The 141977-nt window shown below is 46.7% G+C and overlaps 5 protein-coding genes across 14 annotated transcripts; 3 read left to right on the top strand and 2 right to left on the bottom strand.

Moving 5' to 3' along the window:
• Positions 1-8591: 8591 nt before the first annotated feature.
• HIGD1A (HIG1 hypoxia inducible domain family member 1A) lies at positions 8592-19330 on the bottom strand. 6 transcript variants are annotated; one of them, XM_051851838.2, is made up of 5 exons: positions 19194-19291; positions 14378-14529; positions 13998-14116; positions 10166-10300; positions 8592-9593 (listed from the first exon to the last, which is right to left on the bottom strand). In XM_051851838.2, the coding sequence occupies exons 3-5, from the start codon at positions 14092-14094 to the stop codon at positions 9544-9546; spliced, it is 282 nt and encodes a 93-aa protein (XP_051707798.1). In that variant the 5' UTR covers positions 14095-14116; positions 14378-14529; positions 19194-19291; the 3' UTR covers positions 8592-9543. The 6 variants fall into 6 exon arrangements, with proteins under 6 accessions (XP_051707798.1, XP_069907066.1, XP_008258459.1 ...); XM_070050965.1 differs by having other exon boundaries at positions 13998-14112; positions 19194-19265; XM_008260237.4 differs by lacking the exon at positions 14378-14529 and having other exon boundaries at positions 19194-19330.
• A 53318-nt stretch (positions 19331-72648) lies between these two features.
• KRBOX1 (KRAB box domain containing 1) lies at positions 72649-137763 on the top strand. 5 transcript variants are annotated; one of them, XM_051851846.2, is made up of 6 exons: positions 102245-102392; positions 104772-104889; positions 132356-132431; positions 136324-136450; positions 136996-137112; positions 137499-137763. In XM_051851846.2, exons 3-6 carry the CDS (start codon positions 132399-132401, stop codon positions 137609-137611), a joined length of 390 nt encoding a protein of 129 aa, XP_051707806.1. In that variant the 5' UTR covers positions 102245-102392; positions 104772-104889; positions 132356-132398; the 3' UTR covers positions 137612-137763. The 5 variants fall into 5 exon arrangements, with proteins under 5 accessions (XP_069907064.1, XP_051707806.1, XP_051707807.1 ...); XM_070050963.1 differs by lacking the exons at positions 102245-102392; positions 104772-104889 and adding an exon at positions 72649-72751; XM_051851847.2 differs by lacking the exon at positions 104772-104889 and having other exon boundaries at positions 102314-102392.
• On the top strand, positions 78083-92262 carry ACKR2 (atypical chemokine receptor 2). The gene is made up of 2 exons (XM_002713037.5): positions 78083-78790; positions 88709-92262. The coding sequence occupies exons 1-2, from the start codon at positions 78742-78744 to the stop codon at positions 89863-89865; spliced, it is 1206 nt and encodes a 401-aa protein (XP_002713083.3). The 5' UTR covers positions 78083-78741; the 3' UTR covers positions 89866-92262.
• CYP8B1 (cytochrome P450 family 8 subfamily B member 1) lies at positions 97196-99660 on the bottom strand. Its single transcript, NM_001082622.1, is given in 1 exon segment — positions 97196-99660. A coding segment is annotated over 1 exon segment (1503 nt). The 5' UTR covers positions 99563-99660; the 3' UTR covers positions 97196-98059.
• On the top strand, positions 111798-119574 carry ZNF662 (zinc finger protein 662). Its single transcript, XM_070049827.1, is given in 10 exon segments — positions 111798-111811; positions 114041-114360; positions 115112-115191; positions 117023-117197; positions 117200-117244; positions 117247-117495; positions 117498-117716; positions 117719-117793; positions 118130-118238; positions 118240-119574. Coding segments are annotated over 10 exon segments (1356 nt in total). The 3' UTR covers positions 118310-119574.
• Positions 137764-141977: the final 4214 nt, after the last annotated feature.

Raw genomic sequence — 141977 nt, 5'->3', positions numbered from 1 at the left:
TGGCTGGGGTTAAACCAGGTCTACATGGAGGGTTTCTGGGAAAGCATTGTTCCCTGCAGAGAGCCAGGTTTCTATGAAGATAAGAATATGCTGTGATAAGGGTAAGGATGTAGAATTTGAGAACAGGCAACCTAGAGTGCATTCTAAAAAGTTTGGAAATGGGGTAATATTCTGCACAAGCACTTCAAGGATTGCTTTCGACAAGGATGCCAACCATACAGTAACCTGTTCTTATAAAACCAGGGGTGATTTTCCTCTAGGATTGTCACTTTTCTGCTGCCACCACTGAAACTCTCCTGCCCATTTATACAGTCTCTCTGGAACTTTCTGTAGTTTATAACTTGATGTTCATCATCCAGGAAGCCAGATGATCTGCAAGGGTCATTTGCACATTATAAAAGCATTTGCTAATCCCAGCTTACTTTCTGCTTCTCTAACCAGAAGTACCTATAGGACATTCTGTGTTTTTTGTTGTTTGCTTTTGAATTGGAACATTTTATTGAGGTGATGATAGAGTCACATGCAATTGTAAGAAATAATACAGAGAGATCCCGTGTGCAGTCTCCACCAGTGGTAACATTTTGCAGAACAATAGTCCAAGACCACACCAGGATATTGACATTGATGAAGTGCATGGATTGCACTTCAGTTTCCCAGTTCTGACATACTCATTTATTTGATATTATGTAAGTTCACGTATCAACCACCAGCCAATATACTGAACACTTTCTATCACCAGGATCCCTCTATAGTGCTTTTATATCCATAGCTACCTCCTCCTGCCCCTCCCCAAATCCCTAACCCCCCACTAAGCCCTAATCTGTCTTCCATTTGTCTAAAATTTTGCCATTTCAAACACTTTGTATAAATAGAATAATAAGGCATGTAACTTTTTAGGTTTTTTTGTGTATTTAGAATAAGTCTCTGGAGATTCATCTGAGTTGTTATGTATGAACGATCTATTCTTTTTTATTGTTGAGTCTTATCATAAACTTAGTAAGGATATCATAGACTTAGTGTGGTCTAAAATACTGGAGACTTGCTGGTGAGTCACAGACATTATGTGTACAGTATGGATGTACCTCAGTTTGTTTAACCATCCACCCACTGAAGGACATCTGACCCATTTCCCGGATGGGTATTATGATTAACTTATGAACACTCCTGTACAGGTGTTTGTATGAACATAGGTTTTTCTTTAAAAAAAAAAAAAAAAGATTTATTTATTTATTAGAAAGGCAGAGTTACAGTGAGAGAAGGAGGTAGAGAGAGATCTTCCATCTGCTGGTTCATTCCCTAAATGGCCACAATGGCCCAGGCTAGGTCAGGCTGAAGCTGGAAGTCAGGAGCTTCTTCTGGGTCTCCCACATGGGTGTAGGGGCCCAGGGACTTGGACCATCTTCTGCTGCTTTCCCATGAGAATTAGCAGGGAGCTGTATTGGAAGTGGAGCAGCTGGGACTCAAACCGGCACCCATACGGGATGCTGGCACTGCAGGCTGTGGTTTAACCCACAGTGCCACAGTGCTGGCCTCAGGTTTTTATTTCTATGGAATAAATGCCCAAGAGTACAATAGCTGGGTCATGTAACTGCATACTTAGTTTTATTTTAAAAAATGGCCAAACTTTTCTAGAGTTACTGTATCGTTTTATATTCCTACCAGAAATGTGTAAGTGCTCTGATTTTATCACATTGTTGCTAGCATTTACTGTTGGCTTTATTTTTGTTTTAGCCATTTTATTAAGTGTATAGTGATATCTCCTTGAGTTCCAATGTAAATCATAATGTTGAACTTTTTTTATATCTTTATTTGCCATCTGTATTTTCTTTGGTGAAGTGTCTGTTTTTATCTGTTGCCCAAATTTTTTAAAAATATTATTTATTATACTTATTTGAGGAGTTGAGTTAGAGAGAGAGAGATGAGATAGAAAGAGAGAGGTCTTCCATCCTCTGGTTCATTTCCCAAATGGCCACAATGGCCAGAGTGGTCCTATCCAAAGCTAGGAGCCAGGAGCTGCTTCTGCGTCTCCCACATGAGTGCAGAGTCCAAGAACTTGGGCCATCTTCCACTGCTTTCCTAGACCATTAGTAGAGAGCTGGATTGGAAGAGAAGCAGCTGGGACTTGAATTGGCACCCATATGGGATACCTGTGAAGGCTTAGCCCAGTATGCCATAGTGCTGACCCTGTGTTGCCCAAATTTTAACTGTTGGGTTTTGAGAATTCTTTATACATTCTATACACTAGTACTTTGTTAGGTATGTGGTTTGCATATATTTTCTCCCAATCGTGGTTTGTCTGTTAATCCTTTTCACATGGCTTTCACAGAACAAGTTTTGATTTTGATGAGGTTGAATTTATCACTTTCCTTCTTTTATGGGTTGTACTTTTGATATCAAGCTTACAAACTTTTTGCTTAGCTAGCTCTGGACCCTAAAGACATTTCTCTTTGCTTTTCTAGAAGTGCTAGGGTTTCATGTCCATAATTTATTTTGGTGTACTTTTTTTGCATAAGGTGTGAGGTTGAGTGTTTGTTTTTGTTTTTGCCTGTAATGTCAATTGTCCTGTAATGCAGCCAGCATCATGTGGTGGAAAGCTATCTTGTTTTTGAGCTTTTGTCAAAAACCAAGCAAACTCAAGAACAACAATAAACAAACAAAAAACCCAAACAGCCCCATTTAAAAATGGGCCAAGGATTTTAGTAGATGTTTCTCCAAGAAACACACAAATGGCCAATTAAGCTTATGGATAGATAGTCAGTATCACCAGCTATTAGAGAAGTGTAAATCAAAATTACAGTGAGATAATACCTCACACTCATTAGGTTAGGTTGGATATTATGAAAAAAAAAGGGGGGGGGGGGCTGGCGCCGTGGCTCACTAGGCTAATCCTTCGCCTAGCGGCACCGGCACACCGGGTTCTAGTCCCGGTCAGGGCGCCGGATTCTGTCCCAGTTGCCCCTCTTCCAGGCCAGCTCTCTGCTATGGCCCCGGAGTGCAGTGGAGGATGGCCATAAGTCCTTGGGCCCTGCACCTGCATGGGAGACCAGAAGAAGCACCTGGCTCCTGGCTTTGGATCAGCGTGATGCGCCAGCCGCGGCGGCCATTGGAGGGTGAACCAATGGCAAAATGAAGACCTTTCTCTCTGTCTCTCTCACTGTCCACTCTGCCTATCAAAAAAAAAAAAAAAAAAAAAAAAGGGAAAATCACAACTATTGGCCAGGATGTAGAAAATCTGAAATCCTTGTGTATTGCTACTGGGGATGTAAAGAATGGTATCATTTCTATGGAAAACAGTTTGGTGGTTTCTCAAAGAATTAAACATAGAATTACCACAAGAATTGAATGCAGGGACACAAATGGAAACTTACACGCCAGTGTTCACAGCAGCACTATTCACAATAGCAAAAAGGTGGAAACAACTCAAGTGCTGACCAACAAATGAACAAACAAAATATGACATACACATACAATGGAATATTATTCAGATTTTAAAAGACAATGGGGGACTGGCATCGTGGTGCAGGTTAAGCTGCTGCTTTCGATGCCAGCATCCATGTTGTAGTGCCAGCTAGTCCCAGCTGCTCCACTTCCAATCTAGCTTCCTGCTAATGCACCTGGAAAAGCAGAAGCAGAAAGCCCAAGTACTTGAACCTCTGACACTCATGTGGGAGACCAGGTCCTGGCTCATAGCTTCAGCTTGGCCCAGACCTGGCTGTTGGGCCATTTGGGCAATGAACCAGCATATCGAAGATATCTGTCTCTTCCTCTCTCTCTGTTGCTATGCCTTCCAAATAAACAAATACTTCTTTTAAAAAGGAGAGAGGATGAAATTCTGATCCATGCTATAACATGCTATAACTTGATAATTTGCTAAGTGAAATAAGCCAGTAACAAAATTATAAATATTGTGATTCCATCTATATTAGGTTCTAGAATGAGCAAATTCAGAGACAGAGAGTAGCAGAGAAGTTTTTAGAGGGCAAGAGTGAGGGAAGGAGATGGCAGAGAGGGGAACGGGATCTGGAAAATTACTAAATGCAAGTTTCGGTTTGGGTTGGTGAGTTTCTGAAGGTCAATGGTAGTGATAGTTGCATAGCATTTTGAGAATACTTGGTTCCACTGAATCATAACTGAAAAATGGTTAAAATGGCGAGTCCTATGTTATAAATATTTGTCACAATTTTTAAACGAGTTGAATGTATTTGTATGGTTCTACTTTCCATTCCTAATCCCTAAGAGATTCTTCCCACAGTACCATACAGCTTCAACCTTAAAATGTGAGCTTTATGCATGTTTTTCTTAAAGTCACCACATAGATTTCTCCTCTTTGAAGTTGTATTTTTCCTCACAGATAGGTAAATATAATAAGCAGTGATGATCCTACTTGCTATGAGAAGCAAAACAACAGCCCTAAGTGAGACTAGTTGCTGCTCTGACATCAAGTCACAAACCTCAACTGTCTACTTAAACAGTAATAGTATCCTCTTTGCCATGATCACTGTGTCATCACAGTGCTCTGGAAACTGCGGAATGCTGTTCAGTTATCTAGATTATCATTTTAGCCATAGTACATAGTATTTATATTACTGCAGTTTTAGCTATTTGCCTGATAATGGAAGTAAGTTTATAACCATCTGACTTTCTCCTCGTCAGACCTTTCCACACTAGACTTCAGTTTGGTCATACTATGAGTATCTCGTCAAGTTAGACTTTCCCAGTTATGGTATTAACTGATAAGTAAACCAGGAACACTGAGCCACTAGTTTATATTCAGAGTTTGTGACCCATATACAGAGCCTCTCCCTTCCCAGAATCACACACCCATAAAAACCGAGTCATCACAAAGATATTGGAGCATGGGTTCAGAGCCAACAAAGAGAAGCTGCTTTGAGATATTTTTGACCCAAGATTAAGCCTTAGTAAATTATTCCACTGCACTATCAAGGCCCCCTTCCCCCAATACAAATAGTTCACTTTCTCCAAGGTCAAGGCCCTTCTTGCTGGAGTTCTGATGGATTTGGGCTTTGTCGGCCATTAGCCTCTTTTAGAACTCCCCCCAGGACACTTTGTGGTTTAGTGTAACACCATTTTGGTTGTAGTCAATTTTATTTTATCCACAGAGCTATTTTGTCTAAATGTGTTTGTATATATGGTGATCTCATTCATTGTATGTTGACTTTATTAGAATACTCAGTGTTCTGCCAAGACTCATCAATCCTCAGTTCCAAGGGACCTCTTTGATGGATGAGGTATACCTTGGCTGCCCACCAAGCCTTCAGCATGATGGGCTGGCAGTATGTCTTAATTTCCGCCCCCAATTTCTCAATCCCATTCTTGGTTTACATTGGTTTTTCAGAGCACTTGGATGCAGTATCTTGATGCAGTAATTCTGAGTTTCTCCCCTGTTGAGTAGGTCCCCAGTGACTTGTGCACTTACTGCTATTTAATTTACCACCGCCACAGCAAGGTCCCTTTGTGGGGACATCCTTGGCTTCTGTTTTATAAAGACTAGCACTAGGTGGCAGCAACAGAAAGTGAAAGGCCTAGTGTTGGCCCACAGGGAATGGCAGGGCAAATTTGGGTAACAAGAGACTCTATTTATGCAACCCTAATAAGATTTGGTAATTCGTTTAAGAGACAACAACAACAACAACAACAACAACAACAACAACAAAAAAAAAATGTGAGGAAAGAAAGGTACCTCTAAGAGTGTGAGCCCAGCAGGTGAGGCAGGCAGGGGTTGGAATAGGGATACCACTGACAGAAATGAGCCAGCTAGGAAGGGACAGAGAAGACAATAAATATGCTTATAGACAAGGTGAGATTAAGAACTGAAAGGTGATGGCAAAATTGCAGTCACTCTGAAACACTTCAGAGTCCCACTGGGTACAGGAAAAAGAGCTAACACCAACCTAAGAAGGTCAGAACACTAGAGAATGTGTTATTGGGTTACTCTGAGGGAACCAACTGGTTCCCTAGACCCACTTATCACTAATGAATCCAGGAGGAAGTTCCCTAATTTTTGTCTTACTGAAATTCTTTTTTTTTTTTCTTGCTTCATTTCAGTGATGAAAGAGAAAGTACGCTTCCTTTGTCTAAACATGAAACCAGGTTGCATGAGCAATGCTGGTATTGGCAAATGATTCATTGACAAAATGCCAGTCCAGTCAAAATTGAATGCTCAGATTCCCTTTCAAATTTTCCCATTCTATTGGAAAAGCTTTCAAAAAGAACCAAGTTTTAAAATAATAATTGGCATTTGTACTGTTTCACAGAGAACTGTGTGAATACTGTATTTGTTCAGTTTTACTTTAGGAGCTGTGATGTGATGGGCTGTAGATTTACATAGGGATAGATCCTAATTTTTCCCTATTTATTTATTTGAAAGGCAGAGTTGCAGAGGCAGAGGCAGAGAAAGGCCTTCTATCTGCTGGTCACTCCCCAGATGGCTTCAACTGCTGGAGCTGAGCCAATCCAAAGCCAGGAGCCTGGAGCTTTTCCAGGTCTCTGACATGCGTGCACAGGGGCCCAAGGACTTGGGCCATCTTCTTTTGCTTTCCCAGGCCAGAGAACTGGATTGGAAGTGGAGCAGCTGGGACTCAGACCAGTGCCCTTATGGGATGCTGGTACTGCAGGCAGTGGCTTTTACCTGCTATGCCACAGCACAGGCCCCAGAACCTAACTTTCAAGTCCCTGAAGCTCTGAGCAGCATTTGCTCATGTGTGAGACATGGCCTACATGACCAATCCTATTATGGAGTGGATTGGGCCACTCCAAAATTCTTACTCTGACACACAAGTTTAATTAGGGTGCTTGTTAAGTGCAGAGTCAAATTCCAGCTCTCACCACCAGATGTCACGGTTGCTTCCTGACTAGAAAATAGGCAGTCATTAGTCATCCCTCTGCATCAGAAGGGGGATTGATTCCAGGACCACCCTCCCCACTCCAGGCTATCAAAACGAGGATCTTCAAGTTCCTTATGTAAAATGGCATAGTGTGTGACCTATGCAATCTTCCCATACACTTTAAATCTCTAGATTACTTAGAATACAGCAGGGAAGGCTGGCATTAAGTGATGACAACAAAGCATGATGAATACCACATACAGGCTTCAACAGGATCATGGGCTGGGATAGGACTACAGGTCTCCATGAGGAGGTGGTTCTACTTTGAGATAGGATGTCAAATTTTAACTGAGGCAGATTCCTTGGCTTATTTTGGCTGTTACTGGAGCACTGGTTCACTCTCCTTTCTCTCATATTGTAACTGTGACTTTCAAAGAAATCTTTAAGGAAAAAAAAAAAAAAAAAAAAAAAAGAAAATTTCTAAAATTCATTCCTCTACAGAAAGTTTATCCTTCAAGAAACAATTGTTGGGGCCAGTGCTGTGGTGCAGTGGGTTAAAGCCCCAACCTGCAGGGCTGGCATCCCATATGGGCAGGTTTGAGTCCCGGATACACCACTTCTGATCCTGCGCTCTGCTATGGCCTGGGAAAGCAGAAGATGGCCCAACCTCTTGGGCCCCTGCACCCATGTGGGAGACCCAGAAGAAGCTCCTGGCTCCTGGCTTTGGGTCAGCTCAGCTCTGGACATTGTGATCATTTGGGGAGTGAACCAGCGGATGGAAGACCTTTCACTCTCTCTAGCTCTACCTCTTTGTAACTTTCAAATAAACTTTTTTTTTTTTTTAAGAAACAAACAATTGTTAGTATTGCCTAAATGCATTTTATATCCATTCAAAGCTGAGAAAATACTCCTTCGTAATATAATGTATGTTTTATTTGAAAGACAGTTACAGATCTTCCACCTGCTGGTTCACTCCCCAAATGGCCACAATGGCCAGGGCTGGGCCAGGCACCTGGAACTCCATCCAGGTCTCCTATGTGGGTGGCAGTGGCCCAAGTATTTGGGGTATCTTTTGCTGCTTTCTCAGGCACAGTAGTAGGAACCCAGATCAGAAGTGGAGCAGCCGTGACTCAAATCTGCTTGTGTGGGATGCCAGCATCACAAGCGGAGGCTTAACCGCTGCGTGTGCCACCGTGCTGGCCTCATAGATGTATTTTGAAAGCACTTTCACATAAAGCTACACAGTGATGTATCGTTCAGTGAGGACCACCGAAGTTACCTAGTCCAAGTCTAATTTCATAGTTTTATAACTGTTGTATTCACTTCAAAGGCCAATATTTCAAGTCTCTAATACTTGTTGGCAGCTACCATTTTACTCACCATTCTATATTCTCTGTAAACAAAAATGCTTTGAAAGAATGGACTGTCGTCCTCCTTAAAGGACACTCATCTAAACTGAAAACAAACAAACAGGACTATAGCTCCTCTGAGTTGCTAAGCTCAAATGAAATTATGCATGATTCCTATCTCTTGGGGTTGTTAGGAAGCTTACTGGATATTACACATGTGTAAGTGCTTACACTGGTGGATGGCACACAGTAGATGCTCTATAAATGTCAGCTATAATTTTTATTTGATACTCTTTAACTCTGGTTCCACCAAAGGTACAAAATATTCTGTGATTCTCTTGGAACTTAATTTCTGTGCTACTCTTTTTCCAAACTGAAATAAATACAAGACATTTAATATGTTTACTTACTTTAATAACAATATGTAGATCATGCTATCACCATGGAATGTAAGTTCAGGTTAGACAAGAGATTTCACAACTGCAGTAATGTATCCTGTAGTATATCAAAGTTTGTGTATAACGTCTGACCAACCAGCTTGCTCATAAACTATTGATCACTTCCACTATAGGTAATTTAACATTTATGAGTCTTACACAGAAAATTAAAAAACACTGCACACATTTTAAAAGTGTTAATTTACCTTTGTATTAGCAGTTAAAATACATGTTTCTATTTCAAGGTGACATTTAGAAATTATGCTAGTATAACAGCAGCAAAAATATAATTCTGCAGTTTTTACAAAAGAGCTAACCTGGAATCCATAATTAAATTAGTCTCACATCTACAAGTATGATTCTGAAATAAATACTACTATGCAGCTGTCTTAAAAGCTTGCTACCTTTTGTTTGTGTACATACACAAGTACACACACACACACATACACACACATTCAGGTGTGGGAGGCTTTACAAATTATATTCCATGAACTTTTTGAAAAAGAGTTCTTTCAGAGATAACCAATCCCAAAAACTGAAATATTCATCCAGTCTATGAGGCAGGCAGAAAAAAGTGAATTAACTGGGTAAACAGGACTCCTTTCCAACACACGAAGCATGAGACACTGCAGCAAACTGGGAATAACTGCAGCATTGGCCTGCTGTGATCTTTAGGACTAATTTCATCACAAGGGTTGGGGTGGAGGGAGAACATTTTAATACCAGGTGTAAAATGAGACCTATTAGTGAACTAGTCACTAATAATTTGGTCACGAGGAGGTCCATATTCAAAATACCATGTATTATTGTCTAAACCCACTCAAATTATTTATTTTCGATATAACACATAACCTCAATATGAGATGTCTAACTAAAGGAAGCATCTCCAACAAGGCCAAGCCAGCATCTCTTCTAAGGTTTAGGTTTCGCCCAGAATTCCCGATACATGGAATAGCCCATACCTAAAGAAAAAGAATACTAGTTAAACATTTGATATTATGAAAAATTTTAAAATTTCTTAATAGCTAATGTGGAGTATCTACAAAGGTAACAAAACCCCTTTGCCTTAATAGTTTACATTTCTAAAACTCTTTTCACAAAGTTTACATAGTTTCCCAAGTAGCTCAAAGATGCCATGACTAACTCACAATGTTTGAATACTCCTATTTGTTTTTAAAAACAAAGAATATTTAGCTGGAAACTTCAAAAAGGAGTAACTCTTGTTCCATGATACCAGTTAATAAATTATAATGCCACTAAAAGCATGTAATATCTATACTTTAAAATGTCTCTCACAGATAATGGATGTTACCACCAATCCTATTTCTATGTCTAGACTCTTCAATGAAACTATAAACTCAGTGATGGACAGGACTACTATTTCTTCTTTCTTTAAAACCTCAGTAGAATATATCATATACAGGTAAACTATGTCACTACTTGAATTACTTGTATTCAATTTTTACACAGGTCATACCTTGTTTTGTTTGTAAAGACATGCTTAATAAATTTGAAATTTCCTGTGAGAACCTACCAAGAGTCATTGCCCCTACAACAAAGCCTTGAGCCGCCACACGCATGTGAATGAGGTGAAGGGACATTTTCGTATTTCCCCTGCTCTTCAGTTTGTACAGTCCATATGCAACAATTGCTGCAAACCCCGCCATTCCTGTAAAACAGTCAAAAGTGTGTAAGGGGCCTGGGGAGGGATCCAGATGATTCTACCATCAACTGATGTACTTTTACTACAACAAAACAAACGTGGCTAAAGGTATTTTTTATTGTTATTATTTTTATTTGTATTTGGTGGCTAAAGGTTTTATCTTGAGTTAAGGAATGAATTTATTCATTTTAACACTATAATTACATTTTTAAAAATACCCTGAATAACAAGGTAAAGATAACCACCAACACTACAGGAATAGCTGCAGAACTTCCAAATCATTACAAGAAAAATAAAAGGAAACAAAGTATAAATAAAAAATAAAATAGATGGGAGGAAAAAAAAACTTATTTTACTAAATATAGATGTAGGTTAAACAGAAAACAAATATACATTACAAGAGGATATAATTGAGATATCTGCTCTTCTCAATTAAATTTGAGAATCTGGGTGAAATGAATTGATTTCTGAGGAAAATACAAATTAATAAATTCCAAAGGAAATATAAAATATCTTCATATATCAATAACAGAAAGAATTAAAAGTATAATCTAAGATTGACTCCCATAAGACTAAAATAGTTTTATAAGCAAGATCTAATAAATTGTAAGGACATTCTGCATTTGTATTCCAAAACATTAAAAAAAAGATGGCAGTATATTTTTTCCAAAACTTTTCTTTTTAGATTTATTTTATTTATTTGAAAGAGTTACAGAGAGAGGTAGAGACAGATAGAGAGGTCTTCCATCTGCTGGTTTACTCCCTAGATGGCCACAGTGGCCAGAGCCGCGCCTATCTGAAGCCAGGAGCCAGGAGCCTCCTGGTCTCCCACATGGGAGCAGAGCCCAAGGATTTGGGCCCCCCTCCATTGTTTTCCCCGGCCACACAGAGAGCTGGACCAGAAGAGGAGCAGCTGGGACCAGAACCAGCGCCCATATGGGATCCCTCGCCTCAGGCCAGGGCTCTAGCCTGCTGCACCACAGCGCCAGCCCCCCAAAACATTTTTTAAGGAAACCTTGATACCAAAACAAAATTAAGATAAAGTGAGAAAAAGCAATATAAATTATGAATATAGATGTAAAATCACTAAACCAAATATACATAAAAATACACATAACACCACAACTAATCAACTGTAAAACTGTATTAGAATAATATGGTTAGTCATGACTGTTAGACTGTGATTGGGAATTAACTATTGTTTCCACATAAAATATCTCAAGACTTACAACACATTGTGCTTGCACATTTATCATATTTTAAGTACTTCTGTCCTTAGATATTTAGTACATTTTAAAAGGATGAAATAAAATATAAAATATTCTTGCTGCCACCTGAGTTGTCACTTACATAAATGCCTTCTTTGGGGCCCATGAATTCACATTTACACTGCCCTGCTGACAGACACTGGAGCTGCTCCCATTATGCTACTTTCATAAGGTGCTGCAAATCAATGTGCACACATATCACATAATGCTTAATTGTATTTGTGCCAACACGCTGATGGGCTGGCTTTCCCATACTCCAAACAGCACTACTTTTTTTCACCTTGTTTTTTCCATTTTTACAACTTTCACAAATATAAAATATCTTGTTTAATTTTGTATGTTTACTGGTTGAACAAATTTTCATTTTGATTGGCCATTCAGGTTTCCTCTTCTTTGAATTAGCTTGTTTTATGTTGCTTATCTTTTCCTAATTGAATTACAATTATTGTATATTTTGAATATATTTTTTTTTGACAGGCAGAGTTAGTGAGAGACAGAGAGAAAAGTCTTCCTTTTCCGTTGGTTCACCCCCTAAATTGTTGCCATGGCCGGCGCACTGCACCGCTCTGAAGCCAGGAGCCAAGTGCTTCCTCCTGGTCTCCCATGTGGGTGCAGGGCCCAAGCACTTGGGCCATCCTCCACTGCCTTCCCGGGCCACAGCAGAGAGCTGGACTGGAAGAGGAGCAACCGGGACAGAATCTGGTGTCAAGCCTTCTCGACTCCAGAATTTAGGTTCATCTATTTTTTTTTTAATTATTTTATTTATTTGAGCGGTAGCGTTACAGTGAGAGGGAGAGACAAAGGTCTTCCATCTGTTGGTTTATTTCCCAAATGGCTGCGGCTGAGCTGATCTGAAGCCAGGAGCCAGGTGCTTCTTCCTGGTCTCCAATGTAGGTGCAGGGGCCCAAGCATTTAGGCCATCTTCCTCTGCTTTCCCAGGCCATAGCAGAGCTGGATTGGAAGAGGAGCAGCCAGGAATAGAACTGGTGCCCATATGAGATACTGGCACCGTAGGCTGAGGATAAACCTACTGAGCCACGACACCAGCCCCAGTTCCTCTATTTCTTTATATATATATATTTTTTTTTTGACAGGCAAAGTGGACAGTGAGAGAGAGAGAAAGGTCATCCTTTGCCATTGGTTCACCCTCCAATGGCCGCCGCAGCCGGCGCGCTGCAGCCGGCACACCGTGCTGATCTGAAGGCAGGAGCCAGGTGCTTCTCCTGGTCTCCCATGGGGTGCAGGGCCCAAGCACTTGGGCCATCCTCCACTGCACTCCAGGGCCACAGCAGAGATCTGGCCTGGGAGGGGCAACCGGGACAGAATCCAGCACTCCGACCGGGACTAGAACCCGGTGTGCTGGCACCGCAAGGCGGAGGATTAGCCTGTTGAGCCGCGGCGCCGGCCTATATTGTTGTTTTAACACTGAGTACTAATCTATCTCTGAGGGTATGATAGGAGGTGAAATCTCCCTTTTTTCTCTTTCCATTCATATGGTTAATTTTTGAAAACAGTGCTTTGGGTATACATTTTGCATTGATCTGAGATGCCAGCAATGTCATGTACAAAGCATACCTCATAAGCTAGTATACTTGCATTACTCTATCTTCACACAAAAAGCTTATCTGGTACTTTGAAATTGACCTATCAAATTCTGTAACAGGGTAAAAATGTCCAAGTGGGGTTTATATTTGGATTTCAATGAATTTCTAAATTTTGGGAGAACAGAAACTTTAGAATGTGGTACATATACCAGCTTTCATTTGAATCTTATTTGGGATCTCCAGTAATAATAATATCTGTATGTATCCTTTCTTACTTCTGACTTCAAAGTCATTGTTTCTACTATTTTAACACTTTAATATAATTTATACTTGTTTTTTGTTTCTGAAATACACCATCTAATTTACTGATATCCTTTATATGCTGCAAGGCCTTCAGGGGCACTGCATTTGTATATGACTGATCCCCAGTAGAACCCTGACACGAAGATTTGGTGGACTTCCCTGGATGGCAGTACTTGACACAACATTGCTGGAAGAATTAAGTGCACCCCATGTCACTCCACTGGAAAGGAAAACCTGGAAGCTTGTGCATTATGTCTCCTGGACTTCATCCCATAAGCTTTTGCTTTAATCTGTGTGCTTCCAATGTAATAAACCCTAACTATGAATTTAATAGTTTTCTTAAGCCTAGTAAGTCCTAAGAGTAGTCTTGGAGTCTACTGTTCAGTGAAATAGTCAATAAAACAAGACTAAATACACACAGAACACTTTTATAAGATTTTTATCATGCCAATTGCGGCAAATTGTAACATAACAAAAAATATTTGAAAGTAAATTCTTTTAGGATATGCTAGATGAACAAGCTTACCAGGTTTCTATTGTTTCACACTTACAGCCAACTAATTATTAGAATGTCAAAATCAAATTTACCAATGGGGACAAATGGTGCCTCTTTAGCTTTTCGGATAAGTTTGGATCCCTGATCTTCATCATATGAAGAAAGAGAAACATCTGTATTGGTTGACATATTGGTTGTTTGAAGAATCTTCCTGAAAGAGAGTTTCTATGAGATTCTGTAAGTAAAAACATCTATAATGATTAATACCCATAATTAAAATATTCTAGTTTTCCATGAAAACACACGTGTGTTATCCATGAACTTTAAAAGCTATTTTTAAAAATTCACTATTTTTAACCTGTAGCTACTTTTAGGGAGTTATTTATTTGAAAGGCAGAGTTAGAGATGCAGAGGCAGAGAGAGAAGGAAAAGGGAGAGGAGGGGGAGAGATAAAGAGAGAGAGCTCTTCCACCTGCTGGTTCACTCCCCAAATGGCCACAACGGCTGCAGCTGGGCCAGACAGAAGCCAGGAACAAGGAGCTTCATCCGGGTCTCCCAAATTCGTGCAGGGGCCCAACCACTTGGACCATCTTCTGCTGCTTTTCCAGGTACATCAGCAGAGAGCTGGATCAAAAGTAGATCAGCCAGGACTCAAACTGGTGCCCATATGGGATGCCACACTGCAAATGGCTGCTTAATCTGTTACACCACAACACCGGCCCCTTTCAAATTATCTACTTCATTTTATTTCTTTTAAGATATATTTATTTTTTTGAAAGCTACAGTTAGAGAGAAATCTTGAAGCTGCTGGTTTACTCTCCAAATGGCTGCAACAGCAGGAGCTGGGCCAATCTAAAGCTAGGACACAGAAGCTTCTGCCACGTCTCCCACAAGGATGCAGGGGCCCAAGTGCTTGGACCATCTTCCACTGCTTTCCCAGGTGCATTAGTAAGGAGCTGGATAGTAAGTGGAGCAGCTGGGACTCGAACTGGTGTTTACATGGGATGTCATTACCTGCTATGCCACAGGGCTGGCCCCCCTACCATACTAAAAACAGTGAAATTTAAAAAAACAAACTTCTATCAGTTAAGACAGTAGCTATTAATTTTCTAGCTATCCTCATTCTTAATCAACTTCAACTGGACAACTTTCCAACCAAAGTGATAATCCCTATTGCTTCTTCAATATGTTGGGAAATCCTACTAAGCATTTTTAAGTGTAGTTAATAGCGGTTTTTATTGCTTTCAAATGCAGACTTATTAATAATCTGGCTTCAATTCTCACCTCTGAGCAACTTCCCACCTATTATACTAATTTGTTATCAATGGTGATTGTTTTTGGGAAAAGGATAAGTTATTCTGAACAGTCAAAATTTCTACCTACTTCATTATTTATTCCCTTTAGGGACAAAGCTTTTCATTTTAAATAACGTTGCTAGAAATTCTTCCTTTTAAACCTAATTTATATTCAATTCAGCACAAGATAGTGTTTTAGTTTTTTTATAGTATTATTACCTAGGGTTATCACTGTTAATATCACTGTAGCACAAAACTGCAGGCCACCTGAATGAATGAATTCTAAGTTTAGATCTGCCTTCCTTTTTATATACCTTGCATTCCCTAGCTTCCCCCTTAAAATGCTCTACCTTCTTTTTATATTATTCCTTTAAATGGTATTCAAAAGGCAATAAACTAGCCTGATAGTTATATAACAGGAACAGACATTACCACAGAGAGCAAAGTCTCCTTTCTTCTGTTTTAGTCATCTGTTCTCAGGAAGTTATTAGGCATTTCATCACAGTGAGACAGTAAATTCAGTTCTACCTTTGTCACAACAATGTGTACACTTTCTTCATCCCTATCACAACAGCTCTCATTCAATACCTTTCTTTTTTTCAAAGATTTATCTATTTATTTGAAAGTCAGAGTTACAGAGAGGGAGGGAGAGGCAGACAAATTTTCCATTCATTGGTTCACTCCCCAGATGGCCACAACAGGCTGCACTGGGCTATGCAGAAGCCAGGAGCTTCACATTGGTCTCCCACATGGGTGGGAGGGGCCCAAACATCTAGGCCATCTGCAGCTTTTCCCAGGCCATCAGCAGGAAGCTGGATAGGAAGTGGAGCACACAGTGCCCATGTGGTATGTCGGTATCACAGACAGAGGCTTTACACTACTATACCCAAAGGCCTGCCACAGTTCATTGCCTTTCTATTCAAGGAGGGGCTAGTGACAGATAACATTTTCAGAGAAAACGCGAGAGGGGTGTGTGGGGGAGGATGCTTAGTTTGAAAAGGGATTTATCCCGCTAAGCCCCACCCCATTGAGCAGAGTCAATCCCATCATCTGACAGAAAAGAAAACCTTGGCTAGATAGGAGAAAACTCGGATTAGAACTAGACTTCCTTTTTTATATTCTATTTTTTCCCAACTAAATGAACTCCCTACTTATTGAGCTTTTACTTTGTACCAGGTCCATAAGCTCAAGGTTCATTATGCTCACTGAAAATCTAAAGAGATAAAACTTGAGTAATAACACAAACAGTGACTCAAAAATTAGTTATTTTAAAAAACTGGGATGACAGTGTAACAAGACAATGAAGACTGAATTTAGTGGGGTATGGCCTTCTAGCCAAAGGTTTGGGAAGTTTCACAAGGAGTTGAGATTGCCTTTGAAGAAACTGCATAAATGGACTGGATGGAGGGATTTAACATTAATTGCAGAATGGAATGTTTTTAGTCGTCTTCATACCCAGTTGTAAGCTTCTCAGAGATATAACTGTGTTTATCACAAACATCCTTTCCAACTCCCTCCCTAACCTCCATCTAACCACATCATTCTATTTGCTCTGTATACCTCCAAGCCTTTGCACAAGCTGATTCCTCCTTTTTTTCCCACACTGCCCATCCTCTTCAGATCATTTTTCCTAGCTCACTCTTTCATTTTTTCAGGTTCCTATCTGAACAGACCTCTGGGAAATCGTCTGACTGCCTAAGTTTATGACAGGTGCTTTGGTTATGCAGTAATAGGACCCAGCACTTTCTCTATGGTAACCCTCCCAAAAGCCTACTTAAATTGTCTGTTTCTTTTGCTAGAATTTCCTGAAGTCAGAGGCCTCTACCTGCCCTGCTTAAGTCTATGTCCACTGCCTGGCACAATGCCCTTTATTCACTAAGTATAACACAAAATGTTTGCTTAATAAATTTAAGTTATATTTCTGAACAATTAGAATTATTCTCAGGTAATTTATCTACGAATACTTACTGAAAAATAGCAATCATCCACATCTGTAAAGTTTAATCAGTAAGAAAATGACGAACTGTAGGTACCTAAATGCTTATTTCTTTTATAATTCTTATGTTGTACCGATGAAAGGAGAAACAAGAAGAACCCGAACAGGTCCTGGTTTCTTGCAAACATGAGAGATAAAACTACCATAAGGCCGGTGCCGCGGCTCACTAGGCTAATCCTCCGCCTTGCGGTGCCGGCACACCGGGTTCTACTCCCAGTCGGGGCGCCGGATTCTGTCCCGGTTGCCCCTCTTCCAGGCCAGCTCTCTGCTGTGGCCAGGGAGTGCAGTGGAGGATGGCCCAAGTGCTTGGGCCCTGCACCCCATGGGAGACCAGAAGTACCTGGCTCCTGCCATCGGATCAGCGCGGTGCGCCAGCCGCGGCGGCCATTGGAGGGTGAACCAACGGCAAAAGGAAGACCTTTTTTCTCTGTCTCTCTCACTGTCCACTCTGCCTGTCAAAACAAAACAAAAAACTACCATAGACCACAATCCACGTAACACTAGAAGCTTCGATATAAAAGCATGCTTCCCTCCCTTAACCTTAATTCTCTTAAACTAAGACATCACTTGGGGATTGTCCTTGAAAGCAGGGAAGTGTGTGGTTTTCGAATCATCTCACCCTGGATGACTGCAGTTGTGTAACCAGTCGACAGAGCACCAAGTGTTTCCCCTCCTTTCAGGAGGAAGGGGATGCATTCCCTTTCCAGTCTGTACAACAACAGAAGAAAACCTGTCGTTCTGTGTTCTTCACCCCCCGAAGCTTGTACAGATGGGGCATCTGATCTGACTTTCACAAAGCAGCCTCTGGGGTAGCAATCAGGATGTGGGGGATGTGGTTATTGCTTCCTTTAAAGAACTAATGATAACCCCTTTCTGATCCAGAACACTTCAGGTGCACATTTCAAGATAAAATGGGGCGGCGTTGTGGCATAGTGGGCTCCGGTCCAGCTCCCTGCTACTAGCCTGGGAAAAGCAGCGGAGGACGGCCCAAGTGCTGGGGGTCCCTGCCACCCACGTGGGAGACCCAGAGGAAGCTCCTGGCTTCAGCCACCTGTGGAGTGAACCAGTGGATGGAAGATCTCCCCCTCTTTTTTCTCAAACTCCGACTTTGAAACACAAACATAAATCTCTTTAAAAATTTTCAAGAAAAAGATGCTTAAAAAAAAAAAGTTAAAGGGACTGATGTGAAAAGGTTTTTCACTAACACCACTGCTGAGTGTTCCTAAATGACTGCTTTCTCATCTACCCAAATGACCCAGAAAGCTGAAGAGATGCGGAGAGAGGCACCGGACAGCCAGACGTTCGGTGCCTCGGAGAACTGGAATTCTTCGGTAAGTTTAGTAAAATACTAAGGAGGGCTCTCCCAAAGGCACAAGAACACTGAGACCGACCCGAGACAGGCCTCCGAGTGCTGAATCACTGTGGCTGCCCCTGTTCTGCAGGGCCCCGCGCTTTGTAAAAACCTCCCCGGCAGGGTCCGCGCGCGGATGCCTCACTGGGGCCCGAGGCCTGCTGGCCCTCGCCGGGCAGGCGGAGAGGGTGGGCGGGAGACCACGGCCGGAAGGTCCTCGGGCTTCTCGCCGTCCCCCGCACCTCTCCCCCTGTGACCTTGTCAGGACTCCCATGGCCGGAGCCCCGCTCGCTCTACCCGGCCCCACGCGGCGCCGGCCGCGGGCTCCCGAGGTGGGCGCCGGCAACACCCCGCCTCCCCGCCTCTCGCCCACTCCCCACCCGCGAGTCTTCCCCACTCGGGGCACTCACTCCACAGGCCTCCGCTTCGTGCGCTCGCCGCCCCATGCCCCCGGGCCCTGTCCTCCGACCCCACACCTGCCCCGATCCTCAAGGTCGGGCCTGGGCCGCGCCAGCTACACCTCGCCCCCGTCAGTCCAGTCGCGGCCGCTAGGCCCCCAACCCTTCCAAGGCCCTCTCGCTGCCCCCACTTGTTCCCTCCCCACAGCCGGGTGCCCAGATCTCACAATACTCCACGCTTCACTTACCGACTGCAACAACCCCAAAAACCCTCCAACCGGCTTCTGGCCCAACCGCGCGCGCCGCATCCGGCAGGCTTCTCCCTGTCCCGCCCACCGCCGGATCCAGCCAATCAGAAGGTAGGACACAGCACACGGGCGCCCCGGCGCCGGCAGGGCGTGCGCGTGCGTGCGTGCGCGCGCGGGCGGGGCTGCCCGGAGAGGGCTCCGGATTGGCTGCGGCGGCGTGCGGGTGGGGCCGGGTCCCCGGCTTCGCGTGCGGATCGAGTGGGACGTGCGAGCTGGGCGTCCCCGGTTCGCGTCAGGTCACCTGAGAGGTCCTGGCCCATGGCCCCGGAGGACCTCAGATTTCTCTCGCCCTTTTCCCCTCGGGCAGGGTGAGGGGTGAGGGGTTTGGGCCGCGGCGGGTCCTCTGGGGCCCGGGGCTGGGGTGGCAGCACGCGCCTGTCCTCTGGGGCGCTGACGGCCGCGGGGCGCTCCTCCCTCCTGGCACCGTCTGCGGGGAAGGAGCGCCTTGGGCCGCCCGGGGTAGGGCCCTTCCGGTGCCCTGCATTCTAGTGGGGCAGCCCAGATGGCCACCACGGACGGAGTTGTGGGCTGGGACCTCGCTCGGGCCACGGGAGGGGCCTCTGCGGAGGAAGTGTGCAGGCCCGGCGTGGCCTCGGACTTCCGGGACAGGGCTCCTGGTTAGTACCTAGGCTAGATGACCAGTCACCATGGGTGACTGTACCGTGGAGGTATCTGGCGTAATTAGAGCTCCCTCCCCCATCCCATAGAGCACAAACCAAGGCAGGCTGCAAACTGTCGTGTCACATAGCTGCTGGGCAGCAGATGCCGTGGGCTGAGGATTTCGAAAGTCAAAAATCTTAAGACATGTAGGAAACACTCATACCATGGGTGATAGACTAAGCATCCCGTGCCTTGACCGCGCGGTGGCTTCCACGTACGTATGTTGTTAGGTTGATTCTGCTGTCTCCTTGAACTCTACCATTGTGCTCAGAAAGACAAAACCCCTCACTTTAACTAGAAGCCTTAGCAAACAAGTAGGGACAATCTGGCACTCTTTCAAGGAAATTAAAACGGAAGAGACTGACAGCCCAGTACAGAAGTAAGCAAAGAGGAAGTCAGCAAGTCCCTACATGGTGGAAGTAACAGCAGCAGTGATCAAAGTTCCTGAAAGGAACTTAAACACATCGCCAAGATAATGTCAGTCAATTTGTTAATCTCCAGAGAAATAGGGGATTATGCAGACCTGAGTGCAAGTTTGACCTTAATTTCTTAAAATGTCACTTTAATTTTAAGGTGAGATAATGGTAGTGATGCTTAGGAAATATGTGTAGTGTCTACCATTGCTTTAAAAGTCCCTGTGCCGTGGTGAGCGTAACAAGGCAGACTCTGTCCTCAGGGCGCTCACACAGTAAAGATATGCACCTGTCATACAAAAGTCATTAAATGGCAAGTAGCAGAAAGACAGGACTATAACTGGAAATTTTGATCTACATAATTAGCATGCCATAACGATTTTCAGGACATGGAAAAGAAGGGAAATGGATTTTTAAAAAAGATTTATTTATTTATTTGAAAGGCAGAGTGGAAGAGAATGAGAGAGGTCTTCCATCCAATGATTCACTCCCTAGATGGCTGCAACGGCCAGAGCTGGGCCAATCCAAAGCCAGGAGCCAAGAGCTTCCTAGGGTCTCCCACTGTGGGTGCAGGGGCCCAAGCACTTGGGCCATTTTCTGCTTTCCCAGGTCATAGCAGAGAACTGGATCAGAAGTGGAGCAGCCGGGACTAGAACCGGCGCCCATGTGAGATACCAGCACTGCAGGCACAGCTTTACCTGCTATGCCATGGTGCTGGCCCCAAGGGAAATGGATTTTTATACACAAACTAGGACTCACTACTGTTAATATTAAAAATATATATACAAGGGGCAGTGTTTGGTCTAGGGGTCAAGATGCTGGTTAGGACGTCCATGTTCCCGTCAGTTTCACCAAAATCCAGGTTCCTGGTAATGCAGACCTTGGGAAGCAGCTGTGATTGCTCAGATCGCCATTCCTGCTTCCCAGATGGGAGACCTGAATTGAGTTCCTGGTTGCCCCCTGAAGGTTCAGCTGTTGCAGACTTTTGGGTAGTGAACCAGCCAATGGGAGGGGTCTCTTTCTCTGCCTCTCACTATTTAACAGACACGTGTATGAGAAAGAGAGTTTAGATAAATCTGAGATGCAGGTATCAACTCTACATATTCAGCTGCATGGAAGATGCACACTGTCTCCCAGACTCTCCCAAGGCTGTTAGAAACTGTTTTGCAGAATTGTTACGGTTTGACCTGCTTTGAAAGGACCTGCATTGTACAGGAGGAGAAGGGCTCCTCTTTTGACAAAATTGTAACAACCCGTCAGGTCTGGTTAGGGGGAAAGCTTGAACAGAGAAAGGAAAGGATAAAACACGGGAAATCAGACAACAATGTTGACATAGTCAGTTCCTCAGTTTCAAGTAATGTATAATTTTGTTTTAAGATTTATTTTATTTATTTGAAAGACAGAGTTACAGAGAGAGTTAGAGCCAGAGAGAGAGAGGTCTTCTATTCCGTAGGTTCACTCCCCAACTGCCAGAGCTGAGCTGATCTGAAGCCAGGAGCCAGGAGGAGCTTCTTCCGGGTCTCCCACGTGGATGCAGGGACCCAAGGACTTGGGCCATCTTCCACTGCTTCCCCAGGCCATAGCAGAGAGCTGGATCAGAAGAGGAGCAGTCTGGACTCGAAGCAGCACCCATATGGGATGCTGGCGCTGCAGGCTGGGGCTTTAGCCACTGCGCCACAGCACCAGCCCTGTATTGTATCATTTTAAGATTAATACCATTTTTTGGATTGGTTGCAGAATTAGTATACCTTTGCATCTGCCTATTGCTATGCAGTTAAATCATGAATTAGGGAGGGGGCTTGAAACAAAGCATCTTCTGCTGAAACTTTAAAGACTGGGTGAGTTGGTGGACCAGCTTCACTTCCTTGTTCTTGTGAAACAAAAATGCTTTCTCTCACAGTTGCAGACTGCATTATAGCCCATGCAAGGCTAACAGTAATACATTTGGTGAGACCGGTCCTCAGTGAAATTAATGGGATGGATACAATTTCTTTGCCAGATGGCCACACCTTTAAAAGTGTGAAATCGTTAAAAATCAAAAAAGACACAGCAGACTGAGCCACCCCGAAAGCTTTAGGCCAGAGGGCGTGAGGACCTGATTCCAGGCACGTGTGCTGACAGAGAGTTCTGGACCCTGTGCATGTGTCCATTCCTTTTCTAGCACAGTCTTCATCCTGCTATTTCCATGCTGACAACTATAGTTCTCATTAAAATGGAAGGCTCCTTTCCTTGGTTAGCCATTAGGGTCCTGTCACTTCTTAGCCCCTTCCTTTTTTGAGGATTTCTTAGTTCTTGTCCCTGTCCCTGTCTCTTACGTTCATTTAGTTATCTAATCCGTTACTTACAGGAGAGCATGCAGCCCCACCTGCACCAAGCTACTTTTTGATGAGCAACTGATATGACCCCCTGTGCCACCCTCCTTTGCCTTTAGAACCTGTTTGAAATCTGTAAGCTCTCAGGGCACAAATTCAGGACTTCAGCTCTGTGTTTCCCAGGCTGTAGCTCTAAACAAGCTCAAGTAAATTCTTTTTTTTATTTTTAAGATTTATTTATTTATTTGAAAGGCAGAGTTACAGAGAGGCAGAGGCAGAGAAAGACTGGTCTTCCATCCACTGGTTCTTTCCCCAAATGGCTGCAATGGCCAGAGCTGGGCCCATCCAAAGCCAGGAGCCAGGAGCTTCTTCCAGGTTCCCCACACAGGTGCAGGGGCCCAAGCACTTGGGCCATCCTCTGCTGCTTTCCCAGGCCGTAGCAGAGAGCGGGATCAGAAGTGGAGCAGCCCATATGGGATGCCGGCACTACAGGCAGCAGCTTTACCCACGGTGCCATAGCTCTGGCCTCAAGGAAATTCTTGATTCTTAATGAATTTGTGCCTTAGTTTCTCTTAAGGGTTAACAAAAGCTTGCTTTGTGAGACAAAGTATGAATGTTTAGGAAAGGTTTAACAATTTGTTAAGTTTTTTTCCTAAAGATTTAGTCTTAGTGATTAAAGAAGCCTTAAAGATTATCTAGTCCATTCCCTTTCTTTCCATGAGGATACAGATTTTTGAGAAGTATTTTGAGAAACAGTGGATGTTTTGGAGGGAAGACGCAGTCAGAATCTGAGTAACAGCCCTGCTGAGAATCAGCGTGGCACTCTGCTTGATTACTTTTCCAGCTCCTGGATTAGACCTCAGTGTTGGAATGCAGCTTAAAACCAGAAATCTTCGCTAAAGGTGATTGGGTTGTTTTCAGCCTTCTTTGGCTTCTGATCCTAGGTTTGATGACATGATTGATTCAAACAGTTACATAATGTGAACAATGCTGTTGTTGGATTTGATCAATATAAAGCTCTGCAATTTGGCACTAGGGCCACTGAAATAAAACATGAGCAACTAAAGCAGAATAATTTGCAAGTAAGAATTTAGTATGAACTTCTTTTTGGTTTTGCTTTGATCTGTTTTTAAGTAAGTTCATAACAGTAGATGATACCAGCTTAAATCCTTGGTTCAGTTTGCCCCATATCACCTATGCTGGAAATACCTAAGAATTTGTGTTTCTCACACAATATTGCCTTTCTTTTCTTTATCATTCATGTGTTTCACTGTTTCATAGGATAACAGCTCTCTCTGCCATATTTATTATGAAGTTGAATTTTGTTTCTCAAGCTCTATTAAGGAATAGAACATGACATTTCTTCATAGTAACATTTTTTTAAAGATTTTTCACACCGTTAATATTCTTAAGTCTCATTCTGGGAAACTTGAACTTCCCTTGCAAATTAGAGCAACTTTCCACTTTACCAAAACTTAATGTAATAACCAAGAACAACTTCTGTTTGTGCCAAATTACTTGAGGTGTTGTTGCCCAATTGTGTCAGAATTCTCTCTTTTTAAATAGTACATAGAAATCTTGGGAAATGATGATAAATGCTGAAACATAATCAAATGACACAGAGGAATTTTTTAAAATGGAGATTATTCAACTACACTTTATTTTGTCTCATGTTAAAAAAGCAGTGCTGAATTATTATGTCTTTCATAATACAAATATAACTGATAACAAATATGCAGTGTGTATTATCCTGTTGTCCTTACTGTGTGTCATTATGAAATATGATTGATGCTGAGACAGTTATTTAGGGGCAAGTGTTTGGCACAGTGGTTAAGGTACCACTTGGGATGCCTGCCTCCCAGTTTAGGATGCCTGTGTTCAACTCTTGGCTCAGCTTCCAAGTCCGGCTTCCTGCTAATGCACACCCTGAGAGCAGCAGCTCAAGTACTTGGGTGCTTGCCATCCATTGGAGGCTCGGATTGTGTTCATTCCTCCCGACCTCAACTTGGCCTAACTCCAGTTACTCTGGGCATATGGGGAGTGAAGCAGAGGATGGAAGTTGTCTACCTGTCTTTCTCTGTTTCTCTGCCTTTCAAATTAAAAAAAAAAATTGCCTAGCTCTCAGACATTAGATCAACCATCTGTAGTTTATAGAAAGGAAAGCAGTATAAAAAGTGTCCACCAGCCGCACTCTCTGCCCCTCTTCACAGGGCCTCTGCGGTTTCTCATGCTCCAGTAGCTGGCTACACATGAGCACATACTATTCTAAACTCATATCTGTTTAGGCTGGAGTCCTGCTTAAAGCTACAGTACCCTGTTCTTGACCTTCTTAAAATATACCATGTGGTCTGTGTGGAACTTTGTTTAAAACAAATGTCAAGCCTTTTGAGAAAATTTGTACTATCTTCTGGTGCTTTTAAGCCAGATTTGGGAGTTACCATCAGTCTCAGAAAATGTATCTGTGGGGCCTGCTCTGTGGCATAGAGGATAAAGCCATCGTTAGTGAGGATGCCAGTTTCACTCCCAGCTGCTCCACTTCTGATCCGGCTCCCTGCTTGGGGCTTGGGAAAAGCTTCAGAAGATGGTCCAAGTCTGTGGGCCCCTGCCACCTAGATAGGAGATCCAGAGGAAGCTCCAGGCTCCTGGCTTCAGCCTGGCCCAGAACTGGCTGTTGCGACCATCTGGGGAGTGAACCAGTAGATAGTGATCTTTCTGTCTCTCTCCTCTCTGTAACTCTGACTTTCAAAATGAACAAATAAAATTTTTTTTAAAAAGAAAATGTGTATTTGTATGTTACTTGTATTGGATCCTGAAGTTAAAAACACATATCCTGCACTGAAATAGTTTATAATGTGTGTAGGTAGAAGGAACAGGTACATAGAAATGGCAGTCTGTACGTGCTCTGAATGGAATTTCAGGTTAGGATCACAGTGAGCAGAGCCGTTTCAAAGGCTTCTTGGGATTGGGATCTGAATGGGCCTTGAAGGATAAGTAGAGTGTAAATAAACTGGGAGGATATTTCAGAAAGGGCAAACAGTGGGCAGAAAAATAGAGGTGAACAGTGGGATTGTAGCTCTGTCACACAGGATGGTGGAGTGCTAAAAGCAGAACCAGAGGAATGGAAAATAGAGCTGGTTTACGATGGGGAGGTCCTTAAATTCTAATTAAATAACTTGAACAGTATTCTACTAGGCGTCTTGAAGGTTTTGGAGAAGGGTGTTGACAGGAGCAGAGTGCATTTAGGGTTCTAGGTCGTGGAGTAAAATGAATTAGAAAGAGATCGTCAGCTTTGATCAAAGTCGAATTTTTTTTAATATTTATTTTATTTATTTGAAAGAGTTACAGAGAGAGGTAGAGACAGAGAGAGAGAGAGCTCTTCCATCCACTGGTTCACTCCCCAGATGGCTGCAATGGCCGGAGCCAGGTGGTTCTTCCAGGTCTCCCACGTGGCTGCAGGGGCCCAAAGACTTTGGCCATCTTCTACTGCTATCCCAAGCCATAGCAGAGAGCTGGATCAGAAGAGGAGCAGCCGGGACTCGAACTGGTGCCCATATGGGATGCTGGTGCTTCAGGCCAGGGCTTTAACCAGCTGCGCCACAGCGCCAGCCCCAAAGTTGGTATTCTTGTGTGGAGAGGAAGTGTCATAGTGTGTGTGATTTCAGGCTCTCGAGTTTGTTTTGCTGCATACTGGCTGTGGGATTTGGGGAAAGTTATTTAATTATTCTGTGCTTCAGTTTTTTTCATTTGTACAGTAATAGGACCTACCTATTAGGGCTCTTGGGAGTCGTAACTGATGTATAAAACCCTAACATTTCTGTTTTTGTCTATATTCCGATAGAATCTACTTAGGTAACCTATAAACACAGTTGATAATTTTATCTGTGCATGTGTATTTTTTTATTTTGTTTTTTAAAATGTTTTTTAAAATTTGTTTTTTAAAATTTATTTTTTTTACTTTGTTTTTTAAAATGTCTTCTGGTTACCAAGGATTTGTGTAAAATTCATAGCTATAAGATGCTCACAGCCACTATGATATAGTTTAGCAAAGAAGCAAGGAATTTGAAGGCCTCTTTTATCTCTTCAGTTACCTAATCTCTTCCTTTTATTTTCATCCAGTCGTGTAAAATATTTTTCCCATTAGCAACCGAAGTGGCAATAGGTTTTATGTGTTTACATAGTAGTGAACAAAAATATTATGCTTTAAATATTTTAGTCTTGAACGGGCTTTTCCACTGATCTCCTTCCTATTACTAGTTACTGTTGTTTGGGGCAGCAACACACATAGCAGTTACCAGTGGAAAAAGATAATGTAGAGAGTGCAAAGGGGACTGGTTGGTGCCACAGGATCCCTACCATGTGTGGAATCAAAAGACCTGGATTTGAATGCCAGCTTGCAAGCCTGTTAGCACAATGACCTTGTTATTCAGCTTCTTGGAATCTCAAATTTTTCATAAAAAAATGTACCTCGTAGGGTTGCGTTTTGTGATCTCAATGACTGTGTAAAACAGCAAGAGTGGTGCTTGAGTAATCGACACTTGGTGCTTGGGGGCTCCCCTCCCTCTCGCTGCCATGTCTCTAAGCAGTAACCAGTAAGTAGTGCAGCTTCAAGCAGGCCACTTTTCTTTAGACCATCATGTTCCCTGACCCCTACTTGAAATCAGTCCTCTTTGTTTATCTTTGCTCCATTCCCCCAGTATCCCCACCAGCTCCTTTCACTGACCTTACTGAGAAAGTCTCTCAACCTTCCCCCTCATTGCCCTACCGGTCGATTTGCCTGCACCCATAGCAGTCATTTCCTCTGGTCTTAGGTACTCTCGCCTCACTGAACACCAGTCAAACCCTGTGCTCTCTGTTCTCTCATTTCTTGTCACATAATCTGTTAGTGCTTGACTGTCATCTGTTTCTCTCTCTCTCTCTCTCTCTCTCTCTCTTTCTCTTTCTCTCTCTCACTCATTACAGGCCTCTGAGACTCCTTGTTTTAAAAAAATAATTCTTGGGGCTAGTGCTGTGGCATAGCGGGTAAAGCTGCCTCCTGCAGTGATGGCATCCCATAAGGGTACCAGTTCTAGTCCTGGCTGCTCCACTTCCAATCTGGCTCTCTGCTATGGCCTGGGAAAGCAGTAGAAGATGGCCCATGTCCTTGGGCCCCTGGACCCATGTGGGAGACCTGGAAGAAGCTCCTGGCTCCTGGTTTCAGATTGGTGCAGCTCCAGCCATTGTGGCCAATTGGGGAGTGAACCAGCAGATAGAAGACCTCTCTTTCTTTCTCTCTCTCTCTCTCTCTCTCTGCCTCACCTCCTCTTTGTGTAACTCTGACTGTTAAATAAATAAATAAATCTTTAAAAAATAAATAAATAAAAGAGGCTTCTTAAAAAAATAAAGAAAAGGTAATTCCTGTCCCAGGTTCTGCATTCTTCCTCTAGCTGTTGCTCTTACTTTCTCCCCATCTTTGAAGACTGGGGTGACTGTGTTATCTCTACATCTTCACTCTCTCGCCTGCTTTACTCAGCATATCTCTTTCTTCCCTGTCACCTAAAGACAGTGAGGGCCATCGTTCAACAGATATGTCTCCATTTCTCAGCTGGTATCTTACCTGACTCCTCTGTCGTATTTGACATGATGGATCTTTCCTTGACACCATTCTTCTCATTTTCCTAATAAGATGACCTTTCTTCCTTAGCTACTATTACTGAATTAGCTTCCCCATTCCTTAAATAGTGGTGTGTTCCCAGTCTCTGCTCACTGTTTCCTTCCTATTTCCTTCTGCTTGGAGTGACCTCATGTGCCTCTCTGGAGCTTTACTCTTCCCTGTGTGCTCACATCCTCTTCTCCTTTCTCACTACGGCACACTTCTTGACTGATCTCAGAACTGGAGTTCTCTTCTACACTTCTTGACTGATCTCAGAACTGGAGTTCTCTTCTACACTTCTTGACTGATCTCAGAACTGGAGTTCTCTTCTACACTTCTTGAATGATCTCAGAACTGGAGTTCTCTTCTTTCTTCTACACTTTTTTTTTTTTTAAAAGATTTGGTTATTTATTTGAAAGTCAAAATTACAGGGGTGAGGGGAGATCTTCAATCTTCTGGTTCACTCCCCAAGATGGCCATGGCAGCCCAGGACAGGATCAGGCTGAGGTCAGGGGCCAGGAACTTCATCTGGGTCTCCTACATGGGTGGCAGGAGCCCAGGTTCTTGGGCCATCTTCCGCTGCTTTTCCCAGACGATGACCAGGGAGCTGGATTGGGAGTGGAGCAGCCGGGACTTGAACTTATGCCCATATGGGATGTTGGGATTGCAGGTGGTGGCTTTACCTGCCAACCCAGGATGCCAGCCCTTCTTCTACAGTTCTTATCTGAGTTCCAGAACCATGTATTCAACTGTGAGTTAGACATCTCCAGCACAGTTCCAGACTCCACATATCCATAACTAAACTGAGTTAATTGGTCTCTCTCTCTCTCTCTCTCTCTCTCTTTTTTTAAAGATTTGTTTATTTTAGAGGTAGAATTACAGACATAGAGAGGGAGAGACAGAGAGATAGGTCTTCCATCCACTGGTTCACTCCCCAAATGGCCACAATGGCTGGAGCTGGGCTAATCTGAAGCCAGGAGCCTGCTCTGGGTCTCCCATGCAGGTGCAGGGGCCCAAACACTTGGAACATCTTCTACAGCTTTCCCAGGTAATAGCAGAGAGCTGGATCGGAAGTGGAGCAGCCAGTACTAGAACCAGTGCCCATATAGGGTGCTAGTGCCACGGGCTGAGGCCTAGCCTACTATGCCATAGTGCCAGCCCCTCTCTCCCTTTCTTTCCTCTGCTCTGCACACCCCTCTCCCCACAAACCTGTGCTTTGTCCCAAATTCCCTGGCTTGGTTGGTGGAACTGCTGCCCATCCCAGTCATCAAACAGGAAACCTTAAATCCCTGCTACCACTCCCTTCTTTCTCCACATCCAGCAAAAGGCAGCAGAGCAGTGAACTGAGTGACAAGGGTTCAGCTCTGTGCAGATCTAGGGGAAGATCTGTGGCAGGGATGGGGCTGGCATTCACTTCCATAGCAATGTGTGCTCACCAACCTGGCCCAGATTTGCCTGATTCCCATGAGCAGTGGTGCACAGAGAAGAACAGATCATACTAGGAAATATACTTGCATACTTTTTGGCTTAACATGAGATTGTTCCTACTAATAATGTTTTCCAACAGAAAGCTGTGAGATTACCATTAACAGATGAATTTCAGGAGCAGGTATTTCAGAGATGAAGTCGTCTCTTGGGGTGTTTACATCCCATATCAGGTGCCTGGGTTCAAGTCCTGGCTCCGTTCCCGATTCCTGATAAGCTTCCCACTAATGCTACCCTGGGAGGCAGCAGATGATAGCTCAAGTAATTGTGTCCTTGTCACCCATGTGGGAGACCCAGATTGAGTTCCTAACTCCTAGCTTGGCACTGAGCATGGTTGTTGTGGGCTTTTGAGGAGTGAACCAGCACGTGAGTGATGTCTGTCTCTGTTTCTCTGTGTTTAAGGTAAATAAATAATCTTAAAAATGGATCTTGAGTTGATTGCCACTCCTCGATTTTATATTTATTCTTCCTCTTAGTTCTTTGATGGGGTGGTAGTCAGAGAATGGGCAGGTGTTGTTGTGGGCACATGATTTTTCTGACAAACTGATACTGTTCTTCTTTTACTTGTTTTGAAGACATTTGGGTTTGGGATTAACAGTTAAAATCGTGTCTTCTTAAACATTTGTATACTGTACGTTTATGTGTTTAATTATTAAATATATCTATTGTGGATTTTAGTCTTTTTAAATTAGCTTTATGTAGGTTATATCCTAATTTTTGAAATTTGAAAAATGTAACGGCCGGCGCCGTGGCTCAATAGGCTAATCCTCCACCTTGCGGCGCTGGCACACTGGGTTCTAGTCCCAGTCGGGGCGCCGGATTCTGTCCCGGTTGCCCCTCTTCCAGGCCAGCTCTCTGGTGTGGCCAGGGAGTGCAGTGGAGGATGGCCCAGGTGGAGGATGGCCCATGGGAGACCAGAATAAGCACCTGGCTCCTGCCTTCAGATCAGTGCGGTGCGCCGGCCGCAGCGCACCAGGCGCAGCGGCCATTGGAGGGTGAACCAACGGCAAAGGAAGACCTTTCTCTCTGTCTCTCTCTCTCACTGTCCACTCTGCCTGTCAAAAAAAAAAAAAAAAAAAAAGTAACCATTTATACTCTGTACAAACTAGACAGATTTTTTTTAAAGATTTATTTATTTACTTGAAAAAGTTACACACAGAGAGAAGGAGAGTCAGAGAGAGAGAGAGAGAGAGAGAGAGAGAGAGAGGTCTTCCATCCACTGGTTCACTCCTCAGATGGCTGCAATGGCTGGAGGTGTGTCAACCCGAAGCCAGGAGCCAGGAGCTTCTTCCATGTCTCCCATGCGGGTGCAGAGACCCAAGGACTTGTGCTATTTTCTACTGCTTCCCCAGGCCATAGCAGAAAGCTGGATCAGAAGTGGAGCAGCTGGGTCTTAAACCAGTGCCCATATGGGATGCTGACACTGCAGGCGGCAGCTTTACCCACTACGCCACAGAGCCAGCCCCTGGTTTGTTTTTATAATCTGTATTTGTATAAGTATGGGACTAGATTACACAAAAGCAGCTTTAACTACAGGAAGCAAAAGCTTTCTGTTTACTGAGGGCAAACAGCTCTTTCCAAGGAATGGATGAACTTGATTTGTGACCCGAGTTCCCTGGCACACGGCATGATGTTGAGCACCATGGTTCTGCCTAGACGTTGGGTGACAGGTGCCCTGGCAACATAAGCCCTGCTGGGTCCAGCTCTGTGTGGTCCACAAAGACCTGGGAGGGCTCCAGTGGGTAGCTGAATGGCTCAAGGCTGCCCTTCCGCAGAGCTGAGCAGCCAAGGTCTCTGATGCTGGCTGCATTCTGAGCTACTGGAGCTGCAGGAGCTAGGCAGGGCCTTAGGCTCTTCTGGCTTTTTAATCCTCCTCACCACCCTTCATTTACACTGTCCCCCCTCAGCCACCTCCTCTTCTTCCTCACAGCCTTGAATACTGATTTCCCCCATTCTGTCTCTCCCAGCCAAGACTTAGGCCCATTTTTATTCTCTGCTAATTCTCTGTGAACGAGATGCCTCTTCTAGTGGGCACTGCCCTATTCAGTGGTTCTGCAAATAGATTTTCATTGACTGATCTTCAAGCTCTCCAAGTCATTTTGTCCTCATACTGATTGCAGACACCATCTGTTTGTCCTGATGGCCTAATGAATTGAAGGCTCGTAATGAGACTGACATCTCAATTAGTCCAACAACAGAAAGGATAGGGATAATGGTCTCTTTGCCAGAGCTGGATGAACAATTACTTTGGTAGCTCTGGGGGGAAAATGAATTATGCAGACAGATACTTCATCCAAATTGGTGGTCCTGAGTGACTCTCCCGAGACTGATGCACTCACTTGAGGATAGGAACCTACCTTCCCTACCAGTATTTCAGGCAATACCAGAAGAGAAACATTATTAGCCTGATCCCAGTGAATCAACAGTCAAGTGCTAGCCATCAGTATCTTTCTATTACCCTTGTTTATGAGGACAGAAGAGTTTTTCAAGTATTGTTGAGTATTAAAGTAGTAACTTAAAAATGAGCTAGTAACCTTGGCCTGTTGATTAATGCAGTATGGCTGATCAGACACAAGGCAGAGAAACTGGACTAAATGTATTGTACAGCTTGTGATTTCTAAGCCCATCCGAAGCCAGGAGCCAGCAGCTTCTTCCTGGTCTCCCATGCAGATGCAGGAGCCAAGGACTTGGGCCATATTCTGCTTTCCCAGGCCAGAGCAGAGAGCTGGATTGGAAGTGGAGCAGCCGGGACTTGAACTGGCGTTCATATGGGATACCAGCACTGCAGGCGGTGGCTTTACCTGCTACACCACAGCACCGGCCCCTACAATGGTCTTTTAAACCTTCCATTTCTTCTATCAGAGTCCTTGGCATAACTTTTGATTTGAAAGCTAGATATATGTGTTATATCTTAATATTAGCCGTCACAAAGCACACCGGACACCGGAGTAAGGGAAAGGGTTTATTGGGGGACACCCTGCAGACCGGAGTGAAGGGACGGCGAAGGAAAAAAGGGAGGGAGACTGTAAGAGAGAGAGACAGAGAGGAGAAGAGCTAGCAAGGAGAGAAGATAAAGCAGAGAAGAGGAGAGAGGAGAGCAGAGCCAAGAGACCAGAGGAGGTGGCTGGAGAGAGGAACCAAGAGAGAGAGCAGGAGAGAAGGGAACAGTTCAGGAACTGGCCCTTTTAAAACTTTGCCTGAGGGCGGGCAGGGAAGCAGGAGCAGCCAATCCCATTAGGATGGGGGTGGAGCCTGGCTCAGGTAGCTGGACCATGCGGCCAACTGCGCCAGTTTCCTAACAGTATGTGTTTATGAACACATGAATTTCATATCTGTATTTATATACACAGATATAAATAAAAGGAGAAAAGATATACTCCCCAAATGGTAATGGTGGCTTTATATGAATAACAGAGTACTTTGAGACTTTCTTCTTTGTGTTTTTCTGTATTTATCAAACAGTTCTTATTATTAGTTTGACCAGAAAACAATTTAAATCTTTCATGTGCTTTCAAGTTCCTATGGCACTGCCTGAATAGAATCTTTGCCTATCTTCAAGCTCGTATTATCTCTACTTCTTTTAAACACACTCATTCCACAGAACTTTGTGTTTTCCTGGATCGTGTCTAGCATTTTGTTTTGTGTTCTGTGTAATCTGAATTTCCCAGAGCCCACTGACTCCAAGGAGAAGTCAGAGGGACAGCTAACAGTAACAGAATAGTTGTTATTCCATTCCCCACATCCCTACAAACCCTCAGTGACTGAAGCTAGAATCTTCTTGCTGTTTCCCCCAGATCCCAGCCCTAAGTCTCTTCCTGTCCCTGGTGTCATTGCTGTGTCTCTTCCACAATGCTGAGCCCATGACAGGAGTCATCTGTTAGCCTTATTTTGGTGTTGTTCTTTGCACATTGCTATCCCTTCTCCTATCACTTGGGGGCCAGGCTGGGCCTCATTATCCCATGAGACTCCACACAGTCCAGGCTGGGCACCTGCTCTTTGGCACTTTGCTGAAGAGAGCTACAAGGACAATCTTTCTACCCAGGTTATATTTTTAAAAAGTTGTTCCTTTTTGTTTTCTTTCCAATTTTATTTACTTATTTATTTGCTTACTTATTTTAAAGGTAGAGAGACCAAGAGAAATCTTCAGTCGTCAGGTTCACTCCCTAAATGCCATCAACAGCAGGAGCTGGGCCAGGCTAAGCCAGGAGCCCTGAACTTCATCATCATCCTCCATATGGGCAACAAGGACCCAGTTTCTTGAGCTGTCACCTGCTGCCTCCAAGGGTGTGCACTGTCAGGAAGCTGTTTGAGTTTTTCGTTCGTATCTTACAGTTTCCTCTCACCTATGGGAATTTGTGCTGTCAAAGAAAAATTTACATCACATTTAGTTATATATAGATGTAATTGGCTTTTTAAAAAAGATTTCTTTTATTTATTTGAAAGACATAGTTACAGAGAGGTAGAGAGAGAGAGAGAGTGTGGGCAGCCACAGGCAGTCGCCCCTTTTTGTTTACGCTTAAACATATGAATGGAGACTTCCCGGCACAGACAATTAGGCTAAGGATATTCCAGGAAGGGACAGGAAGAACCTTATCTCACTGCTAAACTTCTCACAAGAGATGATGTAGATAATCAGTCACACCTCTGTTAAGAGGAAGAACCTTATTGGGAACTCTTCAGTCTTTTTGATATGTAAATCTTTTGTGTGCCTTCTTGTATTCAACTGGTCATGTTTAAATATTACTGGATTTGTTGAATGAAGGAGCCTTGATCAGGACTTGTCTTGGCTCCATTCTTTGCGTCCTTGTCCCTGCATTCCCACTCTCTGTTTCAGGAAACCCGGTTCTTTGTGCTGCAGGCCAGCACATGAGAGGTCTTCCATCTGCTGGCTTATGCCCAAGATGGCCACAATGGCCAGAGCCGTGCTGATCCGAAGCCAGAATCCAGGAGCTTCCTCCGGACCATCCTCTACTGCTATCCCAGGTCATAGGAGAGCGCTGGATCAGAAGAGGAACAGCCGGGACTAGAACTGGTGCCCACATAGGATGCCGGCACTTCAGGCCAGGGCTTTAACCTGCTGTGCCACAGCACCAGCCTCGTAATTGGCTTTTATTTGTGCTCTGTGATTGGGGCAGCCTCTGTTCTCCAAAGCAGATAAAAGCTGCCCCTGAGCAATGGCAGAACACTGGGCTTTGTGTGGTGAAAACAAGGAAATGGAGCAATAGAAAAAAAAAAAAAAACCTGATTGGCTAATATCAGGTTAATTCAAGTCACTTCTTCCCTAAGAGTTAAAGCAGGAGAGATTTCTTTATTTCACTGGCTCCGGAAGACTGGAATCTCCTCTATTTTCATGAAAAATTGTCCTGCAAGGATTCTTTCTTGAAATTTCAGTTTGATGATGTGGCATTTAGCATGAGTGACTCCATTTGTATTTGTTCTGGTCTGTTGGCACCTAGTTAAAGAGCTCAGTCCAAAACAGTGGCCTCTCATAATTTTTGCTAAAAATCACAGTGATCTGGCCCAGTCTCTCCCTGTTCTCAGTCAGGAGTCCCAGAAGGAAGCGGGGGGAGGGGAGGAGGGGGATCAAAATGAGACCTTTATGCTATAACTGAGTCAAGTCTCTCTCGGGCAGCCAGTCCTCTTTCATCTCTGCAGCAGTTCTCTCCCAGGGAAGCCTGTCTGGGACTCCCCGCATTGGAAGCTGGTGGTTTGCCCCAACACTCCTAGTACTTAAGTAGGTAATTAGTGCCACTTTCATGATTCTGATTTGATGACATCGAGTTTTAAAACATTGAGGTCATTATACTTAAAATTCATCCCTTTAAAAAACAATATTTATTTGGAAGAGAGAAAGAAGACTCCCATCTACTGGTTCACTCTCCAAACAATAGCTGGGACCAGGCTAGGCCATGGCTGGGAGCCTAGAACTCAATGCAGGTTTTCCATACATTTAGAAGGGACCCAATTACTTGAGCCATCACCTGCTGCTTCCCAGGGTGTGATTAACAGGAAACTGGAGGAGCCGGTGTTGTGCCATAGTGGATAAAGCCGCCATCCGCGATGCCAGCATCCATATGGGCATCAGTTTGTGTCCTTGTTGCTCCACTTCCAATCCAGCTCCCTACTGGGGGCCTGGGAAAGCAGCAGAAAGATGGCCCAAGTGCTTGGGCCCCATGGGGGAGACCTGGAGGAAACTTCGGCTTCCTGGCTTCAGACTGGTGCAGCCCTGGGCCATTGAAGCCACCTGGAGAGTGAACCAGCAGATGGAAGATCTCTCTTTGTCTGTGTCTCTCCTTCTCTCTTCCTTAACTCTGCCTTTCAAATAAATAAACCTTTTAAAAAAAACAGACCAACAGGGGCTGGAACTGGCATAGCAGGTAAAGCCGCTGCCTGCAGTGCAGGCATCCCATATGGGTGCCGGTTCGAGTCCTGGCTGCTGCTCTTCTGATCCAGCTCTATGCTGTGGCCTGGGAAAGCAGTAGAAGCTCCTGGCTCCTGGCTTTGGATCGGTGCAGCCATGGCCATTGCAGCCATTTGGGGAGTGAACCATTGGATGGAAGATCTCTCTCTCTCCTTCTGCCTCTGCCTCTCTGTAACTCTGCCTTTTAAATAAATAAACAAAGCTTAAAAAACCAGACAAATAGAAAACCAGAAGGCTGGAGTCAAGAGCTGGAACTGAGTATCAATATGGGACACTGGTGTCTTACCCAGTGTCTTAAGCAATGGCTAAATGCTGCCCTCAAAACTTATCCTTTTGAAGTGTACAGTTCTGTAGGTTTTTTTTTTTTTAAGATTTATTTTATTTATTTGAAAGAGTTACAGAGAGAGGTAGAGACAGAGAGTAAGGTCTTCCACCTGCTGGTTCACTCCCCAGATGGCCGCAACAGCTGGAGCTGTGCTAATCTGAAGCCAGGAGCCAGGAGCTTCTTCCAAGCCTCCCACCCAGGTGCAGGGGCCCAAGGACTTGGGCCATCTTCTACTGCTATCCCAGGCCATAGCAGAGAGCTGGATTAGAAATGGAACAGCCGGGACTCAAACTGGTGTCCATATGGGATGCTGACGCTTCAGGCCAGGGCTTTAACCCACTGCACCACTGTGCTGGCCCCCAATTCTGTAGTTTTAAATGTATTCACAAAGTTGTGTAATCATCACTACTATCTCACTCTAGAACATGTTCATTGTGCTAAATATGGATGACAAGCATTAACTGTCACTCTCCATCACTGCCCCCTTCTTCCCAGGAACCACTAACCTACTCTTTTTCTCTATGTATTTGCCTATTCTGGACTTTTCATATAAATGGAATCACACAATACATGGATGAGGTTTCTTTTATTCTCTGTAATGTTTTTAAGTTTCAACCATGTTGTAGCTTATGCCACTACTTCAATCTTTTAAATGACTGAATAATATCTTATTGAATGAATGTACTGTACTTAGTTTATATATTCATCAATCTATGGACATTTTGACTGTTTGGGATTTTTTGGCTATTATAAATAATGTTGTTGGGAAGATCTATGTGCCTACTTTTTCCTTGGGACATATGATTTCAGTTATTTTGGATATGTATCTGGATGGATCATATGTTTACCTTTTTAGGGAACTGCTAAATTATTTTCCAAAATGAATAATACATTTCACATTCCCAGTGGCAATGTTTGTGGGTTCCAGTATCTCTACATCCTCACCATCAATTTTCATTATTCCTTTTTGGGAATTATAACCATCCCAGTGAGTATGAAGAGGTAACTGTGGGCAGCCACAGGCAGTCGCTCCCTTTGTTTACACTTAAACATATGGATGGAGACTTCCCGGCACAGACAATTAGACTAAGGAGATTCTGGGAAGAGGCAGGAAGAGCCTTATCTCACTGCTAAAACTCTCACAAGAGATGATATAGATAATCAGTCGCACCTGAAACCTGCATTTATCGCCTAAGTGTTTATTGTACCCTTGTAATCAATAATTAAGAACCTTATTAAGAACCTCTTTGTAACCTTAAAAGCCTTTTTGATATGTAAATCTTTTGTGCTCCTTCTTGTAAACAACTGGTCATGTTTAAATACTACTGGATTTGTTGAATAAAGGAGCCTTGATCAGGACTTGTCTTGGTTCCATTCTTTGTGTCCTTGTCCCTGCATTCCCACTCTCTGTTTCAGGAAACCCGGTTCTTTGTGCTGCAGGCCAGCACAGGTAACATCTTTGTGGTTTGATTTGCATGATGGTTAGTAATGTTCAGGATCTTTTTATGTACTCATAATTCTTATATTTCTTTGGAAAAATATCTATTCAAATCCTTTGCCTATTTTAATATTAGGTTATTACTCTTTCTATCATTGAATTGTGAGACTTCTTTATGTACTACATATACAAATGTATCAGATATTTGATGGATAAAAAATTTTCTTTCCTTCTGTAGGTTATCTTTATACTAGTCCCTTGATGTATAAAAGTTTTTCATTTCAGCCAGGCTGGGCAAAGCCACATGATAGGAAAGAGCCTGGAACATAAAAAGTTGTTCATTTAAATGAAGTTCAATGAAGTTTTTTTTTTTCTTTTATTACTTGAACTTTTGATCACATTAAAGAAACCATTGTATGCTGTGTCCAGCACAGCAGGGTGGTCACATAGATTAAGGAAACAGACTCAGATTAGAGATTTTAATGTGGGGAAGCCAGGGGACACTGTCTGCTGCCAAAGGTTGAGGCAGAAGCAGAGGCCCAGATGTCTGGTTACTCTAAGTATTTATTATCAACAGTGACATGATCAGTTAATCAAAAAAAAAAAAAAAAAAAAAGTGCAGATCCGTGAGAACAAGATTTTGTGATGAAAGAGTTTAAACATAGTGAAAAAGGGAACAATGGGGAGTTTCAACGTTTACAGGGAAGACATTTACTTGAAAGCTGGGATTAAGAGAACAATCACAGTGTGGAGCTGTTTTGAGGGGCACTAATTATTAACTGGGGCGACCATCACACTTGCTGCTTGCTGGAGCCCAGAGCATTTCCTTAGCTGCTTCAGCATTGAGTCAGATGAACGTTGCCTTTGACTTAACTCCACGGATCACTTTTGCAATCTGGCCAAGCAATCAGGCTGTGTGATGGTCTCCAACAATTGTATAATCCAGGGTCATAGAGATTTACGCATTTTTCCTTTTTTCTTGTTTCAAATTTACTTTATGTGAAAGGGAGGGAGAGAGGGAGGGGGGAAGGAGAGGTGGAGGGAGGAGAGAGAGAGACGGAGAGGGAGGAGAGAGAGGGGGAGGGAGGGGAGGGAGAGGAGGAGGGAGGAAGAAGAGGAAGAGGGGGAGGGAGGAGAGGGAGAGGAGGAGGGAGGAAGAAGAGGAAGAGGGGGAGGGAGGCACTGACTGGCCAGGCCAAAGTCTGGAGGAGCTGGGAACCAGATCCTGGTCTCCCACATGAGTATCAAGGACCCAAATACTTGCCTCCCAGGATGTGCATTAGCAGAAAGCTGGACTTAGGAGTGGAACGGGGACTCAGACCCACGAACTCCAGTTTGGAATGGGTGTGTCCCAGGCATCAAGTTAACCACCTTGTCAAGCACCCACCTCTGTCTTTTTTCTAAGACTTTTATAGTTTCAGCTCTTACATTTAGGTCTTCAATCAGTTTTGAATTGTTTCTTTGTGTGCGTTGTGAGGTAGGGGACCCAACTCCATTGGTTGACATGTTGATATCCGTGCCTCCCGGATCCGTGTTGAAAAGACTGTTCTTTTCTCATTGAGTTGTCTTGGAACCCTTGTGGAAAAGCAGTTGACCATCAATGTAAGTGTTTGTGGACTCTCAGTTCTGTTCCATTGATCTACCTGTCTGTTCTTTTGCCACCACCACAGTTTGATTACTGTAGTTTGTACTCATTGGAAGTTATAAGATCAGGCAGTGTGAGTCCTCTAACTTCTTTCTTTCTCTGAGTCCCCTGGGTGTCCACGTGCATTTTGTGATCAGCATGTCCGTTTGGCCACAAACCATTGTAATGCCTTCTTGAGTCTCCCCCCTCCATTCTGACTTCTCCCTCTCTCCCAGGACACTGCCTGCTAGTTTAGACACATCACTCCTGTCTGGAAAGTTTGTTATCACAAATCTCTCTGATAAGGTCAGGAAGACCAGCATGACGCCTGAGAGGCTAACTCCTAAAGCCTACGTGAAATGATGTTGTAACACCAGCTCCTGCCCCGTCTCCCTGCTGAGTTTAAATGTAAAACTTCCCCCTTCTGCTGCCTTAGGTGAGAAAAACCTTGCTGCAACTTCTGAGCAGACAGCTTCTCCGTCCCATTGGAAACCCATATGTAAGTTGCCTGAATCAACTCTTTTATTCTTGTGTGGAGCTTCTTTCCTCTTTTGGTCTCAGGATTCCTGCTCAGTTCAGGGGGCATTACATACTCCCCCAATTCTGTAAAAAATGCAGTTGAAACTTCAGTGGGGGATTGTGTCGAATCTCTCCATCAGTGTGAGGGGTATTTCCTCCTGAGTAATATTTAGTTTTTCAGTACATGAACATAGGATGTATTCCCATTTATTTAGGTTTTCTTACATTCCTTTTAGTGATGTTTAGTAGTTTTTAGTGTACCAATCTTGCATTTTATTTGTAAAATTTATCCTAGGTGTTTTGTTCTTCCTGATGCTATTGTAGAATTGTTTTCTTAATTTCCTTTTTGGATGGTTCATTGATGGTATATAGGAATACAATGTATTTTTATATATTTATCTCATGTCCTACAGTCTTACTGGTTATTTGTTAGTTCCTAGAGTCTTTCTGTGTATAGGATTTTTCATATAGGAAACTATGTGGGTCAGGCATTTGGTGCAGAGGTTAAGATGCCAGTGGTGGGGCCAGCACTGTGGTGTAGCAGGCTAAACCTCCGCCTGCAGCACCGGTATCCCATATGGGTGCCAGTTTGTGTCCCGGCTGCTCCTCTTCCCATCCAGCTCTCTGCAATGGCTTGGGAAAGCAGAAGATGGCCCAAGTACTTGGGTCCCTGCACCCGCGTGGGAGACCAGGGAGAAGTTCCTGGCTCTTGGTTTCAGATCAACTCAGCTCCAGCCGTTGTGGCCATTTGGGGAGTGAACCAGTGGATGGAAGACCTTTCTCTCTGTCTCTCTGTCTGTAACTCTACCTATCAAATAAATAAATAAAATTAAATTAAAAAAAAAGAAAACAAGGCTTTGGGACAAGCATAAATAGTATTAAAAAAAAAAAAAAAGAAGCCACCAGTGGGCATACATACATCCTGTAGCAGAGTGCATGTGTTCGAGTCCTAGCTCCATTTCTGATTCTAGCTTCCTGCTAATGCACATCCTGGAAGGCAACAAATGATGGATCAAGTACTTGGATCCCTGCTGAATAGGTGGGAGACACAGATTGAGTTCCAGGCTCCTGGCTTGGCCCAACCCTGGCTGTTGCAGGTATTTGGGGAGTGAAGCAAAAGATGGAAAAGTCTCTGTCCATCTCTGTCTCTGTCTTTCTCTTGTCTGATTTTTAAATTCTTAAATAATCAATAAAAAATAACTTTATATAAAAAAGAAAATTATGTATCTGTCATGTTTTACTTTTTTCTTTCTAATGTGGATACTTTTTATTTCTTTTGCTTCACCAATTACTCTGGTTAGAAGTGCCAGTTCAGGGGCTGGTGTTGTGGTACAGCAGGTTAAGCACTGCTTGTGAAACTGACATTATATATTGGAGTGCTAGTTTAATTCCTCATTGCTTCACTTCCAATCTAGCTTCCTGCTAATACCCTGGGAAGGCAGTGGAAGAGGGTCCAAGTACTTATACCCACCACGCATATTGGAGACCAAAATGGAGCTCCTGATAGGCCTGGCCCGGCCCCAGCCTTTATGACAATTTGGGGAATGAGCCAGCAAAATGAAGATCTCTGTCTCTCTCTTTCTCTCTGTTTCTTTTTGTTGCTCTTTCTTTCTAATTAATTAATTAATCTTTTAAAAATGCCAGTCCAATGTTGAGTGAGAGTGGACATCCTTGTTTTGTTAGCAATCTGAGGTGGGTGGGAGAAATTTGCAGGCTTTTATTATTAAGTATGATGTTAGCTGGGACTTCTCCGAGATGCACTTTTTCAGGCTGAGGATGTTCCCTTGTGTGTTGCATGTTTTACCATGAAACAGTGCTGATTGTTGTCACATGTTTTTTTCTGCCTCTGTTGAGATGGTCAGATGGTTTTTGCCCTTTATTTTTTTTATATGGTATATTACATTGTTTGATTTTTGGATGTTGAACCAAACTTGTAGTCCTGGAAAATATCCCAGTTTGTCATGGGGCTTAATCCTTTTTATCTATTGTTAGATTTACTTTGCTAGTATTTTATTTAGGATTGTGTGTGTATTTGAGTATATATGTACATATATCTGTACATATCTATATGGAATATTGCAGTGCAGTTTTCTTGTGATGTCTTTGTTGAGTTTCTTTTTTTGTTGTTGTTGAGCTTTGATATCAAAGTAATAGTGGCATTGTAGAATGAATTGGGCAATATTCCTTCCTCTTCTAGTTTTTGAAAGAATTTGAGATGACTAGTAGAATTCTTTAAATGTTTATGTGGGAAATAAGCCCACCTGAGAGCACTTACTCACCAAAGAATGGACTCAGAAATGTGAATTCTGGTCTCTCTTTCATTTGTTTGTGCTCTCGTACTTATTTTTTTCCTGTTTGCTTGCTGTTCAGTTTCTTCATTTTTTAGCGTCAGAAGGTGAAAGGTTATCTTGATTTCTTTCTCTGGGGTACTTGTTTACAGGCTTGCATCTGCCTTGAGCCTTTCTTTCGTTGCCTTCCCTAAGCTTGATATGTGTTATTTTTGTTTTCATTCATCTCAAGGTGTTTTCTTTATTTTTTAAAAAAGATTTTATTTATTTATTTGAGAGATGGAGTTACAGACAGAGAGAGGGAGGGACAGGTCTTCCATTTGCTGGTTCACTCCCTAAGTGGCCACAACAGCTGGAGCTGAGTCGATCCGAAGCCAGGAGCCAGGAGCTTCTTCCTGGTCTCCCACATGAGTGCAGGGACCCAAGCACTTGGGCCATCCTCTGCTGCTTTCCCAAGCCAGAGCAGAGAGCTGGATTGGAAGAGGAGCAGTCAGGAAAGAAACCGGTGCCCATATGGGATGCTGGAGCTTCAGGCAGAGGCTTAGCCTCTTAGCCACAGCGCCGACCCCTCAGGGTGTTTATCTCCCTTGTGATGTCTTCTTTGACTCATTGGTTTTTTTTAGAAGTGTTTGGCTTAATTTTCATGATTTCCTTGTTTGATTGGTCTACTGTGATTCCATTGTGATTCGAGAACATACTTGATGTGATTTCAGTTCTTCTAAAGTCATTGAGACTCAAACGTGTTAGTCCTGGGAAGTGGTTCATTGGTCCTGCAGAAGAATGTGTGTTCTGCTGCTGTTGGGTGGAGAGTTCTACACAGAAGAATTTTTAGGTGGTAAAATACAATTTCCACCCAATAAAATACTCTTCATCCTTTGAGATCCAAAGGATATCTCTTGTCAAATCTTTCTTAGTTCACTTTCCCATCTAAAATGTACAATTTCCTCGTTCAAACTTCTGTTCCTCTGCCAACACCTATCACTGTGTTATAATCTTTGTTAGAAGCCAGTCTTTCTAAACTCGGATGTTATAGGTCTCTTTGTGGAGAGGCCATGTCTTCACAGCTGTGTTTCTGTAGCCCCAGTACCTTACTTCTAGTAGTAACTTTCAAACGTGCCACACTCAAAGAATGAGGGAAGCTGGTGGTTATTGACCACCTCTTCAGCGTTGGACAGTAGGCTACACACTGTGGAGACTGGAGCAGAAGGCCTGTGTTCTTCCTCTGGGGAACCCACAGTTGAGTTAAGCAGACAAAATGCTTCAGGAAATCCTGGTATACAAGATCCGGCTGCCAAAGGCAGAAAGTGTGGAGAGAGTGAAGAAAGAAGCCAACAAATGCAGAACTACCTGAAGTGTAACTTACGGGGGGGACTCACAGACAGAAGCACAGTCTGGGGGGAGGCATAAGACAGTGGACACTAAGCCCCCAGTCAGTAGAAGGGACCCATTTGTTAAGCTAGATATACGTGGCCTCGGGCTAACTGGACTTTGTCTGAAAGCATTAACATTCCAGGCATTAAAGGACACTCAGGGGGCCTGGCAGTTTATTTTTTTTAAAGATTTATTTGTTTTGGCCGGCGCTGCAGCTCACTAGACTAATCCTCCGCCTTGCGGTGCTGGCACACCGGGTTCTAGTCCCGGTCGGGGCGCCAGATTCTGTCCCGGTTGCCCCTCTTCCAGGCCAGCTCTCTGCTGTGGCCAGGGAGTGCAGTGGAGGATGGCCCAAGTGCTTGGGCCCTGCACCTGCATGGGAGACCAGGAGAAGCACCTGGCTCCTGGCTTCAGATCAGCGTGGTGTGCCGGCCACGGCGGCCATTGGAGGGTGAACCAACGGCAAAGGAAGACCTTTCTCTCTGTCTCTCTCTCTCTCACTGTCCACTCTGCCTGTAAAAAAAAAAAAAAAAAAAAAAAAAAAAAAGATTTATTTGTTTATTTGCAGGGCAGAGTTAGAGAGAGGCAGAGGCAGAGAGAGAAAGGTCTTCTATCTGCTGGTTCACTCCCCAGATGGCCACAATATCTGGAGCTGCGCCATCTGAAACCCAGAGCCAGGAGCTTCCTCCCAGTCTCCTATGTGGGTGCAGGGGCCCAAACACTTGGGCCATCCTCCACTGTTTCCCAGGCCATAGCAGAGAGCTGGATCAGAAGTGGAATAACTGGGACTTGCCCATATGGGATACCGGTACTGCAGGTGGCGGTCTCACCCACTACGCCACAGCACAGTTTCTTTTTCTTTTTCTTTTCTTTTCTTTTCTTTTCTTTTCTTTTCTTTTCTTTTCTTTTCTTTTCTTTTCTTTTCTTTTCTTTCTTTCTTTCTTTCTTTCTTTCTTTCTTTCTTTCTTTTTTTTTTTCGATAGGCAGAGTGGACACTGAGAGAGAGAGAGACAGAGAGAAAGGTCTTCCTTTTTTCTGTTGGTTTACCCTCCAATGGCTGCTGCGGCCAGCGCACCACGCTGATCCAAAGCCAGGAGCCAGGTGCTTACCCTGGTCTCTCATGGGGTGCAGGGCCCAAAGACTTGGGCCATCCTCCACTGCACTCCCGGGCCACAGCAGAGAGCTGGACAGGAAGAGGAGCAACCAGGACAGAATCTGGCGCCCCGACCGGGACTAGAACCCGGTGTGCCAGTGCCGCAGGCGGAGGATTAGCCGATTGAGCCGCAGTGCTGGCCTAGTTTCTTTTTTTTTTTTTTTTTTTTTTTTTTGAGAGGTAGAGTCATAGACAGTGGGAGGGAGAGAGAGAGAGAGGTCTTCCTTCCATTGGTTCACTCCCCAAATGGCCACAACAGCTTTAGCTGCGTGGATCCGAAGCCAGGAGCTAGGTGCTTCCTCCTGGTTTCCCATGAGGGTGCAGGGGCCCAAGGACTTGGGCCATCTTCCACTGCTTTCCCAGGCCACAGCTGAGAGCTAGATTGGAAGAGGAGTAGCTGGGACTAGAACTGGCGCCCACATTGGATGCTGGCACCGCAGGCAGAGGATTAACCTACTGTGCCATGGTGCTGGCCCCAGCACAGTTTATCTTAATGAACTCATGCATCCTAGAAGGTTTGGGATAACCTTCAAAATTTCATGTATTAGTTACTACAGATCAGAGAAAACATAAGGTATTTGTCGTTTTGGGACTAGCTTATTTCACTAAATATAATGGTTTCCAGTTGCATCCATTTTGTCACAAAAGACAGGATTTCTGTAGGGCAAGAAAGTAGTTATGTGCTAGATAACTGCAGTCATATCACACTGAATCTCTACAGATATCGATACAGGAAAGCCTTTAAGATACAATGTGATCAAACGCCAAGATGGGGGCACTAGGAGTTTGGGCTTGTCTACTACGTCCTTACACATAGGAAAGAGACTCGAAGTGTTCTAAGGTTGGAACAACCCTCAGGAGTCCTGATTTCCAGCCATTGTCAGTGTAGAATCCTTTGACAGCAGATCCAAAGCTAGGACACTCTTGTCCACAGGGAGAGGTCCAACACCTGCCAGTGAGGACTCAGTGATAGTTGTTTGCCAACTCTGGGCAGCATGCAGAGATGAATTGCCTTTTAGCTACCACACACCCTTCAATATCCTCCCCTAAATGAAGCTACAATCCTGAAACAGTATTTGTAAAGTCAATAGTGTTGTAGTCATAGCTCTTATCCCAGTGGGGTAGGCCAAAGGGTGCTTACAGTGCATTTTGATTTCGGATAAAGTCGGGTCAAGTTGATTCCAAGAAGGTCACTTCCAGGGAAACCAAAAAGAATTGTTTCTGAGGCCTAATAGTCTCCTAAAGCTTACGCATATGTGAATTTTCTGGGAAGATCTGAGGGTAGGAGATTTGGAGAGTTGAATTCATCCCACATTCCCGACACTATCTAGTTCAGGACAAAGAGGGTGACCTCTGGGGCTAGTCAGAGGATTCTGGGAAATTTCTTTCAGGAATACAGTGTGCTGAAGGTGATCAAACAAGAGTGTAAACTCTTTTCTCTAGTAACTTTATTTTTTAAGATTTCTTTTATTTATTTGAAAGAGTTACAGAGAGAGGTAGAGACAGAGAGAGAGAGGTCTTCCATACGTGGGTTCACTCCCCAGATGGCCACAACGGCCAGAGCTGTGCTGATCCAAAGCCAGGAGCCAGGAGCTTCTTCCGGGTCACCCACATGGGTACAGGGTCCCAAGCAGTTGGGCCATTCTCCACTGCTATCCCAGGCCATAGCAGAGAGCTGGATTGGAAGGGGGCAGCCGGGACTAGAACTAGAACCCATATGGGATGCCGGCGCTTCAGGCCAGGGCATTAAGCCACTGTGCCACAGCGCCGGCCCCCTCTAGTAATTTCTGAAAATAGAATTGTGAAACATAATTGTGTGAAACACAACCCACATTGTTGATAGTGTACAGATCATACAAGAGAGGGCCCATGGTTGTATACAGTAGTGGACTAGTTGGGTGCTATCGATCACAGTCACATTTATTGATAGCCAGTTGAAGGAAGAATGCTCTTGCAAGAAGAGAACATTAAGCCATCTGAAAATGGAAGGAATTGGAGAATTAACAAAGGAACAGAGCAAATCTGGAGTGGAGTGGATTTGAGCAGCATGGAAGAGTGGGCAAACTTTGGATGGAGTGAATGGAGAGGAAAATGAAGGACAGTCAGAGAGTCACATGTAAGACACACATTTCATCCATGCCGAGTACCCGGAAGGCAGCAGACCTGGACTTTGGTAGAGGCAAGGCAGAGGAAAATTGCTGTCCATGAGTCCACATAGCTGTGTTGACTTTCAAACAAGACTGACTCACTTGCTGCAGATAAATCAACCGCATGACTCTGTGCTCTGGATGATAGCCCCGGCAGAGCTGGTGACTAAGGCAATCCATCCATAATTTAACAGAAATTCTCTTCCCAAGGAGGTTAGGGGAGAACATGGGAGCAGTGGGCCAGGAATGATAGGCATTTCTGGGTGGGCCAGAGTGAATCAGCTTCCTCAGTGATAATACTAGGAGATCAAGCCAAGGGAACTGCCTCTGCTACTCATTCTCCTTGCCTTTTCCCCATTATATGTCTAATGTCTTTGATTTTCCTGATAGGGCCTGGAAGTTGGACCACCTCTCGTTTTATAGGTAAGAACCTTGAGGCCCAGAGAGATTTGCCCTCCAGCCACTGATTTCAGAGCTGGGGTCAAAGGGCCTCTCAACCACCAGCCTGTCTTGCACTGTGTACTGTCCTCCACCACATGGCTTTACTCCTTGAGTCTTCTCCTTGTGCCAACTGAGAGGCAAAAGGACACAGGGCAGACCAGGAGAAAGCTTGAAGAGGCTGTCCCCCGACTGCAAAGTACCCCAGGAAACATGTGGGGAGGCAGGAGGAGTGGGGGCAGTGCATCATCCTCCCTTACCCTATTCTAAAGACAAAACCAACTTTCATAATCCAGTTTCAAGCCACAAAGTTTAAAACTTGAATTTAAACCCTGAACCAACAAACACAGTGACTTGTTCACAGACCTCTAATATTTTACTAAACAAATATTGGGGTCTGTATTTAAAGTTTTGTTTCCAATGCCCCCTTTCAAACATGTTTTCTGCAGTTAATTTGCTTAAACAGAACTCATATTCCTTTATTCTACTGAACTTGATGAGGTCTTATCTTTTGATGTCCCAAGACCTTTGCTCTTTCCGTGACCCAGTGGCAATCCTGGAGGGGTCTTAGGTTGTAGCATGTGTCGAAGGAAGTGTAGAATTTCAATGTGTGACGACTTGGAGGCTGCTGGTCACTCGCCTCTGACTAGTGCTCTGTTGAGCATTCTCATTCTTCCTTCTGCAGTGCAGAAGTGGCAAAATCATATTTTAAAATTTTGTCTGTACTTCTCAGACAAAAAAAAAAATTTGGCATAGTCAACAAGATAAGGAACAACAGTGACTCCAAGTGGAGCAGAGGTGTATTGCAGGATACAGAAACAAGGACTTTTTTCTAATTTCTAATTTCTCAATGCAGATTGGTCACATTTCAAGTGCCCAGTGGCCACATATGGCTAGTGACTATTGTACTGAACAATGCAGCTCTAGAATATGATTTTTTCATGTGTGATTAATGGAAAATATAACTTGAGAGGCAGTTTTCAAAAAAGAATCCACATGTAAAAATGTGAGAGAGAAAGAGACAAAGAGAAAGGTTTTCCTTTACCGTTGGTTCACCCTCCAATGGCCACTTTGGCCGGCACCCGCGCTGATCCGAAGCCAGGAGCCAGGTGCTTCTCCTGGTCTCCCATGGGGTGCAGGGCCCAAGCACCTGGGCCATCCTCCACTACACTCCCGGGCCACAGCAGAGAGCTGGCCTGGAAGAGGGGCAACCGGGACAGAATCCGGTGCCCCGACTGGAACTAGAACCTGGTGTGCCGGTGCTGCAATGCAGAGGATTAGCCTATTGAGCCAACCAGGATTAAATTTTAAATATAAGTATGGGCCGGCGCCGCGGCTCACTAGGCTAATCCTCCGCCTAGCAGTGCCGGCACACCGGGTTCTAGTCCCGGTTGGGGCACCGGATTCTGTCCCGGTTGCCCCTCTTCCAGGCCAGCTCTCTGCTGTGGCCAGGGAGTGCAGTGGAGGATGGCCCAGGTGCTTGGGCCCTGCACCCCATGGGAGACCAGGAAAAGCACCTGGCTCCTGGCTCCTGGCTTCGGATCAGCGCGGTGCGCCGGCCGCAGCGCGCCGGCCGCGGCAGCCATTGGAGGGTGAACCAACGGCAAAAGGAAGACCTTTCTCTCTGTCTCTCTCTGTCTCTCTCTCTCTCACTGTCCACTCTGCCTGTTAAAAAATAAAAAAATAAAAAAATAAATATAAGTATGAACACCCATCTGTCCATGGTAAAAATAAAATCTGTTACAACTCTATCTACTACAATCAATCAGGGGCCTAATCATTTCATGATTCTACTTCTCCTTTAAAATACTTTTATTCTTTAAAGGTGGTTCTTGGAGAAATGATGATTCTATTTGGGTGCTTCGAGCACTTTTTGTGTGCTGGACAGAAAACAAAGCTCATGTGATGATTTCAAAATCAGCAGGCACCAACCGAAAGATTCTCACTGGTCAGAGCTGTGATAGTTTGAATAGCAAATGGAGAATAATGGCTATGGATTACTGAAATATATTAACTCTTTTAAAAAAGAAAGCATTAATTCTTAAGGGCACAAAAAAAGAAAAGTGAATAAAATATTTTAAGAGATGGAGGATGGCATGGAAGACATAACTGTTGAGATTGTTGGTTAATATTAACTCATTTATTGCACCATAAAGAAAACAGAAAGTGTTAACAGTCACTGTGAGGCTGGCGCCATGGCTCACTAGGCTGTCAGGGCCCCCAGCCATCCCCTGGGTGGTCATTCTCTCTTTAAAACACCATCTTGGCCGGCGCCGTGGCTCACTAGGCTAATCCTCCGCCTTGCGGTGCTGGCACACCGGGTTCTAGTCCCGGTCGGGGCACCGGATTCTGTCCCGGTTGCCCCTCTTCCAGGCCAGCTCTCTGCTGTGGCCCGGGAGTGCAGTGGAGGATGGCCCAAGTCCTTGGGCCCTGCACCCCATGGGAGACCAGGATAAGTACCTGGCTCCTGCCATCGGATCAGCGCGGTGCACCGGCTGCAGTGAGCCAGCCGCGGTGGCCATTGGAGGGTGAACCAATGGCAAAGGAAGACCTTTCTCTCTGTCTCTCTCTCACTGTCCACTCTGCCTGTCAAAAAAAAAAAAAAAAAAAAAGTCACTGTGAGTAGACATTTGGGAATATTAGTAGAATGAACCAGTAAGTTCTGACCTTGAGTCAGACAAAGCACCCTATATAAAATATCTAAAATGCAGATGATCTAATCTTAAGAGTCCTGCTGTATGGCCCTGTGAATACAAGAGAACACACAATTCCACCCTTTGCTCATATCTTGACATTAACTGTGAAGACTTTACTGTGTATGGAATGTCAGGTTCAAGCATCTCAAGATCTAGGGGCAATGTTGTGGCGCAGGGGGTTAAGCCGCCGCTTGTGATGCCACTTCCTATGTTGTAGTGCTTGTTCAAATCCTGGCTGCTCTGCTTACAATCTGGCTCCCTGCTAATGTGCCTGGGAAAACAGCGGTGGATGGTCCAAGTCCCTGGGCCCCTGCACTAGAGTGGGAGACCTAGCTGGAGTTCCTGGCTCCTGACTTCAGCTTGGTCCAACCCTGACTGTGGTGGCCATTAGGATTGAACCAATGGGTGGAAGATCTCTCTCTTTGTCTCTGCAGACAGCAGCTTAATCTGTCACAGCACTGGCCCTCATAAAATAAATAATAAAAAAGGGGAAGCTTCTTAAAATAGTGTAGTTAGTATTTTTTTTTTTTTTTTGACAGGCAGAGTGGACAGTGAGAGAGAGAGAGAGAGACAGAGAGAAAGGTCTTCCTTTACCCTTGGTTCACCCTCCAAAGGCCGCTCGGCTGGCGCACTGCAGCCGCGCACTGCGCCCATCCGAAGGCAGGAGCCAGGTGCTTCTCCTGGTCTCCCAGATGGGTGCAGGGCCCAAGCACTTGGGCCATCCTCCACTGCACTCCCTGGCCACAGCAGAGAGCTGGCCTGGAAGAGGGGCAACCGGGACAGAATCCGGCACCCCGACCGGGACTAGAACCCGGGGTGCCGGTGCCGCAATGCAGAGGATTAGCCTATTGAGCCGCGGCACTGGCCGGTAAAGTAACTTCTTTCATAGGTAAGTAAACATCTTTTAACTTGGGAAATGGTAGAGTAAAGCATAGAAATATTTAAGTGAAGATATTCACTAGTGTTAATATTTTGTGTGTTAAGAAGGGGCTTTTCGGCCGGCGCCGGGGCTCACTAGGCTAATCCTCCACCTATTGGCGCCGGCACACCGGGTTCTAGTCCCGGTCGGGGCGCCGGATTCTGTCCCGGTTGCCCCTCTTCCAGGCCAGCTCTCTGCTGTGGCCAGGGAGTGCAGTGGAGGGTGGCCCAAGTGCTTGGGCCCTGCACCCGCATGGGAGACCAGGAAAAGTACCTGGCTCCTGCCATCGGATCAGCGTGGCACGCCTGCTGCAGCACGCTGGCCGTGGCGGCCATTGGAGGGTGAACCAACGGCAAAGGAAGACCTTTCTCTCTGTCTCTCTCTCTCTCACTGTCCACTCTGCCTGTCAAAAAAAAAAAAAAAAAAAAAAAAGAAGGGGCTTTGCATATTTGATTTCTTCTATGTTTGTCACAGAGTTTGATCTGGTGGAGTCATGGCTTTGCAACTCTGACTTGGAAAGGTTGAACCATTTAGATTTTTTTTTCTTTTCAGGTAAAATCTTGCTAAAAAGACATCTGGATTGTAAAAGTAAAAAAAAAAAGATAAATTAATTTTGGTGCAAAATTTTTGAAATGCATGTGCAGTTGTTTTGAAATACACATTCACTGTGAACTTTTTAATAAAATGTTATGTACTTATTTATTTAAAAGGCAGAGTGAGTTGGGGAGAGAGAGAGAAGGGAGGGGAAAGAGAGAGAATGAATGAATGACAATGAATGAGCACAAGATATTCTATTGGCTGGTTCATTCCCCAAATGCCTGCAGCAGCCAGGTCTAGGCCAGTCCAAAGCCAGGAGCCCAGAACTCCATCCAGGTCTCCCATATGGTAGCAAGGACGTAGCCACTTGTGCCATCGGCTGCTGCCTTCCAAGATCACATTAACAAAAAGATGGATGGGAAGTGGGGTGGCAGGGACTCGAACCAGGCACTCCCGATTTGGGATTGGGCTTAATCCACTGTGCACAACCCTAACCCCTCTGTGAATTTTTTGAAGACCCTCTTGCACATCTGCCAAGCACCTGTTCCTATTTGCAGCTCCTTCCTGTTGTCCACCTTGAGGATATCCACAAGGTCTAACGGGCCCTGATACGGAAACGGCCGCCTGGGCACCAGCAGGTTGCAGCCTCCTTTGAGATGGGCCGTTGTGATCCCTCCTTCCTCTCCTGCCCACCTGAGCCTCGGCATCTTACTAAGGGGTACGGGTAGGTGAAGCATGAGAGGATAAGAAATGCTCCATGTGTATCTGGGTTTTCCCGTTAGTGGGTGCCTTTCTTGTGCCACTGGGAATGCGGGGGTGCACCCTGGAAGACCTAATGATTGGAGCGCTGGGAAACATGGGTGGAGCTGAGTGGGATTGTTCTGCTCTTCTGGGTAGCCTGAGGCGACCCCTAGTGGAATGTGGGCGCCACTGCCATCAGAGGAACTGCAAGAATACACTTCCTGGGGGAAGACAGCCTCCTAGCTAAAGTGAGACTAGTGTTCACATTTTATGGGACAGTTTTGTCCAACAAGTATATAAATGACAAATCAACCACCCCTTACAGCCTCCAAAGTCATGGGGAGGTGGGGGCCTAACCTTGGCAACAAAATACAATTTTGCGATAAGCAGGTGTGCGGTGTCCTGAAGCCCTTCCACAAACCCAGTTGAACTCTAAAGCTGCAATTTTGCCACCACCAAGTCCTGGGACTCAGGTCCTGTCAACGTGGTTACCTCACTGGCATTATGACCCCAAGGGTTCTTACTCGTCTGTGTTATCAAGGCCTCATTTATGTCCTGGGTTCCTTGTAGCCTCCATTGCAACAGGAGAAAGGGGCTACAGCAAGCAATTTCTTCCAAGCCAAAGCCCAGGTGCAGAGGGCCCCTTTGACACTCTCTTGACCATCCCCATGGCTCTCTGGGGCTCTGCCCATTCTTGAAGAGATGAGGGTGACTAGTCACAGCCATGCCAGTGGTGAACAACTTAAACCTGGCTACAACTTTGAGGCCATCAAAGTCTGGAAGCAGATTTAGCCTAGAGAGACGAGAATGACTGTGTGCCATGCCAGATGAATGGAGTAAAAACTACAGAGAAGTCCCTTGGGACTGAGTGGAGATGCCAGATAAATAGCCTTGGGACCAATGTGTGAAATGGGAGAGTGCTGGACAGCACTGACTATGGGATCCTAAGTGCTCATCTTGCTTTGTTGCCCACTGGAAGGTCCTTCCCAGCCCCTTACCACCATGTCTGTCTTTCCATGTCTTTTACAGTGGTAACCAATGGCCATCCAACCATTGGTATAAAACAGGCTTTAGTTTCTTCCCTAAAGTTCTCTGATTGCTGTGTACTGCATCCTTCAGACACAATGTGCAAAAGCCTTATAAAAATTTCCCCCACTCTAAAACTACCCAGTGTATGAATTTCTCACTCTCTCTTTAAATATCTGCAATAGCCAAGGCTGGGCCAGGATGAAGCCAGGAGCCATGGACTCTATGTGGGTCTCCCTTGTGGGTGGCAGAGACCCAAGTACTTGAGCCAACATCTGCTACCTCCAAGGATGTATTAACAGGAAACTGGATCAGAAGCAGAGCAGCTAGGATTTGAGCCAGGCACTGTGATATGGGATGCAGGCATCCCAAACAGTAAATGAACCACTGTGCCAAACATCAACCGGATGGGTCCTTCTTGACACGTGCTGTGTGTTGATTAGTGGCTTTGGGATATAGAGAGCTCCTCATCTTTAGGAACATTTGGTTTTATCACCTTGTTCTAGTTCTGGCTCTTGGAATTGGAATTTTTGAACCTGAGCAGCTCATCATAAAGCCCATGAGGCTTGTAGATCAGGGCTTATGCACCTAGGGGTGCCACAAGCAGAGTCGTCATCTCTTGCTTCTGATGACGGAGATGAAGTGATTTGTGGACTCAAAACTGTGGCTCAAGGTAAACAGAGAAGTGTACTCAGAGATTAAAGAGGAGCATGCATTAGTACAGGCATGGTGGCGAACAGCCTAGAGATTCCTCAGCAACTGCAGTTACAACTGCTGGGGTAGGCATCTGGCGCAGTGGATAAGATGCTGCTTGAGATGCCTACCTCTCATGTGGGAGCGCCTGGAGGTCCCAGCTCAGCTTCCTTGGAGGTAGCAGATGTTGGCTCAAGTACTTGGGTCTCTGCCACCCACAAGGGAGACCCACATAGAGTCCATGGCTCCTGGCTTCATCCTGGCCCAGCTTCCTGCTAATGCCTGCCCTGAGAGGCAGCAGATGATAACTCGAGTACTTGAGTCCATGTCACTTGTGTGGAAGACACACAACATGGCCTATCCCTGGCTATTGTGGGAATTTGGCAAGGGAATCAGTGAATGGAAAATCTCTCTGTGTCTTTCCTGTCTTTCAGATAAATCAAATTTAGCTCTGGAAGTCAGGGATAGTCCTTCAGTTGGTTTGGTGGATCTAGGACATACGTAGGCACTTATGAAAAGTTATTCATTGCAAATTAATCTTCTAGGTTGCAATACGTACTCCCTGTGTGCTTGGTCTACTACTCAGGGCTTGCTTATCATCTTATAGTAAACAAACCTCTTAACTTCCTGTAAAGCCACACAAATGAGCCTCTTGGAGCAGAGGAACAAAGCCAAACCCATGTGGGATTTTTCATAGCCCAAAGTGGGCATGTGTAGCCTGGTAAATACACACTGTAGAGGCTGGCGCTGTGGCTCAGTGGGTTAAATCCCTGGCCTGAAGCGCCAGCATCCCATATGGGTGCCGGTTCTAGTCCCAGCTGCTCCTCTTCCAATCCAGTTCTCTGCTATGGACTGGGAAAGCAGTGGAAGATGGCCCAAGTGCTTGCAGCCCTGCACCCACATGGGAGACCCGGAAGAAGCTCCTGACTCCTGGCTCCTGGCTTTGGATTGGCGCAGCTCCAGCTGTTGTGGCCATCTGGGGAGTGAACCAGCGATGGAAGACCTCTCTCTCTCTCTCGCTCTTGCTCTCGCTCTCTTTCTGTAACTCTGTCTTTCAAATAAATAAATCTTAAAAAAAAAGTAACTACACACTGCAGGCCAGGCATCTATATACAGGAGGCCACAAAGAGGAAAGAAGCTCCACCTAGAACTTGGTATTATTTGTTCTGAAAGTTAAATTCTGACTTAACAGAAATGCTTAATGTTTGACTTCATGTCCACAAATCATGGCCCAGATACAAACTATAACCTCTTTCAGAATGTATATTGTCAGAACCCTATTTCAAATATCCTTCTGAAGTTTGCTAAGGCTCCCTTCTGGCTGTTTGCAAGGGTCCTTCAAAAAGTTTATGGAAGGGGCCAGCGCTGTGGCACAGCGGGTCAATGTCCTGGCCTGAAGTGCCGGCATCCCATATGGGCACCGGTTCTAGTCCCAGCTGCTCCTCTTCCGTTCTAGCTCTCTGCTTAGCCTGGGATAGCAGTGGAGGATGGCCCAAGTCCTTGGGCCCCTGCACCTGCATGGGAGACCCGGAAGAAGATCCTATCTTCTGGCTTCAGATCGGCGCAGCTCCAGCTGTTGCGGCCATCTGGGGAGTGAACCATTGGATGGAAGACCTCTCTCTCTGTCTCTACCTCTGTAACTCTGTCTTTCAAATAAATAAATAAATAAAAAAATAAAATTTAAAAAAAATAAAAAGTTTATGGAAATGGAGTTTAAAAGATAAGTTTATTTTGGTGCAAAAATTTTTGAAATCCATGCATAATTTTTCATACTATGATTTATAAATTTTTTTTGACAGGTAGAGTCATAGACAGTGAGAGGGAGAGACAGAGAGAAAGGTCTTCCTTCCATTGGTTCACTCCCCAAATGGCTGCCACAGCCGGCCCTGCGCCGGTCTGAAGCCAGGAGCCAGGTGCTTCTTCTTGGTCTCCCATGCGGGTGCAGGGGCCCAAGCACCTGGGCCATTCTCCACTGTACTCCCTGGCCACAGCAGAGAGCTGGCCTGGAAGAGGGGCAACTGGGACAGAATCCGGCGCCCCGACTGGGTCTAGAACCCGGTGTGCCGGCTCCACAAGGCGGAGGATTAGCCTATTGAGCCACGGTGCCGACCGATTTATGAATTTTTAAATTTATTTAATTTATTTGAAATGCAGAGAGACAAAGAGAAAGAGAGATACAGAGACAGAAATCTCCCTTCTGCTGGTTCACTACCCAAATACCCACAGCAGCCCAGGCTAGGCCAGGCCAAAGCCAGGGACTAGGACTGTAATTCAAGACTCCCACGTTAGTAGCAAGGACCCAGCTTGAGCTATCACCACTGCCTCCCAGGGTTTACATTAGCAGGAAGCTGGAGTCAGGAGCCAAGCACTCAAACCCAGGCATTCCAATATGGGGTGCAGGTGTCCCAAGTGGTATCTCAACAAGTCGAAAGCCTGCCTCCATACTCCCCATGTTCCATGAATGTTTTGAAGACCCCCTCATAGTGAAGTCTGTGGATCCATCTCAGAATAATCAAACCAAACACTTACCATTATCCATGCTAATGAAACTGCCAAGAATTCCAGTCCTACTGAAATACAGTCAACAGTGTTTTTAAAAACTGCGGCAATGGTGCATGTGATGTGAGGGTACTTAAAAAGCTTATGGGTAATGCACACCATGGGAAAACTGCACGTGGTTTTCAGATTTGTTTGCACCAAAATAAACTCCTTTTGTTCCATTTCCATGGAATTTTTGAAGTACCCTCATATCTATGCTTCTTCATAATTGTCAATGCAAGCTTTCACAGTAGGTCTGAAAACAACCAGAATTTCCAGGAAATGATGAGGGTGGGTATATTTAGATGTCTGCTATGACGGTGTTGTGAAATGAAACTACCAGGGTTTTTATTGGTGACAAAGTTGTGAGTCAGATTCCAATGGAGGGAAATCCTGACTTTCCATCAGAGCTTAGCAGAAATAAGGATGTAATCCTGTTCCCATGCAAGTTCAGAGTTGCACACTAGGGGGTGGGTCTACTGGGGATCTCCTGGGCCCCGGGGTTAAGGCTCCTTGAACCCCTTTGTCTCCGCTGCATCTCCTTTGGCCCCTGCTGATTCCCAGGGCTTCACCAGAAACCTAGCAAAGTGATCTGGGTGCTTGTAAAACAACAGAGCCAGGTCATAGAACACAACAGACACTGAAGGTCTCCATTGCCTCACATGGGCTGTGTGGGACCCAGAGACACTTCAGATTTCATGGAAATGGAATTCAAAGATAAGTTTATTTTGGTGCAAAAATATTGAAACCTGTGTATATGAGGGAGTCTTCAAAATGTTTAGTAAAGTGTGTGTTATGAAAGAATCACACATGGGGATTTCCAATTTTTTTGCACCCAAATAAATTATCTTTGTATTCCATTTTTCCATGCCTCCTGGTGGAGGCCCTCCAGATGAAATAAATTGGCAAGATGTGAGTGGTTTGGGAACAGAGGAAGAGGAATTCCACGGGAAGTTGTCCTCTAAGAGGCAGCACCAGGGTCGACTGGGGGTGGCAGCTGCAGAGGGAGGCAGTAAGGCGAGTAAAGCACACACAGGCTCTGTCGTCAGATGACCTGGTTCAAAACCTGCCTCTACCCCTTCTTAGCTGTGGGACTTGGGGCAGGTCTCCCTGAGCCCGCTGTGCCTCAGTTCTTCACTTGTAAAACAGAGGTGACCCTGACACTTCAGGGGGTTGCTGTGCAGAGCTGGGTTCTGAGCTGGGATGATGGGGCTGGCAGGAGGGACTTTTTGGGGCCTAGGGGCCACTGGAGCTGTGCAGAGACTGGGTTGTTTACTTGTGCAAGGAACAGGGCAGGCAGGGCTGCTGATTCGACAACTTGATGTAGAGTACAGACAGGCTTGTGTTTTATTTTGATCCTCATGTTTTTCTTTTGTTTTGCATGGGGAAACAACATCTGACCTGTGGTTTTACCAATATGACTCCAGGTGATAAGGCTGGAGTGAGTATATAGCGTTAAAGAGTGATGAGTTGGTTTGGGTGTCTAGCCTAGTAGTTAAGAGGTCCGTCTCCTGTATCTGAGTACCTGATTCAGTTCCCAGCCCTGGCTCTTGACTCCAGGTTCCTGCTAATGCAGACCCTGGAAGGCTATGATGGCTCAGGTGATTGGATTCCTACCACCCACGTGGGAGACCTGGCCTGAGTCCCTGGCTCCTGACTTCGCCCTGGCTCAGCTAGGGGCTCTTGTAGGCATTTGGGGAATGATCCAGTAGATGGGAGTTATCTCTTTCTTTCTCTCTCTCTCTCTCTCTCTCTCTCAGATAAATAAGTAAGTACTTTTAAAAGTGACAAACTGATCAGAGAGTGCATTCCTACTCTAACCCATAGTACTGGTGGGATGGAGTGTGCCAGACACATGGAGGTGGTAGCAGTGCCTAGTTTGCATCAATGGATTAGGAGACAGGAACTACCTTCACTTTGTAGAATTTTCAAGGTTCTCCTGGCTCAGGACAGAAGTCCCTGAAACCCTGAATGGAACACAGCAGCTAGTGACAAATACACAATGTTTGGGAAAAGCCCAGAAATACTGTCCACACCCCTTTATTTCTGGATATACTCAAGGGCAATCTTTCAAACTGCAGGTCACCACCCAGAAGCAAGCAATGAAATCAGTTAATGGGCTGTGTCCAACATTTAAAAAAATCTGAAACAGAAAGAATAGAAAATACCAGAAGTGTCTTGCTGGTCATGGGGTCATTATGCAGATCTCAAAATTTTTTGCATCAAAATAAAATTAGCTTTCTTTTTTTTTTTAAAGATTTATTTATTTATTTGAAAGGCAGATTTACAGAGGGGCAGAAGGAGGGGGTCGTCCATCTGCCGGTTCATTCCCCAAATGGCCACAATGGCAGGAGCTGTGCGGCTCCAAAGCCAGTAGTCAGGAGCTTCTTGGTCTCCCACATGGGTGCAGGGGCCTCCCACATGGGTGCTTTCCCAGGCCATAGCAGAGAGCTGAATCGGAAGTGGAGCAGCCAGGACTCCAACCAGCACCCATATGGGATGCCAGCACTGCAGGTGGCGGCTTTACCCACTATGCCACAGCGCCGGTCCCAGACTTATTTTCAATTCCATTTTTCCATGAGTGTTTTGAGGACCCCCTCCCATTATTTTGTGAAACCTTCTTTCTCAGGAGTGCATATGAGTACAGTGGACTGCCAGGTAACTGTCTTCCAGGTGGAAGCAGGCCTGCCTTCCTCAAATTCTGCCCCTCTGGGCTGGCTGGCAGAGTGGTACAGAGTGAACCTGCCAGTGTCTAATGGAGATGGTGAAGTGTTGTATTGATGCCCAGGGCTCTGACTCAGTCCAGGTGCTCCTGAGCCTGTTTATGCAGACCCCAGAGCCCCTCATCTCAGCGGAACTGGAGGAGTCAGGCCAAACAGGCCCCTGGGCTGGTTACAGTCACTCGTTGTTCCCTTTTCCAGACGTCAAGGCCACACCCTAGCTTCTGCTTCCAAACATTCCATCCATCCATTTTCCAGTCACAGCATTTCCTTATCTCATGATTTCCTCTTGTTTTGGCCACGTTTCCCAGTGAGATCTGGGTGGGGCACTGCTCCCTCCTGGGGGAGCATCCGTGGCGTCTCCCGCCCTCCTTTCCCGGACTCTGCATGCTGGGAAGCAGGGGATGCAGAGCCGGGGCCCTCTGTGTATCCCAGGAGCTCCAGTGAATGGAAAGCAGTATCTTCCTGTGGACTCACTCTGGGGCTGGCTGGGTGCTGACTTGAGGGGACAGTGTTTGGGTAGAGTATGGAGAGTATTGCCCCAGGGGGACAAATATTTGAGTGTTGGTGTTAGGTCATGCTATACAAAATCATTACTTTTATATGACAGAAAAAGGCCAATGTCATGTGATTCCACTAATATTTTCTTTGAGACACAGAGGAGACACAGTCAGGAAAGTTGGAAGAGAGGTCCAAGAGAGGAAGACACCAGTGAGGGACACATTGTCAAATCCTACCTGCGGGTGGGTGGTGCTTAACCGCATTGGAGAAAACTGGGGAGCCGGTATAGACCACACGCCCCAGAGCTGTTCCACCTGAGGAGCAAGATGGGGTGGGATTGACCCACCAGCTGACCTCTGCCACTGGCAGAGGGCTCCTGGGGAAGAGCACAGGGAGCACTGTTTCTCAGAACTGCTGGCTTGTGGCACAGGTGGGCAGGAGTGTGGTTAGTCATGGCAAGGCCACGTATGACGCACTGTGGACCCTGGCATCGTGAAGCCAGCCATGTGTACTGCACAGGTGAAGGTAAGGGTCAGGAGGGCCACTGACAGCTCCTGCCTCAGAAGCTAGGACAGTGGATTCTGAAAGTGTCTCAACCCAAGTACACAAGAAAACATGGTCGTCGTTTTTCTGGTCTGAGATCCCATTCTATAGAACATTGGAAACGAAATCATAGTAACTGGAAAAGTTGCCCTTCTCCCAGAATTGCCTCTGTGCCAGGAAATCTAATCAGAGCCTGGGCCCAAGAGAGCATGGTGCCACCTGGTTCTTGGTGGCATCTGCCCGTGTGGGTCTCTGCTGAGTCATCATCATCCTGTCTCCATGGTGGCCATCAGCCCCATATATCAAAGCACAGTGTGACTCAGCAGCATCCGAAGCCCTCTGATGACTGAGGACTTTATCCACTTGCTTCTGTGCCAGGCTAGGGAACAGATTGGGCTACTGTGCTCACCATAGACCCTGTCCCTCTGCCCTGGATCCCACAAACCCTACTCTGGCCAGGAGGCAGCGCACAAGATCCCTCTAGTGTCTTGTCTTGTGACCTCCTTCCCTCCTGCCTCCTTATATATACGAGAAAAAGAACCTGACTTTGCTCAAACTGCTGTACTCAAAGAGAAATGTAAAGAGGTTCCCTGAGATCTGGCTGTTTGACTGGGAGAAAGATCAATATGGAAGGCATCAATTAACATTTAAAAAATGTGATCCTGCCCTAACCCCCAGGGAATACTGTGCCCCTGCTTAACAAGGCTGTGTGACCTCTGCCTCTTCTATGGATGCTCCACCTGCGACTTTTTCCCTGGGTCATGATAGCTCATGTGATGGACAAGGGAACAAGGGAAAGTTGCCTTTTAAAACAAAGTCTTCACTGGAGTGCCGGATATAACTTGAGGATTCCTGAGTTTGGATGGGAAAAAACTTACATTTTTTCTTTTCATTAATCTCCAACAACATTAACTTCTTCAATTCTGAATATGGGCAACAAAACACACTAATATTAGCAAGACCTTGTTATGGGTATCTTGAAATCTCCTCTATGCTAATCGCTGCTGGGAATTGAAGGTTTGATTTTTCCCGCAATCCCCTGGCGTTTGGAGATGGGACCTCTGGGAGGTGATTAGGTCATGGAATTGGAGCCCTTGCGAATGAGATCAGTGCCCTTGAAAGAGACCCTAGAGGCTGGCACTGTGGCTTAGCAGGTGAAGCTACCACCTGTAGTGCCAGCATTCCATATGGGCGCCGGTTCGAGTCCCGGCTGCTCCACTTCCAATCCAGCTCTCTGCTATGGCCTGGGAAAGCAGTGGAAGATGGCCCAAGTCCTTGGGCCCCTGCACTCATGAGGGAGACCCAGAAGAAGCTCCTGGCTCCTGGCTTTGGATCGGCACAGCTCCAGCCGTTGCAGTCAATTGGGGAGTGAACCAGTGGATGGAAGACCTCTGTCTCTCTCTCTGCATAACTCTGACTTTCAAATAAATAAATAAATCTTTAAAAGAAAGAAAGAGACACAGAAAGCTCCCTCATCACTCCCATCTCTTGAGTTCATAGTGAGAAAGTGCCATCTGTGAACCAGGAAGTGGGCCCTCACCAGACAACGAGTCTGCTAGGGCCGTGAACTTGGACTTGCAAGCATCCAGAACTGTGAGGAATAAACTATCCAGCTTCCAATATTCTGTTATAGCACCCCAAAGTGATTAAGATCATCACTATTGAGGTAGTTGTAAGGTTCATTGTTAGATTTTTAAAATGTGTTAATAAGGAAATGTATATATTAACTCTATCATAAATGTGCTTAAAATGTTAGTTACCATATTTCATAATTATTTTTTAACTTTTAAAAAATTTATTTATTAGAAAGGCAGAGTTACAGAGAGTTAGAGGCAGAGAGAGAGAGAGAGAGAGAGAGAGAGAATCAGTCTTCCATCCGTTGGTTCACTCCCCAGATGGCCACAATGGCTGAAGCTATGCTGATCCAAAGCCAGGAGCCAGGATCATCTTCCGGGTTTCTCATATGGGTACAGTGCCTCAAGAACTTGGACCATCTTCTACTGCTTTCCCAGGCCAGAGCAGACAACTGGATCAGAAGTGGAGCAGCTGGAACTCAAGCCAGCACCCATATGGGATGCAGGCACTACCGGCGGCAGCTTTACCTGCTACGCCACAGTGCTGGTCCTTAACTTTTTAAGGTCATTAGAGGCATGCATTTTTTATTTATTTATTTATTTATTTATTTTTGATAGGCAGAGTGGACAGTGAGAGAGAGAGAGAGAGAAAGGTCTTCCTTTGCCGTTGGTTCACCCTCCAATGGCCGCCGCTGCAGCCGGCGCACCGCGCTGATCCGATGGCAGGAGCCAGGATCCAGGTGCTTTTCCTGGTCTCCCATGGGGTGCAGGGCCCAAGCACCTGGGCCATCCTCCACTGCACTCCCTGGCCACAGCAGAGAGCTGGCCTGGAAGAGGGGCAACCGGGACAGAATCCGGCGCCCCGACCGGGACTAGAACCCGGTGTGCCAGCGCCGCAAGGTGGAGGATTAGCCTATTGAGCCACGGCGCAGGCCTAGAGGCATGCATTTTTAAAAAATATTTATTTATTTGAGAGGCAGAGTTACAGATAGACAGAGGGAGAGGTGAGAGAAAGGTCTTTCATCCACTGATTCACTCCCCAATAGCTGCAATGTCTGGAGCTAGGCCTCTTCTAAGCCAGGAGCCGGGAGCTTCTTCCAGGTCTCCCATGTGGATGCAGGGGCTTAATCACTTGGACCATCTTCTACTTCTTTCCCAGGCCATTAGCAGGGAGCTGAACCAGAAGAGGAGCATTTGAGACATGAACCAGTGCCCAAATGGGATGCAGGTGCCACAGGCTGAGGCTTTAACCTACTATGCCACTGTGTTGGCCTGTAGGCATTCATTTTTAAGAAATAATACAGAGACAGCCTGTGTATGCTTAACCCAGTTTCCCCTGATGGTGACATCTTGCAGAAGTATAGTGCAATACCACAACAAGGAAGCTGACACCAATATAATCCTCAGATTTATTTACAATTTCTTATTTATTTGAGAGAGAATGACAGAAAGATGGAGATCTACCAACTGCTGATTCTCTCCTCAGATGCCCTATGATATCTGGGGTTGGGCCAGGCTGAAACCAGGAGCCAGGCACTGAATCTGGGTCTCCTATGTGAATAGCAGGGACCCCACTGCTTGACCCCACTGCCTGCTGCTCCTAGGGTGCACAGTAGCAGGAAGATGGAGTCAGGAGTGGAGCTGGGGCCCAAACCCAGGCTCTCTGATATGGGACGAAGACATCTCAAGAGGTGTCTTAACTACTATGCCAAACACCAGCCTCAATTTTCATATATTCATGTGCATGGGGTGGGGTGTATATGTGTATTTAGTTCTTTGCAGGGTCGTCACATGTGCTGAATTGCATGACCACCAACACCGCAGAGAAGATACACAAAATTCCATCATCACCACAGGGATTCCTCCTGTTATCCTTTTATAGTCAGACTTTCCCTTCCTCTCCCTTCCCTAAGCCCTGGAATCCACTAATCTGTCCTCTTTCTCCTTAACTTCATCATTTCAAGAATGCTATATAACAGAACCTCTAATTTTTTGAGGTTCACATTCCCAAAAATATGTGACCTTTTGAGATTGGTTTAAAAAATTTAGCATGGTCCTCTTGCAACCCCTCCAACTTGTGTACATCAATTTTCTCCTTTTTATTGTTGAATGTATTCATGTTAGGCCTGGACCCAGTTTGCTTAACCATTTACCCACTGAAGGACATTTGGATTGCTTCTGGCTTTGAGCTATCATTGGCTTCTGATCTATCTGACTGTATGTTTCAAAAAGCATTACTCTGAGAGGGAATCAAAAAGCTTTGCCAGCCTGCCTGAAGGACCTCCTGGTGTAAAAATACAGTCCCAAGGGGAGAGAACGTCTGTCCCCACATTGTTCCCTTCCATTTATCCAGACTGGGTGGGGTTGGGATCAGCAAAGCGCACATTTTTCAGAGCCTTGCCAGGTCTTCCATGCTGTTGGGCTGCGACCTGAAGCAGACGGTCCCTATCATTGCAGTGACAGAATGAGCTGAGCTGCACTGCAAAGAGAAGGGTGAGCCTGTGGATGGTGAGGGTTGGGTGTCACAGGATGACGAGGGGCCCAGCAAGAATGAGAGGGCCCCAGCCACATGGTGACTTGAAACCCAGCCATTGCCCCAGTTGTAGGAAAGTCCTGCCATGCTCAGAAATGAGCACCAGGAGAGATTTGAGGAAAGAGAGTATACTAACAGGGCTGAACCCCACTCCTGGGCCTGCAGGGGCCAGTGGCAGCTGTGATGGGGTGGAGAGTTCAACGAAACAACCAGTCACAGCTCAGAGTGAGTGACTGTGAGCATAAGCTCCTGTGAATTTCAGCCAGGGCCATCCCCTGCTAGGGACAAGTTCATGTCTTTCTATTTCAAAGGACGATACAATCTCAGTTGATACTGAGCTATACTTGACTTCATCTATTGAGAATTTCTTGGTGAAATCCTAGCCTCCCTTCTTCCAAGAACAGCCCCCTAACTGGGCAGTTTCCTGCTTGCTATGCCCAGCCCATTGTGGCACCATGGCTTGGACTGAATCTGGTGGCCACGAGCCAAGAAGTACCAATAGTCAAGAAGCCATTTAGGGAGGAAATGCTGGAGCAGGGGTATAGAGGCGGGCAAGAGTCTGCAGGAGGAGAGCTAGGGCCGCTCACCATGTGCAGCCGCTGAAGACAGAAAGGATCTGGGACTGAGCATCAGCACTGCTCACTTCAAGAGAAAAGCAACAGCCAGATGGTAGGTGCCTCCTGCTGGGAGAACAGCTCTACCCCAGGATTGTCTCACAGACGCCATCAAATCTGAATCCCCTCAAACCTCCAACTCCAAAGGGGCCTGTTCAACAGCACCTTCCAGATGCAGTCACCCTGTGGAACTACAAACAGTATGAATGGGTTCTTCCATAAATAACTTGTAAGGAATAGCAAACAGATGGAGATGGAGAAGGAACTTCTAGATTAGGAAAGACTAAAAGTAGGGTAGATATTTGGCTCAGCAGTTAAGATGTTACCTGGGACACTTACATCCTAAATCAGAGTTCCTAGGGTCGAGTCCCAGTCTGCTCTTTATTCCAGCGTCCTGTTAATATGTCCCTGGGAGGTAGCAGGTGATGGCTCAAGTACCTGGTTCCCTGCAACCATGTGCAAGACCTGGATTGAGTTCCCAACTCCTGGCTTTGGCCTGGCCCAGCCCCAGCTGATGCAGGGACTTGGGGAATTAACCAGTAGGTGGGAGATCTCTGTTTGCCTCTTTGCCTTTCAAATAAATAAATTAAAAAAAATTTTTTTAAAAGATTTGTTTATTTGAGAGGCAGAGTTACAGATAGAGAGAGGGAGAGACAAAGAAAGAAGTCTTCCATCTACTGGCTCACTTCCCAAATGGCTGCAATGGCTAGAGCTGGGCCTATCTGAAGTCAGGAGTCAGGAGCTTCTTCCGGGTCTCCCACCCGGGTACAGGGGCCCAAGCACTTGTGCCATCTTCCACTGCTTTTCCAGGCCATCAGCAGGGAGCTGGCTCAGAAGTGGAGCATCCAGGACAGGAACTGATGCCCAAAGTGGGAGCTCGCGCTGCAGGCAGAGGCCTAGCCTACTACACCACAGCGCCGGCCCCTACAAACTGTTTTTTTAATTGTCTCTCATTAAAAAAGACTAAAAGAACTTATATGTACCTACCACTTACAGCACTTGAACCTTATTTGGATCCTGATTCAAACACACTGAAAAGGGAGAAATCATGACATTTATGGGAACGGTGGTGGAATATTTGATGATAGGAATGAGTGTTAACTTTTTTAGGTGTGACAGGGGTCAAAGTCCTTGTCTTTTTTAAAGACACAGGGACATGCTCAGAATGTGTCTAGGTCAGGTGACACGGTGTCTTTCACATCATACAAGAAGGGGTAAGTGGATGGGAATGTAGGTGAAAAGAGTGGCTGTTGACACCGAATGGTGGACGCGTGGGAGTTCATTGCACTCTTCTGGCACTTGGGTGGATGTGTGGTTGGAAATTGCCACAATAAATAACTTAACACAGCCACAAAGCTGATCCTGGCTAGGAGGGAAAGACATCTGGAGGGGGGTTGTGGCAAACCAAGTGGGTGGAGGTTGAGTGTCAGGCCAAAGCCCAGCCCTGCAATTTGGGAGTTAACTAATATCTGTGCCTTATTTTCCTCATTATGAAATGGGGCGGGTGGGTGGGTTAGACGCATTAATTTATGTTGATCACTTAAAACAGTGTCCAGTGCAGGCCAAATGCTGTGAAAGCAGTAGTCAGCATTCTTATTCTGTTTTTATTCTGACTCTTAACGCCTTATCTGGAGTCTGACCCAGGACAGGCACTGGGGGAGGGCTCCCTGGGCACAGAGATGGAAAGGTGAAGGGGTGGGCAGCCAGAGTCTCCGGTTCTCAACTGTTGATGGACAGTCAGCTTCCTTCATTTCCAGAGACCTTGAAAGTATTTAAAAGAGAAGAGTTCCAGAGAAATGGAACTGGCTGCAGAGCACTGATAGCTCAGCCTGTCCTTGCCATTCGCCCACTTCCAGGCACAGCAGTGAGCACATTTCCAAGCTCCGCAGGATGCTGTCTGCCTGGAACCCGAGGGACGCCAAGTTGCTGTTATTTGCCATTGACCTTGGGCTGGTTGGGCATCCCAGTTTCCATTTACCATGAGCCTGCAGAATTAGAGCAGTCTTCCTGGGCAAAGTCCCAGAGCCAACACCAGGATGTCACCCCTGTTGGGAAACAGGACATCACTGAGCACAGCCCACTACAACCACTCTACAGACTGGGAAACTGAGCACCAGGTGGCGAAGTCTTTGTGTACAAGAAGCATTGAGTTCAGTCTTAGGTGAGGCCAGGACGATTCTAGGAAGGCTTTGTACATCAAAGCATTCATCCAGTCAACTTCTGGGTGTCCACTGCGTGCTAAGTGCTGGTTGGGCTATGCTGTGGGGGATCCTCAGATGGGCAAGAAATAATTTCTTTCCAGAACTAGCAAACCAGATCTGAGTTCGAGGGGCTGGGGAGAAGGAACAAGCAAAGAATTAAATAGAATATTCACAAAGAGAGTGGGCCAGAGAGCACTGAGGTAGGAGTCAGAAAGTCCCTGTGGCTCCTATCCACTGTGTGTTTTTGAGCAAGTGACTTTCTCTCTCTGAACCTTGGCAATCCTGTCTGCTAAATGAATGTGATAACCTCATTCTGGTGTGACTCACAGAGAAGGGACCTGGAGTGCATCTCCATCACTCTGACATCTACTATATAGCTGAAGGAACCTTGATAAATGAATAAACGTATTAATTACAAACAAATGCACTTGAACCAAGGCAAAGGATTGGTAACTGGAGAAAGGATTACACACACACACACACACACACACACTCACACTCCTTAGCTGAATCAGCACCCTCCCAAGACCCTGAGGAAGAGACTCTGGGCAGATATAAAAAGAGGAGCCGACACAAGTCTGGGCTGGCCAGAGGGGGCCTGCCTGGGGGAGTGGCACCAAAAGAGGAAATGGAAGAGGTGAGATGAGCGACATTTCCTTCCTGTTGTGCCATCAATGGAGCATGATAGGAAGAAGCTGGGCTGAGATTCTGGTACAGCATCTAATCGAAGTGAGTAAACACGGGTGCTAACCCAACTTCCAAACTGGAGGACAAGTTTGTTGTTAGGAATTCAGAGTTTTAGGACACTTGAAGAGGACTAGCCTGACCTTCTGTGGGCTCAGCTAAAACGGGGTATACTTGGCTGCAGGAAGACAGAGAGAGGAAGAGAAAGGGTCAGTGAATGACAGAGGGAGAGGCAGGGCCAAATCAGGGCTCTTCCAACAAAAAGCAACGGGCCAGTGTCTCTCGACCTTCTGCTCTGTGTGGGGGCAGTGCCAGGTACTCTGTGCAGAGCAGCAAGGTGCCTGATGGTGAGCAAGTTGTGATCTGCTAGACAGACAGGACAATACCTCCCCTGCAGACTATGACAGGAAGCTCAGCAGAGGCTCAGACAGGCCTGGAGAGGCTTGGGGAAGTTTTCATGGAGAGATGGGCCTGGGCCTGGGGCTGGGTGATGAAGAACAGGAAGCATCAGTCACAGGCCAGAGGCTCACAGATGCACACTCCATGCTCAGCTAAGAGAGAAGCAGGTGTTTTGTGGGATACTCGTATTGTCGCCATGGCTGTAGCTGTGTCCTATGTGTTAAAAATAGAAGTGTGTTAAGAAATCCAGCATTGGCACCCGTGCTGTGTCATAGTGGGTTAAGCCATGACCTACAACGCTGGCATCCCATATGGGTATTGTTTGAGTCCTGGCTGCTCCACTTACAATCCAGGGCTCTGCTGATGCACTGGGAAAAGAAGTGGAGGATGGCCCAAGTCCTTGGGTCACTGCACCCATGTGGGAGACCCAAATGAAGATCTTGGCTTTGGCCTGACCCAGTCCTGGTCATTGCTGCCAACTGGGGAGTGAATCAGCAGATGGAAGATCTCTCTCTCTCTCTCTGTCTTTCCTCTTCTTCTATAACTCCACCTTTAAAATAAACATTTTATAAATCAAAGAAGAGTCACAGAGAGGAAGAGACAGAAAGAGAAAAAGAGATCTTCCGTCTACTGGTTCACTCCCCAAATGGCTGCAACGGCCAGGACTGGGCCAAGCCAAAGCCAGGGTCCCAAGCACTTGGACCATCCTCTGATGCTTGCCAGGCACATTAGCAGGGAGCTGGATTGGAAGTGGAAAAGTTGGGACTTGAAGCAGCATCCATATTGGATGCAGACGGCAGCTTAACTGGCTATACCATAGTGCCAGACCCTAAATCTCTCTTAAACATCAACAACAAAATCCAGCCTAATAGTAAAGCCTGAATGTCTCTGTTCTGAAGTTGAAGTGGCCTTACAGCCTTTGGGAGAGGCTGCTGGCTTTGGCTGCTGGCTTTGGGGGCTGGGTTCAGTCCTCTCCCGGGGCAAACAGAACCCTAGCACATCTTAAAGAGTGCAGAGCCAATTAGTTCATAGTCTTCTTCTCTGTCCCACCCCCTCCCAAGAGAGGAGGTGGGAGAAGTCTCCTGTCTCCTCCACTGGAGTCACTCTTGCCAAAATGTGCTGCCTTTTCTACTTTGGCTGCCCTGGGAGCTGGTGGCGCACAGATGGTAACCATCCCCTGGGTGGAGAACACTTCCTCTGAGAGCAGTGCTGCCCAGCTGCGGTGCAGCCGGGGCTTCTCGGTGACTGTTGCCCAGCGGAAACCCTAGAGGGAGCAACCCAGGATGTGAGGCTGGTGATGCTGGAGAGAGGATGAGTACTGCAGATCAGTGGAGGCACATGGGGTCACTTGGCCAGGCTACGACAGATTTCCCTTCGCAGCAAATGGCCTTTTCCAGGAAAAGGTCCCGCGCTTGCAGGGAAGATGCCTCCGTGGGTTTCAGGGAAACCTGGCTACCCATGCAGAGGCTTTCAGGTCTCCTACCACCTGCCTTGCACCACTAGGGAGTGCGTGTTTGATGTGCGGTGGCTAGGGAGTGACATGGTAGGCGGGTGACTTAGCCTTGGCCACATTTCAGTAGGAAAATGAGCTCACTAGGAAGCAGATGGATTGAGATATTTGAAAGTAGGATGAGACAACTTGACTAGAAAGATAATGTTAGGTTCAGTAATAGAATAAAATAAATGCCCACAAGTCCATACTAATATACATAAATGAATAAGGACAATATCTCAATCTTTCTTATAGGAAAACTCCAATGAATAAATATAGAGAGAGTGATGGAAATAGAAAATCATCACTTGGCACACACCACAGTCTTAATTGTTGGAAAGTCTTATTAATGGATGCTGAAATTAATGGGCAATAGTGTGCATGAGAAGTAGGACATTTGCATAATCTCAAAGTATCTCCCCCAGGATGCTCACTAATTACAAGGGAACAAATAATAATTTCACAGTGGAAAAACTTGCCAGATAGCACCTTTCCCAAATGATCCCGTGAACATGAGTAGTAAAATGACATCCTAAAGTCACGTACCTCTGATTTGAAGTAGTGAGAAGGACTTCCCTGGGTGTTCCTGCCCTACCCGCCCAACCTCCATCTAATTATAAAGAAATAACAAACTGCAATTTAGGGACATCCTACAAATGGACTTCAAAACTCTCAAGGTCATGAAAGATCGAGACTAAGGAGCTATCCCTGAACGGATGGACGAAAGAGGGTTCTGGTTTAGGTCTTGGGCCAGAGAAAGGGCATTAGGAGACAACCAGTGACACCTGAATAAGCCCTACATGTTAATCCCTTTATAACAAAATACCTGAGGCTGAGTGCTTTGTAAAGAGAGGAGATTTACTTAGCTCTACAGGTTCAGGAGCATGGCGCCAGCATCTACTCAGCTCTGGTGAGGGTCGTATGGTTGATGGCTTCATGATAGTAGGAGCAAGTGTAAAAGAGACCACATGGTGAGACAGGAAGAGAGGGAGAGAGAGAGAGAGAGGGAGGGAGAGAGGGAGAGGGAGAGGGAGAGAGAGAGAGAGAGAAAGGCGCCAAGGCAGCTAACTTGCTTTATAATGACCTGTTCTCATAAGAACGAATCTACTCTGAGATGCAAATATCCATCCCTTCTGAAGGCCCATGACCTAACTACTCTCCACTGAGCTCCACCTCTTAAAGGTTCCACCACCCCAACACAGCCGTATTGGGGACCAAGCTCCCAGTACATGAACCTTTGAGTGGGACATGCTGAAGTCATAACCATCCATAAGTTAGTTCATAGTAATGTGTCAATATTAATCCTCTAGTTTAGGTCATTGTGCTAAGATTATGCAAGAGCACTGGCTGATAGATACACAGGAATCCTGTGCATGATTTTGGCAAATCTAAAAATTATTTTAAAATAAAGAACTTGCAAAGAAGTAAAGCATAAAGGAGGAGCCCAAATCCTGGAACTTGGCTATTTTTTCCGGAGGGGACCCATGACTCTATATTTGACGCTAGGTGTCTTCCTGGGCCTTATTCTCCAGATATTTGTCACTAGCATTGGGCCTGGAGAGACTTGGTGGCCCACCCACATGGAAGGCTCTCTGGTCCCCTCTGGGTGAGTGAGGACCCATCCCAGGCTTGCCGTCTACTCCAGGAGGCCTTTACACCCAGAGAAAGGCAAATGCCCAAGTGCACATCAGCCTCTCTGGGAGCATTTGTTCCCAGGTGCTTGTCTGAGCAAACCATCTCCTGCCCCAGGACAGATGCAAAAACTGAGGCCCAGAGAGGGGGAAGCCACCGTCTCTAGGCCACAGAGCCAGGAAAAACGGAGCACGTTCAAGCTGGGCTCTGTGTGACCCCACTGCCTGTGCCTTTGACCAGCTGGCCTCACTGCTGTGTTTTTGCAGTTCAGGTGAAGGCAATGGGCACTCAGCAAGCTCTGGATGCGTCAAGGGGGCAGTGGAGCTGGAGGGAAAGTGTGCTGAAGATCTCTTCCTGGACTACAGGTGCTGCTAGGGCGAGGGACCTTCATTGCGCTAAGCACGTGGCAGGCAGCGCGTCACATCCATGATTGATTGATTGATTCATTCATTCATTGAGTATTCATTCAGGCTCTGCTCTTGCCTGGTCCAGGGCTTGGGCTGATGGATCAGATACGGTCCTTGCCCCAGGAGCTTGTGACCTGGTAGGGGAGCAGACACCGAGACAGGTGGCTAGTTAGACAGCACTGTGATGGCGGTGGTCGGAGAGATGGAGGTGGGAGGGAGGACCAGGGTTTGGAAGTCTGGGAGATGAGGATATGCTGACACACTGTGGGTATAGCAGACATCGTGCAGCCTGGAGGGAGACTCGGCTAAGGTTTAGAACTGGGGGAGGGTGGAGTGGAACCTGGCTGGGGAGGTGTGCAGGATCCTTGATACTGGGGCCAGGAGCTTGGAAGGTGGTGTTGGGAAGGCCAAACAGGTGGGCAGCAGGCTAAGCAAAGGCTCAGAGGCCTGAACTGGGCTGTTAGTGTCATCAGCCCAGCTGCCTGGGAATTATTCCAGATTGGGGTGGCTGGGGACACATGTTTTCCAAAGTAATTAGACTGTCCTTTCTTGGGGGGGGGGGGTTGCTCCTTTATGGGGTGGGGGGTGGTCATTTGAGCTTGACTCATTTTTCAGTGAGGAAAACAGCTCGTGGCTGTGCAGCTGAGGTGAAGGAGGGGGTGGAGACAGAAGGGTGCGTTTTCATTCCAGCCTTCAAGCAGGAAGTGTGAAGGCTGCTGTCCAGAGAGGCCAGAGAATCAGACTCTGGGAGCAAGAGGCACTGGCTGTAGCTGCTCCCTGCTCAGGCTCGGGCTGGACGTCCCTAGGCTTGGTCACCTGGCTCCGGTAAGTTAGGGACACACTCAGGATGGGGTGGGCCTGCCCAGGGGCCACAAGCAATGACTGGACCTGGTGGCCGGGAGTGGGCACAGGTGCTGGTGGGGGAGAGACAGGGAGGTGCTGAGAGGGGTCGGGGTGGTGTTTTCTCTTTAGGGCAGCTGTTGCAGTGACTGCCCCACTCCCTGGGGGAGCCAAGTGGTCTGCTGACCTCTTCTCAGCCTTGACCCCTGCCTTGTGGATTCTGAAAATCCCTGAGAGTTTGTTGTCAGACCTGGCAGGTGACTTCAGGCGATCCGTTCGTTCCCTTTCTGGGCCTCAGCTGCAAGATAAGCAGGCAGATGAGATGGTCTTTAGCCCAGGTTCCCTCCCACGGCTAAGTGGTCTTCCTTTGAGCATGCAGAGGGTCCCTGGAGCCCCTCCCAGCCTGAGTCACATCATTTAATCAGTGCGTTTATTCACTTGAGGTCCTGGAATGCAACCATCAGTTTATGCCAGGCACTGAGTTAATTCTTTAAAAAAAAAAAAAAAACATGAGGGAGGCATTTTAAAAGTGAGAAAATGAAGGCTCAGGGAGGTTAAGTAGCTAGCCCAGGTTTGCTCAGCCATTCGTGTGGGGGACGAATGTATAGCCTGTCTGTTTGCCGTGCTGCAGCGGTGGTGCCAGCCAGCCACTCCAAGAATGATGGGGGAGGGTTCATTTAGAACCCACCTCATGCTCAAAGACGAAATACCAGGCGCTCCAGTGGTAACATTTCAGGCAACAGTGAGGGGAGCAAAAAACCCTCAAGATTAAATAATGCCAAAATTCAAACCGAATCATGCCTTCTCCTGCAGAAGCAGTGGCAGCGGCGGCAGCCGCAGTAGCAGCTCCTCCTCGCAGGGCTGGGCTCTGAAAGTGCTTACTTTTTATTGAACTGAAATAGGCTTTGGGAGGAAGGGTTCCTCTTGTGATTTTATCAATGTCACAAACATCCCCATTTCCCGACAAAAGCCAGGAAACACTGAGTAATGTGGGGTCCCAGGGAGCGTGAGGAGCTGGAGGGTGCACGTATCTCAGGAGCCGGAGGAGGTGGCCACATCTCCCTGGAGGCTGCAGGGGGACCCCGTGCTCTGCCGAGGACTACACGAGGCCACTCCCTTCCAGCTTCCAGCAGACAGGGCTCTGGGTGTAAAAACAAACAAACAAGATCACTTAGAAGTTTCCCAAGGGTTGTTTCTGGGGGGAAGAAGGGGAGTACCAGTGTGTGTTTGGGGGAGTTTTAGATTCTTCGTGTTTTTTATTTCCCCTGTATTTCCACATTTTACACTGGACATATATTATTTTTACAATCAGGAAAAATCATACGGTGCAGAAGTAAAGAGAGAGCAAGTGCGGGCACGGTGGACTGGGCATCAGAGAGCAGGGCTCTGGGGCTAGCTCTGCCTGGCTGGCAGTGTGGCCCAGGCTTCCTGTGAAACCAGAGGTGTTGGTCCCTGCTCCTCCTTTCCCAAAGGGATCAGGGAGGCCCAGCAAGGACGGGGATGTATAGGGGCTTCAGGAAGTAGGGCACCCCAAGCAAATGTCAGGACTGGCCACCACTGGTTCCACCGTGATCTGCCCCTGTGTGAGCCCAAATGCAGGCAGGGAGGCCCTGGAGGGCAGCTGGGTGGCCTGTGAGTGTGTGGTCGGGAGTCCAGCTCTAGAGTCAACTCAGGGACTTGATTCCCAATCACAGTGACATACACAATTGTTCTTTGGTGTCCTTGGGGGGTTCATTCCACGATCCCCAAAGGATACTAAAATCTGCAGCTGCTCAAGTCCCGTATAGTATAAAATGTCGTGGTATTGCACATAGCCTATACACATCTTCCCATATACTTATTTTTTCAAATGACTGGTTTTGTGCTTCCTTGTCTTCTAAGGTATTTTTAAAATGCTTTATTTATTTTCACTTATTTGAAAGGCAGAGAGACAGAGACAGAGATTTTCCACCTATGCGAGGTGGAAGGGCTGGGCCAGGCTATAGCCAGGCACTCAGAGCTCATTCCAAGTCTCCTGTGTGGGTGGCAAGGACCCACATAGTTGAGCCATCACCTGCTGCCTGCCAGGGCATGCATTAGCAGGAAGCTGGACAGGAAACAGAGGCAGAACTTGAACCCAGGAACTCTGATATGAGATGTGGGCCAAGTGGTGCCTTTTCAAAAAAATATTTATTTATTTTATTTATTTGAAAGGCAGAGTTATAGAGAGAGGAGGAAAGACAGAGAAAAAGAGAGAGATCTTCCATCCATTGATTCATTCCCCAAGTGGCCACAATGGCCTGAGCTGGGCCAGGCTGAAGCTTGGAGCCTTGGAGCTTCTTCCGGGTCTCCCATGTCAATGCAAGGGCCCAAGGACTTAAGCCATCTTCTGTTGCTTTTCCCAGGTCATTAGCTGGATTGGAAGTGCAGCAGCTGGGATTCAAACCGGTGCCCATATGGGATGCTGGCGTTGCAGGAGGAGAATTACCCACTATGCCACAGTGCTGCCCCCCGCCAAGTGGCATCTTAACCACTGTATCACATGCTTGCCCCCTCTCATTTCCTTTAAATAACCTGTAGACTACTTATAAAAATGTATACAATGTAAATGGTAGGTACACAGTTGTTCAACTGTACTATTAGGAAATAATGACAGAAAGAGTCTGTCTATGTTCAGTACACAGATGCAGTTAAGACTGTTTTTAATGGTTTCCATCTGCAGTTGGCTGAATCTTTGGATTCAGAACCTGGGGATAAGGAGGGCCTGCTGTGCTTGCTGTGTCTCCTTGGGGAAGTCCCTTTCCCTCTTTGCGTCTCAGTTCCTCATCCAGAAAATGGGTCTGTCTCAAGGTGGTTGTGAGCAGTCAGGATGCTCACACGTATGAAGGTTGGGCGGGGTGTCTGAAACTGGTTTTCATGTTCTCTGAGAGGCTGCGTAGCTTAGTGTCTAAGGGCAAGGACTCTGGTTTTAAAGGTTTATTTATTTATTTGAAAGTCAGTTATACAGAATGAGAAGGAGACACAGAGAGAGACAGAAGTCTTCCATCCTCTGGTTCACTCCCCCAACTGGCCACAATGGCCGGAGCTGCACCAATCCAAAGCCAGGAGCCAGGAGCTTCTGCCAGATCTCCAACATGGGTACAGGGGCCCAAGGACTTGGGCCATCTTCTACTGCTTTCCCAGGCCATAGCAGAGAGCTGGATCAGAAGTGCAGCAGCCAGGACTCCAACAGGTGCCCATATGGAAGGCAGGCACTGTAGACGGCGGCTTTTCCCATTATGCCACAGCGCCGGCCCCTGGACTCTGGGCTTTACTTCGGGACTCTACTGCCCCTTTGGTGACCAGTGACCATGGCTGGTCCCTAACATCTCTGTGAGTTAGTATCCTCACTTCTAAAGTCATTCTGGGATGGGTATTTGGCATAGCCCTTGGGCTACCCATGTCCTACATCAGAGTCCCTAAATTTGAGTCCTGGCTCTGTTTCTGATCCAGCTTCCTACTAATGTGCACCCTGGAGGCAGCAGGTGATGGCTCATGTAGCTGAGTCCCTGACACTCACGTGAGAGACCGAGGTTGAATTCAAGGCTCCTGGCTTCAGCCTGGCCCAAACTGTTGGGCAGCAAACCAGCAAATGGAAGATCTCTCTCTCCCACTCCTTCTCCCTCTTTTTCAAATACATAAACTTTATAAAAATAAAAAAAACAATAAATCATGCTAATAATAGTATTTATTTCTTCAAAGTAAGTAGAAGGATTAGACAAGGTAATATATATATATATGTTTCTAAAAATAACTAATATTAAGTTGAATTTAAAAAATGGTAGCTGAGATCATGATTTTATCAGAGTGAATCCTCAAAAAAATCCTTCCCTGTGAGTATGTTTTCTTCTACGGATGCAAGAACTGACTTGTGGAAGCTCAGGTCTCTGGATGGAAGCCTTCTCTTTGTCGTGGGGCCTGGCTGGGCCCCAAGAACACCCACACTGACCAGGGGAGCAGAAACCCGAGCTGTGCCGCTGGAGTGGGTCATTTCTGAGACCCCGCCACTTCGCACCACTCCCGAGGCACTTGGCTTCCTTCCTCTGTCCTCCACTGGCAGCCCCGCGTCCTTTCCCTCTCATGTACTGTCGTCCTTCCCAGCAGCCGCCTCTTCAGGCCTCCCCAGCACCTGTTAGGTCTCATCTCCAGTCCTGTTCTTTGCCCCCCCCCCCCCTTTTTCTTTTAAAACATTATTTATTTACTTGAAAGGCAGTTTCAGAAACAGAGAGAGAAAGAGAGATGGAGAGAAAGAGAATCTTTCATGCTGATTCACTCTGCCAATGGCTGCAGTGGCCTGGGTGAAGCCTGCAACCCCATCTAGGTCTCCCACAGGGGTGGTAGGATCCTAAGCACTTGGGCCATCTTCTGCTGTTTTCCCAGGCACATTAGCAGGGGGCTGGCCTGGATGCACTCAAACTGGCATTTATAGGGGATGCCAACCTTGCAGGAGGTGGCTTAACGTGCTGTGCCTAGCACAAGCCCTTGCCCCTGTCTTTTAATGAGCTAACCTGTCCTCTGGGCCTGGCTCAGATCCCAGCTCAGCTGCTTACTGACTGTGTGACCTTGGGCAGGTTCCCTAGTGTCTCTGTACCTCAGTGTCCTCACATGTAAAATAGGACCTGCCTCATCGTGTTATAGCAAGGGTGAAATGAATTAATGCCAGCCCTGTTCTGACAGCAGAGCCTGGCCTATGTAAGTTTTGGGTACATGTTGTTGTTCTTGTTGTACACACAGTTTAATATCTGGCATTTTCCCAAGCCTAGGACTCCGACAGACTCTAACACTGTAGTCACCAGAGCCCCCCAAAGACACGTTTTCTGCCTCTGGGGCCAACCTTCTGAGGTCAGAGGGCATCCTGCAGCCAGATGCTGTGGTTGAGTCTGAATCACTTCACAGCCCCTGCACCTGCTTCTCCAGCCTCAGAAACACAGGCTAGGCCGGCGCCGCAGCTCACTAGGCTAATCCTCTGCCTTGCGGCGCCGGCACACCAGGTTCTAGTCCCGGTCGGGGCGCTGGATTCTGTCCCGGTTGCCCCTCTTCCAGGCCAGCTCTCTGCTGTGGCCAGGGAGTGCAGTGGAGGATGGCCCAAGTGCTTGGGCCCTGCACCCGCATGGGAGACCAGGAGAAGTACCTGGCTCCTGCCATCGGATCAGCGCGGTGCGCTGGTAGCAGCGCGCTGGCCGTGGTGGCCATTGGAGGGTGAACCAACGGCAAAGGAAGACCTTTCTCTCTGTATCTCTCTCTCACTGTCCACTCTGCTTGTCAAAAAAAAAAAAAAAAAAAAAAAAAGAAAGAAAAAGAAAAGAAACACAGGCTAGGAATGTCAGGGCCTCGGGCACAGGGCCAGAAGGAGGCCATCCCGAGGAGCCACGGCAGAGTTCAGGTCATGGAACCCCCTCTGTACCCCAGCCCTCCCTAGAGTCAGGGGAGGGGTTGCGGGTGGCCACAGGGCCACATTCCGTGACACAGGTTGGGGGGGAGCAGCACCAGCTGAGGCAGCTCTGGAATGTTGCTCAAGTGGCCATAGTGGGGGTTCTGGGAGGGTCACACTCCACAGTCACAGGCTGCCAAGGTGGAGCTGGCCCAGCCTGGGGGGAAAATCTCTCAGAAGGAGGGTCTGGGCTTGGCTGTGTCCAGGGAACTGGTAGGGGAGGTGGAAAACCAGGAAGGGAAATAGCAAGGAGCAGAGAAGGGAGGGAGAGAGAGGCTGTGCTGATTCATTCTCCCCTGGCTTGTTGAAAGCCTTTCAAATGCCAGCCCCCTGCTGGTGAGTCCTGGGTACACAGCGGGCAGCTGTGCAGATGGTGTTGCTTTTATATCCCCTAAACTGCTGTGGCTTCGTGAGGTCAGGTTTGATCTTGTTTGTTTGATCAGGTTGTGTGTGTCATCAGCACCAGCATGGGTAAAGTGTTGAACTATGAAAGGGGACCTACATGTAGCCCTGGCCTTCTGGACTCATGGCTGGGAAACTGATGTGCGCAGGGGGAGGTGCACAAGAAAGAGACGGTGAGTCCCACAGGGTTGAGTCAAGCCCCTGGGTCCTGATGGGGGTCCACACTGGTTAAGGTTGAGGGAGTGGGGGTGGTGGGATGGCATGGGGGAGGGAAAGGCCCTGATGTGTGGCATTCACCACGGGGTAAATATTTCCGATGTCAACTACCAAGGCAGCACTACTAAATGCGGAGTTGGTTAATCCCTGGCCATTTGTAGACTGCTTCCTGGATGCCTTATAGCTGCCTCTCACAAGGCTGTAGGAGCTGGCTCCAGCACCCCACTGGCTCTAAGTCCCCTCTGCCCCTACTTGCCGGGGCCAGGAGTCCCACAGTCAGAGCCTCTTCCTGCAAAAGCAAGTGTGGTCCGTTTTGGAAAGAGGAGCTGGAGCGAAGGAGTTACCAGTTCCACTTGGCGTCGTGTAGGGTGTGCAGTCCTGGGCCCATCATTTGCTAATTTGAGGCTCTGGAGAAGCCTCAGTTTCCTTATTTGGAAAATGTGGATCATAACTGGATCCCTCTCAGGACTGTGGTGAGGATTCGCTGAGCAGATTCCACGCGAGTGATCTACTCTCAGAAGGAGCTCATCTAACAGGTCTCCTGCAGATGGATGTCGCAAGCTCCTCCTCTGATTGCCTTGGTTATAACTTCTCTGAAAGGCCTTGGGAGGCGAGCCCTGGCTCCCACGGAGAGACATTATTTTACAGCCGAAGATTCTTGAAAAGTCAGAGCTGTAGCCAGCCGAGGCCAGCAGCCTCAGGCGGTAGCAAATGGACAATCCTGCTGCCCCAGAGACAAGTTGTGGCTCCCCTCAGACCCCTGGGATTCCTGGTGGGGGACGATCAGCTGGCCTTGTCCTTGCTGTGCGTCTTCCTTGAAGCCCACCTCTCGGGCACCTGTGTAGTTCTCCAGATGCCTCCTCATTTTTCACTGCAGCACTTCCTCAGGGTTGCTTTGCTACTCGCTAGTTCGTGCTAAGATGTGAATGATTGACAGTTCACTCCTCTCAGAAGTGTTGGTGAAGAAGCCAGATGACTCCAGGCAGCAAAGAAAAGTAAAAAACAAAAAAGGGGTGGGGAGACAATAGGGCTGTGCAGAGGACCATTAGGGGCAAGGTCAACAGGGATCGAGGGCAGTCAGGGACGTGGGGTTCAGTGACACAGCAGTCACTGACTGCTTCCACAATTCATGTTCCTTCTTTGAGTTTTCCCACCTCGAAGTTGAAGGAGGTACACAGTGCACTCTTAACACTCTGCACCCGAGGTGTTTGCAGGAAGTGTATCAGCTTCCCACAATGGCTGTCACAAATGGCCACGGATGTCGTGGTGTCAGACAACACAGATTTACAGTCACTGCTCTGGAGGCCGTCAGTCAGTCATTGGGGCTGTGCTCCTTCTACAGGCTCAGTGGAGAATCCCCTCCTTGCCTCTTCCAGGTCTAGAGGCCTCCTGTGCCCAGTGCCTGAGAGCACCGCACCCTCTGCTCCATCATCTCATCTCCCGCCCTCCTTGTATTAGGACCCTGGTGAGTACGCTGTGTCCCCCTGGATAATCATCGCCTCTCAGGATCCTCGGTTCAGTCATACCTCCAAAGTCCCTTTGGCTCTGTAAAGTAACCTGTTCCCAGGGCTTGGAAATTAGGACTTAGACATCTCTGGGGACTCAGTATTCTGCAACCTAGGGGGCTGCATTCCACAAGGAGGCTCAATGAAACCTTGGTGCGTGGTTAGTGATGTCGGGCATTTCTTCATGTCCTTTTTGGCCATTTGTAGGTCTTATTTTGAGACATGTCTGTTCAGGTCATTTGCCCATTTTCTAATTGAGTTATTGACTTATTTGAGTTCCTTATATAACCTGGACATTAATTCCTTGTTGGATAGATGGGCATTAATCCCTTTTTGGATGGATGGACATAAATCCCTGTTGGCCCATGCCTTCCTATGTGACCCTGGAAAAGTTGCTTTTCTCCTGGATTCAGTGGGCCTGGCAGTTCCTTCTGGGTTGGCTTTACAGGACTACCACAGTGGATATGAAAGTCAAGCGTAAGGGGTGTGTGTGTGTGTGTGTGTGTGTGTGTGTATGGGGGGTGCTGGTTGCTCTGTCATTGTAGTTGGTGAAAGTGATGAGAGGGCATGGTTGCTGCAAAAGTGGAAGGGCCTGGAAAGATTCCCAGGGCGAAAGATCAGGGGCTGGAGGACCCAAATGGGAAAGGGACAGAGTGTTCCAAGGGGAGGGAGATCATCAAAGGTAGCCTGGACTAGCCCAGGGCTTGCTGACCTTGATCCCGGGCTTTGATGTAAACATTCATCAGATTCAGTTGTTTGCTAAAGCAAAAGTCAGGGACTTTGAGAAACTGAATCAAGATCAAGGCCAGTGCTGACAGCTCTGGAGAGCTGTGTTTAGTTACTGGCCCCCTGACTAATAAGCTCCAGTTAGCCCATATGCAGAAGCTCATGGGCTTCCAACATCAGCCATGTGCTGGGGGTGTCCAGGGAGGGTCAGGGCCAGGAGATTCCAGATGCACAGGAGAGGAAGGACAGACCAGCAATGGAAGGCACTGGGTGAAGTTTTTGAGGCTAATCAGAAGCAGACAAAAAGTCAGGTCCTAGGAAAAAGACACCAGGCTGGGCTTTTGGGGTGACTACAGTGTATGCATGTGATTTCCCAAAGATCTGATCCAGTTGCCATTTGACAGGAGCCACGGGTGGGGTAGAGGCTCATAAAGTAGGAAGCTTCCAGGGCCCTCTCAGGAGAGGCTCTGCCTCAGCAGCCTGGGATATTTCCATCAGCGGGGAGGTCACAGCCTCAGGGGTGCCAGCAGGGTCAGATGGGTGCCTCCCCGTTCACCAGCACTTTCAAAATTCTACTGAGTCAATATTTCTTTTCAACAACAAGAACAAACTTCTACCAGGAAAGACTGGGGAAAATGTTTGCTAGAGTAATGGAGAAAGCTAATATCCTTACTAGCTAAGACCTCTTATAAAATGAGAACCTCACCCATTAAAACAATAAAATGCAAGTAGAAGAAATGCGAATTGGCACTGAATATGGTAAAGAAAAAAGTTCAATCTTGCTTGAATCAAAGAATAAAAATTAAAATGCGGAAGTACTTGGTGGAGTTGATTTGCATTTCTCCGTTTATGGCCCATAATTATCAGCAGACCCCTCTTTGGTGGTTCTGCTTGGGCCACGTGTTTCTTTTTATCCCCTCTTGTTTCTTTACCAACGCTCCTTCCCTATTAAATCTAATGTGTTGAATATGAATTCCCCCCACCTCCTCTCTCCCCTGTCCTTGTAGAACACGATAGAATTGAACATAGTTGCTAATTCATGATAGACTCTTGTTCATGTGGTGCTTTCTTCCAAAAATAACTTTTATTCAACAAGTGAGAAAACGAAATATCCATATATGGAAGAATGAAACTTGACCTCTGTACAAAAATTAACTCAAAATGGATTAAAGACTTAAATGCAACACCAGAAACTATGAAACCACTAGAAGAAAACATAAAGAAAATGCCTCAGTACATTGGTCTGGGCATAGATTTTTTTGGGTAATGTCTCAGAAGCATAGACAACCAAAGCAAAACTAGGTAAAAAAAAAAAAAAACAACTGATATTAGACCAAAATGCTTCTGCACAACAAAGAAGGTGGGATGAAAAAAACCTGCAAAGTAGAAGAAAATATTTTCAAGCCATCTATCAAACAAGAGGTCAATGTCCAAATTGTATACGGAACTCAAATAAGTCAGTAACGAAAATCCAGATAATCCAATTAGAAAATGGGCAAATGGTTTCAACAGACATTTCTCAAAATAAGACATGCAAATGGCCACCAAAGACATGAAGAGGTGCCCAACACCACTAATTATCAGGGAAATGCAAATCAAAACCACAGTGATGTATCACCATGGTGCAATTAAAATGGCTGTGATCAAACAGGCAGCCAAACAACGAATGCTGGTGAGGATGCTCAGGAAGGGAAGCCCTCACAAACATCATGGAAGCTTCTCAAAAACTGTAACTGGAACTAGCATGTGATCCAACAACCCAACTATTGGGTATATATCCAAAGGAAATGAAATCGTTGTATCAAAGAGATACCTGTACACCCATATTTATTGCAGCAGTATTCACAGTAGCTAAGTTAAGAATCAACCTAGATGTCCACCAATGGACGAATGGATTAAGGAAATGCAGTATATATACACAGTGGAATATTGTTCAGCCACAAAAATACAGGACATATTGTCATTTGCAGCAACACAGATGAGCCTGGAGGACCTTATTGAGTGAAAAAGCCAGGCACAGACTGACAAATACTACACACTCTCACTTAAATGTGGAAGCTAGTTGATCTCAGAAGCAGAGAACAGAACTGTGGTTATCAGAAGCTGGAAAGGGTAGAGGGGAGGAGGAAATAGGAAGATGTTAGTTTAATTAGTACAAAATTATAGTTAGGAGAAATGAGTTCTAAGGCTGTATAGCACAATCGAGTGACTATAGTGAACAATAATTTATTATACATTTCAAAATAACTAGAGAGAATTTTGAATGTTCTCATCATAAAGAAATGATAAATGTTTGAGGTAATGGATATGCTAATTACCCTGATGTTATCTTAACTCAGTATGTACATGTATCAAAATATCAGTCTGGACCCCATAAGACGTGTACCACTATGTGTCAATTAAAAATGAGATTTTCATATATTTTTTAAAAAATTTATTTATTTGAGAGGTAGAGTTACAGACAGTGAGAGGAAGAGAGAGAGAGAGGTCTTCCTTCTGTTGGTTCACTCCCCAAATGGCCACAACAGCTGGAGCTGCGCCAATCTGGAGCCAGGAGCCAGGAGCTTCTTTCCCAGTCTCCCAGTTGGGTGTAGGGCTACTGCTTTCCCAGGCCATAGCAGAGAGCTGTATTGGAAGTGGAGTAGCCGGGACTAGAACTGGCGTCCAGATGGGATGCCGGTGCAGCAGGTGGAGGATTAACCTACTGCGCCACAGCACCAGCCCCGAGATTTTCATTTAAGTGGGTAACTGATCATATAGATAGGATTAAGTGTCAAAGGGATCACATAAATAAGACCAACTGTCTGGTAATGGGAAAAGATAGAATTAAGAAGGAGAGAATGATCCAACATGGGAAGCAGGCCACACAGCAGACTCATAGAATGACAAATGCCCTAAACAGCACTCTGACCTCAGAATCAGCTCTTAAGGCATTTGGATCTGACTGAAAAGCCGATGAGAGCATTTCAGACATGGAAAGCCAAGACATGGTGGCAAAAAATGACCTACATGAAGGATCTCTATGAATAAGATCCCAGTGGAAAGGGGCCATCAAAGAAGGGGGTACTTTTCTCTGAGGGAGGAGAGAACTTCTACTTTGCTTATCCCTATCTAAATATTGATGGAGTTTGTGGACTCAGAAGGCTTTCATAGCCATGGAGCCTCGGGTGATCACTGACATCATAAATAAGAGTGTCAACTGTTAAATCAACAACAGGAGTCAGTGTACACTTGCTCCCCATGTAGGACCTCTGTCCTTAATGAATTGTACTATGAGAATTAATGGTAAAAACTAGTCTTCAAACAGTACTTTATACTTTGTGTGTCTGTGTGGGTCAAACTGTTGAAATCTTTACTTAGTATAGTTTGGTATTCTGTATATAAAGATAATTAAAAATAAATCTTAATGAAGAATGGGATGAGAGAGGGAGTAGGAGGTGGGACAGGAGTGGGGGTGGGAGGACGGGTATGACGGGGCCGGGCGGGGGGGTAGAACTGCTATATTCCTAAAGCTATTCCTATGAAATTTGCATTCATGAAATAGAAGATTTCTTTTTTTTTTTAAACTTTTATTTAATGAATATAAATTTCCAAAGTACAGCTTATGGATTACAATGGCTCCCCCCACCACACAACTTCCCTCCCACCCGCAACCCTCCCCTTTCCCACTCCCTCTCCCCTTCCATTCACATCAAGATTCATTTTCAATTCTCTTTATATACAGAAGATCAGTTTAGCATATATTAAGTAAAGATTTCAACAGTTTGCACCCACATAGAAACACAAAGTGAAAAATACTGTTTGAGTACTAGTTATAGCATTAAATCACAATGTACAGCACATTAAGGACAGAGATCCTACATGAGGAGTAAGTGCACAGTGACTCCTATTGTTGACTTAACAAATTGACACTCTTGTTTATGGCAACAGTAATCACCCTAGGCTCTTGTCATGAGTTGCCAAGGCTATGGAAGCCTTTTGAGTTCACTGACTCTGATCATATTTAGACAAGGTCGTAGTCAAAGTGGAAGTTCTCTCCTCCCGTCAGAGAAAGGTACCTCCTTCTTTGATGACCCGTTCTTTCCACTGGGATCTCACTCGTGGAGATCTTTCATTTAGGTGTTTTTTTTTTGTTTTTTGTTTTTTTTTTTTTTTTTTTTTGCCAGAGTGTCTTGGCTTTCCATGCCTGAAATACTCTCGTGGGCTTTTCAGCCGGATCCACATGCCTTAAGGGCTGATTCTGAGGCCAGAGTGCTGTTTAGGACATCTGCCATTCTATGGGTCTGCTGTGTATCTCGCTTCCCATGTTGGATCGTTCTCTCCCTTTTTTATTCTATCAGCTAGTATTTGCAGACACTATTCTTGTTTATGTGATCCCTTTGGTTCTTAGTCCTATCATTATGATCAATTGTGAACAGAAATTGATCACTGGGACTAGTGAGATGGCATTGGTACATGCCACCTTGATGGGATTGAATTGGAATCCCCTGGTATGTTTCTAACTCTACCGTTTGGGGCAAGTCAGCTTGAGCATGTTCCGAATTGCATGTCTCTTCCCTCTCTTATTCTCACTCTTATATTTAACAGCGATCAATTTTCAGTTAAGTTTCAACACCTAAGAATAACTGTGTATTGATTACAGTATTCAACCAAAAGTATTAAGTAGAACAAACAAAAAAAATACTAAGAGGGATAACGTATTAAGTGTTCATCAACAGTCAGGGCAAGGGCTGATCAAGTCACCGTTTCTCATAGTGCTCATTTCACTTTAACAGGTTTCCTTTTTGGTGCTCAGTTAGTTGTCACCGATCAGGGAGAACATATGATATTTGTCCCTTGGGACTGGCTTATTTCACTCAGCATAATGTTTTTCAAATTCCTAACAGGGATCACTTTTCAGTTAAAATTTAAACACCTAAGAATAATTGTCTGTTAATTACAGAGTTCAACCAATAGTACTAGAACAAAAAAAAATACTAAAATGGATAAAGTATTACATTGTACATCAACAGTCAGGACAAGAGCTGATCAAGTCACTGTTTCTCATAGTGTCCATTTCACTTCAACAAGTTTCCCCTTTGGTGCTCAGTTAGTTGTCGCCGATCAGGGAGAACATATCATATTTGTCCCTTTGGGACTGGCTTAATTCACTCAGCATGATGTTTTCCAGATTCCTCCATCTTGTTGCAAATGACCGGGTTTCATTGTTTTTGACTGCTGTATAGTATTCTATAGAGTACATGTCCCATAATTTCTTTATCCAGTCTACTGTTGATGGGCATTGGGTTGGTTCCAGGTCTTAGCTATTGTGAATTGAGCTGCAATAAACATTAAGGTGCAGACAGCTTTTTTGTTTGCCAATTTAATTTCCTTTGGGTAAATTCCAAGGAGTGGGATGGCTGGGTTGTATGATAGGGTTATATTCAGGTTTCTGAGGAATCTCCAGACTGACTTCCATAGTGGCTTAAGCAGTTTGCATTCCCACCAACAGTGGGTTAGTGTCCCTTTTTCCCCACATCCTCGCCAGCATCTGTTGTTGGTAGATTTCTGTATGTGAGCCATTCTAAGCGGGGTGAGGTGAAACCTCATTGTGGTTTTGATTTGCATTTCCCTGATGGCTAGTGATCTTGAACATTTTTTCATGTGTCTATTGGCCATTTGGATTTCCTCTTTTGAAAAATGTCTATTGAGGTCCTTGGCCCATCTCTTAAGTGGGTTGTTTGTTTTGATGTTGTGGAGTTTCTTGATTTCTTTGTAGATTCTGTTTATCAACCCTTTATCTGTTGCATAGTTTGCAAATATTTTTTCCCATTCTGTCGGTTGCCTCTTCACTTTCCTGACTGTTTCTTTTGCAGTACAGAAACTTCTAAATTTGATGCAATCCCAAATGTTAATTTTGGCTTTGACTGCCTGTGCTTCTGGGGTATTTTCCAAGAAGTCTTTGCCGGTACCTATATCTTGTAGGGTTTTTCCAATGCTCTCTAATAATTTGATGGTTTCGGGTCATAGATTTAAGTCTTTAATCCATGTTGAGTGAATTTTTGTGTAAAGTGAAAGGTAGGGGTCTTGCTTCATGATTCTGCACGTGGAAATCCAATTCTCCCAGCACCATCTATTGAATAGACTGTCCTTACTCCAGGGATTGGTTTTGGATCCTTGATCAAATATAAGTTGGCTGTAGATGTTTGGATTGATTTCTGGTGTTTCAATTCTGTTCCATTGGTCTATCCATCTGTTTCTGTACCAGTGCCATTCTGTTTTGATAACAACTGCCCTATAGTATGTCCTGAAATCTGGTATTGTGATGCCTCCGGCTTTGTTTTTGTTGTACAAGATTGCTTTAGCTATTCGAGGTCTCCTGTGTCTCCATATGAATTTCAGCATCATTTTTTCCAGATCTGAGAAGAAGGTCTTCGGTATCTTGATTGGTATTGCATTGAATGTATAAATTGCTTTTGGGAGAATGGACATTTTGATGATATAGATTCTTCCAAAAAAAAGTATAGCTGCAAAATCTGCCACTTACAATATGCAAAAAAAAAAAAAAAGATTTTTGTTAATCCAATAAAATCCTGGGAAGCCATTTCCTCAGTGGCAACTTTATAGACGTGACTTGTCCTGTCCCCTGCCTCTGGCTTCTCCTGCCCAGGCAACTGCCATCTTAAATCTTCCCTTTCGTCTCTGTGTCCCCCGAAGTCTGTTTTTCCATTTTATTTGTCTTGGTTTTATCAAGAGAGTATTGTGTATCTATTTTATGGGACATGGAGATAAGTGGGCAGATTCCAGAGCAGAGACTCCCAGGGTGCAGGCAAGAAGTCAGGAAGGAATCTGAAATGTTGCCCACGTTTCAGTCTGAGATGGCCGAGTAGATGGTGGTGTTCAGGCAAGAAGAAGAGGCTGATGGGGAGGTGCTGGACTCCGTTCTGGGCAAAACAGTGATGGAAGCTAACACCCCTTGGGTGCCGATTGTGTTGTAGGGCCCCCAAGTGAACTGTCAATATCACAAGGATGCCGAAGAGGTAGGTGTTCTGCTTCTCATTTTAAAGATGGGCTGGAAAAGGCTGAGGGCTGGAAAGGGTAAGTAGGCTCTGAGTCCACCAAGAGGCTGGGTCCCACTTTTCTGCTATAAACAGAAATATTAAAAATAAAAATATAAAACTAAATTATAAATAAAATATTTAAAAACTCTCAGGAGTGAGGGAAATCCCCCGGGGACAGAAGTAAAGAGAACTCAAAGGCAGAGTGGACTTACTGAACAGTTATAGGTGAAACAGGACTCAGTGAGGCTGCATTCTCAATTAAAAAAAAAAACATTCTAACTATATGTGATGCAAGGAAGAAGTATAAACCACACATAAGGAAGAGTCAGAAAACCCAATAACTAGGTGGCCTGGCTTCCCGAAATAATAAAGAATCTGAAAGGCATTAGAAGTCTGTTTTAAGTGATGAGAGGGAAAAATAACGTGAAAGAGCTGAAAGTAGCTGAGAACATCTGAAGGCCGAGTCACCTGCCACGGGCGACACAACTGGGAAGCGGCAGAGCCAGGCTTGTGTTTCTACGAGCCAACTGGAAGGGTCTCCCGGACATGCAGGGCGGTCGAGAATGTAAGATTTGACCGTATTTTTCCTCTGACACCCCTGCAGAAATTCAGGACCGGGTGCGTCTCCCCAGCATGGCCACCACCGCCTCCTCTCTGCCACTCACCAAGGAGGGTGCTGGCCCTGAGAACAGCAGCTCCTTCTACGACTACGACTACCTGGACGACGTGGCCTTCATGCTCTGCAGGAAGGACGCCGTGCTGTCCTTTGGCAAGGTCTTCCTGCCCATCTTCTACAGCCTGCTCTTCGTGCTGGGGCTGGGCGGGAACCTGCTGCTTCTCGTGGTCTTGCTGCGTCACGTGCCTCGCAGGCGCATGACCGAGATCTATCTGCTGAACCTGGCCATCTCGAACCTCCTGTTTGTGGTGACACTGCCCTTCTGGGCCATCTCTGTGGCCTGGCATTGGGTCTTCGGGAGTTTCTTGTGCAAAATGATGAGCACTCTCTATACCATCAACTTTTACAGTGGCATCTTTTTCATCAGCTGCATGAGCCTGGACAAGTACCTGGAGATCGTCCATGCTCAGCCCCACCACAGGCTGAGGACCCGGACCGCAAGCCTGCTCCTCGCTGCCCTGGTGTGGACCGTGGCCGTGGCCATCTCCATCCCTGACATGGTCTTTGTACAGATCAATGAAAACCCCAAGGGCGTGTGGAACTGCTACGCAGAGTTCGGCGGCCACGGGGCCATTTGGAAGCTCTTCCTCCGCTTCCAGCAGAACCTCGTGGGGTTCCTCCTCCCACTGATTGCCATGATCTTCTTCTATTCCCGCATCGGCTGTGTGCTGGTCAGGCTGAGGCCCCCGGGCCGAGGCCGGGCACTGAGGATAGCTGCAGCGCTGGTGGTAGCCTTCTTCGTGTTCTGGTTCCCGTACAACCTCACCTTGTTTCTGCACTCGCTGATGGACCTGCAAGTCTTCGGGGACTGCCAGGTCAGCCAGCACCTGGACTATGCACTGCAGGTGACAGAGAGCATTGCCTTCCTCCACTGCTGCTTCACCCCTGTCCTCTATGCCTTCTCCAGTCGCCGCTTCCGCCAATACCTGAAGACCTTCCTGGCTACCGTGCTGGGACGGCACCTGGCACCGGGTACTGCCCAGGCTTCGCTGTCCAACTGTTCTGAGAGCAGCAGGGTTACCACCCATGAAGAAATGACTGGCATGAGTGACCTTGGGAAGAGGCAGGCTGAGGGCTCCCCCTGATAAGGAGCGTCGTGGGGAGTAATTAAGGCTGAGTGGCTGGTGAGAGCAGGTGGTACCCAGCGACCATATCGTAAACCCAGGGTGTGGCTATCAGTTCTCAGCCATCAGCAACTTTGCTCCCTGCTGCCTTTATCCTCTCCTTCCCCCGTCTCCACGCTCCCTTCCCTGCACTGCTGTAATGCTTTCCCAGCTGACCTGGGTGCTCCCTTTTGTTTGCTCTCCTGCTGCACCCAGCAGCCAGAGTGGCCACGGCACCTTGGGCGTTCACCCCCACCTCCTGCACGGTGGCCACCCAAGCCCCTGCCGTGACTCTTCCAGGCTGATGCAATCTGCTCCCCACCTGGACCTCCCCTGCTGTCTCCCAAACATTCCAGGCACACTCCTGGGGGGATTCCAGCTGTGCCCTCTTCCTGGACCAGTCCTCCTCGAGGTGTCCACGTGGCTCACTCCCTCTCCGCCTCAGGTCTTGGATCAAAGGTCACCTTCTCAATCAGCTGTCCCCTGGCCACCCTACTCAACAACACCTGTCCACCTATGATGCTCCTGATCTCCCCTCCTCTGCTTCACTTTAAATTTTTCAACAGCGCTGATGGCTTCCTAACCTGCCGTGTGTTCCGCCTGTTTGTTGTGCTTAGTGTTACCAACTCAAGCCCCACTGTTGAAAGAGAGCTCCCCAGGGCAAGGATCTTGCTGTGCAGCTAGCTCACTGTGGTATCCAGGCTCCTGACATAGGACCTGTGTGGTATAGAGAAGACTTTCTTCTTCTTTTTTTTTTTTTTTTTTTTTTTTGACAGGCAGAGTGGACAGTGAGAGAGAGAGATAGAGAGAAAGCTCTTCCTTTTCCGTTGGTTCACCCCCACAATGGCCGCTGCGGCCATTGTGCTGTGGCCGGTGCACCACGCTGATCCAAAGCCAGGATCCAGGTGCTTCTCCTGTCTCCCATGCGGGTGCTCCACTGCACTCCCGGGCCACAGCAGAGAGCTGGACTGGAAGAGGAGCAACTGGGACAGAATCCGGCGCCCCGACCAGGACTAGAACCTGGGGTGCCGGCGCTGCAGGCAGAGGATTAGCCTATTGAGGCGCGGCACCTGCCAGAAGACTTTCAGAATGTGCTTATGGAGTGTGTGGGTGGAAGAGGGAACATGCTTGTGTTAGTCAGTTTCTCATTATTACAATGAAACACCTGAGAAAACTAAGTCTATAAAGAGAAAAAAGTTTATTTAGCTCACAGTTTGGAAGTTCAAGTTCAAGATCTGGCTTTGGCCTCTGATGCAGGCAGTGATGATGGGATGTGGAGGGCTAGCAGAGGAAAGACCCCATGGTGAAACAGGAAGCATACGAGAGGCTGGGCCCCACTCAGGTCTTATAACCAACTTTCTTGCAAGAAACGCCTTCCAGAGGCATATCCCCAGTGACCTAAGGACCTCCTACTAAGCCCACTTTCTAGACACCATCAATGGATTAAGTTTCTGCCTTTGTACCATCAGCTTAACACTCTGGAGTTTAAATGTCTGCGTGAATTGGGAGTCAAGTCACAATCAAACCACAGCAACTTTCCTTGAGCTACTGCCGGGGAAGAGGAGCCCGAGGCTCTCCACCCACCAGGCTGCCCCCTTTCCTGCAACTCAGCTACAGTAATGGCCAAAGGACCTTCTACACAGCCTTGATAGTGGCTGCAAAGTCTGACCGTCAGCAGGGAACAGTCCGGGAATGCATACAATCTGCAGGAGGAAGGTGAACACCTTGACCTGGGTCTGTTCCAGGAGCCTTTAGGTGTCCCTGAGGCCAGCAGAGTCAAGTCCAAAATCTTTGTCTGACATCAAGGCTAGTGCTTTGAAAATAGGATCCTAGACCTCTTCCTAGCCTTGTACTCCTCTGCTCCCTTTTCGTCTCCTGTCTCCTGGACACCAGGCACCCCTTGCTTTTTTCCCTTGTTCCTACTTCTATACTTTTGCTCTTTCCAGTTCCCTCGGGTAATTAGTATCATTTATAGCCAGGAATCCCCTCACCTTTCTCCTGGAACCAAATCCCACCTGCTTGGGAAAATCACTCCTGGGTCCTACTGCCCTGTGCTTTGGGTGCAAGTCTGGTCGAACACGGAGTTCAGGCCGGCCACAGCCTTAATATTCCCCTGGCCACAGTGATTCATGTGGGGATGGCATGTGAGCCAGTGCACTGCCACGTGACTAGAGCACGCTAGAAAAGAGGCATGCACGCGAAGCTGGGAGGAGCTGAGGCCGGGAGCCTCTCTTTCATAAGCTGAACTTCAGAAGCTGAAGGATGCATCACAAATCACTGGGGCGTGTGCTGGAGCCTCAGAATCCAGGCATGGCTGAAACTCCACCCAGTCCTGGACTTGACAGTCATGTGAACCAATAAACTCTCAGTGTGTGGTCATGTTGTTTTGTTATTTGCAACCTCAAGCTTCCTGAATGTTATATTCACTCTGGGTGTTTTTCTCTTCATGTCTCCAATGGTTGGCATCCTCCTTGCCCACTCCCACTTTTCCCAAGGACCCCCAGTGCGCATCTCTCTTTCCTGAGCTCCTAAAGCACTCATGCTTTTGCCTACCTCATGGAACCACACCTAGCATGACCTGCTCGTGCCTTGCCGTGTCCGTCTTACACACGAAGACAGAGCCTGGCACACGGGAAAGGACATTGTATGTGGGTGGAGTAGAGGGTAGAAACACAGATGGTTGGGTGACGGTGAGCACCAGGAGAGCAGGGGTGTGACGTTGTACAGAATCTGTATCTCCTGTGTTTTCACCAGTGCTTAGAACGTAGTGGCTGCTCACTAAGTGTTTTTTTGAATGAATGATTCACAAAGAATCGAGCAGGTAGTCAGTGTTCTGCCTGCTCTTTCTTCTCTTCCCTGGGCTCACATGGTCTCACCATGGCACTCTTGCCACAAGCCCTGCTGTCCCTAGCGTGCTTTTTCCCCTCTGCACCTTCGTCAGCCCACCTCCCTCAGCTCTGATGTTTTCGGTTTTCTCTCCCTAAGGCCCCTGAGTTTCCACTGCCAGGAAGGACTCCCCACTCCTCAGCCCTCCTGGGAAATGAAACCCTGGATGTGAAGGTTGTAGGTTGTTTGAGGACATGGAGGGTGGGGTCTCTCGACTGAAATAATCAGCCTGCTTGGAAAATTAAAGTTGATGTTTATGCAATGAGTCAAAGTGAGGATTGAAACTAGGAAACAACCAGTCAGTTGTCTGAGTTGGGTTCCAGATTTTGTATTCACAGGGTGAGGACATGCATCGAATCAGGTTTAAGCAACACAGACCTAGGTGGGATTATCAATCACATTGAAAACCAAAGAATGCCTGGTAATAGCTCACAGACTTGATTATGGACTAAGGAAGTACATTCCACTCCCACACTCATTCACACATTGGATGTGACCAGTGTGTAGGAAGAGTTGAACAATGGGGTCGTGAATGCCTCTTCTTACAGTAGTGGCAAGACGGAAAGCTCACTCTTTCCCGAGGTTTAGTAGATGTTTCCTTGGCAACGGTTGGAGTTTGTTTGAAAGGTGGTGCTACCTGGGAACTACTAGCTGCAAGGTGTCTTTTTTTTTTTTTTTAGATTTATTTATTTATTTGAAAGGCAGAGTTACACAGAGAGAGAGGAGAGGCAGAGAGAGAGAGAAAGAGAGAGTGAGGGAGAGGTCTTCTATCCGATGGTTCACTCCCCAGTTGGTCACAACAGCTGGAGCTGCACCAATCTGAAGACAGGAGCCAGGAGCTTCTTCCGGGACTCCCACGTGGATGCAGGGGCTCAAGAAGTTGGGCCATCTTCCACTGCTTTCCCACGCCATAGCAGAGAGCTGGATCAGAAGTGGAGCAGCTGGGTCTCGAACTGGCGCCCGTATAGGATGCTGGTGCTTCAGGCCAGGGCGTTAACCCGCTGCACCACAGTGCCGGCCCCATACGGTGTCTTCTGCTGTCACCATTCTGCTCTTGTGTTCAGGAACTGCCATCCTGCTCACGTGCCAACCTGATGGTGAGATACAACCCGAGCTGTGCCAACAGGATCTAGGTACCCAGTGCTCCTGACTTTGTGCCCCTGATGCACAGATAAGACAGAATGAGGTATGCCTAGAAAGGGATGCCCAGCAGAGCCTGTCCCCGGTGTTGGTGGGTTTGTGTGTGCATCTGTCTGGGAAGTCTGTGTGTTGCTGTGTGGGTTATACAGGTATGGAGGGCAAGATGTACTTGCCACTACTATGCAGGTGTGTGTGGATCTGCTCTGAGTGTGTCACTCCGTCCACAAGAGGCTGGCTCTGTGCTGAGGGTTTTTGATTTGTTCCTTTGTGTACCTGTGGAAAACATAGAGGAATAATAAGTAGTGCTCTGAAGTCTGTGCCCAGAGAGGAGAGAAGGGAGTGGCTGGAGGTACCTGCTGTTCCCTCTCACCATCTTAGCTGCCAAATCCTGCAGCTCATCTGTTTCCACAGCCAGGCCAATGCAGATCCTCCCCATCCCTGCCTGCATCCTATCTCCGTGCTGGGCCTTGGTCCTGCCTGAACTCAGAATTCTCCTGAGGCAAAAGGCTCTGAGGCTAGGTGTGTGGCTGGATGTGATCTGTATGCGAGGAGAGGCAAACAGAGAGCTTGACCCAGAGGAAACCGCAGAAATGGTTTTGTCTTTGAGCCAGGCTGCTGTCCACCTTCAGCTCAGTCAAGCATGCTGTGAGTGTTCCCAGCCATTACCCACACTGCAGAAATACCTCTTTTCTTTCCCAAGTGCACTCCTGATCTTGCTTCATTATAAGCTATCCTCAGAGGGAACGCATTTCGCTGGCTTTCCTCCGAGGTGTGTAAGGAGGGTGTAAGAGGTAGAAACTCTGTGATGTGGAAACAAGCACTTGGTGGGCAGAAGTGCTGGGTCAGGGCAGGCAGGGACTAGATACATCCATGGAGGTCTTAGTCTTCCCAATGCACTGAGGCCTCCGCCTGGGCCGTCTCCAGCAGTCCATAGGCAGGGTGCATAAGGCCACCGGTCCCATGGCTTCTCCCCTACCCTGCTGGAAGGTGGGCAATGGACTCTGCCTGCGTACTCCAGTCCTGGGGTGCTCCTTGCTTGCTGTTGTGATGATGTGGCTGTGGGATGGTACACTTTGGTCACATCGCACCTGACCCACCAAGGCTTCCCTTGGTCCCAAGCATAACCTATGGGCTCTCAAGCAGATCCCCGGGCCCATGAAGTTCCTTGGAGATCTGCACATGGTCCTCTCTTTAGTTCCTGATTCAGGGAGTTCAGGCCTTCAGTCCTGCCCTCTCCTATCCACAGGCCAGGCTGCTGTTTCACAATCCCCTGAGTTGGAGGAAGAGGAGAGGGCATTGTAAAATAGGTTTGGGAAGGCCATGGAGGCGTGTGAAGGCCCTGGCTCCTTCCCCTGCACCCAGTGGACCAGGCATGGGGCTTAGCTGTGTGGAGGGGGTCATTGATTACTTCTGTAGGAATGGCTCCCCTACTTTCCCACCTCCTTCTCCTTCTGTGCTCTCTGTTTGGCTCTTCTCCTGGGTTCCTGGCTCCTGGGATGGGCTATTCTAACTTCTCCTAATCTGGCAGGGCCTGAGCAGGCTCAATGCAGACAGCATCACTCGAGGGTGGCTAAACCCAAAGAAAGGCAGGCACCACCCAGGACCACACAGCTAGTTGGAATAGACTCCTGGGCCCAGCAAAACTCCAGGCAGCACAGACAGCCTTGGGAGAAAGGAAGGGCTTGGCCAGACATGCGAGATGGAGTGGCAGAGAGAAATCCCATGGGTAGTCCTCGCTGGGGGTCCATGCTGGCTGGGCCTGCCTCTTCCAGGACCTCCTCCCCAACTGCCAGAGTCATTCCCCAGCCAGGACCTCAGCATCTGCCAGCTGTGGCACCAGCACCCCTTTCGCCTCTCTGGGTCAGACAGTGGGGATCATCTCCATTCACAGCCAGGAAGCTGAGGCTGGGAGGCCTTGGAAACGAATTGCAGTAAATTAGCCAAGACTAGAAGTCAGATTTCTAGAATTGAATCCACATTTACGGAGCTGGAGATCGAGGTAGCACACTCTCGTGGACTTCAGTCTTGGGCAGGGGGCAGGAGGAAGAAACAGGACAGAGAAACAACACCTGACAGATGTGCCGTGATACCAGCGGTGCTGGGGCCCCAAGGGGAGTGAGGCCATTTCTGTCAGAGGATGGGACAGGCAAAATCCAGGAAGGCGTCCAGGCATAGCTGGCACCAGGGTTGGAAGTAGAAGCAGCACCTCCACTTTAGGGATGGTTTCAATGGAGAATGTGCACAAAGTTCAACTGCACTAGCCTGGGAGATTTGGGGACAAACTGACCAAAGTAAATGTCATATACGTGAAAGCACTGGGGAGCCAGGAAAGTAAAAGTGACAATCAGAGGTGGTTTTTTTGTTTTTTTTTTTTTTTTGGATTTATTTATTTATTTGAAAGGCAGAGTTACAGAGAGTTAGAGGCAGAGAGACAGAAAGGTCTTCCATCCGCTGGTTCACTCCCTGAATGGCCACAATGGCCAGAGCTGACCTGATCCAAAGCCAGGAGCCAGGAGCTTCTTCCAGGTCTCCCACATGGGTGCAGGGGCCCAAGGACTTGGGCCATATTCTACTGCTTTCCCAGGCCAGGATCAGAAGTGGAGCAGCCGGGACTCGAACTGGCGCCCACGTGGCACTGCAGGTGGCGGCTTTACCCAGCTACACCATAGCGCTGGCCCCTCAGAGATGATTTTGGACAAAGGCCTTTGGTGCCAGGGTACACAGAGCACAAGTGTAGAGGGCGATGCAGAGGGCAGAGGTTGCAGGGGTGAGAAGGGCAACGGGAGTGGGGAAAGAGGACACATTTCATGGGCCTCCCAGAGGGCTGAGCTGATAGGAGTGGGGACTGAGCTGATAGGTGAGTGTGTCTCTGATTGGGGGATGGAACTGACCTGAACAGAAAGAGATAAGGAAACCAGGAACAGGGCTGGCTCAGGGTAGCACCTAGGGGAGAGTGGCTGAATTCTGTGTGGGCTATCAGAGACGTGAGACTCTCCTGGGGGCACTGGGGATGTGATGGGAGAAGGCGCTGAGCTCAGCTGTGGTTGCAGAAACCACCCCCAGGCCAAGGTGCAGAGAGAGGAGAGGAGGACGTTATGTAATATAGACCGTGCTCTCCAGTACTAAGGGGCGCCTGGAAGGTGCTCACTGTAGCAAGGATAAAGTACACAGCAGGTTTGGAAAGGAGGGATGTAAAACTACTGTGTCAAAGATGTGTTGGATATTGACCACATGTCCAAAGGTAACTGTTTTGTTTGAGGTAAAATATATTATAGAAATGAATTCCAAACAGTTTCTTTTGGCTTTTTTTTTTTAATGGATTTACTAGAAAATGGAAAAAGTACAACCCAGGGCTCCCTTCGGATTCCTATGGGCTGACGCTGTGCTAGAATGTGAGTTCCAGAGGCAGAGGAATAAAGGCTGGGGGCAAAATTAAAAAGGTGTAGGAGGGTGGACCCCAGCATCTGCCCGATGCCAAGTCACAGGTACCGGTGTGTGCACTTGCAGCCCTTGGAAGCAGCCGTCATCGCCCAGGCTGGGTTCCCACCAGTATGATCACTTCCCTGGGCGTCTCCTCTTGTGGGAGAGAGGGCTCTGCAGAACCCAGAGGGAGAGATGGTGGTTTTTTTTTTTTTTTAATTTTTTTTTGACAGGCAGAGTGGACAGTGAGAGAGAGAGACAGAGAGAAAGGTCTTCCTTTGCCGTTGGTTCACCCTCCAATGGCCGCCGTGGCCTGCGCGCTGCAGCCAGCACACCGCGCTGATCCGAAGGCTGGAACCAGGTACTTATCCTGGTCTCCCATGGGGTGCAGGGCCCAAGGACTTGGGCCATCCTCCACTGCACTCCCTGGCCACAGCAGAGAGCTGGCCTGGAAGAGGGGCAACCGGGACAGAACCCGGCGCCCCGAGCGGGACTAGAACCCGGTGTGCCAGCACTGCAAGGCAGAGGATTAGCCTAGTGAGCCGCGGCGCCGGCCAAGATGGTGTTTTAAAGAGAGAATGACCACCCAGGGGATGGCTGGGGGGCCCGACAGCCAGGAGGACAAGCAGGACAGAAGCGCGAGGGGTTGCCACAGATCCCGAGGGAGGCGGAAGGTGGTCCGTGGGGCCTGGAGCTCCTCTGGCCAGGCTCATGGCTGGCTTGGCCACGCTCACTCCAGAGGCTTCAGGCGGTAGCGGATTCGCACATCGTGGGTGGGCTGCATGGTGCCAAAGCCCCAGCGCCGAGGGTCAATAGGTGGCACAGGTGTGTTAGGATCCACCAGTTCCAGGTCAAAGTACTGCACCATGAGCAGGACAAAGAGCTTCATCTCGCTGAGCGCAAAGAACCTCCCCGGGCAGATGGAGACGCCCGAGCCCCAGGGCATGGTGTAGTGATGGATCTTCTGGCCTGCCTTGTAGAAGTCTACTTTTCTGCTGCCATTGGGGTTGAGGAATCGGTCATACTTGAAGGTGGTGGGCTCGGGGTGGATGTCAGGGTCCATGTGCACTGAGAGGTAGGGGAAGAGGGTCACGATGTCCCCCTGGCGGAGCAGACACTCCTGCCCACTGGCCATCTTCAGGAGGATGTCTTTCTGTACCACCCTGTAGAGCGTGGGGGCAGCCCCCAGCCGCAGCGTCTCCTCCATCACGCTGTCCAGCACCGGGATGTGTTGCAAGGCACTGAGCTGGACGGTGAAGGACTGCTTGGCTTCCAGCCTAGGCTCACCCAGCACCCGGGTGGCCTCCTCCTTCACGGCCCGCATGGCTTCCGGATGCTTCAGGAGGTAAATGAGAGCCCAGAAGGAGGCCGGTCCTGTGTTCCCCTGGGAGGCCCAGAGCATCATGAAGTTGAACTTGTCCTGCATAGCTGGGGCTACCCCTTGCTCACTGAGATACTGAAGCATGTGGCCTATCCAATTGCTCATGCCATCCTTCTCCGGGTTGTGTTTCACAGACAGCAGCTCGTGGAAGAGCTGCTGGAGCCGGCCCACTTCTCGCCACTCCCGGGGCCCCAGCAAGGAGTAGACAAACCTGGGGAAGAGTAGGTCGAACCTGCGGAACTTGATGAATATCTCCTCGGCCTGGAGCAAGTCCTGCCTCTTGTCGCTGGTGTGACCGAACAAACTCAGGTAGCCAGCCTTGAACATGACACCGTAGCAGAAGTGAAAGAGGCCATCCTCGTGCCAGCGGCTGGCATCCGGGCTCCTGCCTTCAGGCCCCAGCATCACCAGTGACAGGCTGTCCAGCATGGCCTTATTGAGCTCCTCCAAGCCATGTCCCATCAGGTGCTTGGTGCTGGCCAAGTGTATCATCCGGTGGTCCCCTTCTATCGACTGGTATCCAAACACCTTCAGCACCAGGCCCTTTGCGTACTCCACAAAGTCGAGTTTTCTCTGCCCATCCTTGAGGATGGGGCCGAAGGAGAGGGGGTCCATGACAAAGGTGAAGTACTGGCCGCCCAGCTGCACTGTGAACACATCCCCATGCTTGGACCGCATGTGCTTCAGGAATTCCAGCATGTTCTTCCGGAAAGTCATGGCATGGCCCAGCCAGGGTATGCTGCCCTTGTCCAGAGGAGGCTCCTGGGGTCTGCGCTGCCGAAGCAGCCCTGGTAAGCACAGCCACCCAACCATGACCATGAGCAGGGCCCCTAGCAGTCCCCAGAGCACCATGGCTATGCTCCCACGGGTTATGCTCAGGACAGGCTCTTGTTCTCTGGGTGCCCAAATAGCTGTGCGGAGGCTTTGAAAGGTCCAGGAGAGGAAGGAGTGTCTACCTGGAACCTGCTCTGTCACTGCAAGTTATGGTAAATAATACCTGGGAGGCAGTGCTCAGACTGAACACGTGACCGAGCTTGGTCAAGTGTGCTTACTGCTAACCGGTTTCCCAAGTGCTCCAACCTTTTCAGACTTGGTCTTGGAACCTCTCGCAAAACATTCCTGGCGCTCCCTCCTCTGACCCCTGGACCTTTATTGACTCATGCATTCATTTCTCTGCCAGCTCTTTCAGTTGAAATGCACCGGGCCCTCACAAAGGTTCACATCCACCCCTTCCTCATTTTAAAAAGGCTCAGCTAGGGGTGGACATTCGGTCCTGCTGCACAGACGAGGCTTGGGATGCCTGCCTCCCTTATCAGAGTGCAGGTGTTCGAGCCCCAGGTCCAACCTCAACTCAAGCTTTCTGCTGACATGCTCCCTGAGAGGCAGTAGGTCATGGCTCAAGCAGCGGGGTCCCTGCCACCCACTAGGAGACCGGAATTGGATTCTGGGCTCCTGGCTTCAGCCTTGCCCAGTCCCAGCTGTTTGGGACATTGGGGAAGTGAATCAGCTGATGAGAGCTTTCTGTCTCTCTGCTTTTTGAATAAAAATAAGTAAATAAATAAAAATAAAAGACTCAGCTAAAGCCCCATATTGGGTTGGCCTCCCTGGTCAAGTTACTTAACCTCATTGTGCCTCCATTCCTGTATCTGTGAAATGGGGATAGTTAGAGTGACTCATAGATGCCGTTATGAAGCAAAAAGAGTTAAGACATGGAAAGTACTTAGAATGGCGCTTGGCTCAGGTCAGCACTCCAGATGTGTCAGTTTATATCCTAAAGTCTTTTCTGGTCCTTGCACTCTGGTCCCTGGTCCCATGCAGCCTTGTCACATCTCCTCATCGCGTCCCAAATGCTTCTTTCCTCTGGGGTCTCAAAGATGCCTGCAGAGGCAGTGGGGCCCTGTCAGAGTCAACCCTGCTCTTAGCTCTGCATACGCAAGGACAAGCGAAGAACGAACGTGTGCCTTTCCACAGTGTCTTAACCCGAAGCCGAGAGGCACCCATGCCTGGGCCTTAGGCCCTCTGAAGACTGAGCCCGTGCAGGGGTGCTGACTCCATCTGGGAGCACAGCATGAGTGAATCCAGCTGAGGGCCCGGTGCAGCTTCCCATTCAGAGAGCTCTCACCCGGAGGCCCCCACCCCCACACCCCCTGCCGTGGGCCGGCACACTTCTGTAACAAGAAGGCAGAATCCTTCTTGTTAGAGAACCTATAGGGACCTCAAGTGAGGTCTAGGCTGCAGGCTTAGTGGGGACTTTGTCTGACAGCTGCCTGGTGCGGGACTTTCAGGTAAGCTAGCCACTGAGTGGGAGACTTCCCTGGTAATGGGCCAGGCCAGGCCCTTACCAGCAGGTTCAGCAAGTTCTTTGTTATTTAGTTACTGTTCCAAGAGGTGCGGTTCAGAGGCAATTCAGTTTGCTAAGTAATCCTCTTATCACTCTGTAACTCCCTAAGTACTTGAAAACCAGAACTTGGGTTCCTCAGAACAGATTCCAAAACTCCCTCCTGATTGAGCAAACTTTGCTTTGTGCAGTTCTACTGTAAGCAGGGAGCTGGGACTGTCCATATTCTGCCTCCAGGAAGCTCTCTCTGATTGCTCTGGGCAACCACAGCAAGTACTTAGCACCACCAGTTCTCCGTCTTGGAACTGTCAGAAACTGGCTGTGGGCCCAAGCCAAGGATCTGAACTTTGTCCTCTAGTGTTTTTTTTTCTCTTTCTTTTTAAGATTTATTTCATTATTTGAAAGGCACTTACACACAGAGGGCAAGAGAGGCAGGGGGGTGGGGTGGGGTGGCCTTCCAATTGGCCACAACGACCGGAGGGAGCTTCTTCCAGGTCTACCCACACAGGTGTAGGGGCCCATGAACTTAGGCCATCTTCTGCTGCTTTCCCAGGCCACGGCAGAGAGCTGAATCGGAAGTGGGGCAGCTGGGACTCGAACCGGCGACCAAACGGGATGCTGGCGCGGCAGGCAGTGGCTTTACCCACTACGCCACAGCACCGGCCCCGACCCCTAGTGTTAATGATTTAAGCTATTTCACATTTGTTCTCACCTTCATTCATTCACTCTCACTCATCCATTCATTCCTCTTTCCTGGGGCAGCGCCATCTATGCATGAAACTGCCAAGAGCCGGGAACGAGCTAGACGTCTCGGAGTTTATGGTCTAATCAAGATATTAAATCAGGGCCGGAGGTAGAGGATCGTTCCGCCAAGGAGGGCGGAGGTCTGAAGGGCCCTGGGGGGAGTCAGCAAGGACGCGGCGATCACGTGGTGAGTGGGCACGCGGCACCGAACCCCTTCCTCTCCCGCGGCCGGTCCAGCCCAGCTGTGTCCTGCCCCAGCCCACTGGGGCCACGAAGAGCTGCCCGGGTGAGAATACTGCCTATTCCTCGACCAGAGGCTGGCCGTTTCCCTCGAAAGTGACAGTCCCAGCGCTACCGCCTCTGGAGACCAGCGCTTCAGCGCCAGCACCTGGGCAGGGCTGAAGGCTGAGGGGAAGAAAGACCAACGACATGCAGAAGCGGCCTCCGGGCAGGCTAGAGAGGGTGCGGGCCCGGCTGCCGGAAAGGGAGTGACGCACTTCCGGCCCCGCAGCCCTTCGCGACGGCGTCACTGGGCACGCGCCGTGCGAGGGTGTGCGGTGGCGTCTGCGCAGTGTTCGCCTGGGCTCCCTCCCAGGAGAGGTGGGTGTGGGTCTCCGGCAGTGTCAGTGAGGGAGTGAGGGTCGCAGGCGAGGAGGAGGGTGCTGCCCGCTGCCCTCCCACCGCCGCTGTGCCCGAGAGCGCGCCGAGCCAAGTCACCACGTTGGCCCGTACTCACCCTTGGTTGTTTTCATCGCCTAAGCAGCGTTAAGCATTTTTGGGTGCCCCTGTTTTGCTCACCTCATCACACATTTCCAGTGGGCAGAGGGATGACCCCAGTGAGCCTCTGGTCCCGTCTGACGTGCGCTGTTCTGTATATGGCCCAGCATTTTGGGCACCCGGGCAGTGACTTGAAGATTCTGTGTGTCTGCCGTGGGTTCCCGAGTCCTGATGCACCCGCTCTTGCTGAGTTTTTTGTTTTCTCGAGGGGTTTATTTGCCCTTCCACCCTAACTGGATGATAGCGACCCACTGCGTCGTGGAGAAGGCGGGGGAGAACTGTCATCCTGCTTCTAGATCGGGTCGTCTTTGACCTTAGGTTTGGGTTTATTCGCGGCAGCTTTTCCTTCCTAGCTTTCTGTGTTCCTTCTCCCCCACCCCCAACCAAGGAAGAGAAGAGAATCCTTCCGTGCAGCGGAATTCTTGACAGCCTGGCTTGCAAGCTCGCTGTGTCCCCCATGCTGTGTCACGTATGCCAGGTGACAGTGACGCCAGCATAGGAGTTAGAAGGCAAACCGGGTCCTTCTGTCAGTTCTGTCACCGACTCTTGACACGATCCAGAACATTCTCACTATTCTGAGATGGCAAAGCAGGAGGCTGAATCTGAGGTTCTTGCCAACAGTGAGATGGTCTTATAAAGAGTTTGGGTGGCACATTCACTGTGGGACTAAGAGAGATGAGGGCAAAAGGATGGAGGGGTAGGGTGGGAACTGGAATGATCAGTTGACACTGAACTCCTAGCCTGGTCATGGTTATTACATGCCGGTCATTCCCCCTTGCCACCAAGACCATCACCTCATTTATTTATTGAGCTAAGTATTAGGCCAAATGCTTTCCATGCACTATGTAACCTAATCTTTGTATCAACCTGGGAATGTCAGGGAGCCCTAAGACCACCCCAAAATTCAGAAATTTCCTGGGAATTGCGTTACTCAGCATATGATTGTGGTCATGACAAAGATGGATTGCAGCTGTATAGTAAGGATGCATAACCAGGTCATAAGGGGAAAAAGAGTCTGTAGGAATTCATGTGCAGGTTTCCAAATGCTTTCCCCTTCCCACAAGGGCTCACGCAGAGCTCATTCTCCTAAAAGTGAAAATGCAGCAGCATATATGCCATGTTCTGCCCAGAAAAGCCCCTTAGAGAGCCAGTACCCCAGGTTTTATTGGAGGATTGGTCATGAAATTATCTTCTGTGTAGCACATATCAAAATTCCAGAATTCTGTTGCCAGCATTGTGGCGAGCAGGGTAAGCCACCACTTGCATCCCATATTGGAGTGCTGGTTTGAGTCCTAGCTAGTCTGCTTCCCATTGGCTTCTTGCTAATGCACCTATGAAGGCAGCAAAATAAGTGCAAGTACTTGGGTCCCTGCCTCAGTGTGGAGACCATGATGGAGTTCCCAGCTCTTGGCTTCTACCTGGCCCAGACCTGGCTGATGGAGCCATCTGTGAACCAGAGAATAGAAGGTTCATTCATATTCCCTCTCTCTCTCTCTCTCTCTCTCCCGCTCTCAAATAAACAAATATTAGAATATTCCAGACTTCTGGAAGGAAAGAAGATATTCACCATAAATCGTATTGTTTATACAAATAGTCAAGATATAATGAATTACCCTATTGGTTTAAGTGTTGACTGGTTCTACCCTGAGAGCCAAGTTCCCAGATACCTCCCAAAGGCCTACCTTGCAAGCAGGTGCTGTTTAGTTTGAGTCCTGCTGTGTTAATGCCTTCATGCATGCAACCTATGAAGCAGTAGTACTCTTGTTTCCTGGGGAGAAAATTAAGGGTTCAGGAAATTAATAACCTGACAGAATTGTGCTGCTAGCAAGTGGCAGACCGAGATTCTAACCAATCTGTACTGCAAGAGCTCTTCTCCATCCCTGGTGGCACCCTACCTGTCCTAGGGTATCCCTTAAGTCCTTTGCACTTCTTGCTATTTCTTCCTGAAATGTTCTTTCCCTATCTCTTCACAGGACTGGTTTCTTTTGATTGCTCAGTCCTCAACTCCTTCTTTCACTTTATTTTAAACGGCCCTCCTTGACTATCATGTGTAAAGTAACCTCTTAAGTTTATGGTTTCTCTAATGTGACATAGTCTCATGCCTTTGTTTATCATTTATTAAATCTGTCTGTCTCAGTAGTGTGCTTGTTGATTGGCACTCTAAGGAAAAATAGGCTTTGACAATTTCCATGTTTTAAACAGATTGTCCTTGTACCAAGCTACCAACCTAAGTTCACTTAATGAAGAGCTGGGATGAGATGTGTATCATCAGTTTACCTGAGGCAGTATGAGCACTGGTGCCAGAATCAGCCCCTTAAAGGTTTGTTTGCTGCTGTATATTCAAGACCTACCTAGCATGCTGGCCTGTGCACAGTAACTGCTCTATAGATATTTGTTGAGTGGAGAAGTGATTCTGTATTTTCTTATCTGATTACTGTTGTCAGCGTTCAGTCTTATTCTACAAATGAGAACATCAACACCTGGAGATGAGAGGAACTCTCTCTTGGCACATATTTGTTAAATATCAGAGCCAAAAATTGAATAGAGCCAATTTAAGATTGACTTCTAAGTGGGTCAGAGCATAATCAGGTAGAATACCTGTGAGTTCTGCAGCATGTATGCAAATAGAAACATGAAGATAATGGTTTGTGCTATAGGAGAAGTTTTTGGGTTGCAAAAGCTAAAAGCCATGTGATTTGGTAACCAAAACTAGGCTCCCTGTAAATCCAGGAGTTACAGGTTTTATAGGGGTGCCTTTTAGGGAATTATAGATAGTCCCTATATCATTTTGGGGAAGAGTTATGCATGTTCAATAGAGATACATATGCATGCCCACAAAATCATCATATATATTACCATAGCCCCATGTCTGGTTGGAGATGGAAATATAAGCATTATAATGAAGGTGGGTTGGGATTTCTGTGTGAAAATGTGAAGTGGAAGGCAGAACTGTGGCTTGTATGCAGACTTGTTAGGCTGGCTACAGCTGGATTGAGACTTGGAGTTTCTTGATAAGAGCTATATTAGTCACTGAGTCTCCGTCCAGTCAGTTACAGCTGGTATCAATCTGCAAGAGCAGCTGGTTATTCTCAACTGCGCTTGTATCAGGGTTGGATTATTTCCCTAATCGTGGTGGTGGTAGTAGTGGTCTGGCTGTTAAGAGGAACCTAAAATGGGAGAAATGGGGTGAGGGAAACAGTTGTAGTATACAGTTCCACAGTACGCTTCAAAGAATCAGTTATTGCAAGATTGCCACTTGCAAGGTTTTTATCTTAGCCACTATAGGGGACACAAGATGGATTTAAAAATCATCCTGCAAGGAGATCTCAAGCTATTGAGAAAAATGAAGTTGGTATTTATCTGTCCAATGCACAGTAGTAAAAGCAGTCCATCAAGTGCTGGTGGATTCTCACATTTGTGTCACATCCAGTTGGAGGAAAGGGAACAGAGTCAGGAAGGAGCTTATGGAAAATGAATCATTTGAGTTGGGCTAGTAAGGATATATGTGAATGGAAAGATTTATTTATTTATTCGAAAAGCATAGTGACAGAGGGAGAGACAGAGAGAGAGATGCCTTCCATCCACTGGTTCACTCCTTAAGTGCCTGCAAGATAAGATATTTCAGGCAAAGGAAGAGAAAGGCACCCAAAGAGCAGGTGGGAAATGCTTGAAGGGAGGAGTCCTGCTTGTCTGATCTATTCGTGCAGAAACAACTCAGGCAAATTGCAAGTCTAGAACTCTGAAGGATATGCAATCTGGGAAACAGCTTCAATTCACTCTCACACCAAGTCCTCGTGAAAGCATTAGAGCTTTGAGTACTTATTTAATATTCTAAAGTAGGTAGCCTTCTTGAGATGGTATCCAGAGCGTGGGGTGTGTAGGGCTATGCAAATTCCTGCTACCCTGAATGGCAAGAACTTTGCAAAGTACTTGGCTGGAGTACTGTGGCTAGAGTACCCAGTGCAGTTACTGTCACTCCCTTGCCCGCAAAGGAACGACGTTGCTCGCAGCTTATCGGTCTTCAGTAGACTTTTAATGAGAAAATAACAGCGACAGAGAAAGAATGGAGGGAGGAAGAGAGGAGATGAAAAAAAGCCCCCTCCTTCCTCAGCACACAGCTTATATACAAAATCTAGCCAATTACAAGCAAGCTCAAGTCCATGCACGGAACACTCCAATCAGCTGCTTGATCATGCAGTGTGCACGCGTCCTCGGGCCAATCAGATGAGGTGTCACGCAGCAGGCAGGCTCACTGCGCGGTCCTCGGCGCCATCTTGTTGTTTACGAGACAGGCTCAGTGCCTCTGGAAAGTCCCGACCGTGGGAAAGCATTGCCCTAACTGAAACTAGCAATATCCGCCTTGTGATAAAAACACAGCAACGGCTATCAGACCGACCTTGACATGGGGGCTCCATGGCTGCACATCCCATGGAGCCCCACAGTTACGCAGTGTCTTTGGCAGTAAGGTACCTTTTTGGGGAATTTTAAGGTCAACGAAACTTGACTGTCCATGCAGAGGTTGGATTTGTATCCTTTGCCTGTGCATGGTGCACGTTTCTGTCAGTTGCTATCATCCTTTTGATAGCTGTGTGATGGTATCTGGTGAAACAGCTGGGAAGATGGATTGGCGGCTGCTCTGAGTGTTCTCAGTTCTCCTGAGTAATGGATCTCATTTGACAGGCAGTGGAGAAGTACTGATTTTTGAGGAGGGAAGGGAAAACTTAGGAATGCTAATCTAGCAGCAATATTTTATATAGGGGATTAGGAAAAAATGGAATTCTCAAAAGGGGGACTTAAGAAAAGTTGATGAATATAAGAAAAGCTAAAGGTAGAAGGAAAGGGGCTAAGCCTTGCTCCCCACTCTCCACAAAAAAGGGGAAAGGCCTTGGGAAATGCGAAGGTACATTTTACCTGGAACTGAAGATGAACGGGAGGCATCTGGGCATAGTAATTTTAGGGACATGTTGGAAGGCTCGTTCTAGGGTGATGTCAGAGAAGTTGGTGGATCAACCAGGTGCCAAAATTATTTGCTGTTGTTTCATGCCCATTAAGGCAGTTTTCAGAGCATTTAAAGGACCTGCACCCGTGATTGTTTTGTTCTGTTTTTACATTCACAAAAAACTGTGTATGTGTGAGGACTTAGAAAACCACCTCCCCTCCTTAACTTAAACTTTCACCTCAGGCTGATCCTGGCACAGAGACATGTAAGCAATGTGAAATAATCACACTGTGGGAGAAGGGGGAGAAAACGGCTTCCAGAGTTACTACAACATGTATGCCTGCCTGCCTACCTCACAGTGGGAATTAGATTTTGACATGAAATTTGGAAGGTACACATTTAGACTGTAGCATTGCCCCAGCCACTCTAATTTCATGTTTGTTTCACCTGTAAGATTCATTCACTCCATTCCAGTAGCCTCATAAGTCTTGATGCATTCCAGTATCAACTCAACTCAAAAGTCAAAGTCCAGAGTCCCATCCAAGTAAGATATGGGTGAAACCCAAAGGTGTGGTTTACCGTGAGACAAATTCCATTCCAGATATAAGCCTGTGAAATCAGACAAGTTGTATGCTTCCAAAGAACAGTTGTGGGACAAGCATAGGCTAAACACTTGCATTCCAAAAGGGAGAATTAGAAAGTAAGAAGGGGGAGGCAGGGGTATTTGGCCAGTGGTTAAGACACCATTTGGAATGTCTACATCTCATATGGGAATGCCTGGGTTTGAGTCCTGGATCTGTTCCCAATTCCAGCTTCCTGCTAATGTACACTCCAGGAGGCAGCAGGTGATGGCTGAAGTCGCTGGGTCTCTGCCATCCATGGAAGAATCCTGGATTGAGTTCCTTTCCAGGGATCCTTTAACCAGCCCCAGATATTGCAGGCATTTGGGAGAGTGAGTCAGCAGATGAGAGCTCTCTGCCTGTTTCTGTCTCTCTTTAAAAAGAAAAAAGAGGGGCCGGTGCTGTGGCACAGCGGGTTAACGCCTTGGCCTGAAGCACCGGCATTCCATATGGGCACTGGTTCGAGACCTGGCTGCTCCACTTCCAATCCAGTTCTCTGCTGTGGCCTGGGAAAGCAGTAGAGGATGGCCCAGGTCCCTGGGCCCTTGCACCCATGTGGGAGACCAGGAAGAAGGTCCTGGCTCCTGGCTCGGATCAGCGCAGCTCCGGCTGCGGCCATCTGGGGAGTGAACCACTGGACAGAGGACCTCTCTCTCTGTCTCTGTCTTTGCCTCTCCTCTCTCTGCGTAACTCTTTCAAATAAATAAATAAATAAATAAATCTTAAAAAAATAGAAAAGGAGGGATAACAGGTCTGAGATAAGTCCAACACCTGACAAACAACATTAAATCTTATGGTTGGAGAGTAATTGATTTTATGTCCCACCTGTAGGACTTGGGGTGAGGATCGGGTCTGTTACTGGTGAATGGCAGGGTTCTTGTCTTCGCACCAGAAAGAATTCAGGTGTGAGACTTTGAGTAGTGGAAAGTAAAATAGCAAGGTTTATTAGGGAAGGGACATCCGTAAGCATGGATGGGCACCTCTCCACACAGAAGCTGAGAGAGAGTGCCCAGTTGCTCGGACTGGGGGAGAGCGGGGTTACATGGTTGAGTGGAGAGAGTACACCTGGGCAGGCCAGGTGGGCGGCTCAGCAAAGAGGTAGAGGGCTGAGCACGCAGTCCAGTTGAAGCCGGGGCGGGGGTTAAGGGGATGGGTCTCGCCTCCCTACCTCTGCTCCTCTTGGAACAAAGGACTTCTTGGATGTAAATAGAAAAACTCCTATCTGAGCTTTCCTCCTGAAGTTATCAGACAGGAGGAAGCCTGGCTGGCATTGCCCCGCCTTAGAGGAGCCTTAGAGGAAAGATGGTTATGGGGTAGAAGGGGCTAGGCGCATTTGAAGTACAGATGCTGGGCTGCACCTGGAAGATTATCAGGCAGAAGGGGCGGGGACCCCCACCTGGCAGGTTATGAGAAGAAGGTGCAGGGCAGGATCCAAATCCTGGGCTGCTCCTGAAACGTTATCGGGATGACTTTGAGATGCATATGCTGGACCTAGATGTCAACTCTTTAGGCCTTTATGTCACACACACGTAAGCTCATGTCTGACTTCCTGCCTAACAGGTCCTCAAGGCTCCAGGTAGCCCTGTCCCCACAGCTTCACTGGGTATAGTCCATTGGAAGCTCTCATGGCTTGAAGTTTCATGCTTGTGGCTTTCCTTGGCTGGAATTGCACACCAAGAACTCTGCCAGTCTGGAATCTTATGGGTGGTGCTGCTCCCCTGCCTATGCTGGACATTGCCTTGAGGAGGAGGCTCTCTGCAGTGGCCTTCCTCTGGTGGCACTTCTCTGCCCAGGTCCTGAGCTTCTGGGGCATCATTTGAAATCTAGGTTAAGGCAGCCACACCTTAGCACTGCGCTGATCCAAAGCCAGGAGCCAGGTGCTTCTTCCTGGTCTCCCATGCAGGTGCAGGGCCCAACCACTTAGGCCATCCTCCACTGCCCTCCTGGGCCACAGCAGAGAGCTGGACTAGAAGAGGAGCAACTGGGACAGAATCCAGCACCTATATGGGCATTTCTTAGAGTTTGTGCTATGTAGATGCTGCTGTGGTTTTTGTCTTTGCTTTCTTGGGTCTTCTTGACTGGGTCAGTCAGGGAACTGCGATGACCTTGAGTCATGTGTCATTCTCTCAATATTAAGGCATTCTGTGCTTGTAATAGGCAGGGCAGTTGTGAGATTCTCAGAAATGCCTTTGGGGTCATTCTGCCACTGTTCTGGTGAATAGTATTTGGATTCCTTCATCTCTATCTGATATTCATTTGGCCATATCATCTGATTAAGTGTGTTTCAGGAACACAAACATTTAACATTGGCCATCTAAGTGTCCTTAAATAGTATGATCCATATTTGTTGTATGGGTGGGGGTGGCAGTGCCATACCCTGAAGAGGTGCCTGCTGCAGTCCATGCCAGGCAATGTCCTCAGTATGAAGGGAAGGAGCCTGAATAGCCTATTCACCCTGCGTACTACCAGTACCCTAGATATGTGCTCCTCATCCTCTCTACTGTGTAACTTCGTGCCGAGCAGGCTAATCCCATTTGTCAGGCATCTGTGTTCTTCATTCCTTTTTGATGTTCCAAGATTCCTTCTTTTATTATCTCCTTTCTGTTTATAGAACTTCTCTTTCCCATTGTTTTAGGGTCAGTCTGTTAGTGACAAATTCTTTTAGTATGATCTCATCCCAGAATATCTTGGTTTCCTCTTCTTTCCTGAAGGTTATTTTCAGTGAGTAGAGAATTCTGGGTTTCTAGTTCATTTCTTGCATCACTTGAGAAATTTTGTGCCACTTCTGTATTTGGGCACATCTTTGACACTGAGCTAGGCATTTGACAGCTGTGCCTTAGCCTTCCCTTCCTGCTTGTGTCGCCAGAGGAAAGGCCGTGGAGGCCGTGGGGTTCTTGTCTTCATGCAAGAAAGAATTCAGGCATGAGACAGAGAGCGGAGTAATAAGGTTTTACTGGGGATAGGGCATCCGTCAGGACAGAAGGGACACAGGGAGAGCGCCCAGTCACTTGGACTGGGGGAGAGCAAGGTGACATGGTTGAATGGAGAGAATACACCTGGGCAGGCCGGGCGGGTGGCTCAGCAGAGAGCGGACAGCTGAGCGCACAGTCTGTTTGGCCTCCCTAGGTTTTTAAGGGAGTCTCTTTACCCGCCTCCCCCTCTCCTACAGGACAAAGGATGGAGAGTCCTGGCAGAAGGGTTTGTTGGGTGAAAATTAGCAAATTCCTCGCAAATTTGCTGGCGCCTGGGCAGAGAAGGGGGGCTTCCCTTAGAGGGTCTGAGAAGGTTTTATTGCCCCATGTTATCAGGTCAGATAACCCATTGGGTGCTGAGGAGAGAATTCTCCTGGGAGCTTTCCCTGGGGGAAGGGCTGGGACCACCTGGGAGGTTATCAGGGTCTGAGCAGGACTTTGAAGTGCAAGGTGCTGGGCTTCTGCAGCTTCCACAGTGGGTGCTGGTCTTCAGCCTTTCTCACAAACACCTATAGGCTCAATTTCAGACTTCCTACCTAACAACATCAGAAACCCTGCTTCTTGCTAGCAAGCCTATAGCTTCTGCGTGGGGAGGGCTGGGCTGGCAGGGATTGCAGGGGCACAGATCTGGGCGAGGGATGGGTTTGTTTTCCCAGCAGGATGGTGAGGGGTTAAGGGCTGAGGGTGGTGGGGGCAGATGACTCTGGGCAGGTGAGCTGGCTCTCTGAATAGTGCAAGGACTTGCTGGCAGTGCGGAGGAATCTGGACTTTATTAGGTTGGCAGAGGTGCAGCAGCCAAAGCCTTTGACACAAGTGAGATGGACCGGAATCGGCCCTCCAAAGTGCACAGATTGAGACCCCAAATGAGGCAGTGGCTGGATCTATAGGGAATTCTGATGGGCGTGGGTTAGCACCCTTTATGTTTCTTGCAGAAGGTCAGTGTTATATATTAATGTTAGCCATCGCAAAACACACCGAACACCGGAGTAAGGGAAAGGGTTTATTGGGGAACACTCAACAGACTGGAGTGAAGGGGCAGTGAAGGAAAAAGAGAGAGAAAGAGAATATAAGAAAGAAACAGAGGAGAGGAGCTAGCGAGGAGAGAAGATAGAGCAGAGCAGAGAGGAGAGGAGAGCAGAGAGAGCGCAGGAGAGAGCACGTGTGCAGGAACAGACTCTTTTAAAACTTTGCCGGAGGGCGGCAGGGAAGCAGGAGCAGCGAATCCCATTAGGATGGGGGTGGAGCCTGGCTCAGGTAGCTGGGCCATGTGGCCACCTGTTAGTTTCCTAACAGAGAGAAAGGAAAGGAGATGCAGGAGCGGAGACTCCCAAGAGGTCCAGGAAAAGGGCACCTTGAGCCTGGGACTTGGGCCGCAGGTGAAGGGGGGTGTTTCGGAGCACTTCCAGGTGTGAGGGGTGCACAGGCGCAGGTAGGGTCTGTTCTGTTGAGAGCTCAGCTGCCTCCTTGGCTGGTGGTGGAGACTGGGAGGGAGGGCAGCGGAAGGGCCCCACTCAGGGGACAGTAAGTAAGAGCCGTTGAGAGTCAAGCAGGTTCTGTCTCAGGTCGGTAACTTTGGGGGGAAATTCATCTCTCTGAGCCTCAGTTCCCTCTTCTATGAAATGGACCTAATACCCTCCTTTAGGCTGTAAACAAAGTAAAATATGGAACATACTTGGCATAGGCTCAATAAACGGTAATTGTTAAGGCTGGTGACCCCTAAAGGAAGACACATCATGCAGAAAGGATGGGACCTAGAGCATGGATGGTGGTTTTTGGATATAAGGATAAAAAGAGAATACTTTTGCAGAGACTCATGAAAAAAAAATTAGAGGATGTTTGCAGAAATAAAGAGGAAAAGGCAGGATAACATTGATGGGTGGCCCTTATGTCTTTTTTTTAAACAAGTATTATTATTTTTTAAAGATTTATTTATTATTTGAAAGGCAGAGTTACAGAGAGGCAGAGGCAGAGAGAGAGAGAGTTCTTCTGTCTACTCGTTCACTCCCCAAATGGCTGCAATGGCTGGAGCTGGGCCAATCCAAAGCCAGGAGCCTGGAGCTTCTTCCTGTTCTCTCATGCAGGTGCAGGGGTCCAAGCACTTGGGCCATCTTCTGCTGCTTTCCGAGGCCATAGCAGAGAGCTAGATCGGAAGTGGAGCAGCTGGGGCTTGAACCGGCACCATATGGGATGCTGGCACTGCAGGCAGCGCCTTTACCCACTAGGCCACAGTGTCAGCCACCCCTTTAGTCTTTGTAAGCAGGGCAGACAGCAGACATCTTTGGCTGAGTGTACCCTCAGACATTTGGAAACCCAGCAGGCATGCCTGCCAGCACTGCTTGCTGCTCTCTGCCCCTTCCTCTGGGCCCGGGTCCTCGGATTGTGCTAGCGCACTTAAACACATGTTGTGTCAGGGGTCAGTAACCTTCGAGGATGTGGCTACTTTTATGAGAATGAATGGACCAGCCTGGCCCCTGGTCAGAGGACCTTTCCAGGGATGTGATGTTGGAGAATTATGGGACTGTGGCTTCCTGGGTAAGGGTCTCCCCATTGGTCTTTGCCTCTGCCCTCCAATGTTTATGTTTTAATATTCTCTGCACAGTGGTAGCTTCAGTGTCTTGGGTTCACAGTGGCCTGACTTTAATGGTTACTGGGAAGTGGGGAGTGCTAGCCACAGCTGGGGCATCGCACAAGACTTTCTGGCCCCAGGTGAGAGCTGCCTAACCCCTTACCTCTGTGCCATGGGCACAGTGAGAAGAGAGCAGATTCCTGGTGTCCTATGGAGCATCAGTTCCCCACCCTTGGGTTAGGGAATCTGGCCCAACACCCGTGTGGATGGCTGAACTGGAGAGCACTAGGAGAGAGAGAGAACAAGAAGTTCCGTTCCTCAAGGAAGGGAAGGTATTCATTTGCTGACTCAGACTGTTACTGAGTGCCTCTTAGCGCTCTGTCCACTTCTTGGCCTTTGTCGGCCTCCTGTCCCCTGGGTGGTCTCCTGACCTTTTCCTTGGACATCCTTTTCCTGTTCTCCCAAGTTATTTCCCTTTCCCCTTCTGCCCCTGAAGTCACAGGCCTGGCAGGAGCTCCGGGAGTACTTGGTGGGACACCACCCACTCACCTACCTGTCCCATTTCCTCCACCTCAAGCAGCATTTCCATTGCCCAAACCAGCCCTGATTTCCCAGTTGGAGCAGGGGGGAACACTCTGGTGCTTGGCTCCCTATGGAGCTCTGGATGGAGAGGGCCCAAGGGGCATCGCCCCAGGTGAGTGAGGACACCTGTGTCCATCATCCAAGCAGTTCCCTAGTCTCGATTCCTAAAATGTAATAGGTATGTGTTCTCTTGATCTCGTACGTAGACACCAGTGGGTTTCTCAGTGCAGAAGTGGCCTTAGTCTTTTACTATTTCTGCTTCATATTTTTTTTAAAGATTTATTTATTTTTTTGAAAGTCAGAGTTATACAGAGAAGGAGAGGAAGAGAGAGGGAGAGGGAGAGGGAGAGAGAAAGAGAGGTCTTCCATCTGCTGGTTCACTCCCCAGTTGGTCGAAATGGCCAGAGCTGTACCGACCAGAAGCCAGGAGCTAGGAGCTTCCTCTGGGTCTTCCCAGGGGGGTTCAGGGTCCCAAGGACTTGGGCCACCTTCCACTGCTTTCCCAGGTCATAGCAGAGAGCTGGATGGGAAGTGGAGCAGCTGGAACTCAAACTGGCGCCCATGTGGGAATGCCGGCACTGCAGGGGGCAGCTTTACCCACTATGCCACAGTGCCAGCCCCTCTTATTCATATTTTAAAATGAGAGAGATATTTGGAAATCTTTGGAAACTTATGGAATCACAACTTACCCATACCACTATTTTCTATCCTTTTTACTCTTATCCCCCTAAAATTTCTAGTAATCTATGTCACCAAGCTTCCCATTCAACTCATTCTCTCCATACCATTTCTATCTTTGTTCCTTTCTTGGTGGGCTCCACTTCTTCAGCTGAGCCAGGCTTATTATATCTTGACTCTGGCAGGATACCTATTTCTAAAGCCTGCTGGGATCGCCCATCTCGAGCAGGTGGAAGAGGCACTGGACCTGAAACTGCAGAGAGAGGTGAGAGGGAAATGAGCAGTTTTTTCCCAGTCATATATTTTCCTCTGTCTTCCCTTTGTAAAATGTTAAAAATCCATTTTACCATTCATAGTCCAAATAAATGATCCTCCAAAATCACTGAATTAACCAGTTAATCAGGAGGATGTATAATCCTTAGCTTCCAGGTTCCATTATGATAACTCAGTTAATTATATTAGGGTGGGTCTTCTTTTTTAGGCCCAAACAGAACAGGTGGTCCACTCACATGACTGTTATAGTCAACCAATATTTTTTTTAATTTATTTTTTATTTTTTGACAGGCAGAGTGGACAGTGAGAGAGAGAGACAGAGAGAAAGGTCTTCCTTTGCCGTTGGTTCACCCTCCAATGGCCGGCGCACTGCGGCCAGCGCACCGCGCTGATCCGATGGCAGGAGCCAGGTACTTCTCCTGGTCTCCCATGGGGTGCAGGGCCCAAGCACTTGGGCCATCCTCCACTGCACGCCCTGGCCACAGCAGAGAGCTGGCCCGGAAGAGGGGCAACCGGGACTAGAACCTGGTGTGCCGGCGCCGCAAGGTGGAGGATTAGCCTAGTGAGCCGCGGCGCCGGCCTTCAACCAATATTTTAAAATAATTTTTATTTATTTATTTTATTTATTTCAAAGGCAGAGAGAGAGAGAGCAAGAGAAAGAGCGAGTGCAAACTAGGTCCTTCTGCTGATTTAATCTGCAAATATACAATAGCCAGGGTTGGGTCAGGTTGAAGTCAGAAGTCAGGAACTCAGTCTGGGTCTTCTACATGGATGACCACAACCTAACCACTTGAGCCACCACCTGCTGCCTCCCAGAACATGTATCAGCAGGAAGCTGGAATTGGGATTGGAGCTGGAACTCAAACCCGGGCACTCTAATATGGGATGTGGGCATCCAAAGTGGTGCCTTAGCTGCTACACCAAATGCCCACCCTGGCAAATATTTTTAACACACATGCTATATTTTACTAATAATGTTAGTTGCTAGGGATCAGAAGTCCAGTAATACATGGCTCTTAGCCTGGAGGAGCCCAAAGTCTAATGGGACATTATGTATAAAAATATAATTACCGAAATCAATGTTGCTATAGTAGTATAAAAGATACTCTGGGAACAAAGAAGAGAGATTCTTGGCCTCGCTCTGCCTCAGGGAGTTTGGGGAAGCACTTCTCTGGTGGATCTGCTGATTTGAGTGGATGAGAGGACTATCCTTCCTTTGTGCTGGAAGTATGAGGAAAGTCCTTCTTGCTGCTGTTCTTTCTGTGTGACAAGCTCAGTTTCCCCAGATATACCAGAAACGATTTTGTTATTTCTAATTACATCCCCTGCCCTGAGTCCTGGCCCATTCTTCACATGTTAGAAACTGGACTCAGCTACATAAAAAGAGTTCAACTTGCTCGATTCAATCCAGCTGTTTTGAGAGAGCTTACTCTGTGCTTGGTTAGCACTGAGCATCACAGTCCCTGGTGACTCTGTCTAGTTCCTGCCTTTTGTTTCTAGTTGCTTTCTGCAAGTTGCTATTTTCAGATATGACAGTGCTCCTGAGAAACAGTGGATAGCACGTGGAAAGAAATGGGCATATTAATGCCACTTGACGACCTTCCTTGCTGTGGCATGAGTAATAATGACATTTGAAGCTCTGATTTCTTCTTTCAGAGGGTGTGTTAAAGAGTGAGAAAGATGGGAGAGGGAGTAGGAGGTGGGATGGTTTGGGAGTGGGAGGGCAGGTATGGGGGGGAAGAACCACTACAATCCAAAAGTTGTACTTATGAAATTTATATCTATCAAATACAAGCTTTATATAAAAAATAAAAAAGTAAAAGAATGAAAAAGAAGACTTTATTTTGAAGGAGGAAATTTTTGAGAAGGCATAGGATCTCATGGTGCTATCAAGTGCGCCATGGTGGTACAGCTCCCAGAAATTCTGGTTTGGCAAAATCTATGAAAAGAAGAAAAGCCGCTTAGGGAGGTGGCATGGCTACCCCAATGGGGGCAGTGTGGAGAAGTGACCGTCAAGGATGACATGATCTCAAAAGAAAAGAGTTCAGAGATGTTAACAGCCATCTTCATGTACATCAGAAAATTCTCAGTGAGCAGGTATTCTGTGTATCTGAAGAGTGTGGCAAGTGTTTTGCTAGAAATGAAGATGTGAACCAACATCAGAGGACTCATAACGGAGAGAAGGTCTATGAATGTAAGGAGTGTGGGAAGGCTTTTGGTTTCGGATCCCATTGCTTTGCACATCAGAGAATTCACAATGGAGTGAAGCCCTACAAATATCAGGAATGTGCCAAAGCCTTTGGAAGTCAAACCTGATTCAGCACCAGAGAATTCACACTGGAGAGAAACCCTTTGCATGCAAGGAATGTGGGAAGGGCTTTAGTCAGAACACAAGCCTTATACAATATCAACGAATCCACACTGGGGGGAAGCCATACACACATAAGGAATGTGGGAAAAGCTTTACTTGAAATCCAGCCTTTCTTCAACATCAGAGAATCCATACTAGGGAGAAACCAGTATGTAGAACTCAGATCTTGATCAGCACCAGAGGGTTCACACTGGGGAGAAGTCTCATGAGTGTGAGAAAAGCTTCATTTCTCTTTTTTTTTTTTTTTTTTTGACAGGCAGAGTGGACAGTGAGAGAGACAGAGAGAAAGGTCTCCCTTTTCTGTTGGTTCACCCCCAGTGGCCGCTGTGGCCAGCGTACTGCACTGATCCGAAGCCAGGAGTCAGGTGCTTCTCCTGGTCTCCCATGTGGATGCAGGGCCCAGGGACTTGGGCCATCCTCCACTGCACTCCCGGGCCACAGCAGAGAGCTGGACAGGAAGAGGAGCGACCAGGACAGAATCTGGCGCCCTGACCAGGACTAGAACCCGGTGTGCTGGTGCCGCAGGCGGAGGATTAGCCTATTGAGCCGTGGCGCCGGCCGAAAAGCTTCATTTCTAAGGCTCACCCTATCTGACACCAAAGAATCCATTCCGGGGAAAGACCCTATAAATGTATTGGCTGTGGGAAGGCCTTCAGTCAGAACTCTCTGAATTAAGCACCAGAGGCGCTATGCTCGAGAGAATTCCTATAATTGTCAGACCTCTCATCTTGAACATTAGAGAATGCATGGTGGTGATATTTATTTATAATTCTTCTCACTGGAACTTCAGAGACAAAATAAGATGACCTTCCACAGTTTGCTGTTACCCAACAGATACCATTCACTCTAGCAAGACTGATTCCCCTCTTCTACCATGTTGATACTAAGCACAATTTAATTGGGCATCTATCCTATATTGGGTAATATGTTAACCACTGTGCATACATTCTTAATTTTTATAACAAACCTCTTTCCACCCATTTTACAAATAAGAAATCTGAGATTGAAAGACATTATAAAACTCGTTAATTGTCATTCATTTTGTCAGCTTTGAATTGAGATTAGAGCCAGCCCTTTTTGATTTCAGTATCTACTTTTTTTTTTGTAAAGATTTATTTATTTATTTGAAAGTCAGAGTTACAGAGAGAGAAGGAGAGGCAGAGAGAGAGAGAGAAAGGTCTTTCATCTGCTGGTTCACTCCCCAACTGGCTGCAATGGCCGGAACTGCACTGATCCAAAGCCAGGAGCCAGGAGCCAGGAGCCAGGAGCTTATTCTGGGTCTCCAACATGGGTGCAGGGGCCCAAGGACTTGGGCCATCTTCTACTGCTTTCCCAGGCCATAGCAGAGAGCTGGATCGGAAGTGGAGCAGCCAGGACTTGAACCGGTGCCAATATGGGATGCTGGCACTGCAGGCGGTGGTTTTACCCACTACGCCACAGCACTGGCCCCTGGTATCGACTCTTTACTTGAATGTACACCTTTATGCCTCTACCATTCCATCATCTGAGACCCAGCTCCTTCAACCAAGCAGACCTCTTGTCCTTTTTAACTTGTAATCAGTGCCACCCAAGTTCTTTTTTAATTGTTTGCTGTCATATTTTTCTAACAGTCTTACGGTCTTGACTCCAGCTAAATGGCTATTAGGGACCAATACTGCATTTCTTTTTAAGATTTTGAAATTTACTTATTTTTTGACTAAGCAGAACATGTTCATGATAAAAGAAAACTTAGTTCAAAGGCTATTCAGTGAAAAATTAGTTTCCTTGTCTCTGCTGTCTCCAGAGGCAGTCACTGTTGTGGTTATGATCTTTCTGGAGATCTTCTATGTTTATTAATCGGCTTTTCCTAAGTCTACCTCACTGAAACCTTATCTGATGCGGGTGACATTGCAGTTACATTGTCCACTCTAGGGCCCTCCCTTCCTCAAAAGTTGTGGCCCTCCATCAGGTTCAGAGTAACTTAGGGAAAACAGCAGAGGACAGTCCATGTTGTTCACTAGTGGCAGACCTGCTTGCTTTGTGTTATGAAACAACATTCTCTGCTGGCGCCATGGCTCACTTGGCAAATCCTCCGCCTGCGGCACCAGCACACCAGGTTCTAGTCCCGGTCGGGGCGCTGGGTTCTGTCCCGGTTGCTCCTCTTCCTGTCCAGCTCTCTGCTGTGGCCCAGGAGTGCAGTGGAGGATGGCCCAAGTCCTTGGGCCCTGGACCCGCATGGGAGACCGGGAGAAGCACCTGGCTCCTGGCTTTGGATCCGTGCCATGCGCCGGCCGCAGCGGCCATTGGAGGGTGAACCAATGGAAAAAGGAAGACCTTTATCTCTATCTCTCTTCTCTCACTGTCCACTCTGCCTGTCAAAAACAAACAAACAAACGAAAAACAACCAACATTCTCAGGTTGGAATATCTAAACCTAGCTGGTCTAGGATCAGAGATAAAGGCTAGGAACAAGCAAGTAAGGAAGGAAGGTAAAGAGTTAAGTAAGGAATCCTAAAATCAACTATTTAAATCAGTAATATGTAAATGAGTAGCTTTTTAAAGAAGATGCAAGCAGTTAATATGAACTTCGAAGACATACGAGATACTGAAGGTTTACAGAATAATGCTGGCCAAAACAGCTCTGCAGCACCCATTCCAGACTTTACTGTTGGAGTCTTTTTCCTCACAGATAGTACAGTTTGCCTCACAAGCATTTAGGTATCTCACTTTATAAGCTCCTGGCCAGTTAATAGAATTGTTAACTAAAGAGCAAAGGAGAGAAGCCAGGCACCTGCTTATAACAAACTTCTGCTTCTTGAAAATCATCAACACTAGTAACTTTAGAGTTCATGATTCCTGAAACCTAAGGAGGACTTGGCCCATCGTAAGTCCAGCTGGAGTGCCTTAGTCCATTGTCTGTTGATATAACAATATCTGAGACTGGGTGATTTATTATAAAGGAACAAGGTTTGTTTTGATTTATGGTCCTAGAAGTCCAAGAGTGTGACTCTGTCATCTGCATCGTTTCTGGAGAGCCAGAGGCCCTCTTGCCTGGCAGGAAAGAAGAGGGGGTGCATGCAGAAGGAGCATGTGTGCAAGAGAAAGCCCTGGAAACCGATTACTAACCCACCCTCAAGGGAGTTATACTCCTTCCTGATCCACTCACCTCTTAAAGCTTCCACCACCTCTCAGTGTGGTTTCCGTGGCAGATCAACATGGGTTTTGGTGGGAACAAACCATAGCATAGGATAACATCTAATTAGCAGTATAATTTTTTGTGGTGTACTGCAGGGAACCAGGAAATAGAAATGACTGTTGTCAGCAGGTGTTGTAAAAGTTGTTTATTAAGCAAATACTGGGCACCTGCTTTAGTGTAAAGCTTGTGTCAGGTGCTGAGTCAACAAGTCAGAACTGCTTCTTGCCTTCCAGAAACATTTGGCGAGTGGGAGAGACCAACCAAAGCAACAAGAAGTAAAAAATTATTAAAAATTGCCGGGTGCTATGGGGGGAATGAGGGTACTGAGAGAGAATGATGGGAAGGAGGCCGATTCTGAGAAGACACAGTAAAGCTGAGACTTGAAATATGAGAAAGCCGTTTGTTTCAAGAGTGGAAAGAAGAGCAGGCAGAGGGAATGGCTATGCAGAATCACGGATGTATGAAGAGCTTGCCACATCCAAGAAACCAAAAGGCTTTGGCTGTGGCATAATAATCAGGGATGTGTGTAGCACAAGTTAGGTTTGGGGAGAGAGGTGGGTCAGATCATTCACTTCTCCTAAGTGAAGAGAAATCTTTGAAGGGCATTCAATGGTGGAGTGACTCATACTTTGAGATGATCACTCTTGACTGCTAAATAGCAAATTGTCAGTAGGGGGATAAGAGTAGAAGGAGAGATCATGTTGGAGACAGTGGTAACTATTCAAATTGGGGATGTTGGTGGCCTGCAGAGGCTGGAGAAAATGGAGATGGAGCAAAGTAGGTGGGTTTAAGATATTTTGGGGAAAAAAAATCAGTGACTACTAATGGATGGGAGGAATTGAGGCTAGCCTTCTGATTTCTAGCTTGAGCAGCTGTATGAACAGTGATCCCCGTGACTGGAAGGAATCATGCTGCAGGGGGAGGACGCTTGGGAAGGAAGAAATCTAGAACTGTATTAAACTGACACTTTGGAAGTATGTATGATAAGTGCAAGTGAAGAATTCACATTGGCAATTGTATACAATGGGCTGGAGCTCTGGGTCAGCCATGGCTGGAATTGCCCACTGAAGTTATTGAATAACAGAGGATATAAAGTCATGGAAAGGAAGGAAGGAATGAGATCCTCTAGAGCTGCACTTTCCAGTATAGGAGTCACTAGCCGGCCAACGCCGCGGCTCAACAGGATAATCCTCCGCCTAGCGGCACCGGCACACCGGGTTCTAGTCCCGGTCGGGGCGCCGAATTCTGTCCCAGTTGCTCCTCTTCCAGGCCAGCTCTCTGCTATGGCCAGGGAGTGCAGTGGAGGATGGCCCAAGTGCTTGGGCCCTGCACCCCATGGGAGACCAGGAGGAAGCACCTGGCTCCTGCCTTCGGATCAGCGCAGTGCGCCAGCCACGGCGGCCAATGGAGGGTGAACCAACGGCAAAGGAAGACCTTTCTCTCTGTCTCTCTCTCTCACTGTCCACTCTGCCTGTCAAAAAAAAAAAAAAAAAAAAAAAAAGAGTCACTAGCCACACATTGCAACTTCAATTACAAATTTAGTTCCATTGTCATGCTGGCAACATTTCAGCACTCAGTCTCCATAGTGGTAGTTAGGGAGTTTACTGCATAGTGTAGGTGCAGAATATTTTCATCATTGTGAAAAGTTCTACTGGACATTGCTTCCCCATAGAGAGTGTAGCAAGATATGCAGACCAAGTTCGAATTTAATTGTGTGCTGCCATCTTTTTCTAATATTCTCGTGTCTCATGAGAGGTGCCAGCAAGGGATACTGAGAAAGATTAGCTAGTGGGGTTGGCAGTGAACACATGCAGGTACCAGCTGAAATAGGGATGAATCAGGCTTGAATCAGGACTGCAAGAAGCTGATCATTAAAACCCCAAAGTATTTATAAGCTCCTGCAGTGAGGATGATGCATATGCTGACTGAGATCAGAATCTTAAAATGGAGAGTGATAATGAATAGTAATAAAAGCCCCCAGAAATGGAACCATGAAGAGAAGGAACCTACAGAGGAACATCATGGGAGGTGATCAACCCTAGGAACAAAGAAAAAAAGATGTAGCCAGGGTGGTAGAGTGACAAGAATTTTTGAAATAGTGTAATGAGAATCATGAAAACATGGCAGAAGACTGGTGTATCAGAAGGATTAGGAAATGACGTGAAATGGATGGCCTCTACCAAAGGAATCCTAACTGGCCTTTTCCTTACTAAAGGAGCTTGGATGCCCCGACCACATATTAGATTCCATAATCTGTAATGAAGAAATTGTAACATGGAAGACCTTCCAACTTTCCAAATATCTCAGAGGCAGAAAAGGAAAAAAATTAAAACTCAGTTCTCAAGTTTTGGATATATATAAAAGGTAGAGAGAATGAGATATTTTCCTATAAGTTGCAACCAACAGCATATTAAAGAATTGCTTATGGTGAAATGTTGCCTTTGAAGTTGTATACAATAGGATTAAGGAGTGAGAAAGTATGGAAATAGTATGTAGGTCATGTACTGAAAAGTAGCTGGACTACCCAGAATTTCTTAGGAGGAATTCATAATTAAATTTCTGCTGTGTTGTATCCTGGAGCCAGCTACAGAGCTGCCTGTTTGAGAAGCAATGCACTGGCGATTAGTGTCTGCAATTCTGAGCATCTGTCTGTTGGCTTTCAGGTAGGGCTCTGTAATGACTGTCTTTATTTGGTTTCCAGCAGCTACTCCCCGGGCATCCTTTCTCAGCTGTGTGGTTTGGCTGCATGCTCAAGTTCATGCGTGCCAATCAGCTTATCTCATTCCCTTGGCCAGAACAGAGCCACTGTGATAGGAGGGGAGGAGTCTCCTGGAAGAGAAGGACTTCGCTTTGAAAGCTAACAAAAGAGATATTCTCTGATCTCCTCTGTATGGAATGCAGGAAAGTGTGAGGCATGGAACTATAGTAATTAATTTTTCTATTAAATGGGAAGATTCTGGGCTTCCTGATACTACCGTGTGGAACTGAGAATGAGGCAGATACCAAAGAAGACCATGATAAGATGAAGAAGTCCTTGGTGATACTTGAACCTTTAGACCAAGGCTTACCCAAAGCAGACCTACCTCTGAACTCTGAACCTCTGAGCCAATAAAACATCTTTGGTTAAAGTTGTTAGATTTGGGGCTGCCTGTGGCATACTGGATAAAGCTGCTGCCTACAGTGCCTGCATCCTATATGGGTGCCGGTTCAAATCCTGGCCGCTTCACTTCCGATCCAGCTCTCTGCTATGGCCTGGGAAAGCAGAAGAAGATGGCCCAAGACCTTGGGCCCCTGCACCCCTGTGGAAGACCTGGAAGAGGCTCCTGGTTTTGGATTGGCACAGCTCTGGCCATTGTGGCCAAATGGGGAGTGAACCAGCAGATGGAAGACTTCTGTCTCTCTCTGCCTCTCCTTTATCTGTGTAACTCTGACTTTCAAATAAATGAATAAATCTTTTTTAAAAAAAAAACTTGTAAGATTTGAGGGTTTGTGTCATTTGCAACTTAGCCTTATACGGGCTTGAACTTGAAACCATTGTTTTCTCATAGTGCAACTTAATGTCACATCTTTGTCTTGCTTGATGGTTACATAAGTTTTTCATTTGATCTCATTCTGAGTGCTTGGAGTCTGTAAACAGGTGGCTTTCAGGCCCTAAAGTAGATTTCATGCCACCTGGTATTTTAAGACATCCTTCCTAACTTGATGAAAACATTCTCCTACTTCAGAATTCTCTAGTGGGCAATTTCCCTCCTCTCTGGGGTAAATTCTTGACTCCCTTCTCGATCCATGTGAATTTTTTCCCCACATAGCCTACATTTTAAGTCAGATTGTTTGGAATAACAAAGTGTTCAATTCCAATCTGCTAGAGACTTGTTTTTTATTGACCAATATTCCGATACTCGTTGAATGGACAGAGTCCAGACGTAGAGAAAAATTCTGTGAGGCTGCAAGTCATCTCAGTAATTGAGATGTAAGTTATTTTTTTAAAAGATTTATTTTATTTATTTGAAAGAGTTACAGAGAGAGGTAGAGACACACAGAGAGAGGTCTTCTATCTGCTGGTTTACTCCCGCAGAGGCTGGAGCTGCACTGATCCAAAGCCAGGAGCCAGGAGCTTCCTCCGGGTCTCCCACGTGGGTGCAGGGGCCCAAGGTCTTGGGTCATCTTCTACTGCTTTCCCAGGCCACAGCAGAGAGCTGGATCGGAAGAGGAGCAGCCGGGACTAGAACTGGCACCCATATGGGATGCTGGCGCTCCAGGCCAGGGCTTTAACCCACTGCGCCACAGCGCTGGCCCCGAGATGTAAGTTATTTAATAGAATAAAAAGTGACTTCCTTACTTTAGCAACAATGTGAAAAGAGATATAACTGGCTTTGGTAATTTTTTCTTCATCCCTCCTCTTCCTTCTTCTGCAGGGAAAGGATAAGAGATAAAAGTGTTGGGGTTAAGCAAGTATATTTTTATTTCTTTTTTAAAAAATTTATTTATTTACTTGAAAGTCAGAGTTACACAGACAGAGAAGAAGAGGCAGGGAGAGAGAGGTCTTCCATCTGCTGGTTCACTCCCCAGTTGGCCGCAATGGCCAGAGCTGCGCCAGTCTGAAGCCAGGAGCCAGGAGCCAGGAGCCAGGAGCTTATTCTGGGTCTCCAACATGGGTGCAGGGGCCCAAGGACTTCGACCATCTTCTACTGCTTTCCCAGGCCATAGCAGAAAGCTGGATCGGAAGTGGAGCAGCCGGGACTCGAACTGGCGCCCATATGGGATGCTGGCACTGCAGGCGGTGTCTTAACCTGCTGCGCCACAGCGCCAGCCCTAGCAAGTGTATTTTTCAGCCCCTAACCTCATTCCAGCCTGCCTACTCCAAGCAGGACTAAAGTATGTTTTGCATGAGGGGTCTTGAGACAAATTGCTTCTTGATTTCCACCATATTGTATCCACTAAATTTGGTAAAATTATTTATTTAAGTGATATAAAAAATAGAAATTTTCATGATGTTTAAATGAAAAAGAAATGAGAAAGAGTTGATGTGTGAGAAGAAATCAAAGTATATACGTCAGCCAGTCACCTGGTGGCTCAGGTAGTGTCATGCACTCTCTCCATTTCCATTGGAGTGAGTTTCCTGTCCAGTTCGAGATCCATCTGCTCCACTTCCGATCCAGCTCTCTGCTACGGCTTAGGAAAGCAGAAGATGGCCCAACTCTGTGGGCACCTGCACCCGCGAGGGAGACCCAGAAGAAGCTCCTGGATCTTGGCTTCGGATCAGCGTAGCTCCAGCCATTGCAGCCAACTGGAGAGTGAACCAGCGGATGGAAGACACCCCCTCCCCCGCCTCTCCTCTCTCTGTGTAACTCTGACTTTAAAATAAATAAATAAATCTTAAAAAAAAAGTCTGTGATGGGGCAACAAAAAAAGGAAGGGAGCAATAATATATGCTGGATACTGATGGCCCATAAACATTTTTAAAACTGAACTGGTATATATGGAGTGAAAATATTCTAAAAAAGTCACAAGACATATCTGAAGGAAGCCTAAATGATGATGGAAATCTAGAAACGGGAAATCAACTCAAAGCTTCTGTGTATGGAGCCTTGGTGCCTACGGAACTTGCAGAGGGATGGGGGCTCTTGTCCTGGAAAGTGGGAGTCGCCCTGAAGGACTAGACTCAGTTCATGGCACTCACTGTCCATTTCTTTCCCGCCTTCTTTCTGCTCAGCCCACAGAAAGTGGCTTCTGCTTCCATCAGGCTCTCTGAGATGACCTTAGTAGCAGCAACTGGTTTGTTTGAGTTAATGCTCTCCACAGTGTATATCCCCGTTGAAAACGTATCCTCTCTGAAAATGCCCTCTTCTCTCCCAGGATACCACTTTCTCCCGATGTCCCTGACTTGTTGGTTCCTGTCTCTTTTGTTTCCTCCATTCTGTCCACCCTTTAAAGATAAGACTTTGAGATAAGTCCCCTTGGAACCCAGTCTGTTTTTTAAATTTAATTTTTTAAAGATTTATTTTTATTTATTTGAAAGGCAGAGTTATAGAGAGAGAAGAAGAGACAAAGGCGGGAGGGAGAGGGAGAGAGAGAGAATCTTCCATCTACTGATTCACTCCTCAGATGGTCACAACAGCCAGGACTGAGCCAGGCTGTAACCAGGAGCCAGGAACTTCTGGGTCTCCCACATGGCTGGTAGGCCATTAGCAGGGAGTTGGATCGAAGTGGACCAGCTGAGACACAAATCGGCGCCCATATGGGATGCCAGTGTTGCAGGTGGCAGCTTTATTGGCTACACTCATAAGTCAATCCAGGTCTCCCAGGTAGATGGCAGAAACCCAACTACTTGGGCCGTCACTGCTGCCTCTCAGGGTATGCATTAGCAGGCAGCTGGAATCAAGAGTAGAGCTGGGACTTGCACCAGGCAGACTGGTATGGGATGCACATGGGATGCGGGCTTCCCAGGTAGCATCCTAACTATTGTGCCAAATGCCTGCCCTGACTGCAGCAATTCAACAGAAGTCATAGTTGTCCAAGGTGTGATTCATTGATTAACATTCCAAGCAGTACATTTCACATGACCAGAAAACATCACCAGTCACATTTTCCTGCATATTCTGGGTAAGACTTGTATTTGTAGTCATTGGAACCTTGAGGGAATCATTAGAAGCCAGCATTCATGGGTGGCATGATGCTGTAGTATCACATGTAACCAGCGTTAAATAAATGGTATTAGGGAACTGAAGAGGCAAGATCTGTATTTCAACACAGCAGTGTTTGATGGCTTCCGGGGCATTTGAGGGAAAAGACGGGACCATGAGGTGGCAGTATTGCACAGCAAGCCTTATTAGGCACAGGATTGCATGAGGGGGAGTTTGTTACAGAAGGATTTTCCAAAGGCTGTGAGGCTGCCACGTAGAAGGGGAAGAGGGTAGGAGAAGTCCTAGGAGAGAGAGAAATTGGAGAGGGGACTTAACATTCCTGGGAAGCGTGACCCAGCAGCAAGTGAGGAATCTGGATCAGAGCACTTTGAAGGGTGGCAGCAGTTCTTAAAGGCCTTTTACAGTCACAGGATTTGTCTTACCCATGGCCAGACGTCAGATGTAGTTTCATGGGTTATTCACCGTTTAGCCAAGCTAACGACAGGAACTTTAGATACAGTAATATTCACATTGCATTAACTTAATGTTAGGAACACCAACGTTTTGCTGAAACTAAATTGCTGTTCTAAAACATTGTACTCCTACTGGAACATTCTATTCATCTCTGAGGCAAAGGTCGATTTCCCCTTTGTATACCTACTCAGCTACCTTGCTATGACTCCAGTTTCCCCAGAGCAGGCATGGAGATCCTAATCCGTGGTCTCCTGTATTTTATTTTCTTTTGGGAGAGATCAGTGCAATTCCTCCTTAAAAAAAATATCCTACCGCTAAGGACCTAAGACAAAATTACCCCTGAGAAGAGGTGACCTGTGTTCCAAGTGGATCCTGGACAGATGTTGGCTTCAGGATCTCGGGCTGAGGGCTGTGCTCTCCTCTGGGCCCTGCCACCCTTCCAGGAGGGGCCTGGCTTCACCTCCGCCCTCTCCTGACCGCGCTCCTAAGCAGCATGGGAAAGCACCATCTCTCTGACACTCTAAGGATCTTGGGAGCCTACAACACAATCGCCAAGTCTGTTTCTTGACTTTGACTCATCCTAAGGCCCCCACTTCATTCAAGGCCCCTTAAGATGTCTTGGTCTTGGGAGGCAGCGATGCTCGTAATGAGCCCAGCCCAGTACGCATCTCCAGATTCCTTTTCTGGGCCTCCAAGGGAGGGACCAACAAGCAGGTGGGAGAACAGCCCTGCAGGACTTGGGCCTGTGTGAGCAGGAAGCCAGCTGGGGCTGCCAAGGGGCGGGAGTCCTAGGCGGGCTCTGCTGCTCCCTGGTCCAGTTGGGCCCCGGCCCTCACTGGTTATTCAGTAGGACAAATGGCCCTGCCTCCTTTCCGAGGTCAGTGTGCCCGGATCAGGCTGCTCACCTCAGGACGAGGTTCCGGGAGGCACACGCATGCCAGTCTCACTTGCCTGCCCTGTCCCTCGGGTCTCACGGGAACTGGAAGGAAGCAACCACCAAGACGTGGGGTCCTCCAAGATCCTAGAGAATTCCGGGGCTGGGGGAGGGCGCGGGGGCAAGGTAGGAGGGAGAAGAGTGGATTGGCCGATCAATGGGTGACGTACTTCCGGGGTGGCCACAGTTAACGTGTGAGTTTGGTTGGTGAGAAACGGTGCTTCGTGCCGTTAGTCGAAAAGCTGCAGAGGCCGTCAAGAGCCCAGGGTGAGCTGATCTGGCTTGGACTGAAGGACGGGAAGGAAACCCGAGGGAGGAAGGTGCGGCCCCTGGTGCTGCTGGGGTCATCATCCCGAACCCCAGGCCCGGCTCGGTGGCGACGTCAGTAGGGCGGGGGGCGTTAGCACACCTGGCCACTGTCCGCGGGTTGCCGCCCCCTCGTTTCCCTGTGCTCAGGACGGAGTCGGGAGTGGACAGACTCGAGTGTTGGCGCTGAGGTTCTCAGAAGTTCTAGCTGGCCCTGCGCCAGGACACTGTGCCACAGAGCACGCCCCCCTTGGTCGCTCTCGTGCCCCGTGTTTGCCCTGGTTTCGAAAACCCGGAGCCTTCTCAGCCTGTGCGTCTCCCCTCTCAGGCGGCCCCAGGGAACTCAGACCGGGATGATTGTTCACCAGGTGCGATGTGTGCCCAGCCTGGAAGGTTGTCACAGCCCTAGAGCAGCCAAAACTTCGTCCCTACGGAACGATTTCTTGGGCGGCCCCTGTTAGCCTGCCTAGCAGTTGGGACCCCACGCTCCGGGTGCCTGGGCTCCTTTCCTGCCTCTGGCTTCCTGCCTGAGCACCCTGGAGGCAGCGGGTGATGGCTCAGGTAGCTGGGTACCTGCCACCCACGTGGGCCGCTTGGATTGAGTTCTGGCTCCAAGCCCAGTGTAGTCCTGGCTGCCGTGGGCATTTGTCTCTCTACCTCTTGAATAAATTTCTTTAAAAAAGGAAGCTTTTTTGACCTCGTCATATCTTTATTATACTCTTCTGTTCTCTTTTTACTCCACTGGGAGAACCTAACTGTCAAGGTTCATAATCGGGTGAAGCATTTGGCCCCTGCCCATAGTGATCTGTTGCCCACCCTGGCTTTAATTTATGCTTTAACTCCTTGCAATTTTCTCTTTGGGAAAGGAGGAGGGAGTATTTTGTAGGGTGGCCTTTGCCACCGTTTCACTTTTGGATGATTTGCTTTTTAGATTCTCCGCATGGCACGTCAGTTCTTTTGTCTTCAGTTCTTTTAATATGTCAGTTCTATTAACCCGGGGTAAAGGACGTTATTATAGATAGGATGACAGGATTTTAGAGAATTGGAGCACATAACTACAATGGATATTCTTTACTCAGTATGGATCACTGCATTTGTTACCCTTGGATAGAAACTGTCAGTTGGGGCCGGCGCCGTGGCGCAGTAGGTTAATCCTCCAAACCTCCGCCTGCAGTGCCGGCATCCCTTTTGGGTGCCAGTTCCAGTCCCAGCTGCTCCTCTTTCAATCCAGCTCTCTGCTATGGCCTGGGAAAGCAGTAGAAGATGGCCCAAGTGGTTGCGCCCTTGAACTCGCATGGGAGACCGGGAAGAAGCTCCTGATTTTGGATCAGCGCAGTTTCGGCTGTTGGGCCGTTGGGGAGTGAATCAACGGACGGAAGACCTTTCTCTGTCTTACCCTCACACTGTCTTTAACTTTACCTATCAAATAAATAAATAAATAAAAACTGTCAGTTGAGGGGCCGTAGCTGTGGCACAGTGGATTAAGGCCCCAGCATGCAGTGTCAGCATCCCATGTGGGTGCCAGTTCGTGTCCAATGCATCTGGGAAAGCAGCAGAAGATGGGCCAAGTCCTCGGGTCCCTGCACCCATATGGAAGACCCAGAGGAGGCTCCTGGCTCCTGGCTTCGGATTAGCTCAGCTCCAGCTGTTGTGGCCATTTGGGGAGTGAACCAGTGGATGGAAGACGACTCTCTCTGTCTCTACCTCTCTCTGTAACTGTTTCAAGTAAATAAAATAGATATTTAAATAAAAAAAAAACTGTCAGTGATTCAGCAGCATTACTTGTGTAGGCTTATGTTGTATTTCCTTCTTAAAATTCTGTTTACGCTTATTTTTTTCTTCAAAGATTATTTGAGAGATAGTGTTAGAGGCAGAGGCAGAGGCAGAGAGGGGTCTTCCATCTGCTGGTTTGCTCCCCAGATGGCTGCCACGGCTGGAGCTGCACCTATGTGAAGCCAGGAGCCAGGAGCTTCTTCCGGATCTCCCACGCATGTACAGGGGCCTGAGCACTTGGTCCACCTTCTGCTGCTTTCCCAGGCCATAACAGAGAGCTAGATTGGAAGTGGAGCAGCCAGGACTTGAATGGGCACCCATATGGGATGCTGGCACCACTGATGGAGGTTTAGCCTATTATGCCATGGCAGCGGCCCCCTGTTTACACTTATAACTGCTGTTTCTCCTTACTGGCACCTCTGAAGCTTCCGAGATGTGTTTTCTAGGCTGTCCTGATAGCCCTGTTTTCTCTGATAGCTTCAGCTTCCCCTGTCTTGCTGGACAGGGAAGTTTTCTGGACACTTCCACAAAAAGGGGCAGTGCGTTGACTACTGCATGAAGTCCTTTGTCGTGTTTGTAGTTGTTCCCTGAGACTTATGGCAGGCCACAGGTAACAGAGTTTAAATGGAAGCTGTTTTTATTACAGTCTGTGAGTACATGCACTTTTATGTTTGTTTGTATATTTGTTGACTATCTTTGAAGGCGGCTGTTTGTATTCAGGTGTTGCTTTTAATGATAACTCTTGGTGTTTTTCACTTTTTGAATGGCAGAGGCCTACTTCTGTATGATGAACCAAATTATCCAGAATAGGAGTTTAGAAATGAATTTTTTGCTTCCCTAAACTATAAATATTTGGAACTTGGAATATGATGAAATTGATGAATTCCTTTAACATGATAGTGTTTTTCTTCTCCTCACCCATAGCCTGCAGTATTATAGAATTCAATGGCTAGCTTATAATCTTTATGTGTGTTTGGGGGGGAAATAGTAGGGAGAAATAAAACAATCCAGGAAACTGTTTTCAGATTCTGACTTTGTTACTTGAGTCATAGAAACTGTCCTGTCCTAAATTAAGTAGCACAGGAGGAGAGACAGTGCTGAGCTCTGACAGTATCTGACAGGTTTCTTGAACCATCTCATCCCTGTCTGTGCTGTGTGGGTTCTGGCATCTTAACTGCTTGGGATTTCAGCTTTCTTCACAGTCCATAACGTTCTGTTCACTGTCTTCTCTAGTTTTCTGTCTTCTTGTTTATATTTTCCTGGGGTTTCTGAAATGACAGTTTTCTCAGTCAACCTGCTTATCACACATTTTTGGGGATGATCTCTCCTTCTTTTCTGCCTTCCCCAATATGCCTACAATCTCATCTGTGAGAACAGAACTGCTACTGAATACAAGCAATATCCACATGGTTCACGGAGCCTTGCACCCAGGGTCGGGGTCACATGCGGGAGTTAGGGTCCGCAGACTTAGTGTCACTAATATTTCTTTCTTTACTTTCAGCTCCTGAGACTTTCTCCAAGACAGAACTGAAACAGGTCAGATAATGACAGCTGTGTCCTTGCCAGCGGAGTCCCCGGTGAGCCGAGTTTCTTCTGCGTGTGTGTACACATAGGCATGTGTGTCTATACATATGTTTCTATGTACTTGCTATATAAAGGTGTATATATAAGGGCACTTTAAAAATTTTGTAGAAAAATGGAATTAAAAGAAAAGTTTATTTGGGTACAGATTATTCTCAACATCCGTGCATCAATTTTTCATAATAAGCGTTTCCCTGAATTTTTTAAAAATTTACTGCATGCCTCTACAGAAACATATATAACACACTTTAATGTGTATGTATATAAATTTCTCATACTGTATAGCTTGCTTTTAGAAATGTATACATCTATATGACCGTCACTTAAATAAAGACATGGAACATTGTTAATACCTCAGAAGGCCTTTCCCTACAACCCCAAAGGTTAACCACTATTCTGACATCTCTCAGCATAGATTAGTTTAGTTCTTTAACTTCATATAAATGCAATCATTGAGTATATACTCTTTTGTGTCTGCCTTCTTTCTGAATTATGTCTGTGAACTTCACCTGTGTTGTTGCTCATACAGTAGTTCTTTTTCATTGTTGAGTAGTTTTCCATATATGATTATACCACTTTTATTTATTTATTCTACTGAAGGTGGACTTTTTTCCCCTAGCTTTTCACTATTATGACTAAGAATATAGTGGGTACTCAGGTGGATATGGGCACTCATTTCTCTTAGCCATATCTCTAGGAGAGATTGCTAGGCCATAGAGTATGTACTTGGTTAGTTTTAGTAAATGCCACCTGACGATTTTCCAAAATAGTTGTTCCAGTTGATACTTTGATCTGCAATGTACAGTTGTGCCAGATCCTTGCTGACACTTGTCATTTGTTCATAGTATCTCATTGGGGCTTAAAAAATGTCCTTTTCTCTAGTCCGCAGCGATGCTGAGTGGCGTTGCATGTTTTTATTGCTACATGGACCCCTTATGGGAAGTCTTTGTTCAGATGTTTTTTCCATTTTTTATTGTGTGCTTCGCCTGCCCCTCAACTTGTAGTAGCTAGTTAATTATTGTGGATCAGTATATATATATATATATATATATCTATATAGATAGATATAGATAAGGTAAACTCCTTTGTCATATATATATATATAGAGAGAGAGAGAGAGAGAGAGAAGTCCTTTGTCAGATACACACACACACACATACACACACATGAAATATCTTCCCCCATTCTGTAGCTTAATTTTTCACTCTCTTGATTATATCCTTTTATAAAGAGATTTTTTTTTGCTTTTAATGAAGTCCAGTATGTTTGTTTTGTGTAAGATGTTGTTTCTTACTCAAAAGTCCTGAAGATATTCTTTTGTTTCCTTCTAGAAGATTTATTGTTTAAGCTTTCTACATACTTCTGTGATTTATCCTAGATTCAGGGTCAAAGCCTCCCTCTCCCATATGGATGTCCAGTTGGCTTGGGACCATTTATTGGGGTTTTATTGTCTTTTACTGAATTATACTGGCTGCTCTGTCATAAATTGGTGACCATATACATCTGCACCTGCTTTTAAATGCCCTCATCAGTTCTGTTAGCTCAGTTGTCTTTTCTTTGAACCATATCCTGTGACACTTGTGGAGAAGTATAATAATTTTGCAACATAATAGGACATAGAAGGCTTTCTTTCAAGGTAATTAAAAATATATTAAAAAGGGGGGCCAGTGCTGTGGTGCAGCAGTTTGAAGTCCCAGCCTGCAGCACCGGCATCCCATACGGGTTCCAGTTCGAGTCCCAGCTGCTCCACTTCCAATCTAGCTCCCTGCTAATCCGCCTGGGAAAGCAATGGAGGATGGCCCAAGTCCTTGGGCCCCTGCACCCACAGGAGAGACCTGGAAGAAGCTCCAGGCTCCTGGCTTTGGATCGGCACAGCTCCGGTCATTGCAGCCATTTGGGGAGTGAACCAGCAGATGGAAGACCTCTTTCTCTCTCTGTCTCTACCTCTCTCTGTAACTCTATTTCAAATCAATAAGATAAATCTTTTTTTTTAAAAAAAGGCCTTTGGGACAATGTAGAGCACAAGTATCTGTGGCCAATATATATATATATATATTTTTTTTTTTTTTTTTGACAGGCAAAGTTAGACAGTGAGAGAGAGAGACAGAGAGAAAGGTCTTCCTTTCATTGGTTCACCCCCCAAATGGTCGCTACGGCAGGCACGCTGCGCCGATCTGAAGCCAGGAGCCAGGTGCTTCCTCCCCGTCTCCCATGTGGGTGCAGGGCCCAAGCACTTGGGCCATCCTCCACTGCCTTCTTGGGCCACAGCAGAGAGCTGGCCTGGAAGAGGGGCAACTGGGACAGAATCCGGCGCCCCAACTGGGACTAGAATCCCGGGGTGCCAGCGCCGCAGGCGGAGGATTAGCCTAGTGAGCTGTGGTGCCGGCCAAAATATTTTTAAAAGAAAAAAAATATATAAAAATGGTACAGACAAAACTTGCTTTGGCACCTGGCTAATGGCTTCCCTTCATTTCATTGCCCAGGTTAAGACCACTTACTCTAGAGTTTTGTCTCTGAAATACGGAGCAGAGCTCCTCCCCTCGGGCTTGCACGTTTCCAATAGCTGCCTCTTCCGGCCTGTTGTGAGCCTTAGGTAACACGTTGTTCTAAACGCTAACGTTTCCCACAGAGGCAGCATTTTCCTAGCCTTCCCTAACCTCGCTGCCTCTGCATGGAGGTGGGGTGGGGGTAGAAGTCACTGGCTGGCTGCTTGAATTCTGTCTCCTCCTCCTCTCAAGGGTGAGGAATCATTTTTTTTTTTTCAGCCAAGGGTCATCTGGATATTTATAATGTCATTTGTGGGCCATGCAAAATGATCAACTTTTTTTTTTTTAACCTTTATTTAATGAATATAAATTTCCAAAGTACGGCTTATGGATTACAATGGCTTCCCCCCCATAACGTCCCTCCCACCCGCAACCCTCCCCTTTCCCATTCCCTCTCCCCTTCCATTCACATGAGGATTCATTTTCAATTCTCTTTATATACAGAAGATCAGTTTAGCATACATTAAGTAAAGATTTCAACAGTTTGCTCCCGCACAGAAACATAAAGTGAAAAATATTAGATGATTTTTTAAATGATGATGAAATCAGATCAGACCTATTGTCATGTTTAATCCCAGTGAGAGTCAAGTTGGGAATTGCTAATTTCTTCTTTTTTTTTTTAACAGAAGATCAGTTTAGTATACATTAAGTAAAGATTTCAACAGTTTGCACCCCCATAGAAACACAAAGTGAAATATACTGTTTGAGTACTCGTTATAGCATTAAGTCTCAATGTACAGCACACTAAGGACAGAGATCCTACATGAGGAGTAAGTGCACAGTGACTCCTGTTGTTGACTTTACAAATTGACACTCCTGTCTATGGCATCAGTAGTCTCCCTATGCACCAGTCATGAGTTTCCAAGGCTATGGAAGCCCCTTGAGTTCTCCGACTCTATCTTGTTTAGACAAGGTCATAGTCAAAGTGGAGGTTCTCTCCTCCCTTCAGAGAAAGGTACCTCCTTCTTTGAAGACCTGTTCTTTCCACTGGGATCTCACTCGTGGAGATCTTTCATTTAGGTGTTTTTTTTTTTTTTTTTTTTTTTTTTTTTTTTTTTTTTTTTTTTTGTCAGAGTGTCTTGGCTTTCCATGCCTGAAATACTCTCATGGGCTTTTCAGCCAGAAAAATGATCAACTTTGACTGTGAGGGCCTGCCTGCAGTTGCCTTGGCAGGGCCAAGAGCAGCTGATTGTGTGGGCCTGCATGTCTTAGAGAAGGAAGGAGACGAAGGACCCAGTGCTGAATAGGTGTCATTGTGGGCGCCCTTCCCAGGCCCGTCACTGATACGTTAGACCATCACTAAAGACCCGAGGTCCAGAAGAGTGGGGCTTTGTTGTTTCAGGAATCAGTGGCTTTTGAGGATGTGGCTGTGTACTTCACGAAGAAGGAATGGGCCAGCCTGCTGCCTGCTCAGAGGGCCTTGTACAAGGAAGTGATGCTGGAAAACTATGGGATGGTGGCTTCCCTGGGTAAGCGGCTCACCAACGCCTGGGCCCTTGGGCTGAAGGGCTCGCTCATTATTAGCTGACTGCAAATGGCAGCGTCAGAGCTGCCAGGCATGGAAAGCTGGCGACCCCTCAAGGGCTTTCCTGTTGCTGTCATCTAAGGTCTTCCCGTTTCCTAGCTGCCTTAGGTACACTACATCTTAGTACCCTCAGCCTAGCCTTGAGTCTCCAAGTTATCTTCACAGAGCCCGGCCCTTTTGTCTCCCTGTGAGAGTTGCTCGTAGGTGCTGAGTGCCTGCTTCCCATGATGGAAATTTTCATCCTCTAACAAAGAATAGAAGACGTAAGAATACATGTTGTTCCCCTTTCAATAGAAACTGGCCCCCTGGAGTGTTTCAGGCTCTCTTTGGAGCACTGTCCTAAGGCTTCTTCCCAGGATCCCTGCTGTACCTCTTCAGGGTGCCTCTGGCATAGCCCACCCGGGAGGCACTCTCCTCCCCTCCCCTGCGCGTCCTTGAGTCAGCCTTGTTACTTAGCTCATGACCATGTTCTGTTTTCTTCCCTTCAAGCACCACCGCCCATCTCCAAACCAGCCCTGATCTCTCAGCTGGAGCAAGGGAAAGAGCCGTGGTTCACCCGGCCACAGGGAGCCCTAAACAGGAGGGCCCGGAGAGTGGTCTTTACAGGTGGGTGTAGCAGGGGGTCTGCTCCAGCTTCATCTCCTCCTTTGCCTTCATTTCACCAAAATGAAAGATGTGTGTTCTCTGTGCCAGCAACATGGGGTACACCGGGATCCTACATCTCGCTCTGACCAGCCTGTTTGTCGTAGCTTCCCTGTGAACTGTAGTATACAACACCCTGCCTCCGAGTTTCACACAAGTTTTCTAGATGCTAGTTATATGTGGTTACTTTTTCCCAATTTCCCCTAGATAGGCTTTGGTGCAGTGTTATCTTGTCCATTAAGCAATAAAACAAGTAGAAAAATGTATTTTTGCTTTTTATAATATATTAAATATTTTTACTGAAAAACCTTAAGGTAGCTTATGGTTATTATGATTTTCTTCCCCTTTAGGGTACATCTTAAAACTACGAAGATTTACTTACTTAGCTAAAATGATATCACGTGCAATAAAATTAAAACTTCTCCAGAGTCGTCGTTGCTGGGAAGACAGAACAAAGGCTTAATTCTTGATCTTTAAATACCAGTTTTCCAAGTAAGGAATTGATTAAAGAGCTACCTTACATGATGTCAAGGGCACGTTGTATCTCTGGACTTGCAGGTTTCTGTAGGTTTAATGTTTTCCAGTTCATTAAAGTTACTTACTTTGATGTACAAAGCAAGCTCTCATGTCTTTATTTTAACTTTTATGGAGAATTCACAAACCATACAGTGCAACTATTTAAAGTGTACAGTTCAATGGCATTTGTCTTCACTCTCCAAAGTGGGGTGGGGAAGCTTTTTTCTGCCAGCGACCATTTGGATATTTATAACATCATTCATGGGCCATACGAAATTACCAAGTTAAAAGTTATCCTGCAGTAGATGTATTGAATTTTAATTCTTGCCTGCGATTGCTTTGGCAGGGCCAGACCAAATGATTACAGAATTGGACTTAGGTGGTGGCAGGGGTAAGTGGGGTGGGGAGGGTAGGGGTGAGGGGCTGGGGCAGACCTTCCCTACCCTTGCTCTAAAGAAACCACATATCCATTAGCAGTTACTCTCCATCTCCCCCTCCTCCTGACTACAACCCAGCTGTTTAATCAATCAATACTTTGTTTCAAGGAATTTGTCTATTGTGGATATTTTATATAAATAGTCATACAATATGTGGTCTTTTGCAATGGGCCATCACTTAGCAGCATATCTTCAAGGTTCATCTGTTTTCTAACATGTATTAGGGCTACCTTCATCTTTATGTGTGAATAATGTCTGTTGTTTGTTTATCTCTTTGTCAGCTGATGGGCATTTGGGATGTTTCTGCTCTTTAGGCATGATGAATAATGCACTTTGAACATTATTGAGTAGCTTTTAATGCAGACATTGTTTTTGTTTCTCATAGGTACGTTTTCCAGATATATACTTATTAGATCACATTCCTACTCCTGGTTTAACATTTTGAGGAATGTCAAAATTTATTCTAAAGTGGCTGAGCCATGTTACTATCCCTAGCCACGTGTGAGGGGTCCAGATTCTCCATATCTGCTCCAGCACTAACGAGTGTCCATCTTCTGGGTTATGGCCATCCTAGTCACTATTCGTCTCTTGCTTATAGCCATCTTCGTGTTGTGAAGTGAGATGGTGGCCTCATCCCTCATCATGTGCCTTGGGGTCTGCATTTTCTTTGACCTGCCACTAGGGAAAAAGTTAAAAACAGCTGCCTATGGGATGCACCTCTTAATAAACAAGGTCCAAACCTTCCAGGACAAAAGGAATCAGGTGGAAGCAGTGAGCGATGGTGGGACTGGTGAGCCCTAAGTCATCCCCCTAACATTAGCTGTCTTTCCTGTACCTTTATCTAAATCTATTGTCTGCCAGCGCTTCTGGCCTTTGGTTTACTCCAATATGGTTCCCCTCTAGCTGAAACAAGGCCAAAGCTCCATTTTCCACTTTCTCCAAGTTTATAAGTGATATGGGCTAGATTTTTAGCCTCAGTGTATCTTTCTGTAAAATGGAGACTGTAATAGCTACTTCATCGTGCAGTTGAAAATATTTCTTAAAAATTAAATATACATGAAAAGACTTGCTGTATGCCTGGTACATGGTGGACTGAGGGTATGTAGTGAACTGACAGTTGAATCCACCCAGTTTTCTTAACTCGGACCCTGGGCGTCCTTTAGACCCTGGTCGTCCTTTAGACTAGTGTGACTGTCCTGGTTCGCTCAGTGTTTTCCTCCGTGTTAGCACCGGAAGACCCAGGTCCCAGGAAACCCCTCTGGGAGACATGAACGTCCTAGTTTTCAGTGATAGGTGGGGAAGACTGGGGGGAAAGGACGGAACCCACATTCCTGCCCCAAAATTAGTGGCTGAAAGCCACACTGTTTTTAGTGTCAAATGGTTAAGGTGTAGGTTCTCTGCCGTTTGTCATTGCTGTTGTTTATTTTTCCTTTGCTGATGTTGGCAGCTGTGGGGTGTGGCCCACAACCAGGGACATTTATTGTATCCCTTCAAGTGATGTGAACAGGTGTCAGCTTCAGTTTACTGTCGTCTTGAACATTAACAGTCTGTTTTGAGTGTGTGTGGGGGTTAGCAATTGGACTTTGTGTTGAGATAGTGTAATTTTAATTTTTAACGCTGTGGATGTGACCATGTTTTCTGAGTCCAGACGATGAGAGTGAGAGTGACGATGATATCATTGCCAGTGTGACACAGGCACCACTGAAAAAAGAACTTCCATGATTTATTTTCATGACAGATGGATGAAAACAACTGGATTCGGGATGTTGGCAACCCAAACCCAGCAGACTGCACGTTGTATAGAAGAGCATGTGGGACAGGGCATACAGAGAATGAATCTCACGACCTTTGAGGAGACAGATACCACCCCCCCCCCCATCAATCAAAAGCGCTTTAGTGATTTTGGTTTTTTTCAGTCTTGTTTTCACACAAAGCATCAGTGTGGAGTAGAAGATAGAAGCCAGGAGTTAGCTTAGGCACGCCGCATGCATGAACAGGCACTACGCTACTGTTCCTGTAATTGCTCTATGAAACTGACTAAAGTTATAGTTCCTGATTACAGAGGTTGCAACTTTTGTTTGTTTTTAGGCAAACTCAAAAGGAAATTTAGAATGGATGTGTCGGCCCCTTGGAGAACAAAGCTGATCCTGTCAAATCTTGTAAAGGGTGTGCCTTCTGCAGTGCGCTGAGGGCTAGCTACATCACACCATGGCAGTGAAACGTGTCACCTGAACTACAAGGTACTTTGGAAAATGGAGGTTCCAATCCTCTTCCTGATTTCTGTTAAGATTTTAATGAAACCGCAAAACAGAAAAGATTGTCGATATCTTGTCCAAATACAACCTAGACTTTGCTCATCAAGCTGCCTAGTCAGCAGACAGTGCAAATGTTGGCAAATTCCATCAGGTCTATAAACCTCTTACCAAACAAAAGACAAGACCGTACCTGCCAAGTGACCTGCCTGTCTTATACACAGCGCTGCTAGAAGTGCTGTGATCTGCTTATCCATTTTGGGGAGGATTTTATAATCAAAGTTTTGATCACCTTTGATTTTTTTCATGACCTGCAGCAGCAGTTGTGAGATTTCTGGCTTTACAGAAATGGAAAGCACCTCCTTCGACAGCAATCATTGTCAGCCATAGAAGAGATATTAAAAGGCTGCCGTGCCATAAAAGCATCATATTTTCAATGTGAGGGACAAGAAGGACGTCATTAAAAAAAAACATAGACCGGATGCCTTGTAACAACAGAAGTCTCTTCTCCTGAGTCTGGAGACTGGGAGTTGCAGATGACACTGGCAGAGGGCGGTGTCTGGCAATGGCATCAAGGCTCTCCCCTTGGATCGCAGACAGCTGCCTTCTCCACACATGCTCACAATAGCCCTTCTTTGTCGCATACACGGTGGGTGGGGAGCAGGGAGTGGGGTTGGACATGAGCAAGTTCTCTGATGTCTTAGAATTTCCTAAATGTAATCAGGCTCCCGCCCACAGGACTCATTTGGCCTTAGCCACTCCCATAGAAGCTCCACATACAGCTTTCTCGGGGGGTAGGACTTGAGCCATATGCATCATGAGGGACCCAAACATTTAGTCCATTATGATATTCTTTTTTTTTTTAAAGATTTATTTATTTGAAAGAGTTACAGATAGAGGTAGAGACAGAGAGGTCTTGATCCAATGGTTTACTCCCCAGATGGCCGCAATGGCCAGAACTTGTGCCGATCAGGAGCCAGGAGCTTCTTCCAGGTCTCCCACGCAGGTGCAGGGGCCCAAGGACTTGGGCCATCTTCTGCTGCTTTCCCAGACCATAGCAAAGAGCTGGATTGGAAGAGGAGCAGCTGGGACTAGAACTGGTGCCCATATGGGATGCCGGTGCTTCAGGCCAGGGCTTTAACCTGCTGTGCCACAGCGCCAGCCCCACAGTATTCTTAAAAATGGAAACATACTGAAGATGAGAGTGGAGGAAAAGATTATAATAAAAGAAATTTATGTGCTATTTCTTTAAAACAAAACAAAACAAAGGCTGCTTTAGAACACCAAAAACTGCTACCAGAAAAGGATAGCTAACATCAATAGGCTTGTCTTGATTTCTTTATTAAAAATTGTAACATGGGCTGGTGCTGTGGCATAGTGGGTAAAGCTGCCACCTCTAGTGCTGGCATCCCATATGGGGGCTGATTTGAGTCCCGGCCACTCCACTACCAACCCAGCTCTTTGCTTATGCGTCTGGGAAAGGAGCAGAAGATGGTCCAAGACCTTGGACTGCCTGCACCCATGTGGGAGACCTGGAAGAAGCTCCTGGCTTTAGATTGGCCCCCTTTGGCCATTGTAGCCATTTGGGGAGCAAACCAGCAGATGGAAGATCTCTCTCTCTCTG

The sequence above is a fragment of the Oryctolagus cuniculus genome, chromosome 10 (genome assembly GCF_964237555.1).
Source record: "Oryctolagus cuniculus chromosome 10, mOryCun1.1, whole genome shotgun sequence".
NCBI classification, from domain to species: Eukaryota; Metazoa; Chordata; class Mammalia; order Lagomorpha; family Leporidae; genus Oryctolagus; species Oryctolagus cuniculus.
This window is presented reverse-complemented; position numbering and strand designations above follow the sequence as displayed.

Coding starts and splice junctions, on each gene's coding strand:
- KRBOX1 (XM_070050963.1), top strand. CDS start 132,399: ATGACAGCTGTGTCCTTGCCAGCGGAGTCCCCG. Junction 132,432..136,323: donor CCTTGCCAGCGGAGTCCCCG/GTGAGCCGAGTT, acceptor TTGTTGTTTCAG/GAATCAGTGGCTTTTGAGGA. Junction 137,113..137,498: donor CCGGAGAGTGGTCTTTACAG/GTGGGTGTAGCA, acceptor CTTCCCCTTTAG/GGTACATCTTAAAACTACGA.
- ACKR2 (XM_002713037.5), top strand. CDS start 78,742: ATGGCTGGGAAACTGATGTGCGCAGGGGGAGGTGCACAAGAAAGAGAC. Junction 78,791..88,708: donor AGGTGCACAAGAAAGAGACG/GTGAGTCCCACA, acceptor ACACCCCTGCAG/AAATTCAGGACCGGGTGCGT.
- HIGD1A (XM_070050964.1), bottom strand. CDS start 19,253: ATGCGGCGCGCGCGGTTGGGCCAGAAGCCGGTTGGAGGGTTTTTGGGG. Junction 14,131..19,193: donor TTTTGGGGTTGTTGCAGTCG/GTAAGTGAAGCG, acceptor AGAATCTCATAG/AAACTCTCTTTCAGGAAGAT. Junction 9,594..10,165: donor TGTAGGGGCAATGACTCTTG/GTAGGTTCTCAC, acceptor CTTTTTCTTTAG/GTATGGGCTATTCCATGTAT.